This window comes from Loxodonta africana, chromosome 10, assembly GCF_030014295.1.
Source record: "Loxodonta africana isolate mLoxAfr1 chromosome 10, mLoxAfr1.hap2, whole genome shotgun sequence".
In the NCBI taxonomy this organism is placed as follows: Eukaryota; Metazoa; Chordata; class Mammalia; order Proboscidea; family Elephantidae; genus Loxodonta; species Loxodonta africana.
Genome location: NC_087351.1, coordinates 63,431,280 through 63,575,447, shown reverse-complemented (window position 1 = coordinate 63,575,447; position 144,168 = coordinate 63,431,280). Strand labels below are relative to the sequence as shown.

General features: G+C 39.2%; 1 protein-coding gene across 2 annotated transcripts; it reads right to left on the bottom strand.

The window, feature by feature from the left end:
- Positions 1–22,507: 22,507 nt before the first annotated feature.
- Positions 22,508–111,897, bottom strand: FRMD6 (FERM domain containing 6). 2 transcript variants are annotated; one of them, XM_010588633.2, is made up of 14 exons: positions 111,791–111,897; positions 76,407–76,651; positions 62,845–62,935; positions 56,012–56,115; positions 54,937–55,013; positions 52,001–52,187; positions 45,727–45,882; positions 42,452–42,517; positions 41,527–41,595; positions 38,785–38,959; positions 33,203–33,538; positions 31,938–32,069; positions 28,359–28,450; positions 22,508–25,523 (listed from the first exon to the last, which is right to left on the bottom strand). In XM_010588633.2, the coding sequence occupies exons 2-14, from the start codon at positions 76,503–76,505 to the stop codon at positions 25,239–25,241; spliced, it is 1,869 nt and encodes a 622-aa protein (XP_010586935.1). In that variant the 5' UTR covers positions 76,506–76,651; positions 111,791–111,897; the 3' UTR covers positions 22,508–25,238. The 2 variants fall into 2 exon arrangements, with proteins under 2 accessions (XP_010586935.1, XP_003408649.1); XM_003408601.3 differs by having other exon boundaries at positions 56,036–56,115.
- Positions 111,898–144,168: the final 32,271 nt, after the last annotated feature.

Below are 144,168 nucleotides of genomic sequence, written 5' to 3'. Positions count from 1 at the left end.
CCCTCTTTTACATCCAGCTTCTAATGGAAAAAAGCATGGGGCTTGGGGTCAAAAGGCCTTGGTTTGTTGGACAGTCACTTACCATCAAGATGGAGTAACAGACTGAATTTATAATTCCTGCCTGAAACAACCAAATAACTAGAAAAAAATGAAGCAATTGTTTTCAAGATATGGACATTAGACAACAAAGGACAGTGATTTTTGAGAGATGGGGGGAAAAGGGTGAGCCTTACAGTAGTCAAGCTTACTGCCTAGGGAGAGTTCCCAACGCTGGGGAATAGAGAAGAGGATTCTAGGCAAAGTCTGGTGGTCTCTCTAAGTCGAGGTGGTGGGAATGAGTGTCTAAGAAGGCCAACAAGACTAGGTCCAAGAGACAGAGAGAGATTAAGCAAGTGCTTTAGAGATCTGCAGGCTCAAGCCTTCAACTGAGTTGTTGTTAGGAGCTTTCAAGTTCATTGGGGCTTATAGGGGTACTATATGATAGAGTAGAACTGCACCATAGGGTTTCTGTAATTATTCATGGAAGTAGATCACCAGGTCTTTCTTCCATGGAGCCATTGGGTGGGTTCATACTGATCAGCAAATGCATGTGAGAAAACTACATGAGGTATGGAAATAGCTACCTGAAGGAATTAGAGAGGACCATACTTGCTGTAAAACAAAACAAAACTTGTTGCCGTTGAGTTGATTTCGACTCATGGTGACCCTATAAGACAAAGCAGGACTGCCCCCTAGGGTTTCCAAGGCTGTAATCTTTACAGAAGCGGACTGCCACAAATTTCTCCCGCTGTACTTAGGGCTAAATCTGATAAAGAATGAGCAAGACCTATAAACCAAAAACTACAAAACACTGCTGAGAAAAATTAAGAAGACCCACAGAAATAGATATATCAGATTCATGGACCGGAAGTCTCAATATTGTTAGGATGTCAGTTCTCCCCAACTCATCTATAGTTTCAGTGCAATCCTAATCGAAATCCTAGAAGTCTCTCTTTTTTTTTTTTTTGGTAGAAATTGGCAAGCTGATTCTAAAATTTATATGGAAATGCAAAGGACCAAGAATAGTCAAAACAGCTCTTAAGAACAAAATTGAAAGGCTTACAACACCTGATTTCAAGACTTATTATAAAACTATAGTAACCAAGATAGGATTTACATAAAAATAGACAAATAGGACAGTGGGACAGGAGAGAGATTATAGAAACAGAATACACATAATCAATCGATTTTCAACAAAGTTGCAAAGAAATTCAATGGAGAAAGGATAGTCTTTTCACCAAATGATGCTGAAACAACTGGATATCCATTTGCCAGAAAGAAATAAAATGAAACTTCTATTTCTCACATCATGTAAAAAATCAAAATGGATCATAGGTCTAAATATAAAACCCAAAACTATAAAATCTTAAGAGTAAAACATAGGAGAAAAATCTTTGTGACCTTAGGTTAGGCAAAGACTTTCTTAACATGGTACCAAAAACATGATCCGTAAAAGAAAAATTGATAAATTAGACTTCATCAAATTAAAAACTTGTACTAAGAGAATGAAAAGACAAGCTACAGCCTGAGAGAAAATATTAGCAAATCATATGTCTAGTAAAATATTTGTCATGGATTGAATTGTGTCCCCCAAAAATGTCTGTCAACTTGGCTAGGTCGTGATTCCTTTGTATGATTGTCTACCATTTTGCCTTCTGTTGTGATTTCCCTATATGTTGTAAATCCTATCACTATTATGTAATAAGATGGATTAGCAGCAGTTATATTGATGAGGTCTGCAAGATTAGGTAGTGTCTTAAGCCAGTCTCTTTTGAGATATAAAAGAGAGAAGCAAGCAGGGAGACAGGGGGACCTGATACCACCAAGAAACCAGTGCCAGGAGCAGAGTGTGTCCTTTGGACCTAAGGTTCTTGCACTGAGGTGTTCCCAGACAAAGGGAAGAATGATGACAAGAACCTTCCTCCAGAGCCAACACAGAGAGAAAGCCTTCCCCTGGAACTGGCATCCTGAATTCAGACTTCTAGCCTACTGTACTGTGAGAGAATAAACTTCTCTTTGTCAAAGCCATCCACTTGTGGTATTTCTGTTATAGCAGCACTAGATGACTAAGACAATATTTATATTCAGAATATACAAAAGACTCACAAAATTTACTGATAAGCAAACAACCAACCCAGTTAAAAATGCATATATTGAATAAAGGCTAAAAAGATTTGAAGACACTTCGCCAAAGAAAGTACAAATGGCTAATAAGTGCATGAAAAGATACTCGACATTGTTAGTCATTAAAGAAATGCAATTAAAAACACAATGAGATATTATCACATACCTACTATAATATCTGGAAACCCTGCTGGTGTCGTGGTTAAGGGTTATGGCTGCTAATCAAAAGGTCATCAGTTTGAATCCACCAGGTGCTCCTTGGAAATTCTATGGGCCAGTTCTACTCTGTCCTATATGGTCGCTATGAGTTGGAATCAACTTGATGACAACGGGTTTGGTTTGGTTTTATTAGAATATCTAAAGTTAAAAAGACTGGCAATAGCAAGTGTTGACAAGGATATGGAAGAACTGGAACTCTCACACACTGCTAGAAGGTAAAATGGCACAACCACTTTGGAAAAAAGTTTGGCTTTTTCTTAAAAAGTTAAACATATACCTATCTTACGGCCTACCCATTATATTACTAGGTATTTACACAAAGTAAATGAAAGCTGATATCCATACAAAGATGTGTATATGAATATTCATAGCAGTTTTATTTGTAATAGCCTCGAACTAAAAAGAATCCTCATGTCCAGCCTCAGGGGAACGGATAAACAAATGGTGGTAGATTCCTATAAGGGAATATTCCTCAACCATGAAAAGGAAAACAATGGATAGATGCAACACCAGGCATGAATCTAAAAGTAATTACGTGGAGTGAAAAAAGATAGACTAAAGAGCGTGCATACTGCATGTTTACACTTAGATGAAATTGTAAAATTATATATACATATTATATATATAAAAATTACAGTGACAGAAATCCAATCAGTGGTTACCTGGGGATGGTATAGTGGGTGTTAAAGAGAAAGGTAGGGGCAAAAGGGGGGAAATGTTACAAAGGAAAAGGAAGAAATGGATGTGCTCATTATCTTGATTGTGGTGTTGGTTTCACAGGTTTATATATATCAAACTTTATACTTCATATGTGTGCAGTTTATTGCATATCAACCGTGCCTTGATAACTTGTTTTTTTTTTTTTAAAGGCTGCATTCAAGTCCTAGTTGTGTGATCCCAAAAAAGTCTCTCTGCACCTGAGTTCCCTCAAGTGTCAAATAATACTACTCACCTCACAAGGTCACTGTATCAGGTGAGACCTCATAGTGACAGCCATTAGAATAGCACTGCATCAATGACAGTATAGAGTCACTTTAAAGGACTTAATCTTTCTATTAACCCTCAGCCAAATGACAGTGTTCTCTCTATAAGCCGTATCTTTTATCTTCAGAAATCAGAGAGCATTATTTTCGAAGCTAAGAAAGTTAGATCTTTAAAATGTCTTTAAACCAAGTCAGGTGGGGAAAAATTATAAAACACAGGAAATTAAAATGCAACAGTATACTCATCTACAGCTTTGTTGAGCGCTTGTGTGGCAATTGGGCTTGTCCTATCATCAAGGGACACAGTAAATCCAAGCTATCCGGCTTATGCATGCACATTCACATGAGGAAAAATTATGAAAAGAAAAATCATTAAAACAAGAAAAAAAAATATGTTGACTCCCTCACTCACTGGCTGTGTGACCCTGGACAAGTCAAGCTTGCTGAGCCTGTTTTCTCACCTGTAGAACCGCTATTCCGTAGGATGCTTATGAGGAAGAAGCTGAAGAAACCCACAGAAAGTACCTTACACAGCACTGTCCCAGACGAGGTGCTCAGTGAAACAGTTCCCCGGAGGGAACAAGCTAGATTGTGGGAGCACTTGAATCCCAACCTCGTAGCCCCCAGGTCACTGCCCTTTCTACTGTCCTTTGTTGCCAGTTCACCTGGCTATTTGTGGCAGATGACAATTAGATACCAGGTGTCTTAGTTCTCAGTCTGGTGTCCTTCCCACTGCGACAGGATTTTTTAAAAATAAATCATGACTAATCAGAATTCTCTTCTCAGAATTCCGTCCGCCTGTCTCTCAGTTTGTCATCCTGTGGTGGTGTGAGTGTTGCTGTGATGCTGGAAGCTATGCCCCTGGTGTTTCAAACACCAGCAGGATCACCCATGGTACACAGATTTCCGTGGAGCTTCCAGGCTAAGAGAGAATAGGAAGACCCTATGGATGACAGCAGAATATTATCCGACACAGTGCTGGAGGAAACCCTGGTGGCGTAGTGGTCAAGTGCTACAGCTGCTAACCAGGAGAAGGTCAGCAGTTCAAATCCACCAGGCATTCCTTGGAAACTCTATGGGGCGATTCTACTCTGTCCTATAGGGTCACTATGAGTTGGAATTGACTTAATGGCAACGGTTTATAGTGCTGGAAGGTGAGCCCCCTAGATCGGAAATCAAAACCAAACTCGTTGCCGTCAAGTCAATTTTGACTCATGCTAACTCCGTAGGACAGAGTAGAACTGCCCAAGGAGTGGCTGGTGGATTTGAGTTGCTGGCCTTTTGGTTAACAGCCAAGCTCTTAACCACTGCTCTCCCAGGGCCCCCTAGCTGGAAAACCAAAAACCGAACCTGTTGCCATCCAGTCAATTCCAACTCATAGAAACGCTATAGGACAGAGTCGAACTGCCCCATATGGTTTCCAAGGAGCACCTGGTAGATTTGAACTGCTGCCCTTTTGGTGAGCTGCTATAGCTCTTAGCCACTGTACCACCAGAGTTTCCTAGTTGGAAGGCACTCAAAATACACAGTGACCACAATAATGGATTTGAGCACACCAATAATTGTAAGGGTGGGGCAGGACCAGGAAACTTTATTCTGTTGTACATAAGACCTGCACGAGTTGGAGCGAGCTCAACAGCATCTAACAACAACAATCAATTCATTTATTAATCGAGGAAGAAATGGCACCTAGAGGTGAAATCGTACTAGTCGAGAGACAGGAAAAAAATTTCTTTGGACTTTAACACTAGTAATTACAATTTCTGTCCCCAGTGTGACATTTGTCTCTCCACTAATGTATTGTTTTATTGCTATTGCCCCTGAACAGGAATCCTTTCCGAAACTTTAGACCAGGTAACCCTGGTACTAGACTGGCCAAGATGCTGTGGGAGCCTAATTATTGTTATGGCGTCACTCAACCACAAGATGGCACACGACTCTCTTTTTCCTGACAAGAAAAGCTAGCAAAGCAGTGGCAGTTTGAAACTTAAGTGTTTCAAATCAGATCGAAATGCATTTATTTTAAAAAGACACTTCTCTCGTTTTTGAAAAAGTTAGGACAAATCAAAAAGCACACAAGGAGAGTCTACTAAGACATGAGAAATGATGGGTGATGGGGAGAATGGAGTGGGGAGGACCTACAGAGTTGCGTGGAAGCTATAGAACTTGCCTGGTTCATTTTTGCACTTGGTCTTGTTGCCTCCTTCTTTGCTTATATTCTTCTCAGAGCTCTTAAGCCACCAGTGGACTAGACAAAGAATCTGTTCCGTTGATTGAGGATCTATTTGAGCCTTGACAAGCCTCTAAAATTCCTGGACTTCTCTACTCCCATTTTATTCCTTGTCTCTTTTTTCATATCAGTAAGGGTATGATTTGCACATTTCCTCCATGTTCTCTACTGATGTGTGCCCACTTCGGAAATGATTTATGGCTGTTTTATTCCAGTATTAAGGATGGGAGTCTTCCTCCCGCCTTGCATATACCAAGGTCATGGCTCCACACGGCCTTCGCTTAACAGTGCATTAGTGTTCAAGCCTTCCCTTCTCACTTAGAACGTGAACAGCTTATGAGGGCAGATCATGGAACCCAAAACATTTTTGATACCGCCTCAGTAGCTCATCAATCTCATTTTGTAAGCAAGAAAATATTTTGATTGCCTAAAGTAATTAGATGTCTTGCTCTTAAATTTGTTACCATCTTTCCCATGAAATCTTGAGCAACTGTGGTACAGACAAATAATTGGGATATAAACCCAAGGGAGTGGGGAAGGTTGGTTAGAGATGATTCCCAAAGAATGAGCAGGAGTTAGCGAGGCCTGTGTGGGTAGAGGATTGGGGTGAGGAGAGCATTGCATGAGAGGCAGAAGTTAGGGACAGCATAATGCAAGCAAGGAACCATGGGCAGTTCTGTTAGAGAGTGAAATGCAGAAAGTCATTGAAGAGGAAGGTCTTGGGATGAGCAGTTGCTAGATCATGGGGGTCTGTTAAATCAAGGGCTTGCTGTATGTGGTAGTCACTGAAATATTTGCTGAAGACAGCTTCATATTTTAAATAGAGTGCTGGAGGGCAGATTTAAGAACCAAAGGTTGCCGTGAGTTAGACTCGGGAAACCAATTAGGGCACTACTCCAGTAATTGAGGCAAAAGGTGATGATGGCCTGAACAGAGCAGTGGTAAAAGCTGTAGAGGAGCATTTAGAAGGCCCACTCAAGAGCACCCCATCAACTGATTGTGACTCAAGAGTGACTCCTAAGTTTCTAGCTCAAAGGACTAAGGAAATGGTGGTATCACCACCTGAAATAGAGACTCTTAGAGAAAGAGTTGGTTTGGAAGAGAAGGTGATGAAACTGGATTTTTTTCCTGTTGTGTCTGAAGTGCTCAGAAGACATCCAGGTGGAGATGACGAGCTGGCAGGTAGATATACACATCCGAACTTGAGGGAGAGCCTAGGCTGGAGATACAGATTTGGGAGATAGCAACTGATAGGTGTCATTTTAAAAACAAGAGAGTGGGTAAGGCTTGTCCTGGATCAAGGGGGAACTCTGGGAACACCAACATTTGAGGGATGAGTAGCAGAAGAGAAGTTTCCAGATGGTACAGATGGTTAACATGTTTGTCTGCTAACCGAAAGATTGGAAGTTCAAGTACACACAGAGGTGCCTTGGAAGAAAGCCCTGTTGTTCTATTTCCAAAAAATCAGTTATTTAAAACCCTGTGGGGCACAGTTCTACTCTGACGCACATGGGGTCACCATGAATCAGAGTCGACTCAACGGCAACTGGTTCTTTAGCAGAAGAGAAGCTGTTGGAAAGAGAAGTTGATGAAGGCGACAGAGAAGAATTGGTCAGAAAGGAATAAGAAGGAAAATGCATTGCCATAGACACCTAATGATTGGAGACCCTCAAGGAGGAAGAATTCAATGGTCTCAAAGGCAGGAGAGCGGAACAGCAAAATGAAGACTGAAAACTATCCACAGTATTTGGTAAGTAAAAGATGGCAGAAATCAGTTGGCAGTGAAGGGAAGAGCAAATGGAAGTTAAGAAAGTAGAGACAGTAAGGCAATATTATTATTTTTTGGATGATGCTGGATAAGGAGAGGGAAGAGGTAGAAGATGCAGTGATGGCTGGTGGGGTGGAGACTGGGCAAGGCTAAGGTGGATACAGGGTAAGGGAAGCTTTTGTTATGTTTATTTATTTGTGGTTTTGCTTAGAAGAGACTTGGAAATGTTTATGGACTGAGGGGAAGGAATCAGTAGAGTGTGATGAATTGAAAGTCCAGAAGAAAGGAGATGAGTGGACATGGTCCTAAGAGGGTTGAAGAAGAAGGGATGGTGTGATAGATTGGCTTTGACAAGTGGATGTGTGCCTTGTCCTCTGAGACAGGAGGACAGAATATCAGGATGGGTGAGTGGGTAGAGATAACTTTGTAAGTGAAAAGGATGAGAAGCTGACTGTAAGCAAAAGAGCAGCAGAAACAATAATAGAGATGGAAGACCTTGAGGACATTTCCCCTGGTGGTTATCAGCCTAAGATCTGGAGTTGGGCTGATTGGGTTTCCAGGACCAGCTCCACCACTTACCAGCTATTTGATCTTGGGCAAACGATCTGATCTAAGTAAGGTCTTAATTGCTTTGGCTCTAAAATGGGAGTTAATAACAGTAGCCGCCTCATAGAATTATTGCAAAAATTAAGAGACTGTACTACTCTGTGTTCTATGACTGTGAGCAACAATGACGATGAACATGAAGCCAATCAAAGAGCTAAGTATGCCAGAGAAATACTCAAGGTGGAAGGAGGTAAACTTCACCTCTCTCTCATTTCATGATTCAAGTAGTTTGATAAGTTTTGATTTATATGTATGGAGTTCCTGGTGGTGCAAATTGTTAAGTGATCAATGATTAACCAAAAGATTGGCAGTTCGAACCCACCCAGAGGTGCCTCAGAAGAAAAACCTGGTGATCTGCTTCCAAAAGGTCACAGCCTTGAAAACCTTTTGAAGCACAGCTCTATTCTCCAACACATGGGGTCACCATGAATTGGAATTGATTCTACTGTTTTGGTTGGTTTATATGCCTTTTCTCTTGCCTCCTACAAGCTCCTGAAAACAACTTGAGGATAGGAGCCATATGTTCTACTTTTCTTTGTATTTTTAGCACCCAGCTTAATGCTTACCTCATGGAGGACCCTCAGTAAAGTCCATTAAATGACTGAGTGAATTGCACGCAGTCAACCCAACAACAGCTCTAGGCCCCTGACCCAGACGGTGCACTTCCCATCCCATGGTACTCTCATGAAATTTTCTGTTTCTGATACCTTCGTTAGGCTAAATCTCTTTGTGATTGCTAGACAAAAGAAGAATAACTCCTTGAATCTGGCTCTATATTTCACTTACGGAAATGCAAAAGCATATTGTTATTTATCAAGTCAGGTGAGCTCTTTCTGCTGATTGCTAAATTCCCAAGTATTAAAAAGGAAAAGGAGAGGGAGATATATTGCTGGAGAAACTCATTTGAATGAAGTGTTTTTTTTTATGACATTTGCATCCTGTGAGTGGTTCAGCCTTAGCAAGTTGAACAGGTTAAGTATCCAGATGCTAGGTAAGCCACACCTAGACCCAGTCGGACAGATAAAGGCCAGTGGTTTCAGGAACTCCCGCCAGGTGAGAGGCAGAATGTGATCTAGGCTAATGGGAAGAATGGCAGTGGCATGAATAATGGAAGCTACAGGCACACCATCCAGTGCTGTGTAGTGTTGCAAAGCTGGCCCCTCGGCCAATGTTGGCCCCTGGGCCCCCACCCCAAACCTTTAAAAAAGAATTAATGCACTCTGAAAAGTCCTGAGTTTCCATTGTCCTTTCTCTCCTCCTTTGCTCCACTGAATGAAATATAGGACTTCAGCTAAAATGTCACCTACAGATGCTACATTCCTTATCCCTGGCTCAGGTAGAAGGGAGCTAACTTCACCTCTTCTGTAATACAGGCAGTCCCCAGGTTACGATTGAGTTCCGTTCCTAAGTCTGTCTTTAAATCGAATTCATACATGTCAGAATGGTTCGGTACAGTTCTTACCTAATGTTGGTTACTCAAATGTTTGTCTTTGTATATATTGTACCTTTCTATGTATAAAGAGCCTTAAGGAAACACTTCCAGACACACTAAAACATCTTTAACATCATAATGCAGTAATAATAATAATAATGTTCTGATACGTGTCACAAAGTAGCGCCCATTCGTTATTATGAACCGTTGTGTGTACCTCCAATTTTTAATCTAACAGGCTTTACAGGGGTTGGTTTGTAACTGCAGGTTGTACGTAAGTCAGATGTTCTTAACCGGGGGACTACCTTACTGCAGGATGAGAAAGCAACGGAGGAGAAACAAGGAATTTGTCATTCCGTAAACTGCATATCATCCCCTCCCCAGATAATCACAGTCTTGACAATAGTGCTTCTGCAAGTAGGGGCAGAGTTTATAAGGGTATAACTTTACACTCCCTTTGACCACTAGGGGTCAGGCTGCAGCTAGGAACGGGCAGCAGATGCCCTGAAGCAGGGCTCCCTGCTGGTTCCTCCCAGGCCCTGCAGGGCAGGCCCAAGAGCTCAGCCCAAATCATCCATGCTCCTCCAGCAGTGTGACCTGTAGAGTTCCTTTCTCATTTGTAATAGACCTGGGACAGAAAACCCAGAAAATACCTGGAGTTGGGTTAGGTTCCCAAATGAATCATTCCCCATTCCCATTTGTTATGCTTGAGAACTTCTCAACTAAGGATCATGTGGGGAAGCTTATTTAAAAGCAGATTCCTGGACTCTGCTCCTGGAGGCAGATGCTAGGTGGGTTGGGCTACGAAATCTGCATTTAATGCAAACTCTTAGAGTGATTCTGACGCAAGTGGTGCAAAACCACACATTGACAAGCAATGCTTTAAATGGTTGCTCAAACCTGTGGCATTCCCCAAGCCTTAGCTTTGTGCCGTGCCCATGGCTCAAGCAGGCAGCCACGGACTAGGCCCAGGTGCCCTGGCAGCTCAGAGCCTCAGGCCATCAAATGTGTGCTCCTGGCCACGTGAATAAACACGCAAGCTGGGATGAAGGAGGGTTGGGGGTGAAGGAAAGCTCTCACTGACCTGGGCAGGAAGGAGACCGTTGCAGACCGGCCCAGCTGTCTCCAGATGACCTTCACGCTCCACGTTCCTTCTAATCATTTCTGGGCACTGGTTTCCCTATTTTCTTCCCTTTGGTGTGCCTCCACCCTCCTCGTTGTTCAGAAGAAGCATCCTAGATTTGAAGGTAGATAATCTCTCTGCTCAACTAATGTGCTCAGCTCCTAACTGAAAGGTTGGAGCTTTGAGTCCACCCAGAGGTTCCTTGGAAGAAAGGTCAGGTGATCAACTACCAAAAAATCAGCCATTGAAAACCCAGTGGAACACAGTTCTATTCTGACACACATGGGGTTGCCATGAGTTGGAGCTGATTCCATGGCAACTGTTTTGATAATCTTTCTGCTCAGGATAATCCTCTGTATTGTCCTTCCTGGGTGCTGAGACAGCACCGTGAGCAGCCTTGATGCCCTAACAGCTTTCCAGGGAGCAGCAAGGGTGAAATACTATATCAAATAAGCACATCAACTGTAAGAGGCAACCCAGTTCCAGAATCAATACAAAGTGCATCTTAGAATTGAGGGAAGTTTCCCTCTTCTTGTCATTTAATGTTACTTCCTTGAGTGGCTGCTGTGCCAAGAACCTCCTCTAGGTGCTGTGGGTGCATGGTTAGCAAGATCGATAAGGTCCTCGTCTTCACAGAGCTGACATGCTGGTGGAGGAGGCAGACAATAAAAGAATCATAAATAAATGAATCAGTGAATCAGAGAGCTGGAGATTGTGACTGGTGCTATTAAGGAAATAAATAGGGTATGTGGTAGAGGCTCCTCGGAGAGACCAATTTTGGATGAGTGGTCAGGGAAGACCTTTCTGCGGCAGGGTGATTGTGCTGAGATCAGAATGAAGAGAATGCATTCACCCTGAGAAGGACCAGGGGAAGAGGAGTAAGCAAGTGCAGAGGACCTGCTTGTGGTTTCGACCAGCACTAGCCAACACCTTGGCACACAGCTCCAAAATCTTCACTCGTTGATTAACTGACCACTTACCTAGCACCCTTTCTATGGTAAGGATTACACTGGTTCCTCAGCACACAGTTGTCAACAAGAGAGGCCGTGGTTCTTGCCCTCTTAACGTTTATAACCTGGTGAAATTTTTATTTTTTAAAAGCTTCTGCCAACCTTCAATTTCTAAGGTCATCATTTTTCTTCCTCATCATTGAAAATCTATTCTGGATTTTAGACTTAGGGTGGGCATAGTCGGGGGGGGTGGTGCTTTATGACTACAGATACCAAAACCCTATAGGAAAATAACTATGGCTGTCCCAGAAAGCTGAAAACACGGGTGTCGTGGCCTGCGCATCTTTTGAAGCAAAAGCTTCCTTTAGCGCAGTACTATTCCCCTCATGTTATCCCAGTACTCTGTGATCTGGATGAGAAGAAGAAACTGGATTCCAAAAACCGTAACTGACAAAACTGAGCCCACTCAGGCATTTTCTTCTTTGGCGCCATCTCCTGGTACTGAGTAAAACACAGTAGCTTGGTGGGCCCCTGGTGACCCTCCGCCTCCACTCCACATTTCTCAGATCTTAGAGGCTGTTGGAGTCCCTGGGTAATGCAAACCGTTAACCCACTCAGCTGCTAACCAAAAGGTTGGTGGTTTGAGTCCACCCACAGGCACCTCAAAAGGAAGGTCTGGTGATCTACTTTCGAAAAATCAGTCATTGAAAACTGTATGGAACACAGTTCTACTGTGACACACATGCGTTGACAACATTAACTAGTTTACTGGTTGGAGGCTGTCGGAGGGGAAAAAATATTTGTACTTTGAACCTCTTGGTTGCCTTTCAGAGACTCTCACTGAAGATGAATGGAGGGAATAAAAAATGGTAACAATTTATAAGAGAGTTTTGCCTCTTGCCCTCTGCCCCCCAGGAGGAGCCTACTTTTTCTGTAGCAAGAATTCATAACTGGCAGATGCTGTTAAACTCCTAGCAAAGAATGACCGAATAGATTTTTAACAGTATTCTGTCAGACTTGTGGGTTTCAGAAATTCCCATCGCATCTGAAATTCTACTGAAGAAAGAAGAAAATCAGCTCACATACAGGAAGAAGGCCCTGGGGCCATGGCAGTGGCTGCTGGGAACAGGCACTGCCAGCTTCTAAGGGTGGTCACAGGAAGGGCTCCGTCAAAACCCAGGGCCTTACCCCTGGAGGTTCTGCTCAGTCGTGGACTTCGGGGCGTGTCCAGAAATAAATGTGTACTTTTCAAAAGCTCCTTTGGAGCTTTTAAGAATCATTCAGGTGTGTGAACCCTTGTCTTAGGGGATAGACTGATCAACAATCTCCTAGTTTCCCTCCTCCCAAGCTGCCTCCAGGGTATTCCACCTCTGTTCCCCACCCCCTTTCTGCTGGCTTTTTGTCTTTAGCCCCTAGAGGCCTATGGCTGAAACCTGAGTCAGTCCCAGCCTCAGTACCAGGTGGAGCAATTGCTTGGGCAGTCTCAGCAAACGCTTTAGGTTACCAGACGCCCATCTGCTGGCTGTTCTCACTAGGGAAACGGGAGCCAGATCGTTTTCACCGGGCATCACCCCACGCTTTCCAGTGTGGGAGGAGGAAGGCTTTCACTATAAACAACTCCATGTAGCTCCCTAAGCCCTTCTCTTTAATATCCCAACACCTCCCAGAACAGCCTACCTGTGTTGTCAGGAAGAGCCCACATCCAGGGAACAATAGCCTCTTCCATTTCACCTCCTGGGCTCAGTGCCCAGCTACTCTGTTCATTCAAGACAAATCTAAAAATCTTCTCCAAACAGAGATTGGCTATTAACTGGATACTAGACTGTCGTTGTGCACCCTTGAGGAGATTCCAACTCATAGTGGCCCAATAGGACAAAGTAGAGCTGCCCCCAAGGGAGCAGATCGCCAGGTCTTTCTTCTGTGGGGCAGCTAGTGGGTTCAAGCAGCTGACCTTTCGGTTAGCAGCTGAGCACTTAATCATTGCACCAGCAGAGTCCTTTGGGTTCTATGCCAGCCACTGAAATAATTTTTGCCTCCTTTAAAATAAATAAATTTCTTATTTTTATCTACGTAGTTTAAAAATCATGTATACTACAAAGCCTGTAACAAAAAATGGCAGTTGCCCATTCCTTCCCTCCCTAGATGTCACAATTTCAACTCTTGAAGCAGGTTTAGTAAAAAAAATACTTATCCCCATATTTCTAAGTAGTTTTCTTGTAATATTTATATGCTGATTTGTCGTACTTTTTCAATTATTGGACGTTAGTCTATTAACTTTCTATTATGGAAGATGAGAATACAATACTTTTACACACATTCTTTCACTGCCCTCCCTCCCCCAGAATTTATCTCCCCTCCCAATTGTTATGTCATATTTTTTGCTTAATCAATATTATCATAGTGTTTACATTATCATAATCATTCAAGCATTGTTCATTGTTGAAGCATATAAGTAGTAGAGTGTAATTGTTTTTCCTCAGCATTTTGTTCTGACCTAATTTTCTATTTTTTGGTTTTTCAGTTATTTTGTGTATGTACCATCAAATCTCACCTTCTTCACTGAATTTCAATACTATTTTCTACATGGTCAAATGAATTGAGAGATCCGTCAGTTTCGTTTTGCCCTGGAGACGTCCCTCCTGAAACTCTCTATTTCCCTGCACCTCTGTGGACTGGCTGCTCCCTAGGCCTACTGCCAAGTCATCAACCTGTTTTTCCTGCAGCTCCTCCATTGTGTTGGGTCCCCTGTTTCCTGGACTTCAAAGCTGTCTTCCTCTTGTGAGTTATGAAGGTATGGGAGATACACTTTAAAACACTTCAATGTCTAATCATCTATTTTACTTTTATACTTGATTCGTTTGATATATAACTCTAGGCTGAAAAACATCTTCCTTAGAATTTTTAAAAAGATTGTCTGTGTCTTCCAGCTCCCTGTGTTACTGTTGAAAACACTGATTCCATTCCATGTCCCAGTTCTTCCAATATGACTTCTTTCTTTCTCATTTACTGACATAAAAAACAATTACAGAAGATTTTAGGATTTTGTCTTTGTCTCTAGTATTCTAAAATTTCATGGAAATATGCCCTGGGTGGTCTTTAGTACTCATTTTCTGGGAGTTCTTTGCATTTTTATTTTTAGTTTGGAAATGCATGTCTTTCTGTTCTAAGAAATGTTTTTGCAAAATTTTCCCACTATTTTATGTTTGAATGTAAGCTGGCTGTATGCATATATGTTAACTTCTACCATTGTTATTGTTGTTGCTAGGTGCTGTTGAATTGGTGCTCACTCATAGTGACCCTATGTACAACAGAACGAAATGTTGCCTGGTCCCGTACCATTCTCACAATCATTGTTATGCTTGAGCCTAACACAATCATTGTTATGTTATTGTTGCAGCCACTGTGTCAATCCATCTTGTTGGGGGTCTTCCTCTTTTTCGTTGACCCTCTAACTTACCAAGCATAATGTCCGTCTTCAGGGACTGGTCCCTCCTCATAACATGTCCAAAGTACCTGAGATGAAGTCTTACCATCATTGCTTCTACTAAGCATTCTGGCTGTACTTCTTCCAAGACAGACTTGTTCGTCCTTCTGGCAGTTCATAAAAAAAACCCAAAAAAACCAAACCCAGTGCCATGGAGTCGATTCCGACTCATAGCGACCCTATAGGACAGAGTAGAACTGCCCCACAGAGTTTCGAAGGAGTGCCTGGCGGATTCGAACTGCCAACCCTTTGGTTAGCCGCTGTAGCACTTAACCATTACGCCACCAGGGTTTCCAAGTATATTAAATATCCTTCTCCAACACCGTAATTCAAAGGCATCAATTCTTCAGTCTTCCTTATTCATTGTCCAGCTTTCACGTGCAAGTGAGGTGATTAAAAACACTGTAGCTTGGGTCAGGCACACCTCAGTCCTTAAAGCGACATCTTTGCTTTTTAACACTTTAAAGAGGTCTTCTGCAGCAAATTTGCCCAATGCACTGCATCCTTTGATTTCTTAACTACTGCTTCCGTGGGTGTTGAAGTAAAATGAAATTCTAAATAACCTTAATCATTTCTCCCTTTATCATGATGTTGCTTATTGGTCTAGTTGTGAGGATTTTTGTTTTATGTTGAGGTGTAATCCATACCGAAGGCTGTGGACTTTGATCTTCATCAGTAAGTGCTTTAAGTCCTCTTCACTTTTAGCAAGCAAGGTTCTGTCATCTGTATATTGCAGGCTGTTAATGAGTCTTCCTCAATTCTGATGCCCTGTTCTTCTTCATATAGTCCAGCTTCTTGGATTATTTGCTCAGCATACAGATTGAATAAGTATGGTGAAAGGATACAACCCTGACACACAACTTTCTTGACTTTAAACCATGCAGTATCCCTTTGTTCTGTTCAAACAACTGCCTCTTGATCTATGTACAGATTCCTCATGAGCACAATTAAGTGTTTTGGAACTCCCATCTTTTTTCATAGTTATCCATAATTTGTTGTGATTCAGACAGTCCAAATGCCTTCACATAGTCAATGAAACACAGGTAAACATCTTTCTGGTATTCTCTGCTTTCAGCCAGGATCCATCTGACATTAGCAATGATATACCTCATTCCAAGTCCTCTTCTGAATCTGGTTTGAATTTCTGGCAGTCCCCTGTCAATGTACTGCTGCAGCCACTTTTTAATGATCTTCAGCAAAATTTTACTTGGGTGTGATATTAATGATAATAATTTCCACATTCTGTTGGATCACCTTTCTTTGGAATGAATACAAATACAGATCTCTTCCAGTTGGTTGGCCAGGTAGCTGTCTCCCAAATTTCTTGGCATAGACAAGTGAGTGCTTCCAGTGCTGCATCTGTTTCTTCAAACATCTCAATTGGTATTCCATCAATTCCTAGAGCCTTGTTTTTCACCAATGCCTTCAGTGCAGTTTGGACCTTTTCCTTCAGTACGGTTGGTTCTTGATCAGATGCTGCCTCCTGAAATGGTTGACATAGACCAATTCTTTTTGGTACAGTGACTCTGTGTATTCCTTCCATCTTCTTTTGATGCTTCCTGCGTCATTTAATATTGTCCCAGCAGAATCCTTCAATATTGCAACTCAAAGCTTGCATTTTTTCCTTCAGTTCTTTCAGCTTGAGAAATGCCAAGTGTATTCTTCCATTTGTTTTTCTATTCCCAGTCTTTACACATTTCGTTATAATGCTTTACTTTGCCTTCTCGAGCTGCCCTTTGAAATTTTCTGTTCAGCTCTTTTACTTCATCATTTCTTCCTTTTGCTTTAGCAGCTCTACATTCAAGAACAACTTTCAGAGTCTCTTTTAACATTCATTTTGGTGGTTTCTTTCTTTTCTGTCTTTGTAATGACCTTTTGCTTTCTTCATGTATGATGTCCTTGATGTTGTTCCACAATTCGTCTGGTGTTCGGTCATTTGTGTTCAATGCGTCAAATCTATTCTTGAGATGGTCTCTAAATTCAGGTGGAGTTGTACTTTGGCACTTGTGGACTTGTTCTAATTTTCTTCAGCTTCAACCTGAGCTTGCATATGAGTGATTGATGGTATGTTCCATAGTTAAACCCTGGCCTCGTTCTGACTGATGATATTGAACTTTTCCATTGTATCTTTCCACAGATGTAGCCAATTTGATTCCTGTGTATTCCATCTGGCAAGGTCCATGTGTATAGTCACTGTTTATGTTGTTGCAAAAAGATATTTGCAATGAATAAGTCATTGGTCTTGCAAAATTCTATCATTCGATCTCTGGCATCATTTCTATTACCAAATCCATATTTTCCAACTACTGATCCTTGTTCTTTTTTCCCAACTTTCGCATGTAAATTTGAATAATGGTCATATTAACTGACCTTCCTTGTAGATGTATGAATATTATCCTATCACTGACAACATTGTACTTAAGGATAGATCTTGAAATGTTCTTTTTTTTTACTACACATATTGTTTTATGACGTTGGTTAACAACCTCACAACATGCCAGTGTTCTTTTTGATATTGGATATTGGGCATTTCTAATTTTCTTATCCTTTTTGTTGTCTGCCTCTTTGTCTTTTTGCTCTACACTCTATGAGATTTCCTTCATTTTATGCTCTGATTTTTCCATTGGAATGTTTATTTTGGTTATCATAGTTTGGAAAAAAAAAAAAAGAGCTCTTATAATTCTCTTTTTCTCTCTGTCCCCAATTAAATGCATAGTAGGTTGCTCAAATTTGTCCCGCAGCTCACTAATGTTCTGTTCTTATTTTTTCTCACTCAGCTTTTCTTTCTTTGTGTGTTTCATTTGGATAATTTCTACTGTTGTCTTCTATGTTTCCCTTTTTTTTTTCCTTCTGTTGTGTCTGATCTGCTGTTAACCCTATCCAATATATTTTTCATTTAAGACATTGTAGTTTCCATCTTAGAAGTTCGATTTGGGTCTTTGTCATATCTTTTATGTCTCTGCTTAAAGTGTCTAATCTTTCCTCTAGCTTCTTTAATATATGGAATACAGTTATAATAACTCTTTTAATGCCTCATGTACTAGTTCTATCATCTGTGTCAATTCTGGGTCTGTTTCTATTTATTGATTTTTCTTCTAATTATAGGTCACATTTTTCTACTTCTTTGAATGGTTTGTAGTTTTTTATTGAATGTTAGACATTGTGAATTTTGCCTTGTTGGGCATTAGATATTTTTGTATTCTTTTAAATATTCTTGAGCTATGTTCTAGAATACAAATAAGTAATTTGGAAGTAATTTGATCATTTCAAGGTTTGCTTTTAAAGCTTTGTTAGGCAGCACCAGCCTTTAGCTTTAGGCAATACACTGCTGAGTACTTTGCTTGATGCCCCATATAATACAAGTTTTTTTTTTTTTTTCATTTTAGAGAATGCGAAAGCTAACTATTCCTGGCCCTGTGAGAGCTTCAAGGATTGTTTTGCTCCTTTCTTGCGGTTATTTCTCCAGCCTCAGGTATTTTCCACACATGTATATATTGATCAGTACTCAGCTAAAGACTTGAGGGGAACCCTGTACAGATTTCCAGAGCTTTCTCTCGCTATGCAGCTCTCTCTTCTTTGGTACTCTGCCTTGTGAATTCCAGCTACCTCGGCCTCCCCAAATGCTCAACTCTGTGTACTCAATTCAGGGAGGCCACTGGAATCTGTTTGGGTTTCTCTTCCCTGCATCGTGGTCTGGAAACTGTCTCCAGTGAGTAAACTGGGACAATGATAAGGCTTATCTTATTTGTTTCCCTTCTTTGGGCTTTACTGCACCACCTAAAGTTGAATGTCTAAAACCTATTTTTAAAATATATACATTTTCTCTTTTTAGTTATTCAAGGTGGGAGGGTAAAACTAGTTGCTATTACTCCATCATATTTTAATTGGAATTTTGATTGGAATTGCTGAGGAAAATTGACACATTATTGAGTTTTTTGTTGTTTTTAGGAACATGGTATATCTATTTCAGCCTTCTTGTAATTCATCTAGTGGATTTTATTGTCTTACACATTCATATTGATATTGCATTTAATGGCCCCAGTACAGGCTTCTTAACTTCTCCCTTACAGCATCTTATCCTATAGCGATTCAGGACTGGAATCAAAAGAAGATCCTGGGGCTTCTGCTTCTTAGAGTAGCTCTTAGACTTATCTTCTTCCTCCCACCTCTGTAGATCAGAAGGAGAAGGAGAGAGCCTGTGACCTAGTATTAGGTGTTGGGTTCATTCCAACTGCCTCTTTCGTGATGGCCAAGCAGGCTTGAGCAGCTCTGAACTGGGGCTAGGATGTGGATGAGGAAACAGCAGATGTTCCCCTCATGGAACCCAAAGGTAGAAAATGACTTGAAGCTGCTTCATCTTGGCATGGCTTTCCTAAAGCTTTTTTTCTGTTTTTATCTACAGTTAGGAATAGACGTACTCTGAGAAGCGAAACCTAAATATTGAACTATCGGTCTATTAGGGGTACTATTCTATCTGGTTGTGGGATCACTCTACCTACCTTATTTGTACTGCAGGCCTCTTCTTTGACAGATGGTTTCTAATGCACAGAAAGAAAGTCACCTCTAATAATATCTCTGGGTTAAACAGGCATTTGTGGGCTCATTAGGGAAGTTTGGGTATGTATTCTAAATGTCAACCAACCAACTTAGAAGCAAATTTGGAACATAATTCCTTCCTAAGTTGGAAACCATCTGTCCTTATGATAGCCACCTCTTGCAGTAACAACAATAATAAATTGAGGAGACCTCAACTGACTACTATTGACACAAGATGAGTAAACATTCACCGTATGCAATGAGTTGTTTAAATATAGCTGTGCCACGTGTACATTCCATTAATCTCTTGATAGTATATAACTTTATCACCTACAATGGCTCATAGAACCTGAGAGGATTTTTCAGAGGCAAGACTCCTCCATTGACTCAAGAACTGTCTTAAGAATCAAAGGTCTGTGTGGCATTTAGCTTACTTATTTTCACCATACCTCTGTGTGGAGATCAACTTGTTATATAAAGCATTGGAGAAATGATGATGCAAATAAAGTGGTAACTGGGAGGAGGAGGCTTTTAAACATTTTACTGTATTCACATAATCCCCACTCTCATAGGTAGCCAAACATTTATATTTACATAACAGTAAAATCTCTTGAATGTGGGTGTATTCAGACTTCTAAAACAGTGAGTTCAGTGCTTCACTTGCATATTGGCCCACTCTCTGACAGCTTCATTGGCAAAAAGAAAATAATGTCATTCTGACAAAATGCAATATACCTGAACACCCAGGAGACCCAACCCATCCTAAGTATGGATCAAGAGCAAAGAGCCTGGTTGGCCTATAGTGTGCATGCGCTGAGCTGTTGGTTTCAGCTCTGTTACACATCAGCATCACATGCAGAGCATTTAGTAATACCCAAGCACAGGCTCCACTCCAGATCAAACAAATCAGAAGATCTGGGGCTGGGACACAGGCATTGGTATTTTTTGAAAAACTCTCCAGCAGGTTATTCTAATGTGCAGCCAAGGTTAAGAACTGATGCTGTAAGACTACAGTAATTGTAGCCATTGTACCAAATTTTAACATTTAAAGTATTCGTGTAGAAACCAAAAAACCAAACCCATTGGCAACCCATAGCGACCCTATAGGACAGAGTAGAACTGCCCACAGGGTTTCCAAGGAGCACCTGTTAGATCCTTTTGGTTAGCAGCCAAACTCTTAACCACTATACCACCAGGCTTTCCAGAGTAGATTTTAATTCATAATATAAAGCAGGAGTTAAGTCTTTAGACTTGCAAGGATTTTGCTGAGTAGGGAAAAAAGGCCTATTCCTCCAGTATTTAAAAAGTGAAAGCCGTGTGTGTGTGTGTGTGTGTGTGTGTGTGTGTGTGTAACACAGCCCTGCAATTCTTCTTCCTTTGTAGTTTTTGAATGTTTTCCTTTTTCTCCCTGCTGCCACACCCTCAGTTCAGGCCCTCATCATCTCTCTAGTCTTGCCGCTCTGCCACCTCTTCACCTTCTATAAGCACTGCTCCCATTATTTCTCTCAAACCCTAAACTGTCTCTTTTCTTTTAAGACCCCCTTCAATGGCTCCTTCCTGTCTAGAAAAAAATTCAGTCTCCTCACCTGAGCAGCTAAGGTCTTTCATGACTGGGCTGGAGTGACTACTTCAGCCAAAAGAAGTCGCTTGCAGGTCTCTGAATGAGCATTGTTGCCTCTGGCTCCCGAGCCTTTGCCTGGACAGCCTGTACTTCACCCCACCCTGCCCCAAGTCCCCATTCATGGTTCATGTTCCTAGTAAAATCTTTCCTGATTTCACCTCCTATCCCCTTCCTCTCCAGATCTTTACTGCCTCTTTGCCAAAACAATACTTTGTATAATTTCTGGCACATCGTGGGTGCTCAAAAATTACCAACAAATTCCATTTTATCACGCTATCAAAATTTTGAGTCTGTCTTCCCTGTTAGACTCTGAGCTTTCTCTAAGGGCAGTGTGTAGCTTGATGTGTGTAGCTTAGCTTTGGGGGACAGATTTGGGTTTAAGACTTAGCTCTACCATTTACTAGCTGTGGGATACTGGACACGTTTAACTTTTTCCTCAGCTGTAAAATGAAGGTGACAACTTCTCCTTGCAGGGTTGTGAGGATTAGACAAAATGGGTGTAATATCAGACACATAGTTGGTGATCGATACTTTCTTCCTCTGATGCTAATGAATATTTGACTCTTAATCTTTACCACTCTGCAAAATCCAAGTTAACACTCCACTAGAAAGCTTCAGATTGTATGTTTCCAAATGGCCAAATGGCTGTTTTTTAAAAGTTAAATATTGGTTGTGAGATTTGAAAAATCCTCTTCTGTCACACCCTGAGCACCAGGAGTACAGCACACTCATTACCCTATTTAACCCACCAACAGTCATCTGAATTATTATCTCCATTTTTCAGCCAAGACAACTAGAGCAAAGAGAAGGTAATGGTTTTCCTTTAGAAGGAGAGTTGGGGCTTTTCAGAGTCCTGTTGACTCTAAACTCTGGGCTCTTTCCTTGACACCACGTTGCCATCACATCCAGCCTTGTGAATGCATGTTAAGTGCAACCACTTATTTTTTAAAATTAAAACCCACACTCCAATGATGACTATTTTAAGAGTATAAGTTACAATAGTTGTTATATTTTAAAAAGTAGACCCCTTTCAGCCCCATTACTTGGAAATGAATATTGGGCTGACAACTACCACCTCTCTTGACCTTATTGCTTGGAACTTTGGTTCTGTCATTTCTCACATGAAACGATAATAGGAACTACCTCTTGGGTCTATGAGGATTAAATGAGTTAACACAGGTAGTTCTAAGACATGAAACAGTGTTTGATACATGGCAGTGCTCAGAGTCAGCTATTACCATCATCGCAAGGACTGTTTTGTTCAGAATTCTATCAATTTGGACCTTTAGGTTTGCCCTTTAATGTGCTCCCTTGTTAGGAAGGAAGAACACTAAAAAAATACTCTTTAACACCTCTTGCTTAATTGAGAACTTTAATAATAAAAAAAGACACTTTAAAGACAAAAAGTAACTTTATTGACTACTAGTCTTACCACGAAATACCTATCAGAAATATTACAAAATAATGCAGGTTTTTTTTTTTTTTTTTTAACATGTTTGGTATCCTGACATGACGATCCTTTCACAGAAAGGATTATTTACAGTTTATGTAGATATAAAGCTCACTGTTGCAAATACAAATGTAGAAGTGTAGAAGCAATATATACCAAACTGGTATACTGGCTAGCAATGGGTATGTAACAAAGGCAGAATAAATAACAGCTTCATATTTTTCTTTTTCTTTTTTATTTTTTAAAACAACTTCCAAATACAAAAATGTAATTATTCAAAATGGATTTTCATATACATATATATATAATTCTGCTGCAAACAGTGGATCAAAAAGCAAAACTGTCCCTTACAGCATGGTTCATTTTGAAAACCCACAAAACTATTCATACAACCAATTAGAAACCAGGTGAGCAAAACCACCAATGCTGGTGAAACCCTGAAGGCCTGATTCTGGCTGAAGCAGAGAGAAAATAAAGTATAAAGCCCTACTTGCTTAATTAAACATGGTTTTCCCCTATGTCTGCAAGAAAAGCTAAGAGCTAAAGAAATGCACCATTATCACGACCTGGGCCCTTTAGAATTCAAACTTTACCAGGAATTGTCATTTAAGCATCTATAAGAAGTGGATTGTCTAATGACTTATAAGTAAAATAGTCATTAGATAATCCTTTTATATTTTTACCCTTTTATACAGAGACTGACATACTTTTATACATTCTGACATCTGAAACTTTGGTTCTTTTAAAGCATTTGATAGAAGGAAAACAGTTTCATGACTACAGAACTCTACAGAACCTTTTTCTCTCCTTTTTAAAGCATCAGGCTAAGCTAATCTGAAGAGGATACACTGCGTACACACTGACCTGTCACATCGCGTGCAGGCAAAGAGGTGTGGCACAGGTGGAGTACCTTCCGCGCTCACCCTTTGTGCTATAATACTGACTCCCATCCACAGGTAACACTGCTTATGTTCTGCTGTACCCTAAATCTATGTCTTTGCTACCTGAAAACATAAATTTGTATAAAAATATGACTGTTTCTTTAGAAAATAATATTTTTTAATAAAACCTGGCAGATAGAAAAAATGGTGTATCAAAATATGGTAAACAAATGTAAAATACTAAATCATTAAAAACATTTCATAGAAAGACATTGTGCTATGAAGTTCTCTCCTGAAGTGTGAATGAAGTACATTTTTACTTACATCCAAAGGTTAGTAAGCCCACTTTCCCGTCTTAATTTCATTATATATCATTAACAGCAGCACAGCAGTAACTGACTTAAAAATGGCCCTTTCTGATATATTAACATTTCCTGTATATGTCTACTTCAAAATTAAAAACAAAACAAAAAAACCACCTTCTGGATCACTGATTTTCAATCCTGTTACATAGTAGATCCATTTGAAGAACTTTAAAAGGAAAGTCAATTCCATCTGGGTCTCACCACCAGAGGCTGATTTAAATGGTCTGGGGTGGGACCTGGGCATTGGTATTTTTTTAAAAGCTCCTCAAGTAATTCTATTATGCAGTCAGCATTGTGACTCACAGCAAAGGACAAATGAGAAAACCGTTGTTCTTAACCCCACACATATCAGCTGATTGTCTATAGGTATCGTAGGTATTGCATCATTCATTCCATGATGTATCCTAAGTATTAAACAAGGGAGACCATGTATACAAGGCAGTCACATAAGCGAAAATGAAGAGAGTAAGCTCCTAACACATATAAACACAAGTGATCTATGTATTTATATATGTATAACATATGCATATAGTTAGGGTACTTTGGTTGAGCAGAAACTAGCATCACCATCATTTGTTACTGATAAAAAACAAAACAAAAAATCACCAGTAAGCAGAAACATCTTCTAATACATCGCCATAGCTTTAACATAAGCCAGTTTTGTAAACTCCACAAAATGAATTATGACGTGACCACAGCTGATCTGTTACTTGGATGAGGAACTCAACTCAGTCCTAGAGCTTTCTGGAAGAGCAAAGTGGATACATGGCACTGATCAGGTGTGAAGGAGTCACAAGGCATCACAGCACGCATAGTCTTCTGGTTATTGCTTAATTCGCATCTTCTTGACTCTGGACTGGAGCTTGTTGTATGTACCTATCTTTGGCTTTCTAGAACCACATGATTTTGACCACTTCATCAGTGTTCACTTTGGGGCAGCCTCAGTGAGGCAGCAATGGCTATATAACTAGGCAGTGTTCTCTCTGTTCAAAGAAGAGAAACCCTTACCTCTCCTCCCTCAAACCATAAGCATTTCATGAGGGAGTGGTTAAAAAAAAAAACAAACTTAAAAGCAAACAAATAAATCTAAAACATCTTTCACATGATAAACAATGTGATGTTAGGCATAAGTGATCTGGAAAAAAAAAAAAAACAAATGAACAAACACACACCACCATCCAAAATTCTGAAGGCCTGGTAAACTCTGTAGAGTGCATGTGTAGCTGTACATTCTCTGTAGTTGTTTTACCTGCGCATAATACTTAAAGTGCAATGTCCCAAGGCTTTTATTTCCATCACAAATATAAAGACAGAGCTATGTTTGGGATGAAGAAAATATGGCATGAGTAATAGTTAAAGAAAGAACCCATGGCTTATACAGCCTCTAGGAAACAGCAGGGTGCCTGTACAGCTGCACACGAAGGACTTTATACAACAAACTCTGGAACTTCATCATGAGTGAGATCCAGAGAGAAGTATTTGCTGGTTCTTTTGACTGGAAAATTGTCTTGGATGTTGATGCACTGTTGAGCCAAGCAGCTGTTGCAGTAGAGGCCTTCCTCGTCCAGTTCATGGCCACATCCAAAAGTGAAACTCTGAGCACCGTCCTGACACAGACCTGCAATGCGCAAGAAGTCTTTTTGGTAAAGTCTGATGTCATCAAGGCTCAAGCTGTGTCGATCAGTGGAGGTCTTTGGTTTTCGACATATAGTCTGTAAAATAAGAGCAGGTTAAAATAACTTTAAGAACATAGGCTAATGCAAAGGGTTATTAATAACATTTGCTGCAAATGAGGCAGTCTATAAAGTTGTAAAAGGTTAATAGGCCCCTAAAGAAAATATCAATACCATTACCACTGGTTACAACAGCAGTTAACATTTATTGGACACTATTTTTTTTTTTTTTTATGTGCCAGGTCCTGATCGAAATGCCCCATATGTATTGACTCACTTAGTCTAACAGCTCTGTAACCTGCTGCTGTTGAGTCCATTCCGACTCATAGCGACCTTATAGGACCTTATGGGACAGAGTAGAATTACCCTGGTGGGTTTCCAAGGCTGTAAATCTTTAAGGAAGCAGACTGCCACATCTTTAGCCCACAGACTGGCTCGTGGGTTTGAACTGCTGACCTTTTGGTTAGCAGTTACGCACTTACCCCACTGTGCCACCAGAGGTCCAAGAGCTCTAGAAAAAAACCAAAACCAAACCTGTTGCCATACAGTCGACTCCAAATCATAGTGACCCTATAGGACAGAGTAGAACTGCCCCATAGAGTTTCCAAGGAACGCCTGGTGGATTCAAACTGCCGACCTTTTGGTTAGCAGCCAAATGCTTAACCATTATGCCACCAGGGTTTTCAACAGCTCTAAGGCAGGTGCTATTATTCTCCCCATTTTCAGATAAATAATCCACGGCACAGAAAAGTAAATGTAGCAGGAATCCCCCTATACAGAAATCAAGCAACTACCATAAAATAAGGTCGTGTAGGTTAAAACACTGTTTTCTTTGTTTTTCTCTATGATATGACAATTCAGTGTGGTAACACTCTCAGGCTGAAGCCTATTATTCTTTCAGTAAGAAATGGGAAAACAATTCTTCAAGAAACAGTATGTAGAAGAGCTATTTTTTAAAAAGCCAGAATTCTTGAACAGAAAACTAATATAAAGCGTTCCTGGGGTTCAAAAGGGTGGGAGGCAAGCACCAGGACTAGGGCAGCCCCTGCACACCAAAATAGGTCGAGCTCTGCCAGACGCTTTAACAGCATGTAGCAGGTTTTTGGAACCCATTATCCCAGAGGTGGTACTGGCTGGAAACATAGTTAACAAATGGTTCAGATAATTACATGCACAGTAGATATTTAATAGGTTATTTAAGGAAAGTAAGCATTATATTCCTTTAATGGACACCACAAAGGACATTCTTGTTACGAATACGATTATCACTTTTGCTACAGGCAGAAGTACCAGGAGAAGAGAACAGGGTCTGGGCCAAATGTCAATCCTGACAACAAACATCTTATAAAGTCTTTCTGGTAAAGTCTACAAATCTGAGCACTCACTGCACGTGATGAACCCTTGCACTTGGGGAGCCTTCCCAGACTCCCACAGGCTTTCGCACAGAAAATTCATTCGTCATTACCACAAATCCATGAAGCAGGCACACAAATGTTCTCCCCGTTTCGTGGTGTGGAGGCTGGTGCCTCGCTGTGCCCCATAAACACTCAAGTACAATGAGGGTGAACAGCGAGTGGCAGACCTGGGATGCAAACCCAGGCAGTTTGACTCTGGGAGCTCGGACTCTTCACCATCATGCTACACATATGGTACTCATTGGAGTTTTTAGAGAAATATTTAATAAATAAAACTTTCTGTTCACATTACAGCTGGTTATTAAATGGAAGTAAGAGAAATAAAGAAAAAATGGGAGAAAAAAAAGGAAGGAGGGAAGCGGGGAAAAGCATGGAGGGGGGCAAAGAAAAAGGCAGAATGCAAGAGAGATAAAGCAATAAAAGAAAAACACAAATGGGAGGGGGGAGAGACACAGAGAGCTGACAAAACTGTTTTGATTCTCCTAGAATCCAGATTTCTGGGTTCATGGGATTGGGGTGACCCACCCAGGCCATCTGCCTGTAGGTGTTGAACCTTGAGCCTTTAAGGAACTGTTTTCCTAAAGGCACCTTCAAGTCAAACAATAGCCTAGTAGGCGGTTTAGCAGAGATCGGTTTGCCTTAGGCATTGAGCCCTGAGAGAATTATCTACATCCAGCCAGTTTCAAGGAGCAGGAAGCCCAGGGTCTGAGTGGAAAGCTTGTGGCACGTACTTAGTGGCTCTATTTCTCCAAAGCCTGGAACCCTGCATGTGTCCTCATACTACCTCCAGAGAAATTAACATGAAAATGACCTATATAACCTGGGTTTGAATCCTATCTACTCACAATAAATATACCCTGTTACACTCATTTTCCATGTTTCGCTAAGTATTTAGGTTTTTGACAGAGCCAAAGGAAAAAAGGCACATAAGGATGGAAAATGACTGCTCAGAAAATAGAGGTGAATATCAGTTGTGATTATATTTAAATGCTGAAGCGACGAGTTTCAGAATATTTTACCTACTATCTTTTGACATTTTGATAGTGTAACCAGTAAGCACAGGTTATCAAATGCTCTAGCATACTTTGAAAATTCAATCTAAGTGGAATAACCAGGGTGTACAAACATTTCTGTTACAACACCTCTGACAAGAGAATTATTCTCCCAGGTTGTTGAAGTCAGTCAACAAAAAAACAGCAAACCTGAAGCCTAAATACCAAAGGTCTCCCACCTTTACAAAGGGCAAAACAAAGTACATAATTTATGTAAATAAAAATCAACTCGAAAATAGTAGGAACTAGTAAATTAAAAAGGAAATAAATCCAAAATAAAACTAGAATGTTTGTATCTGGTAAGAATCATTTCCTTAGGGTTTCTGATTTTCATTTTCTGAGACACACAGACACAGACACAAACACACACACCAGTTCCTACTGAAAACTTTCAATTCTTTCAATACCTGTGGAAGAGAATCGGTACTCTGGCCACGAAGTTTGACCACTGTTTCTGAGGAGCTGGAGGTGGAAGAACCGATTTCTTTTACAATTAATCCTGATGTAAAACAGAGAAAGGAAAAACAAAAAAACAATGAAGACTTCCAATTATTCACACCTCTTGCCACAAACTCTATTATATTCTAGCATACACTACTACCAAGAATGAAAGACCAAATATTAAACATTACTGAAAAATCTCACTGTGAGCTTTGGTGGTAGACAACCAGGACAAAACATGTTCTCTCTCTCGTCTTACAGGAAATAGAGGGGGGTAGGATAAATGTGAGGTTAGAGCATAGGAAGGAACTTATAGTCTGAATTTTCCAAAATAAACTTCTAATTAAGCTATTTATGATGACATTAGTAACAAAAACAAAGACTGTAGATGTTTAGCAGTCTTTTTACTATACCTCATAAAGCTTTCTTCCCAACCATTTTCCATATAACACTAATTGTGAATTCAATTCCTCCTGAACAGTAACTCAGCCTCCTAGGTCTGGTTCCACTGGGGCATGTGCTGGTTAACTGTAGGGGCTCTGGTGTCAGGCTGTTCTGGGTTGGAACCTGGCCCAGACAAGTAATTAGCTGCGTGTCCTGACCAGCTACTTAACCTCCCTGGTTTCAGTCTCCTCCTCTATAAAATGGGGCTGATGACAACACCTATACCACAGAGTTTTAATGACAATTAAAGAGTACATGAAAAAGGCTGAGTGCAGGGTCCATATGTGAAACACACTCAGTTCATGGGAGCTTTTCTTGGCTGATGAGGTCATTCTCCTGTAGCAGATCCCACTGGTAAGAGGCCGAACCGAGAGGCTGCAGTGAACATTCAGTTCTGGACCTTTGCGATCCAAAAGAGCCCTTAATCAACCCTAGTGTTCAGGGGGAACCTACTAATTTTTTGGAAACAGAAATCTAGGGCTGAAACTTCCCTATGTGAACGTGGTATGAGAGTGATGTACCCAGAAAAAAATGTTTGAAAAGGTAAAATCACTAACAAGAATGGAGATGTAAACTGAAATTTTTCTTGCAAACAGATGAAGAAAGTGAGTATGTCAAGCCCCAGATCCATAAAGCCAAATGGCTTCTGAAAAAAAAAAAAAAGGTATATTCCTATCATAAAAAAGGAACCTTGACTAAGGTGAGTCTCATTTAGCCCACTACTAGCAACCTATAGCAATGACTGTTTATGTTTTATCCCTTACCTCTAGAAATGTCTCATAATGATTCAGTGTCTAGCACATGTCTTGCATATAATAAGTGTTCAATAATTACATCGATTAAAACATGAAATAGGAAGGCATTCCTGGCTTTCACGTAGGTAAATGCTCTCCGTGAAAACTCTCAGTGACGCTCGTGCTTTGGGCGTTGGTATAAACTGGTTTAGCAGAAGGTCCTTCTCTAGAAAGATCCTTGTCTTCTAGAAAATGTTAAAATTTTAGAACAAATCCTCATAGAAACATGTGAATTGTGCATGGGTTGGCAACCAGTATGGTTCCTTTGGATTTCCTGGTAAATGTGCCCTTGGTTTACCATGCCTGTTAATAATTTGCTCCAAAACTGAGACCCACCACTAGAAAAGTCAGTATCAGTTCTTGTGCTCAGAACAAACTTCAACATGAGTGAAGGACACAGGGGCATACTTGGCCACTACTCAATTGCAGCTCAAAGTTTTCTCTTAAAAACAATGTTTAACTGCACAGAATGTGGAGAATTTGGAAAACCAGGCAGGTGGAGGAAGAAAAGAAAATTGTCTATAAGCCTATCATCCAGAGAAAAGGCTATAAATATTTTTATGTCTTTTCTTTTTTCATATATGTAAAATCAGTTTTATTTTACAATTTGAGATCACACTGTTTATACAATTTGTACTGCTTTTCTCACCTATCTTTTCTTATGTTTTCAAATATTCTTTGAAAATGTCAAATTTAATGGCTGCATAATATTCCATTGTATGAATATGGTGTACTTTACCCATTGTTAAATATTTTGGTTATTTTCTTTTTTTGCTATTATAAATATTTCAGTAAACATTTTTTGTATATAAAATCTTTTAAAATGGCCATCCTGTTTTATTTGTATTTAAAATTACAACGTTAACAACGCTTATCATAAAACAGTAATATAGAAACATATAAGTAAAAAGTAAAAGTCAGCTTTCCTCATGAAGCCCTTCCCACAGACACTTTGTTGTATATTGTTTTAAACTGTTTTCTTTCGAATCAGAAACATATATACAAAGAGACATCCATGCACATATAATATCCATATAATTGTGAATTTTATTTAATATATATCGAAGCATAATTTTAAGGAGAAAACCCAACATAATAAAGCAAACTGGCAAAAAAAGGGACAAAGCTTGGTATAAAAATGCTAAGCATTTCTACTGCAAACAGCCTGATGGTTTGTGTTGGTTACACAGAGTAATTCCCTGTAACCATCAGCAGGCCTATTCCCAGTAGAGTGTCTGGAGGCCACGGTTCTACTAAGTTAGCAAATTAATTCTGTAATAAAAGGTGCCTCACAATTCTGCAGAGAAAGTACCAGAGTAACGGAGACTGTGTTGGTCTTGTCCATCTCTGATTTCCAGTGCCTGGCAGCAGGGAGAGGCTCCCTCAGCACCCAGGGACTGTGTGTCTGGCAGGGCAACACGACAGATAACTTCAGTTGCAATGGGGTCTTTCACTCGAAGGTTTAAGTGATGGGACAATAATCACCTAGGGTACCTCTAAGGCGTATTTCTCTAAAGAACAGAAACTCTTTCATGGCATGTGTGTTAGAGGTAACTGTGGTTTAAAAACAAAACCCATTAAGCTGCCTTTTTAAAAAGATAACATGTTTCATATTAAGAAACTTGAGCACTGGTGGCACGGTGATTAAGCGCTCAGCTTGCTAAATGAAAGGTTGATGATTGGAACCCACCAGTGGCTCTGCAGGACAAAGATGTGGCAGCCTGCTTCTGTAAAGATTAGTCTTGAAAACCCTTTGGGGCAGTAGAATTAGTCAAATATGGAATTTAAGAATGTCTTTTTATGTCTGTATTGTTTGACACTTTTTCCCTCAGAGTCCTGTACCCACTATATAATACAGCAAGGGGAAGAAACAAAACAAACCTGGACACCTGACTATTTCTAGCCATGTAGTACTTGTCCTTTCTAATCTACAGGCTTCCTCACGTGTAAAAAGGAGGAGGCTGTACTAAAGGGTCTCTGAGGCCCTCCCAGATGCATTATATGATTATTTGATGATTGAAGTTAAAACAGCAAAAAAAGAACACCCTATTATACAACTACCTTTTGTCCAAAGCATGGAGGGGAAGATGCTAATTCCCAATTCTGAGTGCTTTCCCCCCTTCCCTTTCCTTTTCTGCCATAGAAGGCACTGGATCCTGGGGTTTACTACACTCACGTGGAAAGGATTTTATTCCAGTTTCATCTCTGATCTAGACCCCCACCCTCACTCCTCCTATCTTCTGGACACCTGCCTCTCAGTCCAGAATAATCCAATACTAGGGAGAAGAACTTTCTATCAGAGCTCACCAGAGTGTCCATTCAGCTTCCGTGACACAAGCATGTCCTCCGTGATGTAGATGCACATGTCTGGGCTGACTTCCAGGGACTCTTCATTCATCTGCTCCAGGTCTCTGGGGTCATCAACCAACATCTCTATTTCTGACACAAATGAAGGAAAAGACATTCAATGACGTTAAGTATACGACACCATAGTTCATACCTATACTTTGAGGGAATCCACATAGTTATTGGCATTTGAAAATAAATTTGCTAATGACACTCTTCGATAGGAAACTCTAAGGACAGTTCTCAACTGGGTGATACTTTTCTTTTTTCCCACAAGATTGTGTGTTACCCACTAGTCTTCTAAAGCCCATGATTTGCTTATCACTTAGTTATTCTTTAAGACAGAAGAAAGGCTGTTCCAGAATGCTACTACGACAAACAGCAAATTGAGACTGATGGGTCACTTCCTAATGCCAAAGCACAAACTGCTGGCATAGGCAGAGTTTAGAGTTCAGTAAGCTACTCATTTCCCATAGTTGCCTACTCTTAATGCATTTAGTGACTGGATTTGAGATCTAAATGAATTCTGTAGAAACTGAACATATGTTCTGCAATTCTCCTTAATGGAGTCAATATCTTTCCCCTAAACCTGAATGCTATAGCGCTTGTTTGAGATTGAATAATAATACAAAAAAGACACACAGCTACTAAGTTTGGCTGATTTAGGCCATAGGTCTCATCTTATCTCTTCAACAACAGAGTAAGTTCCTAGCAGCCTAGTGCCATATATTTTCGTGTACTCCCCGTAGTTCTGGTCACATGGTAGATACTTAATACTTATTAACCAAATGGCCTTGTCTCAAGTCTTTATAATTTTTCCCCCAGAAGCTGAATATGTTTCTGTCATTATCACTGCATTCTACTCCACTGCTGTCTTAACCACTGCCTTATTTAATTCGAGAATCAGAAATACAAACAAGAGGGCTGCAAGACTAACCTCTACTCCACTTCTTAAAACCATCAGTACTCAAAATTCACAACAACCCAGCCCTGTGGCTACAAAGGATCATGACTAGAGGGGTGCTCTGTTCACAACACAAGCAACTCAATCAAGTCTTTGCGAAGATGGCAAGACACCTCTCCTTCTGTACTGCTACTGCTTCTTAGTTGCTGCTCCCCAGACATCAATTCTACAGAACCAATAGTTGAAAAAACTGGACGAGAAAAAGAAGATAGCCAGTGATGGGACAGTGCTGTTAGCTGGGAGGGCCTCAGGGGTAGGTTACCATCATCTTGCGAGTCCTCCTCCAGTCGGTCCTTGCCGCCACTTTCCACCCCTGAGGTGTGGGAGCTGCCATGGCTGGTCATGGAGCTGCAGGTTTTCAGCTTGCGGTGGATGGCGCTGCCTGAGTAGCTATCCTCAGGCCCAGTGTCCCGGGGCTTGGTGTCTGCCTCAATGCCAGAGGTGTGGGAACTGCTGTGGCTGGTGGTGGAATGACGAGATAGGCGCTTGTGCTTCATGCTGCCTGCGCTGCTCCCGCTGGCCCGCGATCGCTTTTCCAGTTGGTCCATATCAAGGTCCAGGTTGTCGCTGATGTAAGATTCTCGGTACTGCTTCTTCTCTGTGTGTTAAGGAACACAGATCATCATGATATTCAACCAAGACAGAGGAATTTTTGGTGAGCTCAAACGAGTCATTAGGCCACGAACAACAACAATTTCATATTCTGAATCTAGTGTTTGGAAAGTCGCGATAATTTAGATAGGCGCTACACTTAAGAAGATTGCAAAGTGAATAAAGACCAGTACAACAGGTGTGAGTGGAATACTTAAACTACTTAAAGACTTTTGAAGCTTCAAACACTATAAGACAGTGCTACTCAAAGTGTAGTCAGCAGACCACTTCTTATCTGCAAATTATTATTGGTTCACAGTGAAGTAAGTTCAGTAATTGAGAATAAAGGACCCCTGGTGGCACAGTGGTTAAGCACTGGACTACTAACTGAAAGGTCGGTGGTTTGAACCCACCAGCCGCTCCATAGGAGAAAGATGTGGCAGTCTATCTCTGTGAAGATTATAGCCTCAGAAACTCTATGGGGCACTTCTACCCCATCCTATAGGGTCACTATGAGTGGGAATTGACTCGAAGGCAATGGGTTTAATTAAGAGTAAATGTTTAGGCACTTTTAGAGCAATCTGACATTGCCATGACAACCACACATGTGATTTTGTATTTTGCAAAAGTATCAGTCCATGACAGATTAGAAATAAAACAAAATAAAAACTGGTTCTTCTTCACAGATAATTTCAAAAGCACTGTTATAGACTATTTAATAAATATAATAATGCTAATTACCATTTATTCGTTAACCAGAAAAAAAAAAAAAAAAAAACAGACCCATTGCCGTCAAGTCGATTCCAACTTATAGCGACCCTAAAGGACAGGGCAGTACTGCCCCATAGGGTTTCCAAGGAACACCTGACGGATTCAAACAGTGGACCTTTTCGGTTAGCAGCCGTAGCTCTTAACCACTATGCCACCAGGGTGGTCCATTATTAGCTAGCTTAACTCTAGCTGTTGAATGCAATTTTAAATAAAACTATTCTGAGAATTTCTTACAAAGAATTCTAATATTTTGTAGTACATTAATGAAGACTGCTTTTCCTCCACAGGCTGAATCAGTGAGGCTTTATCATCTATTTAGAAAATATAATAATCACTCCTGGTCTAGGGATTTATACCCACATGGCTTCTGACTGGTTAAACTGTTCTTTGATTAAACATGTCAGTGCTGTTCTTTAATGCAAGGACACAATACTGGAAAAGCCCCTTTTATCAAGTGTTAAACTTAGCAGTACCTTAAGGCACAAAGTTATAATTGAGTTGCAGTAGTACAACCGACACAAAAATATTGTTTTTGCATTTCAGACCAGAAACTTAAAAACAAAGAAACAGTTTTGCTTTCTTGTATTTTTAATACTGATGAGAAATAACATATTAGAACAATGTTAAACATGGAGAGTGCCCTTGGGGAATGTTAAGTTCATATTATTTCAGAAACTGCTAACTAGTGGACTAATTAGGTTCTCAGGGGTCTGTTAATGGGTTTAATTGTCTTGTGTCTTAGTTTAGTGAAAACATTTTTACTCCTGATGTCTGAGTCCAGATCTGAAGTGTAATCATCACAAGCTCCCCACAGAGGGAATGGGCATCAGCAGAAAGAGAAGACGTGCTGTCCAGGCTGCAAATGCAAAAATGCTCGGAGAAGTCTATGTTACGTTTTGGGGCTCCAGCCCATTGGTGACAATTCTAAGGGGTCAGGCTGAAACACAAAGGCGAGTGTGTGCAGCCACACAGAAAGCAGACTGGCACCAGACATCAGAGCCCAACACACACATCACTGCAACGGAAGTACATCCATCCACAACCCATCTTTTAGGGAGCAAACTGGTTCTAATCATTCTTATTTTCTGAAGGCAAAAGGGGTAGAGATGAAGGTGAAGAGCTGAAGGGTTTGAAAAATTCACATACAATTTCTATTCATTGTAGTTTAAAAATAATATCCATTTGGCCCTTGGAAGGGTGGAAAGAAAGTGAAGAGAAAAAAGTAAGATAAAGTTCTACAGGGTGTTAGAGATCTAAGGCAACTGGGAATTGTGGATCTAATAATTTAAAAGCTTTTCTATTACTTTCCAAACAGCTCTTTCACTACCAACTCCCTGGTAGGTTCAGAACCGATTACACTTACTCTATACTCACTAGAAGACAAGTACCATATTATTATGCAAATAACACGCACCTTCTACGTTTGTTTGCCAACTGCCCCCTCCCAGATATTTTTGTAAGTACGATATGCTAATTTTTTATAGCAACATGTAAAAAAAATTGATTTAACAGCACTTATGAAAATACCTCATGGCAGGGAGGGTGAGGTTGGCAAACAAACAAAAAAGGCAAGCATTATTTGTATAAAAATACAGTACTCACCACCTGTTCTCTACCTAATAGGAAAAAAAAGGAGCCTATCGTAAATCATTTCCTGCCAGCATGTCAGCACAGCCTCGGTGTTCCACTTAGCTGGCTCTGAGTCCCTTCATAAAAAAAAAAAAAATAGTGCTATATTATTTAGATCCTTTGCAAACATTTAAAGGAGCCCTGGTGGCACAGTGGCTAAGCGCTCGGCTGCTAACCACAAGTTCTGCTGTTCGCTCCTGCCAGCGGCTCTGTGGAGAATGATGTGGCAGTTTTAAGATTTTTAAGATTTGCAGCCTTGGAAATCGCCTGGGGCAGTTCTACTTTGTCCTATAGGATCTCTATGAGTCCAAATTGATGGCAACAGGTATGATTCTTGATCGGTAAACGTTTAAGAAGCTTCATACCACATAGTTACAAACTAAGGGAAACATGTAAATAATTCTGAAATTTATTCTAAGAAATGCAAAATGAAACTTCGCATCTGCCTAGTAATCACTGTTGTCCACAGCGCATAACGTCACTAATGTTTGTGTTTTTTTATTCCCTCTATTGTAAAAGCTCAGACACCACAAAAATTCTCATACATTATTTTGGACTATAATGCCATAAATATGGCCTCTTGACTTAAGACTTAAGAATAAACTCCAGCTATTGAATTAAGTTGGGTTTAATTTTTTTTTTTTTAAACGATGTGAGGCATATTTCCCTTTCTCTACTAAGCTATACTTCTGAAGCATTCTTGTGGTCATTTTCTGCTTTAAAATGTTAAAACAGTGTTTCAGACAAGGTGACTCTAAATGAAATTTAATTAAGAAAAATATTGACTCTTCATGTTGTTTTTTGCTAAACTAATGCCAAGAAAGGGCCTCTTCTCATTAAAATGACGGAGCCCTTAAGTAGGGGCGAGATAACAGATGCAGGCCAAGGTTGGCCGGGAGAAACTTGGTTTCAGACTTTGTTCAGTCCTGGAGGCACCTCTAAGTAGCAGAAACTAAGTAAGTTTTCTTTCATGAAACCCCCCACCCCAAACTATCTACGATAATCCAAATAAAAGATCCAACTGGCATTTTATCATGCCTTCATTCCCCTACTCGTTTAAGTCCCCAGATATACTTGGTACTACGCTTGGCAACAGACAAAGCCATGTCCTCCTAAAAATTCAAATTCTTCATAATTTTACCTTAGAACCTATAGGGGAGACTCAATAATTCCTTCAGATTCTAAAGGGCACCCTTAAGGTCGTCTAAACAAAGACTTACTAAAATGCTGCTGGCAGAGAGCTGATGGGATAAATGAACTCAAGATGCTAAACTGACCACTTAGGAATGAGGCAGACTTGGCAAACGATGGGCCCTGCACCTAACTAGCCACCTATTCTCACCATTTTTCTTGGTGCTTCTGTCCCTGTCTCTATTCCTCTTAATATTCATTTCAGCATTGAAGGATGTGTTTGTTATACTGGTGAGTCACTGTGGGGAGGAACTGGCAGTCTGGCAGCAGCGGAAGCCAATACACCTGACAGTTATACCAATTCTCTCAGAAAACAGGCACAGTTTGGTGGCAGACAGTGGAGAATGATTCATGTTCTCATTGCTATTTAAATTACAATGTGATCTCTAAATGGAGTCTCCTTTAGATTGAGAGACAGCTGTGGAGAGAAATCAATCAGACACACACACCTCCATAATAAAAAATAGAGACCGGTATTTGTCTTGTCTCTGTAGGAAAGGTGAGTCCTGAGAGGTCAAACCTTGTTTCAGACATGGATCTAAGATATGAATCTGCATCCGGATATTCACATACGAAAAAAAAAAAAAAAAAAAATCAAACCCATTGCCACGGAGTTGATTCTGACTCATAGTGACCCTACAGGACAGAGTAGAACTGCCCCATAAGGTTTCCAAGGAGTGGCTGGTAGATTCGAAATGCTGACCTTTTGGTTGGCAGCCAAGCTCTTAACCACTGTGCCACCAGGGCTCTGATGTGTATGTGTGGTGTGTGTGTATGTGTGTGACATTCACATAAATACCTCAAATTTAATCTAATCTAATTGCCATAAAAGTCTAATTACCAGAACTACCACAAAAATAAATTTGCAAAACAAACCGAAGGCATTTAAAAATAAACAAATTTGGGGGGACTGGAATTTGAGGTGTGCTAAATCAAGTCACCTCAGGGTGCCACTCTCAAGATGAAGGGCTGACCATTAGATTAATACTGTAAAGTTGGCAAAAGCCTGACCTTAGAGACTCCTATCCCTGCCTTCTGCTTCCCTGCCATGACTTGCCACACTCTTCTGGGCCCAGGATTCTGGGGTCCCAGATGACACAGCATTTTTTTGGCTGCTCTATATTGACTGTGTCTCAGGAGAACCCCCACAGGACTGGATGATTCTATTTTCAAATGAAAATTTCCTGTTTGTCATTCTTGCTGGGCCAGAATTGGTGGCCTCCCAGATGTCAATCAGAGAGGCTGGAGACACTTCTGGGATCCACCTCTATGGTCACTGTAATGTAATGAATAATCATATTGGAAGGAATTCCAGAGTGTCTGTGATATACAGAGCTCTGAGATGCAGGTAAAACTGTACTCTTGGCCTGCACCTTCACGCGGGGGCTTTTTGCAAGGATTTTCAAGCCAAGCATAGGAAACTCTAAAGCGATTGTGCCCCAAGTGTTGTTAAATGATTGGGGTTACCTCAGATGTTTTTAATAGGTGCTACAGTCAAGCCCATCCTTTGCCTTTCCAGGCAGTGCTGAGATGAAAATAGAAATGCTGCTCTGAATCTAGAAAGCCCTCATTTCCAAATCCCATTCTTCAGGAGGCTAAAGTCCCGGCTTATGGGTGGCAAAGGCACCACTTGCTTCCCCCTGCCCTGAAACCCTGTGATACCTTCATTTTCCTCCAGCTTCCGAATATGGCGCAGGACAGGTTGCAGGTTCATGTAGAGGCGGTGGCTGTTGCTCAGGAGTTGCAGGAGGTGTCTGGAGCGCATGGGGCACCCTGTGTAGTAGATGAGCTTCCTGGCTGAGGGCAAGCCATCAGGCAAAATCTCAAATTTCTTACCCTGTGGAGAGATTGCACAAATCAAATTCAGGAAGAAAAATCCCTGATTTTCAAGATCCCTTTTATTGTCTATTTAGTAGGAAAATCATAGATTTAGAACAGATGTACAAAGCTCTATTTAAAATTCCCTGAGGGATAAATCATTGTTTTCCCTTTCAAAAATGTCATAGGACAGAGGATTACCAAAAATTCAGGTAACAACTGACTATAAGAAAGTTGTTGGGAAATTAATTTGGTCCGTAAACTTCTGCCTAATGTACAATAAAAAATCAAAAAAAAAGAAAGTTGAGGAATATCTGTGGTGTCTTTGGTTAGTCAGGCCATTTGTATGATGAAGAAAAGGGCCTATATGAAAGCATTCTCAAATGTAACCCTTACGCCCTAACTCAGCAAACAAGAGACAAAAATTCTAGAAGGGATTAAGGTATCCAAATACCTGTTGAAAACTCACTATGTGTTTCACACTGTGCTAGGTATGAAAAAATAACAGTGAATAAGACAAGGTCCCTACATTCATGGAGCTATATCCTGGTAAGGAAGATAGCATATAAACACATAAAACAATTACAGTTTATGATAAATTCTGAAAAGAAAATAAATAAGGAGTTAGGATAGTGAACAATATAGAACACCTATTTAGGCTTAAGAAAAAATGGGAAACTTCTCTAGCTGGAAAAAGAGGGAGCTGGAAGCTAGAGGGACTATTGGAGGGATGAGGTGGGAAAGAAAAAAAAAAAAAGCTGTCAATAGAGATATAAGGAATCTCATTCTTAAAATGAGTCTGGTATCATTCACATAAAATTCTAAGTTGAGGCTAAGGGTTTGACAAAGCTCCATAAAGTTATGAGATATTCCTTTAATGTTCCAATAGTGAATATGGCAACAGGATTACAAAAGGGAATCTTCCAGATGGAATGATTCTTAGCTGGAGAGAGGTAAGGCAGGGAGGGAGGGAGGCATATTCTAACTGAAAAAAAAAAAATTCTAACTACAAACCTCAAAGTCCATACAAAGCAATATGGGTTCCTATAACCCAGATAGGGACAGAATTTCTTATCTCTGGGTTTTTTATTTTTAAAGGACTTACTAGGAGATCACAAATGTTAGAATAGGAAAAACTGAGCACTAAGTATATACTAACTCATTTACTCCTCACAGTAAGTCTATGGGAGAAAAAGTCTTTATTCATTTTAGAATAAAGAAATGGACACACGGAGAGGTTAAGTAACTTGCCCAGGGTCACGGAGTTAGGCAGAGCTGGGTTGGCGGCAAGAATCGCCTGGGAAACTTGTCAAAATAGATTCCTGGTCTCCACCTCAGACAAACTGAATCAAAACTCTCTTGAGGTAGGAGAACGAGACCCAGAAATCTGTATCTTTAAGAAGCTCCTCAGATGAGGCTGATGTATAACTAGACTCAGAAACCACTGAGTATATGACCTTAAAAAACTCAAATTCAAAAATGCATTTTATTACTTCTTAATTTGGGACACAAAAGGGGTAAGTCGGGTTATAATCTGCTCATTTTCAAGAGCTGAGATCCTTTTACAAAGAGCTGGAACGAGAGAGAGCCAGTGAGGAGGAGGCAGGTCAGGCCCAATTTAATGTATGAGGTAAAGTGAAATCAGATTGAATTGTGCCCAAGTAATTAATGTGAAGTCAGAAACAGGTCTTTTGACTCACAGGGCAGTGTGGAGTCAGTGCCCACATTCTATTTAGCAATATACCCTTTTATTTACATAGGCCATCTTCCTTACAGGAGAGAAACACATGAGTCCAAATCCTTATCTTCCTGCTTTGTCTACGTGTGTATTTTTTCCAATCATTTCTGAACAAAGCAAAATCATTGATTTTAATGACTAGATATACCTATTATTCCATAATCCTTAAAACCTTACCCCCTCAAAAAAAAAAAAAAAAGTGGATATAGCTAGCAAGGTAGAGAAACAGCTGGGGGAAAAATCAAGAATTTGCTCTAACAAAAGAAAGTATCATTCTCAATATTCTAAAAATAAAAGTATTTTCCTGTTAAGAATTCTAGAACTTCTTTATAATGATGAACTTCAAATAGATAATAATAGAAACATCCTTTTATATCACTATTTTTTGTTTAAAAGAAGTAACTTCCAAAAGAATTGGCCAACTCCCACATCAAAAGTAATTCCACCCAGTGGTTACAGCTTTGTTTTCTAATCCCTCGGCTGTACGTTTTTAAAATCATTCTCTCTGATGAACTTGTCTTGGACTTTTCCCACCACATTTCTTCTGCAACCAGAATAATTTAAGATAGTATGATGGGGACCAGATACACAAATTAAAATTAATAATTTCTTTTGCTATAAGGTTCTCTGATTTTAAGTTTATTATTTATATGAGTGAGAAGGATTATAGTACGTGCAGAAGAATACAAGAAGGCTAATTACCTTCAACTTCAACTTTTTAAAAATATCAACTTTTGTGCTTGGGACAATATTGTTTAAAAACAAAAAACAAACCAAAGCAACAACAAAAGTTGACAAAAACGAACAACAAATGAGTCACTCTTTCTAGTCAGTTATTGTAAACTTACCACAAACACCAACTTTCCAACATTTGTCCAAGGGAAATCATAAAGTAATTGTTTTTCTTCATCTAAATTCTGTGGAAAGAATTACAATGCATATCGAATTACTGGGAAAGCTGACAGACTCTAAAATGGCTCTCATTTCTCTCCTAGAAACCTAGAATACAGTAATTAAAATCTGAAAAAGGCCTCTAACTCTCTTTGGAGAAGCACAGATAGTAATTAAAAGATCAGTGATACAGTTCTGCAGCTTCTGGTTCCTGAGTGGCTGCATTAACTGGCCCTTTCTAAGGCAATCTTTCCCTTCTGGTCTATTTCTAAGTTTAAATAAAAAGTCCAAGACACTCAGGCATTAAAGTGATGCGATATAACACCTAGACTTTCATAATTGGATTTTTTTTTTACATCAAAGATACCCTTACACACTGTGTCTGCCAGGTTGAGGTATTCTTTCCCCCGTTGATGGCTGTATGATAACACCAACCCTCTGCAAAAGGGTGGCAATTACTACTTATTCAAGGAACAAATTTTATCAGAAAAATGTAACAGAAATTAGACATCTTGTCAGGTGCCATAATAAATGCAATTTTTCTTTCCACAGTTATGGATGTTCCAGAAGATAAAAGAGAATATTTAAAATCACTGACACTTAGAAAAATCTGGGATATTAATGGTCTTTTAGTGAGCTATTAGTGATGAATTTGGGCTATTCTTTGGCTTAATTTTTCAGTTATAGAGAATTTATTACTGTCTAGTATCAGACTGACTCACTTCATTGATACCACTTCATCTGCTCTGCTACAAACAGGAAATAAGGACCAATCAATGGCCACAAATGAACCCCTGAACCTATCTCAGGACTACCATAAAGGCATACCGTAAAGGCAAAACATCGTTTGTACCATTTGACATTTATTTTCCATTTACCTACCTGAAAAATCTGTATTCCCCTCATTGTCAATCCAAGGGTCAGTGAAGCTTCAATTTCTCTTTTATCCTATAGGAATAAAATGTCATGAAAAAGAAATTTTTCTTCTACAATGGACAATTCACCAAAAAAAAAAAAAAAAAAACAGAATTGGAAAGCTTTTGATCTAAAATAACTTTGTCTTTCCACATCTCTAGTTTTTCACAAGGCTGTGAACACATATTACATCAATAATGGTATATTCTACTTTGCAAATCTCTGATATTTCAAAGTATTAGTGTTTTCACTATACTATAAACATTTTCATACTGACAATATTCTACTTATATTGAGAACTCTAGTAAACAAGACAATTTTTACTGCTTTTGCATCATTTGATTTTTTTTTAAACCTTCCATCTAATGCATAATCTTTTCTCAGAGGTTAGAATCTTAAATATCAGTTGTATTCTGAGATGCACTAGACTTTGTATGTTTAAAACTGGGCAAATCTCCCAACTCTGAAGCCAAAATTAGAGACTAGTGGCTAAACATTTGAAGCTCTCTCATGAAGATAGACAATAAAGCTGTAAAATGCTTTATATTCAATGAGTTTGGAAAGAAAAATACTCATTTTTAAGACACTGAATTATCACTTGCCAATATGATATACATTCTACCAAATAAATCATAGTTCATAAAAAATAAACTACTAGGCATATAAGGAAAAAAATTCCACAATTAAAAATGCACTTTGAAATTTGGTCGTATTGTTTAAGTATGCATCTGTAATAAGTGTATATATGGAGGCATGAATTTCAAAATAAGAGGATAAAATTACTTGGTAACTAATTTTTTTTTCCCATTATGAAAGTTCTTAATAAAAACAACAAATGATTACATACAGGACTTCATTATGTTTAGTACCAGTTTTCCCATGAACGTAGGAAAAAATATTTTTAGAAAATGCATCCATACCTGGCATAGTAAAGAGAAGACAGCCTATTTTCACTATGTGGGCTGGTTTTTCAAATTAATATACTTTTACATCAAGAAAGACACACACGGTATAGGTTTAACAGGAGAAACCAATCCATCACTATATGAGTTTAGGCCAATTTCCCTTTCAGAGCTGTTCTGATTGCTTCTTAAAATAAGACTGTGCTCATAAAATTGCTGGTTGTACGTGTATGGTGGGAGAGGGGCACAGAAACTTTTTTCCGGAACGTTCCCTGTCCTCCGTCTACCTTGTTTCCATTATAAGCAGGCCTGAAATGAAGCAATTTTAGTGACTGACATTTGATTTCTCCAAAGAATGAAAACTCTGCCCATGAGGTAACAATACTTTATTTCCCTACTTTATTCAGCTACATCTTTTTAAAAATATCTTGGTTTAAGCAGACAAGGGTTATTTTCCATGCAATGTAGAAGCATACTTTAAGCAAATTTGAAAAATTAATTTTTATACAAAAGGTAAATTGGGTATATATACTTCACTACAGGATTCTCAATAGGGTTCTTTAAAATAGCAAGCTCTCCTAGCAAATAAGGCAACAAGAAATTAATATTTATTGAGCATTCACTAATGTCCCAGGCACTCCACCTAGTTATTTCAGATTCATTATCTCATTGAACCCTCCCAACATTGTAAATTGTTTGATATCATTTCCACTTAATAGATAGCCCCGGATTATAGTTATATTTATATAGGATCCCAGTGATAGTGAGTGGTAACCTAGGGTTTCTAATTGATATCTGATTTCAAAGCCACATGCTTTCCACTATAGCATTCAAACTTCTAATACATTTTAAAATAGCAGGTGATTGTCAAAATGTCATTTTTGGCATTTTCTCACAATACATACATAGTATAAATTGAGATATATCTACAGAGTCACAAACAAAATCTCTTAAGGCCCCCCTCCCCCAAAAAATCCTTAGTCCTTTAGGAATTTAGCCAAAGAGATGTTATGAAACTTAATTATGCCTTTCAAGAATGATAGGGCATTAACAATGCATTTCTTGGGCATATTACGTTTTCTGAACCAGCCAGGAAGATTATCTACCAATATATCCAAAGTACAGTCAAGTCTCCAACAGTCTAGTTACGCTAATCTTAGTATAGAGGGTGTGGTGGAGACAGGAAGCACAATAATGATGATAGTGGTAATAATAATAATGGTAACAGCAGCAAGTACATGGTGCTTAACATTGCTGGGCACTGTTTTAAGTACTTTTCATCCACTAACTCCTTACTCTTCAATAATCCTAAGAGGTAGGTATGTTACTATCCCCATTTAACTATGGGGAAACTGAAGCATAAGAGGCTAAGTAACTTGCCCAAAGACACAGAGCAAGAGGCAAAGCCGAGATTAAATCCTACACATTTAGGGCCAACAGACCATCATCTCAACAACTTCTTATTTGGTTTAAGGACATACCTTTGAGTGCTTAAAGTCAGAATTCAGGAATTATTGCCAATCAAGTAGCACTTGCGCGATAAGAAGGAGAAGTGAAGAGAAGGAAGGGGAAGGGAAGAGAAGACAGGGTGACAATAAATTGTAGTGTGAGTGATTCCCTGTACAGCCTGACTCAGGTTGTTACTGGGTGTGTGACCTCCAACGAAGGATGGAAAAATGAGGCTAGATGACAGACAGGACAAAAAAGTGAGTAGCAAACTTCAGAGATGAAGGGGAGTGCTGTGCTTTGCCATCAAGACCTGGGTTGAATGCTGGCTCTGAGACACTTACTAGTTTTGTGATCTTTGGTAAATTATTTAACTTCCCTAAGTCTCAGTTTTCTGGCCTATTAAGTAAAGATTGCAGGTCCTAATAGAGTTGAGGATTAAACAGAAAAAAAAAAAAAGATAAAATGTGTTCAATAAACACACTACTCAATAAATATTAGTAGTTGTGGTAACATTCTTATTATTTATGGTTACAATAAATATATAATAATATAGCTCCACTTTGAGGAACATAAAAAATTATGATGAAACACGTTGCAAGTGTTACTCCCCAAAGCAGAAAAGTAGTTTGAGGAGGAGAAAGACAACTATTTGGTAATCACTGAAAAGCCAGACTCATAATTTGTAGCCATTTGTTATCATTATTAAGGCCATTAAAAAATACTACATCCTGCTTTCAGGTCCGAAGAAGAGCATCATTGCTTTCAAGGCTAACCTATAATAACAAACAGCAGCTCAAAGGAAAATCTTTTAAAAACTTGTTTGAAAATGAAGTAACAGTTTTCAATAAAAGCTCCGCCTAATAGAGAAGGTATTTTTTCTCAGTTTTGTACCTTATATAATCTGTAGTAATGAACGGCGACATCATCCAGCCGAACAGCCTCTTTGATATATTTAAGATGGGCCTCAGAAGCTGTCAGTGCAAACTGATCTTTGTGCATGTTTGGAATGTGCTTCAGGATGTAGTCCTTCCCCCTCTTGGAAACAACCTGTTGGAATACAAGGGATGTGCAATGCAACATTTGTTGGAGGGATGTAAGTACTACCCACACCCCCAAAATGATGAAAGGAAGAGAGCCTAAAATAGGCCATGTAAACTGGCTAATTTCCATTAGAAAATTCCCACTATTATCCTGTTTTCACCATCTGTTATGTTACTAGGCTGAATCAGCTAATGTTGGAAAGCTACAAAGTCAATATTGCTGTAGAGCTACGTATCTAAGAGAAAAATCACAAGAAATGGAAAAAAAAAAATGTTCTCTTGGCTTTAAAATCACCAAGAAAAAAAGGATGCAAAGTTGCATAACTTTGTACACATCACTGTTTCTACCTGCAAAATTATTTGTATCATGAAATATATCTACTGTCAGCAGAGCTTCAGGTTCTGGATCCTACTTAACTCTTCTATAATTACAGCCACAAAGTGGGAGGTCCTGAATGTTAATCTAAAAAGGCAGGGGACTGGGAAGAATCCTCTGAAACATTTTTGGTTCCTGCACTGGAGGTTGAAAATGAACATTCTATTCGAGTATGTAAGAGAAAACAACGCCATTCAAACATTCGTTACAATTCACTGTGGCTCAAATTTTCATCAGACAGTGGTCTAAGCCTTCAGATGTCAAAAATATATAGTATGCAGCAGCTGCAGGCTAAGAGAAAGGTGTTGATTAGATTGAGTCTTAGCTGATTTCCTAAGGATTACAAAACATGGAAAGAATTATGAAAAGTGAACCAAAAAAGTAAAGCTTAAAATGATCAGAATTTAAAAACTAAAGAAATTTTAGTTTTAAAATGTATCTTTATAGAAACTGACATTTCATTTCTTCCTATTGAATATTTTACAGATAATTAAACCTGATGAATTACTGGCTGATTACCAAAGTTTTGTTATAAATTTTTCTTTCTAGAATCCTAGAATTTAGATGGAGATGATCTAAATCAGTACTTGTCAATCTTCTTCAGGTCAAGAACACATAGAAAATAGAATTTTTTAAAGCACTGAAGTAGATGACTTTGGCCACCCCAACCGTTGAGAAGACTGGCTAATTTTCGTCCAATAGACATTGACGCATCTGTCAGTTTGTTGTACTCTGGCGGCTTACATGTTCCTGTGATGCTAGAAGCTATGCCACTGGTATTTCAAATACCAGCAGGATCACTCATGATGGACAGGTTTCGGCAGTGCTTCCACCCTAAGACAGACTAGGAAGAAGGAACTGGTGGTATATTTCTGAAAAAAATTGACGAGTGAAAGCCTTATGAAGAGCAACGGGACATTGTCTGGTATAATGCCGGAAGATGAGTCCCTCAGACACTCAAAACATGACTTGGGAAGAGCTGCCTCCTCAAGATAGAGTTGACCTTAATGACATGGATGGAGTAAAGCTTTTGGGATCTTCATTTGCTGATGTGGCATGACTCAAAATGAGAAGAAACAGCTGCAAACATCAATTAATAATTGGAATATGGAATGTATGAAATATGAATCTAGGGAAATTGGAAGTCATCAAAAATGACAGGGATCACATAAAGATCAATATCCTAGACATTACTGAGCTGAAATGGAGTGGTATTGGCCATTTCGAATCAGACGATAACATGCTCTACTATGCCAGGAATGAGAAATTAAAGAGAAATGGCATCACATTCATCATCAAATGGAACATTTCCAGATCTAACCTCAAGTATAACGCTGTCAGTGACAGGATAATATCCATACACCTACAAGGAAGCCCAGTTAATACGACTATTACTCAAATTTATGTACCAACCACTAATGCCAAAGATGAGGACACTGAAGATTTTTACTAACTTCTGCAGTCTGAAATGATCAAACACGCAGTCAGGCTGCATTGATAATTCCTGGTGATTGGAACGCAAAAGCTGGAAACAAAGAAGGATAAGTAGTTGGAAAATATGGCCGTGGTGATAAAAATGATGCCAGAGATCACACGATAGAATTTTACAAGACCAATGACTTCTTCTTTGGAAATACCTTTTTTCAACAGCATAAACGGCAACTATACAGGTGGACATCACTGGATAAAAGACACAGGAATCAAATCGACTACATCTTTGGAATGAGACAATGGAGAAGCTCAATACCATCAGTCAGAACAAGGTCAGGAGCTGACTGTGGAACAGACCATCAGTTGCTCATGTGCAAGTTGAAGCTGAAGCTGAAGAAAATTAAAGCAAGTCCACAAGAGCCAAAATATGACCTTGGGTATATTCCACCTGATTTGGAGACCATCTCGAGAATAGACCTGACACACTGAACGCTAATGATCAAAAAAGACCAGATGAATTGTGGAATGACATCAAGGACATCATATATGAAGAAAGCAAGAGGTTATTAAAAAGACAGGAAAGAAAGAAAAGACCGCAAGAGATGTCAGAAGACACTCTGATATTTGCTCTTGAATGTCTGGGAGCTAAAGCAAATCAAAGAAATGATGAAGTAAAAGAGCTTAACAGAATATTTCGAACGGTGGCTCGAGAAGACAAAGTAAAATATTACAATGAAATGTGCAAAGATCTAGAATTAGAAAACCACAAGGGAAAAACATGCTCAGCATTTGTCAAGCTGAAAGAACTTAAGGAAAAATTCAAGCTTTGAGTTGCAATATTGAAGGATTTTACAAAGAAAATGCTGAATGACACAGGAAGCATCAAAAGAAGATGGAAGGAATACACAGTCACTGTACCAAAAAGAATTGGTTGATGTTAAACCATTTCTGGAGGCAGCGTATGATCGAGAACAGATGGTACTGAAGGAAGAAGCCCAAGCTGCACTGAAGGGAAGGGTGAAAAACAAGGATCCAGGAATTGACGGAATACCAATTGAGATGTTTCAACAAACGGAAGCAGCACTGGAGTGCTCACTTGTCTATGTCAAGAAATTTGGAAGACAGCTTCCTGGCTAACCGACTGGAAAAGATCTGTTTTGTGCCTATCCCAATAAAAGGTGACCAATAGAATGTGGACATTATTGAACAATATCATTAATATCACACAGAAGTAAAATTTTGCTAAAGATAATCCAAAAGCAGTTGCAGGAGGACACTGACAGGTTCACTGAACAGAAATTCAAGCTGGATTCAGAAGAGGACATGGAATGAGGGATATCACTGCTGAGGTCAGATGGATCTGGATGAAAGCAGAGAACACCAGAAAGATGTTTACCTGTGTTTTATTGACTATGTAAAGCTGAGCAAATGATCCAGGAAGGTGAACTATATGAAGATGAACATGGCATCAGGTTTGGAGGAAGATTCCTTAACAACCTGTAATATGCAGATGACACAACCTTGCTTACAGAAAATGAAGAGTACTTGAAGCACTTACTGATGAAGACCAAAGACTACAGCCTTCAGTATGGATTATACCTCAACAGGAAGAAAACAAAAATCCTCACAACTGGACCAATAAGCAACTTCATGACAAATGGAGAAAAGATTGAAGTTCTCAAGGATTTCATTTTTTATTTGCATCTACAATCAATGCCTATGGAAGGAGTAGTCGCAAAATCAAATGATGTATTGCAAATCTGATGCAAAAGACCTCTTTAAAGGGTTAAAAAGCAAAGATGTCCCTTTAAGGACTAAGGTGCACCTAACCCAAGCCCTGGTTTTTCAATCGCCTCATATGCATGAGAAAGCTGGGCAATTAATAAGGAAGACTGAAGAAGAACTGAGGTCTTTGAATTAAAGTGTTAGTGAAGTATATTGAATGTATTATGGACTGTCAGAAGAATGAACAAACCTGTCTTGGAAGATAAGCCAGAATGCTCCTTAGAAGTGAGGATGTGAGACTGTGTCTCGTGTACTTTGGACATGATAAAGAAGGGACCAGTCCCTGGAGAAGGACATCATGCTTGGTAAAGTACAGGGTCAGTACAAAAGAGGGAGAACTTCTATGAGATGGACTGACACAGTGGATTCGACAATGGGCTCAAACATATCAACAATTTTGAGGATGGCGCAAGAATGGGCAGTGTTTCATTCTGCTGTGCTTAGGGTCACTATATAAGCTGGAACTGACTGAAATATAAAAGCTTGAAACTTTTCATAGTTTCTCTTCAACAACTGAAGTGCTCAAGTAAGTCAACAAAAACTTATTAAGCACCTGGATGTGAAGAACTGAAGCAGCAGAAAAGGCTAAATTGACACCTGTTCTGTACTCGGGCAAGAGACAAACAGATCATTTGGAAATAAGATGTAAAACACCATGACAGTCTTATCTCCAGGGATTTATTAAGTCCAGAGGAGGGGCACTGGGCACCTAGACATTCTGCACAGAGGGAACCACATGGAGCTGAGTATTGGAGGATGAGTAGGAGTTAGCTAGGTGAAAAAAGAGGGAGGGCTTCATAGTCTAGAGGAACTGTAAGAAGGAAAGCCAAAAAGTGTGAAATATCACAGTAGATGTGGGAAAATATAAACTTCTGGGCTCAAAGTGCAGGACAACCTGAAAGGAAGATGAAGACACTGGCAGTGACCACATGCTGGAGAGCTTCTAGGTCATGCTTGAGAGCCTGGGCTTCACACTGCAGGTGACAAGCAAAAGCAAAATTGTTTCACCTGCAAGCTGTGGAATAAAGACTGAAGCAGGGACAAACCTCTAAAACAGTGCTGCCAGATGGGAGCCAGAACCTGAGAAATGATAGAAACAATGGTGGGGAGGAGATCCAGTAAACATCTAGGAAGTTAATAACAATACAACAGAAATACAAGAGAATTTGATTTTGTAAGCTGGGTGATGGGTAATCAAGTGTTTGTTAGAGGGTGTTGTAGTTGGCTGGAAGGGGAGGTGGAAAGAAAATGGTAAAGGGGAGTCTTATAGTGGCTCTCAAGTTTCTGGGTGACTGAGCAGATGGCAGTTGCACTTGCTGAGATTGGGAATGTAGAGGTAGAACTATATAAAATTGAAGTAGGAAGAAGTTGAATTTAATTTGGGACATTTTGAGTTTGAGATCCTTATGGATAACCACCTGTACATGGATACAGAGGAGACAAACAGATTTGGGAGTTGCCAGCACAGAAGTGGTTGTGAAAAGTGTTGACTTTGGATGAGATTTGAGTGAATGGTTAAGTGTCACCTGTGGCAGAGAAATTACAGTAAAAGAAGTGAAGCGTCCACTGGATTTGGCAAAATAAAGGACACCTTAGAGAGAGCACCATGAATGGAAGGAAGGGAGAATAAGGCAGGTGGGAAGTGGGTTGAGAATATATATGGAAAGTAAAGAAGCTAAAAAATCATACATGCACTATTCTTTTGAGAAGTTTCATTGAGGAAGTAAGGCAAGAGCAGTACCTCTTTCTTCTCTTCTCCCCTAACATCGCCAGCCCTCGCCCCCATTCCTTTCTTTCCTGATGATGGGTGGGTGAGAACTAAACACATTTTGTATGTTCTGAGTGAAGAAGAGTCAGTTTGAGGGAGAGGTTGAAGATACAGAAGAGAGAGAAGAAAATACAGCACAGGCCTGGAAGAATGCAGAAGATGGAACCAAGAAAGGCAGTGTCTCCTCCTATGAGATGAAACTGCGATGATAAAGATGGGAACACATATAGAAAGAATAGGATGGAAAAAGTAGTTGAGATGGTTCATGTTTGAATAATCTAAGCCTTCTTGCTGAAGTAAAGGGGTCATTCCACCCCCAGGTGTGAAGTGATGATGGTCAGAGCCAAGAGCTTACTTATATTTGTTTTCTCGGCAGAGGAAAAGCTATGAATGATCTCATCTTTTGAAGAGTGATGTTCTTCTTCCCTCAAACAGGGGAAAATGTCACTCCAATAACAACAGAAAAAAAGGCCAAGGCCATATAAGTGCCAAAAGGAGGTCAAAAAAATTCCAAGTTCCACCACCATATTTAGGATAGACAGCGGTCCTCTTCTCTGTTAACTATAAGCAGATATGCAGTAAAAGTACACCACAACATCTTGTGTACCACGCTCTCAAGTGTTAAATTTAGATTTGTGTATCACGAAAGGTTTTACTGGCCACAAAACATCTGGGTTCCCATGTCTTGAAGCAGCTTGAGTAGTTCACAATGCATTAGAAATGCGCTAGAGAAAACACCCTTTAGAATTTGAAAATAGTGCCTACCCAAGATGGGAAGTAAGCCTCTGGCTCAAAGTATTTTCCATAGTGCTTATTCCTTTTGAAGTTCCCAAGATCAGCCTGCAGGGCAAAGGCTGCCAGCAGGAAGTAGGCCTCCTCTCGGAGCACACACTGAGAATGAAGAACTTGTTTTCTCAGGTGCCAGTAATAATAGTATCTTGCTGCTCTGTCACTAGGAAAATAAAAGAAAACAGAACTCACATTTTGATGGAACAGTCCAATGGCATGTAAACAGAACCCAAATCCTGCCATCCATCTGGTGACAGGAGCCCTTCTGTTTCTGCCTCTCCCTTCCTAGCTCTCCTCCTCCCTCCCTCCTCACTGAAAAGGGAGAGGTTGTAGCTAATACCTGATCGCTAGTGTCACTGAGGTCGCAGAGGAGTCAGACTCTAAATCAGACTACCCAGGCTGCAAAAATAAATTTCCTAAGGCTTGTGACATTTAATTCATTCAGAGAAGAGAAAAAAGGTCTGAATTATTCCACTCCAATACAGTATTTCATTTAACAACTATTAGAATAGAAGCCTAGGCATTTGTTGTCTGTATTAAAGTAATTCTGCTCCAGTGACATAATATGGGCAAATCTCTGAGGGGCAATTCTGGCTTAATGTTTTGTTATTCTTTTTTTGTTTGTTTTTTGTTTTTCAGCTATAAACCCTACAAATACTCCAAGTCCCTTTAAGAAGGTTTCTGTTTTCTATGTCCTTCTAGAAAAAATTTGCTTAACTACACTGTTTTCATATCTCTCTATGAATGAATGAACTGAAAGCTTTAAAATTTTTTTCGTTGTTATTATTAAAAGGATATTATTTATGGGCACGTTTCTACAGGCAAATGTCATGACAATCACAATGCTTCCTACAAATGAAAATAGTAACAGCACGCTCATTACAATCCTTTGAGGACAGAAATAAACACCAAACCAAACCAAACCCGCTGCCGTCAAGTTGATTCCGACTCATAGTGACCCTATAGGACAGAGTAGAACTGCCCCATAGAGTTTCCAAGGAGCACCTGGCAGATTCGAACTGCTGACCTCTTGGTTAGCAGCCATACCACTTAACCACTATGACACCAGGGTTTCCAGAAATAAACACAGTCACCATTAAATACACTGAGTAAGAAGTACTGACTGGGTAAAGACATGGTCAAAGCTCCATAATATGTCACAGGCAAATAGGATGCCTTCACGATCAAAGTAAAAATGCAAGAAAAACATGTATTTGTGTGTGTGTGTGTGTACGTATGTATGCACTTAAATGAGCTTATTTATCCTCCTGTTAAAAAAAAAAACAATTTTTTTTTTCTTTTAGGTTGAGTGTTCACCTGAGATTCACAGCTCATTAGTTGATGATAATAAAAACATAAGGCTATGTTTAAGTATGGAGAGCTGAAGACAAGCATTTATGTAAGTTTTTTTCCTTTCGGACGGAGTACTTTTCAGAGCATTTCTTTTTATAATACTGACCACACAGTGTAACCCTGGGGAAAAAGGTAGAAGTAAAGGTATGAATTACGCATTCATTAGCCCCAGGGGGTAATTAGTAGCTAAATAAGACATTTTCCTTCATTCCAAAGCATTCCACACTTATCAGGTAAATTGTGAGAAAAATCTATATAAACAGAATAACTGACAAAGTTTTTCCAGCCTTTAAAAAACAAATTCTTTACTGTCTAATATTTTTTACTTCTTAATTTGCATCTGGAGTGATGTAAATATGAAGAGCAAATCTTTTAAATGCAACCAAGTGCATCTTTCTCTCTTTTACGTGGGTTTCTCGAAGTTCAAAAACCAATGAATGAAACAATTCACATTACTATTATTTTCAATCGACCAACAAAATCACCTCTGAAACTTTTTCCATCTTATTGTTTTTGTTGTTGTGTGCCGTCAAGTCGATTCCAACTCATATTGATCCTCTAGAGCAGAGTAAAACTGCCCCTACAGGGCTTCCTAGGCTATAATCTTTAAGGGAGCAGATTGCTAGGTCTTTTACTAGAACAGCTGGTAGATTCAAACAACTGACCTTTCAGTTAGCAGCCTAGCATTTAACCACTGCACCATGAGGGCTCATACTCTTAACTGAATTCTTCAAATAGTGAATTCTAAATTTATATCATTAGCATATTATTGTTCATGCGTCCACCTCCAGAACAAGAATCAGCAAACTGCCACTGTCAAACTGCATCTAAGACTCTCAGAGGCAGCTCCACTGGTCTTAATTTTAGCTTTCAAGCTACTGTCAAGCATAAAGGACCCCAAATGTGGAAGGGAAATTGGGCTCTACAAATACTGTGTACTTTATACGAGTGGGTTCCTGCCCCCGCCCCTGCCCCACCCTCCACAGGAAAAGGATATAATCCTTTAATCAGTTTTTCTACCCTTCACAAAAGTGCTAGTTCCTTCTTGAAAGAAATATCTTTCTGGTGGCTGATTTGTCACTGAAAATTTGGAATATAGAAAATGTGAGCCAGTGACATTTTCACTGACAGTCTAACATCATCATTCAGTCATTTTATTCATTCATTCAGCAAATATTTACTGAGTGCCTACTGTTTCAGGCACATCAAGTACAAAAAGATTAAAAAAAAAAAAAACCTTCTCTTATGGAATCTAAGACAAAGGAGCCCTGTTGGCGCAGTGGTTAAGTGCTCAGCTGCTAACCGAAAGGTCAGTGGTTCAAACCCACTAGCTGCTCCATGGGAGAAAGATGTGCAGTCTGCTTCCATAAAGATTTCCAGCCTTGGAAACACTATGGGGAAGTTCTACTCTGGCCCACAGAGTCACTATGAGTCGGAATCAACTCAACAGCAGTTGGGGGTGAAGACAAATAATAAACATAAGTAACTTGTTTCATATGTTAGAAAGGACATAAGTGCTATGGGAAAAAAAAAAGGTTTAGACTCTCTTTTCCTCATACCTGATCAATCTGCCATTTTCCACATAGTACTGTACGCGAAAGTGGATGATCATAGGAGGTCCAAACTGGTCAATACCCTAAAATAAACGTACATTTTAAATTGAAGCTATTTTTAGGTACTTCAAAAATGGGTTTCAAAAGCAGCCAAAATACCATACTTGAGAGATACCGTTTAAACACTGAAAGGTTTTACCCACTTCTAATGAGTGGGGCTTCTGATGGGTAGACAGTTATCTCATATGGATACCAGGTCCATGTAAAACCAGGAATGTATAATGCAAAATGGGCATCATCACTCTATCTGATTCTCATTCACGGTTATGCCAATGTCAACATGAGAGAGATAAAAATAAATGCCAGTGGAAATTTCTAGCTGAGATCCAGTTCCTCTCACTGCTCTGTCCCCTGTGGTGACCATTTGCTCCTTATTACAAATGTTCTCTTGTTCCTCTGACATTCCACATACCAAATTCTAATATGCTGTTTCTTTATTCAGATATTCATGTTCCTTACTTTGTAGTTAGCTTTGAAGTAGTCTTTCAGCTTATTCCAAGAATTCTTAAATACAAATTGGAGAATCCTGGATTAGACACTGGTTTTATTCTTGACTACTTGGGTGATTCTGGAAACAGTATGTAAATTCCCCACGAATACTCCTAGGTGTACATGGAGTTTACGTTTACTAAATGAAGGCACCAGGTACAATAAAATAATAAAGTATCAAATGCGAGTACAGTAAAAGTAGATTAAAAATTCCTTAGAACTTCCAGACCATCAGTTTTGACAACTGACATGGCTACAGGAAAATAACAAATACTTATTCTATCTACCTTGAGGTTTCACTTCAAAGCATTATCCCAAAATTACTAAAAAGTTATTATCTGACTATTTTACCAGGTATCTGAAATCTATTGTTATATGCTATAAGCAATTCATACTTGACTAATTTGACATTTTAAAACTTATTTCCATTTCCCATTCTCTACTGCATAACACAGTGTTAATATTTTCTTCTAATGTTTAATAGCTAAAATAAACATTAAAAAAATAATTTTGCTCATAAATGCAATCTCACCCAAGTGACTTCGTATTGGCGTACCTTGCTGGCCTCTTTCTTCCATTCTTTTGGACAATATTTATAAAGCTTTTGTGACAACTCCATATATACATGTTCATTATCTATACATGAAAAAAAGGAGACAAAAAGATAAACAATAGATTTTAAAAAGGTAAAGAATATAAAAAGAAACAATTTTTTTTTTAAGAGCCTCGATATTTGTGAAAAATAGAGTCTTTCAGACTATTCCTTCTCTGTGTTCTCCACATCAAAACACAGAGTGGCAAAATGATAAACCATTATTTGCAATGCCTTTGGGATTGATCTCATGGGACCTATAAACCAAAACTAAACCTGTTGCCGTCAAGTTGATTTCAACACACAGCGACCCTACAGGACAGGGCAGAATAGCCCTATAGGTTTCCCAAGGCTATAATGGAAGTAGGCTGTCACATCTTTCTCCCGAGAAATGGCTGGTGAGTTCGAACTGCTGACATTTCAGTTAGCAGCTGAGCACTTAACCACTGCGCAACCAGGGCTCCTATCTCGTGGGAAGAGAAGAATCTTATAAAAAACAAGCATAAAGAATGCACAAAATATTCCTCAAGGGAATGGTGTTCATAAGATGAGCAAAAACTAAGATTGTTAAAACCCATGTAAAAATGATTTGAACATGTGAAAACAAGTTGGTAAAAAATATAAAAATTTTCAGATTTCCCAAGAAGAATCTTTTAAAAGAGAGATACACTTCTGTCTTAGTCATCTAGTGCTGCCATAACAGAAATACCACAAGTGGATGATGCTAACAGACAGAAATTTATTTTCTCACAGCCTAGTAGGTTATAAGTCCAAATTCAGGGCGTTGGCTCCAGGGGAAGGCTTTCTCTCTCTGTCAGCTCTGGAGGAAGGTCCTTGTCCTCAATCCTCCCCTGGATGAGGAACTTCTCAGGTGCGGGGACCCCGCTCTGTTCCTGGTGCTGCTTTCTTGGTGGTGTGAGGTCCCCAACTCTCTGCTTGCTTCCCTTTCCTTTTAGGCACACCCCAGGGAAACTCCCTTTACCTTGGATCAGGGAGGTGACCTCAGTAAGGATGGTGTTACAATCCCACCCTAATCCCCTCAACATAAAATTACAATCACAAAATGGAAGACAACCACACAATACTGGGAATCATGGCCTAACCAACTTGATACACATATTTTTGGGGGGACATGATTCAATTCATGACATTCCAACCTCTGGCCCCCTAAAAATCACATCCTTGCAACAAGTAAAACATATTCACCACATTGTATCAAAGTAAATAAAAGTCTTAACTCCAAGTCCAAAATCCAAAAATTCTTCTTCATCTGTGAAATCTAAAATATAAGTTATCTGCTTCCAAAGGTACAATGGCAGAACAGGCACAAGCTAGACATTTCCATCACAAATGGGAGATACTGAAGGGAAAAGAAGGCATAACAGGCACCAAGCAAGTAAGCAGAAGACATTACATTAGCCCTCAAAGCCCTGAAAATAATCCCCTGTTCTCTGAGACAATTTAAACAATAACCCTGCCCTCTAGCCTCTAGATATTGGCCACACTCTCCTGATCATAAGTGGAGGCCTCTTGGCCCTGGGCTTCAGCTCCACCTTCTAGGCTCACTGGGACTGCAACCCTACTCCCTAGACTTTAGGCACACCATTCTCCAATTCCATCTGAGTGGCAATTCCACCCTTAGAAACACCAGAGGCCACGGCTCTGCCCTTTGGAACCCCTGAGGTCACGGCCATACCTTTTGAGGCTGAGGCAGCTCGGCCTACTTGTGTTGTCTCTTAAGCTTCTGCTTCCTGGCTTCTTGGCCTCCTGGCTCTTGGGGCCTCACGCCTGTATCTGCCCTGCTGGGGCAAGTGTTTCAAAGCCCTGTAGCTCCATCAGTAAGTGTCTAGAGGCACCACACTCTGCCAGGAAGCCTCCTGCACACAGGCACTCGGCTCTCTTGCTCTGTGGGTTGGCTCCAGCGCTGTCTCAAGGCTCTGCTGCTGTTGCCGCTTCTCTGCAACTGTAGGTTCTCCACTGCACTGGTCCTTTGCTGCTGTCACAACTCAACACATTCACAGTTTTAAAACTGCTTCTACATTTTCGGTATCTGTTAGAGCAGCACCCCACTCTCGTGGTATCAAATTCTGTCTTAGTCATCTAGCATTGCCATAACAGAAATACCACAAGTGGATCGCTTTAACAAAGAGAAATTTATTTTCTCACCGCCTAGTAGGTTGTTGTTAGGTGCCGTCAAATCGGTTCCGACTCATAGCGACCCTACCCACAACAGAATGAAACACTGCCCGGTCCTGAGCCATCCTTACAATCGTTGCTATGCTTAACCCCATTGTTGCAGCCACTGTGTCAATCCACCTTGTTGAGGGTCTTCCTCTTTTCCGCTGACCCTGTACTTTGCCAAGCATGATGTCCTTCTCCAGAGACTGATCCCTCCTGACAACATGTCCAAAGTATGTAAGACACAGCCTTGCCATCCTTGCTTCTAAGGAGCATTCTGGTTGTACTTCTTCCAAGACAGATTTATTTGTTCTTCTGGCAGTCCACGGTATATTCAATATTCTTCGCCAACACCACAATTCAAAGGCGTCAACTCTTCTTCGGTCTTCCTTATTCATTGTCCAGCTTTCACATTCCTATGATGCAATTGAAAATTCCATGGCTTGGGTAAGGCGCACCTTAGTCTTCAAGGTGACATCTTTGCTCTTCAGCACTTTAAAAAGGTCCTTTGCAGCAGATTTACCCAATGCAATGTGGCTTTTGATTTCTTGACTGCTGCTTCCATGGCTGTTGATTGTGGATCCAAGTAAAATGAAATCCTTGACTACTTCAATCTTTTCTCCGTTTATTATGATGTTGCTCATTGGTCCAGTTGTGAGAATTTTTATTTTCTTTATGTTGAGGTGCAATCCATACTGAAGGCTGTGGTCTTTGATCTTCGTTAATAAGTGCTCCAAGTCCTCTTCACTTTCAGCAAGGAAGGATGTGTCATCTGCGTAACGCAGGTTGTTAATGAGTCTTCCTCCAATCCTGATGTCTCGTTCTTCTTCCTATAGTCTAGCTTCTCGTATCATTTGCTCAGCATACAGATTGAATAGGTATGGTGAAAGAACACAACCCTTTCGCACACCTTTCCTGACTTTAAACCAATCAGTATCCCCTTGTTCTGTCCAAACAACTGCCTCTTGATCTATGTAAAGGTTCCTCATGAGCACAATTAAGTGTTCTGGAATTCCCATTCTTTGCAGTGTTATCCATAATTTGTTATGATCCACAGTCGAATGCCTTTGCATAGTCCATAAAACACAGGTAAACATCCTTCTGGTATTCTCTGCTTTCAGCCAGGATCCATCTGACATTAGCAATGATATCCCTGGTTCCACGTCCTCTTCTGAAACTGGCCTGAATTTCTGGCAGTTCCCTGTAGATATACTGCTGCAGCTGTTTTTGAATGATCTTCAGCAAAATTTTACTTGCGTGTGATATTAATGATATTGTTCTATAATTTCCACATTTGGTTGGATCACCTTTCTTGGGAATAGGCATAAATATGAATCTCTTCCAGTCAGATGGCCATGAAGCTGTCTTCCATATTTCTTGGCATAGACGAGTGAGTACCTCCAGCACTGCATTCGTTTGTAGAAACATCTCAATTGATATTCCATCAGTTCCTGAGGCCTTGTTTTTCACCAATGCCTTCAGAGCAGTTTGGACTTCTTCCTTCAGTACCATTGGTTCCTGATCATATGCTACCTCTCGAAATGGTTACAAGCAGTAGGTTACAAGTTCAAATTCAAGGTGTCGGCTCCAGAGGAAGGATTTCTCTCTCTGTAGGCTCTGGAAGAAGGTCGCTGTCATCAGCCTTCCCATGGTCAGGGAGCTTCTCAGGCACAGGGACCCTGAGTCCACAGAATGTTGCTGCTTTCTTGGTGGTATGAGGTCCCCAACTCTCTGCTTGCTTCCCTTTCCTTTTATCTCTTGAGAGATAAAAGGTGGTGCAGGCCTCACCCCAGGGAAACTCCCTTTACCTTAGATCAGCGAGGCGACCTCAGTAAGGGTGGTGTTACAATCCCACGCTAATCCTCTCAACATAAAATTACAATCACAAAATGGAAGACAACCACACGATACTGGGAATCATGGCCTAACCAAGTTGATACACATACTTTTGGGGGGACATAATTCAATCCATGACAACTTTCAAAGAGGTGCTTCAGCATTCTTATCTTGTTGTTGTTGTTAGGTGCTGTCAAATTGGTTCTGACTCATAGCAACATTATGTATCACAGAACAAAAAGCTGCCTGGTCCTGCACCATCCTTACAATCATCATTATGCTTGAGCCCACTGTTGCAGCCACTGTGTCAATCCATCTTGTTGAGGGTCTTCCTCTTTTCCGCTGACTCTGTACTTTACCAAGCATGATGTCTTTCTCCAGGGACTGATTTCTTCTGACAACATGTCCAAAGTATGTAAGACGCAGTCTTGCCATCCTTGCTCCTAAGGAGCATTCTGGTTGCAACTCTTCCGAGACAGATTTGTTCCTTCTTTGGGCAGTCCATGATATATTTAATATTCTCTTATCTTGTACAATGTTTTAAATCTTTTCTAAAAAGCTATTCCTTTTTCTCTAATTTCCTAACCATGACTAAGGCGACATCCTCTGTCCCCATGGAAAACTCAAAAAAACCAAACCCACTGCCATCACGTCAATTCCAACTCATAGCAACCCTAAAGGACAGAGTAGAACTGCCCCATAGAGTTTCCAAGGAGCACCTGGTGGATTTGAACTGCCGACCTTTTGGTTAGCAGCCAGAGCTCTTGACCACTACGCAATCAGGGTTTCCACCCCACGGAAGGCTCTGTAGAAAAAGGTAAAATGTACTTATTTTAGAAGGGAAGTGTGTTCATTTACTATTCCAAGGATAACAACTTCACTACACTGTTAACTTCTGACTAAATCCTGGGATTTGACTGGAAAAATACCATGATATAAATGGTATATTAAGTCAACCAATTTGAATCATAAATAAGAAAGAGGGCCGAAAGACAAAAAAAAAAAAAAAAGGATACTACTTAAATTCATTAATCAGGTCAACTAAAACCATCTCCCATCTCTCACTGACTAAACACAAAATGGTAGGACCAGACAACCTTCCTGATGAATCTGATTTATAGTTCGGTTTGATTTCCCATGTGAAGAGGCAGCATAGTGAGTAGAATTGAGACTGTTCACCACAAGAACACTTACGTATTTTTAAACTACCACTATGTCTCTACCACCTGCCAGTGTGGCCAGAGCTTTAAGAATTCCCATGCACACATCAATCCTGCAAAGCAGGTACAGAAGTAATTTCCATTTGGCATGTGAGAAAACTGAAGACGAGAGAAATCAAATGATATGTCCAAAGCCAGGCAGCTAGTTAGTGGTAGAACCAGAATTAGAGCCAGGTCATTTGATTCTTATTCCAGTATTCTTTCATGACACCACAATCTCTCTTTTAAAAAGGACATCTTAAAAAACTTTTATTTTGAAACCTAAGGAAGCTGTAAACTTGTCTTCTTGGACTGACTTGTTGAACAACAAGGATCAACAGTCTGGCTATAGCTGTAATTAAAAGAATTAACTATGAGTATAGAATAATAAAAGAAAAATTATTTACAATCTGTTGGGTATCTTATAGCTCCTAGCCCCTTCTTTGAAAGAATCATGGAGGTATGTATTAACACAAGGATGGAGCTCAGCATTTGTGTTTTTATTGCTTTAACTACAAGAAGAAACTGAAGAGCAAATGGTTGACTCATAGGGTCCTAATGTGTTCTCTACTCCATGTTGCCCAGTTTCTCTTAAAAAGGAACTGAAAATGGTTCACATCTTGCAGAGGGAAGACCTTATTTATCAACTGATCATGATACACTTCCCAACATGTCAGACCTAAGCAGTTTATAGTATTGACCAGATTCTCAAGATTTCTTAAGATTTTAAATTTAAATCAAACAGAATAATTCAAATCTAAGTATAAAATATGATTAAATACATTTCAAAAAAGGGTCTTCTTGATAAACTGACCAGAGATATGAAAGCTTTTGGGCATCTAAAAGATGAAATTAATTAAGAGAAATTTAAAAACATGATTTGAAAGAAGAAAGCTCAAAGAGAATGGCTACAGATAAGTCCTAGGAACTTTGACTGAGGAGTTATGCATGGGGGAGGTGGGGAGAAAGCTTATCTGGAGCCTTTACTTGAAAATCTTCTCCACATAAAGCATACAGAAGAAACTGACCCCATATTTCCAAGTCATACTGACTAAAAAAATAGGCAAGGGGTACTAATGGAAAAACAGAAAATCAGAGTGAATTAATATATCATTTTGTTATATAGTAAACAGCACAAGATCTTGAATAAGGAAATGTCAGTTTTATTATGTTTAGATTTCTTTAGTGTTAAAAATCATAAAACAAATTAAATTATGAAAATATCCAGGATATTTTCTTACTAGCTCCAGTTGCTGCCTGAACACAATGAAACAAAAATCAAGCTTGATTAGTTGCAAACACATAAAACCCAGGCTACTGAAGAATGATTTTTTAAGTTCAAGCTATATTTAATATCTGATATAAAACCCTAAATGTTGTAAGAAATATACAATAGTTGAGATTAAAAACGAATACCAGACTAAAAATTATGATCACTTATACAGGCTTTTTGACAATCACAATTTTATAGCAGCATGTCCGATTTAAGTTACAGCTATAAAATGTCATTTCCTCAGAGACAGTTTGGTGAAATCACTAGTGACAGGACTGGAGACTTACTTTGTATGACACTGAGTCCAAAAAGGTGACAGTCCTTTAGCCTGAGCAGGTCACACACCTGGACCAGCAACTGATGACATAGAATTTTAACCTGTAGGGGGAAAAAAAAGCATGAATTGAAATAACAATTCAATTAAGTCCTCACAAAAAGCCACAATTAGACAATTTAATGTATTATAAATATACATCTTGAAAGGGCAAGCTGACACTAGCAAAATAACTACTGGTTTATGGAAATCACTTTAATTTATGGCTGTGTTTCAATAATGATTATCACAATACCAATTTTTACAACATAGTAATGAAGTACCAGTACAATCTTACACAAGACTCATAAATCTTATGGCACATGGACAAGGCCTTACTCTAAAACCATGGTGTATAATAAATGAGTTTTTCACAGTATACCCAGAACAGCCTAATACTCAGATTATCAAAAGTATTAACTTGGCAAGTATCTTTTCAAGAAAAGTTTTCCTCTTGATAGTCTAAACAAAATACTCACATACTGCACAATGAGTGAATGCCTAGCTTTTATTTATTGCAATAAATCACTTTTGTCTAATATCTTTTTAATACTTAAAGCAGATTCCTTTTCTGAGTCTGGTATAATTCACACGTAACAAAACTATATTAATTTGGAATACTGGGGATGTTATTCTGAATAAGTCATCGCATTTTAAATACGTAACAGAATAGTTTTTAAAAGATACAGATTAAAAATTTTCTCAAATGTTTAATGAAGTTGGGTTTTTTTTTTTGGTAATTCTGCTTAGTAATTTGGTGATTCAGAATCAACAAAGCTTATTAGAATTAGGATTGAATTTAAGAGATCACTCAGGTCAATTTCTTCATTTTACAGAAGTAGAAAATAAAACCCAGAAAATGTAAAGTCATATAACCAACAGTGACAAGACAGAAACTCACAACTGTACTCACTTGTGTATTACAATATATTTATATATATATATTAAAGTATGTGCAATTTAATAGTTTATCAAATGAATTGTAAAAATAGCATGTGGTGTTTCCCCTCTGATTTATACTATTAATTTGCAAATTTGTTCTTAAATGATAATGATACCAATTACATTTTAATTACTATAAATTCTAAGTCAGTTAACTCTGAATTAATGATGCTTTCTTACACCTTAATATGAAACTCAGATTTAGAAAATAAAAACATGCCAAAGTCCTTCAAAAATTGAAAGCCAAACATTTCGGAACTGGTGATAATTCCAACTGCAGTAAGAAAAATAGGTATACTGTTCTTTTCCACATTCATTATTAAATGGGAACCAACTGAAGCACCTTATTCACTGGAAAGAACGAAAGATATTTAAGGTCAGAGTAGCCATCAACTCAGCTGCTTAGAAGCACCAGGAACTCAGTGAAACTAGGACATTGTTTTACTTTATGTTCAGGATATATAGGAAGTACTCAGTAAATAAATGTCTGATGAATGAGAGCCAGAAGTCTGATTCCCCTGTAGGCTCCTCACCTACCTCTGTTTCATGACTACAGATTACACCCTGACCTACCAAGCAAACACTTTTATAAATGTTGTCAAGAAGGAATTTAGGAAAAATGTATCAATGCAAACCCACCAACGCCACTGGGAGAACACATTTGACAATGGGAAATCATTATCATTTTTTGTGTACGGCTACCTGATTCAGCCCACTTGAAATCCTTGATTTCTGTCCTATAGAACACCTATGTTATTTCCAATACTTTGGATTTTGAGCTCCATATTGCCATAATTCTACTTTAGAAATAAGCTTAGATAAATAGAATGAAAAATAAAAGGAGAAAATATTAAATGTTACATAAAATTCCTACATTTAACTATACATTACAAATTTGAGAATTAAAATTTCGTATCACTTAAGTACAAACCTAGTTTGTACTTAAAAATGTAGGACACAAAACAGCAAGGATAAAGCACAATACAAACAGAAAAATTCCAAGTTCAAAATTAAATATATATAAAATAAACTATGTTGTAAGGTTGTTTAACTGTTGTTGAAATAATGTTGTACACTATTTCCTCTACAGATTCCATATAATTAGTATTTTTCTGCTAATTTAAACCAAGTTATTTGGAGCCTGATAAAGCTCTTTAACGATTGTCAAGTAAGTACTGTACTCTTTTTTAAAAACTATAATCAAAAAAGGCTGTGACTGTCTAAGTCTGGATTCTCTAGAGAACCAAAACCTGTGAACTGTACAGATACATATACAGAGAGATTTATCTCAAGGAAATGGCCCACATGGTTGTAGAGGCTGGCAAGTCCCAAGTCCGTGGGTCAGGCAGCAGGCTGGAGGCTTCTCCTGACTCACAAAACTGCAAGGGCTGATGAACCCACGATTGGCAGGTCTGAAGGCAGGCCACCGACTCACAGGCTGCAGAGGCTGATGAATCCAAGATTGGCGGGTAAAAGGGCAAGATGCTGGCTTACAGGTTACGAAAGCCAATGAATCCCAAAATCAGGAGGTAAGACAGCACAGCACTGGTTCAAAGGATGCAGAGTGTGACAAATCCCAAGAACAGTAGTCAATAGAGCAGGCAACTGGCTCAAGTCCCAAGAACCAGAGCCAAATGATGATGAGTCTGACGTAGGATCCAAAGCAAGCACGTGAGCTTTGCCAGGACATCCATCTATATACTAGCTGTAGGCCACACCCGTAAGGAAACTCCCCTTACATCTGGTTGGCTGATCACATTAGAGCACATCATAAGAGGATGACTACATCATTATATAACTGCCAAATCAAATCATTACATAACTGCCAAACTGTATCATTACATAACTGCCAAACCACTGAGAATCACAGCCCAGTCAAGTTGACACATAACCTTAACCATCAGAGTCCACCCCTTGTCAACCTGGCATCTGTACACATCTCTCCTTAAACCATACACAATCTCTAAATAAAGATAATTACAGAGTCATACTTGCACCTAACGTGATAAAACGTGCATGCAACTGAAAACACACTTGCCCCATTTATAACTTACGTTTCATAAGTGAAGAAAACAAAAATATTTGATGCACATGTACAAGGAAGAAATGCTCATAACAATTACAGTCCTCATTTCTGCAACTGGTTATGTGGTCATAGCTGGTATTTGGAACTACCTTGTCCCACCACCCATTCCATATTTCCTTTAACCTCAGCAAGCACCTCAGCTGGTTGTGGTTCTTTTTCTGGTGGGGTGACACAAACCTTCATTCCTGAAGGGTCTGGGCCATTAGTAGTCATGTCAGAATTAGGTTGCTGTAGTTTTCCATTGACTTCAATCAGAGAGCATAATAGTACTAACAAATGCCCTAAGGGATCTCCCATATTCCAGACATACTCTTTTTTACCTCCATTATGCAACATCAATCTGATTTCCCCTTGGAAGCCAGGATTGATCATAACAGCCAATATGGTAACTTCCTTCTTTGCCTGTTGATCCAGAAGCATGAAGAGCGCAAAGCGGCTGGGTGGCATTCTTATTCTCCAGTTCAATACAATTCGTGTTGTGTCTCCAGGTGGGGGCATTCCTCCCTTTGGAACTAAAACCTCTAGACTCGCAGAGCTTAGGCTCGCGGGGACAGGAAGCAAAAATTTTGCAGTGGGTCACTACGAGTAATAATGAGTGGTACCACTCCCATCTCCACGCCTTGATTCCTGAAACTGTGAACCCTGTCTATTGGAAGAAACAGCACCATATATTAGACACTGCTTTGAGGCATATACAGCCTCCTGGAGAACGCTGCCCCAACCCTGCAAAGTACTGCCACCTAGCTGGTGCTGTAATTTTGTCTTTAGAAAGCCACTCCGTCGATCTATCAAGCCAGCTGCTTCAGGATGAGGGGGAACATGGTATGACTAGTGAATTTCATGAGCATGGGCCCAATGCTGTATTTTATTTGCTGTGAACTGAGTCCCTTGATCCAAGGTGATACTGTATGGGATACCATGGTGGTGGATAAAGCATTCTGTGAGTCCACAGATGGTAGTTTTGGCAAAGGAATTGTGCGTAGGGAAGACAAATCCATATCCAGGGTGTCTATCCCAGTAAGATCAAAACACTGCCCTTTCCATGCCAGAAGCAGTCCAGTGTAATCAACCTGCCAGCAGGTTGCTGGCTAATCACCTTGAAGAAGGGTGCCATACAGGGGACCAAGTGTGGGTCTCTGCTTCTGGCAATTTGGACCTTCGGCAGTGACTGTAGTGAAGTTGGCCTTGGTGAGTGGAGGTCCATGTTGCTGAGTCCATGCATAACCTCCAACCCTGCCACCATGGCCACTTTGTTCATAAGCCCATTGAGCAATGATGGGAGTGGCTGGGGAAAGGAGATCAGTGGCTTCCATAGAACATGTCATCCTATCCACTTGATTTTTAAAATCCTCCTTTGTGGAGGGCACCCTTTGGTAAATATTCACATGAGACACAAATATCTTCACTTCTTCGGCTCATTCAGAGAAGTCTATCCACATACTTCTTTCCCATACCTCCTTGTCACCAATTTTCCTAACAAGTTCCTTCCAAGTCCCTGACCATCTAGCCAAACCTTTGGCCATAGCCCATGAATCAATTCAACTGCAAATCTGGCCATTTCTCCTTCCAAGTAAAGTGAAAAACCAGGTGCACTGCTCAAAGTTCTGTCCATCAGGAGAATTTCCCTTTACCACTGTCCTTCATAAATGTCTTAGAAAGGGGCTGCAGTGCTGCTGCTGTCAACTTTCGAGTGTTGCCTGCATATCACGTAGAACCGTCTGTAAACCAGGCATGAGTTTTCCTCAGTCAACTGATCATAAGGAAGTTCCCATGAGGCCATAGGTGCAGACTGGGAGAGGGCAGGTATTATGATATGAGTGGAGACCATGGGCATTTGGATCACTTCCTTATGTAGCTTACTTGTGCCTTCAGATCCTGGTTGGGTTTGATCTTGTACATGCCACTTCTATTTAATGATGGAGTACCACAGTGCACGTCCAACTTTATGGCTCTGTGGGTCTGACAACACCCAGTTCATGATGGGCAGCTCTGGCCACATGGTGATTTGGTGGCCCATGGTTAAGCGTTCAGTTTCTACTAAGGCCCAGTAACAACACAAAAACTGTTTCTCAAAAGGAGAGCAGCTATCATCAGAGAATGGCAGGGCTTTACTCCAAAATCCTACAGTTCTGTGCTGTGATTCATCAATAGGGGCCTGACAAAGACTCCAAACTGCATCCTTGTCTGCCACTGACACTAAAAGCACCACATGGTCATCCAGGTCATTTGGCCAAAGGGGCAGGGTGGCTTGCGTGGCAGACTGAACCTGTTGCAGAGCCTTCTCTTTTTCTGGGTCCCACTCAAAACTAGCAGCTTTTTGAGTTACCTGATAAACAGGCTGGAGTAGCACAACCAAATGAGGGATATGTTGCCTCCAAAATCCAAAGAGGTCTATCAGGCTTTATGTCTCCTTTTTAGATGTAGGAGATGTAATGATTTATCCTTCACTTTAGAAGGCCGTTGTTGTTATTTCACTGAGGTGGAAGGCACCTGAAATCTTGTGGGATTATTTTCCCACCCTCTAGCACACAAATGTTTTACCAAGAAGTCCAGAATCATTAACACTTCTTTTTTACCAGGTTCAATCAGCATAATGTCATCAATGTAATGGACCAGTGTGATGTCTTGTGAAAGGGAAAGGTGATCAGGGTACCTGCAAGCTGAATTATGACACATGGCTGGAGAGCTGATATATCTCTAAGGGAGGACAGTAAAGGTGTATTACTGGCCTTGCTAGCTGAAGGCAAGCTGCTTGTGGTGTTCTTTCAAAACCAGAATTGAGCAAACGGCATCAGCCAGATCAATAGCAACATACCAGGTTTGGGAGATGTATTAATTTGTTCAAGTAATGAAACGACCTCTACAACAGCAGCTGCAATTGGAGTTACCACCTGGTTAAGTTTACAATAATCCAGTGTCATTCTCCAAGATCTGTTTTTTGCACAGGCCAACTAGGCAAGTTGAATAGGGATGTGGTAGGAATCACCACCCCTGTATCCTTCAAGTCCGTGATGGTGGTAGTAATCTCTACTGTGCAATACTGTGGTATTGCTTTTGGTTTACTATTTTTCTAGGTGGGGACAGTTCTAATGGCTTCCACTTGGCTTTTGCTACCATAACAGCCCTTACTCCATTTGTAAGGGATCCAATGTGGGAGTTCTGCTAGTTGCTGAGTATATCTATTCTAGTTATGCATTCTGGAACTGGGGAGATCGCTACAGATCAGTTCTGGAACCCCTGGAGCCACTGTGAGATGAATCTGAGCTAAGACTCCATTGATAACCTGATCTTCATATGCCCCCACTCTGACTGGGGGCCACAGGGATGTTTTGACTCGCCTTGAATTAGTGTCAGTTCAAATCCAGTATCCAGTAATCGCCAAAAAGTCTGATTATTTCTTTTTCCCCAATGAACAGTCACTCTCATAAAAAAAAATTTAGGGGCTCAGTGTCCCCAACTTCCTGAGTATCTGCTCATATGTTCCCATTCCAAGTTTCAGGATCCTGTTTCTTCCCTATCAGTGCCCTCACTTTGACTTCAGACACCATTCATGGTCGGGAATTCAATTGGCATTGTAATTCAGCCACTCTTATGAGAAGACTCTGGGTTTGGTCTTCAGCAATATCAGCTCTGTTACTACAAGAAATAAGGTTTTCTTTTGGGGCAAAAGTGGCAACTTTGAGGTCTTTTATGCGGCGCTTGAGCTGTGATTCTGAAGCCTGAGCTCATGTCTTTATTTCACCACTTTGTCTAGCGAAAGTAGGACCAACCAATCAGCTTCTCATTCTGACAAAATTGTAGAAAAGTATCAAACATGCGATCACCTACAGCCTCACCTCTTATCGATACTTGATTTACTGGTGTTGACATTCTGTGTATTAATATTGCCACCTCATGCCATGGATTAACAGTGTACTCTTTACTACTGGAGCAGAGTCATCGGTGCCTTTAAGACTAGTCAGGCTTGCGAACCAATTTAGGAAACTTGCCCTTACAATTTTGCTTCACTAGAACCACTCCTGGTATCAAATGTCTTAGGTCAGGTTCTGCAGAGAAGCAAAACCAGTGAAGCGTATAGACACATATACAGAGAGATTTATATCAAGGAAATGGGTCATGTGGTTGCAGAGGCTGGAAAGTGCCAAGTCTGTAGGTCAGGTGTCAGGCTGGAGGCTTCTCTTGATTCATGCAACTGCAGGGGCTGACGAACCCAAGATCAGCAGGTCAGATGGTAGGCTGATGACTTACGGGCTGCAGAGGCTGAAGAATCTAAGATTGGCAGGTACGATGGTAGGTTGCTGGCTCACAGGTTGCAGAGGCAAATAAATCCCAAGACTGGCAGGTAAGACAAAGTGTGCTGGCTCACAGGATATGGAAGCTGATGAATTCCAAGACTGGGAGACAATAAGGCAGGCAGCTGGCCTAAGTCCCAAGAACTGGAGGTCAAATGATGACGAGCCAGAAGCAGGATCCAGAGCAAGTGAGCTTTGCAAGAACGTATGTGTGTGTATCTGTGTGTATATATATATATATATATAGGATGCAGGCCATGCCTCCAAGGAAACTCCCCTTACAACTGATTGGCTGATCATATCAGATCACATCATGGAGGATAACTACATCTTTATACAACTGTCAGATTATATCATTACATAACTGCCAAACCACTGAGACTCACGGCCCAGCCAAGCTGACACATAATCAAAGTGACTTTGAAGTCTTACCTGCTGTGAAAACAGTCTTGAGTTTCCAGAATTTGCATGTTATGACTCTTTAAGACTACATTTTAGCTGATCGTGAAATTTTTAAAATTCTTTAAACTTCAGGAGAAATGGGAACTTAAAGTATTGTACAGTAAGTGGTATTAAGGATAAGACTTAAGGCAATATCTAAAAATGCTCTATATTGAAATTTTTAATAAAAACATTTGATCCTATATGTCAGTGGTTTGGTATTAAGCAAGAATATTTAAAATATGCTCCAGAGAAAAGAAAACAATTGCTCACACTAGCCTTGTTTTGTTAGTTATCATGGAGTTGATTCTGACTCACAGAGACCCATACTAGCCTTAGTGAAGAGGTATTAGATCTTGGCCCCAATTTATGTCATCCAAAACATTTCATTAGCAAAATTTTTCAAGTTCCCATATTTAGTATTTATCTGATGATTAAAATCATTCAAAATAGTCCCTATTAACGCAACTCACGGAGAGTTCGGAATGACCAAAGTGCTGGGGTACGCCCCAAAGCACTAAGTTAACTCCATTTGGAGAAAGGCAACGATTTATTAACTGACTTCCAATCACTTCATAGGTTGACACAATGGCCACAACCTAATACCCGAAACAACTGTTATTATCTTTTACGTTAAGAAAAGCAGAATACTCCTGAGTGGACTTCATGGTCATCTTCCTAATAAGGAAATGCCAATATGAGATTATCATTTGCTTTTACTAGTCCCTGAGTGGTGCAAACGTTTAACATACTGAGCTATTAACTAAAAGGTTGGCAGTTCAAGTCCACCCAGAGGTGCCTCGGAAGAAGGGCCTGGAGATCTACTTCTGAAAAATCAGCCGTTGAAACCCCTATGGAGCATAGTTCTGCCCTGACACACATGGGGTCACCATGAGTTGGAATCAACTCTACAGCAACTGTTTTTTTGTTTTTTGGTGCAACTCATGGAGAATTCAATATAACCAAGCACTGAATCAACTCCCTATACAGAAAGGCGGCATTCTATCAACTATAATTGTCAGAGAACAAACTTTTTTGGTTTAAAAAAGTGTTTAGAAATTATAAAAAAACTAAAATATTAACGACATGATTTTGCTACAGTTAACTTGTTACTCTAAAATCATACAAACATCAACTGCTGTTTTCTGAATACAAAGATAATACTTTGTAAGAAAAGATGGACCCTTGCAGTGGAGAACCCTCCATACTATTTAACCCAGTCCTTCCTTTGGTCTAACCACTTACCTGGGGATGGCAGAGGAGACTATGTGGGCTGGAATAAGAAAATCTTAGAGTCCTACAAGGGGTTTAGACTCTCAAGTTCAGTTTCATTAACAAAGTACCCTAAGTATATTACCGAACAGTTCAAAGAAATGAAAACAAGGACTACTTTACTAAGTGTTTGTCATAGGCCAGTAAGTGCTTTATGTATATCTTAAAATCCTCACAATGTCTCTGTGAGGAGGGTAGGATTATTCCCACTTTATAAAGGAGGAAACTGAAGTAAAAATATTGTCTTAGGTTTCCAGGGCTGCCCTAAGAAAATACCACAAAGGGAGGGGCTTTAAAAAACAAAAATTTATTTTCTCACAGTTTTGGAGGCTAGAAGTACAAATCAGGGCACTGGCTCTAGGGGAGGGTCCCTCCTTGTTTATAGCCACAGGCATTCCTTGGCATTCCTTGGCTTGTAGATGATTTCTCACATGGTCTCTTCTTCCTATGTATGTCTGTATCTGTATCTATTCTGCTGTTTTCACAACACACCACTAAGACATGATTAGGTTCAGGACCCACCCTACTCTGATATGATCTCACTGACATTCAAAAAAAAATCTCAACTTCCAAAAAGGGTCGTATTTACAGGTACAGGGATTGCGACTTTAACCTAATTTGAGGGGCAAGGGGAACACAATTCAACTCATAACAAATATCAAATAACTTACTATGGTCACGCAGTAACTTGCGGAGTAGGGGTTTCAACCTAAGTCCCTGTGACTCTAAAACTTGCTTTAACAATGATGATATATGGCTTCAGATTTCATGATCATAGTTCTGATCATCCTGTAGAGATAATTACCCTAATTCGGCAAAAGAGAGAAATTGAAGAAGTATAAAATTTATCTCTGCTTAGGAACTAACAATAGTTGCCACTATCTATGCGTCAGGAATTAGGCTATGCACTAAATATATATAACCCTCAGATCTTACACTCACCCTGCAGCATAGGTATTATTCTCGTGCTGAAAATAGATGAAGATGTCAAGGCTGAGGGAGGTTTAATTAACTGGTCGAAAGCCATTCAAGACATGGAATTTGAATTCAGGTCTGTCTATTTTAAGTACATCAATGTCCTTTCACTACCATAAAGCGCCTTAATCATTCTTCATAAAGGGAAGGCAGACAGGCCTGCCTAATATGTGTTTAAGTGCTACAACTGCTAACCAAAAGGTCAGCAGTTTGAATCCACCAGACACTCCTTGGAAATTCTATGGGGCAGTTCTACTCTGCCCTGTAGGGTCACTATGAGTCAAAATTGACTCAAAGACAACAAAGTTTTCGGAAACTCTGGTGGCATAGTGGTTAAGTGCTACAGCTACTAACCAAAGGGTCGGCAGTTCGAATCTGCCAGGCGCTCCTTGGAAACTCTATAGGGCAGTTCTACTCTGTCCTGTAGGGTCACTATGAGTCGGAATCAACTCAATGGCACTGGGTTTGGTTTTGTGGTTTAATATGTGTTAGATACTGGGCATGTTGCTTTTATACGTGAGTGAGCAACTTGTCCACAGGTCACAAAATAGTTAAGTTGTAGAATCAAAACATGAATAATCTTAAAACATTTCTCAACAATGATGATGATGATTACATTATTATTATTACTAACAACAACCAACATTTACTTTCTGCTTAGTATGTATCATGTATTGTTTGAAGGGCTAATCCACTGACATAACGCCGAAACATCATCCAATAAATATAGTTCTGGATAGAGGAAGACATGAGCTGGTGCTGGCATGCAAGCCTTCACCTGTCTGGCTTAAGATTTTAAAGTACCTACAGCATCTGTTTAGGGGATCTTTTTACAATGCAGATTCCTTTGCCCACCCTAAACTTACTACACCAGCATCTCCAAAGAATAGAGTCAAACAATCTGAATATTTAACAAGCTCCCCAAGTAATTCTGATGTACATTCACTTTTTAAAACCATTCATCTGTAGGAATGAACGGATTGGATATCTTCCAATCCATTCTTCCCAATTATCACCTTCGGTTAGAATTTTAGTACAAATTAATTTCTTTGAAAATTGAAGCCAGCTCCCAGTACTTCTCTCGCTAAGTCAGATTAGTCTTCCCTCCACTCATCCGAGGTTAGCAAGGTTTTGTTCCATATCCTATACATATTCACACACACATGCACACACATATACGTATTCCACAGGGTGAAAAAACAGAAGTGGAAATGAGAGAAGTTTCTTGTTTGTGCTATATGGCCTGGATTACGTGTATTTTTAAAATTTAGTAGTTTTTCTTTATATAACTGTATAAAAACTCAAATAGCAATTTCTTGCATAGAAGTAGAATTACATTTTAATTTATTTTGCCAAAACCCATGCTGGGGTGGGGGTGGGGGGAGATATGTTGCCAATTTTCACTAGGCTTTAAAAAAAAAATGCTGCAAAAATAACAGCCTACCACTTCACTTATGTAAAAATAACTTCAGGTGGTCTGGGCAGGAATATAGTTAATCACTAGAAATCCTGCTCAACAGGTGATAAAGTTCATCCAGTAGGCAGGTCTGACGCTCAGACAATCCCTATGAGCAAACATGAGGCTACATTAGTAAATAAAAAAACTCTGGGGACTGTCAGAATAAAGCCAAAATAATTACGATATTAAGTAGTCCCTTTTCCTACCTAAATTTTTCATGAAGCTATTTAAATGTTACATATATTCAGAATAACATTTTCCATATTCTTTTACGGAGCAATTGGTTTTAAAACAGTATGTAGCAAACAAAACTAATTCAAGGCATTCACTAAGGCAGTATTTTCTATAATTCCATCAGAATATAATCAGTGAAAGACAGAATACAAGTCAACAACAGGACAAGGGATTAAAAAATGTTAGGCATGACACTGATTTTCACAAAAGTGTCAGTCTCTACCAAAGCTAAACCCAGTAATGCACATTTCCTCTCCTGAGTTTATACCCAGAAATGTATACATGTATGTATCCACAAAAATGTTTGTAGCAGCTTTATTTGTAATAGCCCAAAATTTGAAACAACTCAATATCTATCAACAGTAGATAGATAAATAAACTGGGCATATTCACACACTGGACTATCACACAACAATGAAAAAGAAAGAATCACTGTTAGACTCAACAGCATGGATGAATCTCATAGGCCAAATGTTGAGTGAAAGAAGCCAGACTCAAAAGAGAACATACCACATAATTTTACCTGTATGAAATTCAAAACAAGCAAAACTACTCTATAGTGATAGATGTCAGAATCACTGTTACCCTTTGAGTGAAGATTACTGATTAGGAGGGTCACAAAAGATCTTTCTGGGATGCTAAAAAGTGTGCTCTATTTTGAGCTAGATGGTGGCTACATGGGTATACACATATGTCAAAATTCACAGTGCAGCAAACCTAAGATTCCTATATTTTGCTACAAGCAAATTTTAGAAGTTAAAATAAATAGTATGATATTCCTCAATGCCCAGGTTAACTGAGAGAGTTGACTCTGGTTCATGAAACATACATAACATCTTAGTAGTCAAATGCACAACCTAGGCATCTAATTCTTTAAATTGGCTAGGCTTAGGCTATTGTTCAAACTTACAATCAAGACACATATAAAACTAGCAATTATTACCATTTCATGTGTGTGGGTGGTAACTCAAAAACATTTAAAAAGCAAATTTAAATTATACTTCAATAAAAATTATATTTCAATAAAAAGTTTTTCTATAAGATAGTAACCAGAATTCTCTAATTTTACACCAGGCAAGGAAATATTAAGGGCAGCTGCTATAAGCCATAATTTTAAGGTTATACCTCTACAGGCCTTTTTTTTTTTTTTTTTTTTGCTGCCTGGTCCTGTACCATCTTCACAGTCATTGGTATGTTCAGGTCTACTGTTGCAGCCACTGTTTTTTTTAATATATAATTTATTTCACTTGTTGCTGTTGAAAATATACAAAGCAGAACATACACCAATTCAACAATTCCTACGTGTACAATCCAGTGACAGTGATTACATTCTTTAAGTTGTATAACCATTCTCGCCCACCTTTTCCAAGTTCTTCCTCTTCCATTAACATAAATTCACTGCCCCCTAAACGTTCTATCTAACTTTTTGAATTGCTGTTGTCAATTTGATTCCATATAGTTCTGTAAAATATGTGCAGGCTACTTTAACACACCAATTCTACAACCATGTTACTGGTCTCATTCTGCAAGGATTTTGCACTTAACCAAAAGTCATAACTTGAATGTAGTCACTGGTGGGAACAAAATATTTAAACATTTCTAAAGTTCGGTCTAGGAGTCCCTGGGCGGCACAAACGGTTAAGTGCTCAACTACTAACCAAAAGGTTGGCAGGTCAAACCCACCCAGAGGTGCTTTGGAAGAAAGACCTTGCACAATCTGCTTCTGAAAGGTCACAGTCTTGAAAATTCTATGGAGAAGTTCTAGTCTGCACGCATGGGGTCACCATGAATTGGAATCAACTAAGAACAGTAACAACAAAGTTGGATCTACTCACATTTATGATGATATTCAGAGATTCATCATTGGGAAGGAAAATACACACACTCCGGCGGTCCTGCATGACTCGGTTGTTATGGAAGTTCAATTTGTTCATTGTGTTATGGGCTCTCTAGTGGTCAGGGTGGAGCTCCGAGTCCTCGGTAATTGCTCAGCTTCTGAGCACTCCGAAGCCAAACTCTCCTCTTCATCACATGCTGTACTGGAGAAGCATCATGGTGTTCGACTGTGTAGGTTTCATAGCTGTAAAGAAGCCCAAAAGAAGGCCCATGAATAAAGGCAGTAAGACTGGTGTGGGGTAGACACTGAGAAGAGCAGCAGCACAACTGCCCTTGTTGACACAGTGACAGATGACCTACTACAGCACATGTATCAAAAGTTAGAGCTGCCTAGTTTAATAAATAAGAACTCAATGGAACGTATTTTGTGCACCCTCAACTGTTTTACAACCTTTCACTCACAGCCACGAATTAAACTTAAAGCCAAATGAGTGCCTCACACACTCATGGCAGTACTATGCTTGGCGGAGCTCACGGAAACATAGACCCTGCCTTTCAGGAGTTTCCAGTCTCAAGCGGGAGATAACGAAGGTTCTGAAGATCAGCAAATAAAACAACAACAACGAAATACTCATTCCCTCTCTTTCTCACTTCCATTATCATCAAACTCAAATAAATGTCTTGGCTCTTACATTACATTCATTCTTCAATCCACACAGTCTGGCTTTCACTTCGTTTGCTTTAATAACTTGGCTCTGCCAAAGGAAGCCAATGATCCCTAAACCATCAGTCATTTCCATGGGATTCACTTTCATTGACCTTTCTGCAACATTTAGCATGGCTGTTAAGCCCTCTTTACAATTTTATTCTTCCTAAATTTTTATAGCACTACTCCTTCCTGATTCTCTAACCTGACAATGCAATCTTTTTATTTATTATCTAACCAATCAGTTAATACATAGAAAAAACAAGACCATATATACATCAAGGCATGTTTGTATATAAAAGAATTGTGCATTTTGGATACATTTCATATATAATCAGTTTATTAAACATATTAATTTTACTTTTCAACTTCTCTCAAGTTTTTGATGTATATAATTTTATTGGCAAATAATGAAAATTTTACTTTTCAGTAATCACACTTTTTTATTTTTATGTCTTATTGCACTGGCAAGAACTTCCAGAATAATTCCAAAATTGTAGCAGATATTTCCTACTTTTAATCAGTGTGTCTACTGTTTCATGTTATTGTTAACACAACACTATTCAACCAAGATCTTAAGACTAGTCATCTCTTAAACCATTAGCAATTATTTACATTGTTAATGTGTTCTTGTATTGTCAGCTGTATTTGTAAGACAGCAAAAGAGGATTTCCAGGAATATGAAATTTTCTATTAAAACTATAGTTTTAATAGATTAAATCAAAATATAAATGAGACAGAATCTTGGCCTATTTCCTTCTTAATGTTAAATGTCTATAAGTTAATGTAAAGAAGAAGAGAGAAAACTTAGATGGCACAATGAGTAAACATAATCTAGTATTTCTTTTTAAAGTACAAATACCATCCACAAAGGAAATATCCAAAACTAGGACGAAATAAATGGTAATCTTTCATACAGTATTTCCTTATTAGAAAGGTGACCAAAAAGCCCATTTAGGGGTACTCTGCTTTTCTTAAAGGATAATAACAATTGTTTCACATTAGGTTGTAGCAAGTGTGTCACCTCCATGAGGTTACTGGAGGCCAGTGCCAAAATTTTCTCCAAGGGCTGGATATAACACCTTGATTCGGAAAAATATTCTGAAGGTATAGAACTGGATATGTAATTCACGATAAACGCCCATGGAAATGCAGTCAAGAAATCAAGTCTGCTGCAAAAGACCTCTTTAAAGTATTAAAAAGCAATGATGTCGCTTTGAGGACTAAGGTGTACCTGACCCAAGCCATGATATTTTCAGTCACCTCATATGCATGAGAAAGTTGAACAATGAATAAGGAAGACTGAAGAAGAATTGACGCCTTTGAATTATGGTGTTGGTGAAGAATACTGAATATACATACCATGGACTGCCAGAAGAACAAACAAATCTGTCTTAGAAGAAGTACAGCCAGAATGCTTCTTAGCAGTGAGGATGGGGAGACTTCATCTCACATACTTTGGACATGTTACCAAGAGGGACAAGTCCTTAGAGAAGGACAATGTGCTTGGTAAAGTACAAGGTCAGTGAAAGAGAGGAAGACCCTCTACGAGATGGGTTAACACGGTGGCTGCAATGATGGGTTCAAACATAGCAATGACTGTGAGGATGTCGTGGGACCAAGCAGTGTTTCGTTCTGCTGTATAAGGGTCACTAGGAGTTGGAACTGACTTGGTAGCACCTAACAACAACAAGGAAACCCTGGTGGCATAGTGGTTAGGTGCTATGGCTGTTAACCAAGAGTCTGGCAGTTCGAATCCACCAGGCGCTCCTTGGAAACTCTGTGGGGCAGTTCTACTCCGTCCTACAGGGCTGCTATGGGTTGCAATCGACTCGAATGGAGTGGGTTTGGCTTTTTTTGGTTTAACAATAACAACATATGTGAATGATATCACATCATTACCATAACTGAAAAATAAATATCTTCAACATTTTCAAAGGTATAAATTCTTAAAACAGATCAAATCTATATATTCAGAATATTCTCTTGAGAAATGTTACTAGGCGGTCCAGGGTAAGTTTGGAAAGCATTGTACCCTATACAAAACATCTCTTGGAAATTCAGAAAGCATTAAAGATTCTGAGAAGTCCTGCAGGAAATTTCTTAAATTTGTTTAGCTCTGTATTTCCCAAAGTTACTTGAGCACAGAATACTCTTCTCAAGGCATACCTATTAAAGTCTTGTAAAATAATATTCATAGGTTTACCATTTGAGAAACACAATTCTAAAAGTATTTCCTTGTCAGATATTATATTATTAGTTGTCATCAAGTCAGCTCCAACTTCTGGTGACCTTATGTACAACAGACCAAAACGCTGCCTGGTTCTGTGCCATCTTCACAATCATTGGTATGCTCAAATCCACTGTTGCAGCCAGTGTATTCTGAGTGCTTTTCCAACCTATATCGGGAACATTCTATTGTGAGCCACAGGGTTTTCATTCGTTAACTTTTGGAAGTAGATTGCCAGACCTTCCTTTCTTGTCTTAGTCTGGAAGCTCTGCTGAAACCTGTCCACTATGGGTGACCCTGCTGATACCTGAAATACTGGTGGCATAGCTTCCAGCATCATAGCAACATGCAAACCACCACAACATGACCAAACTGATAGATGGGTGGTAGGTCAGATATTACATCTCAGGGTAGATATTTTCTCTATGTATTGATACGCTCCAACACTCAGGTCTTCCATTTGATACATAAAATCTTTTCAAGAAGAAATTATAAACTATGATTAAATGCATCTTATTTAAATTCAAACCCTTAAATATTAATCCCAGTATATTTGTTATTTAAATCTATACTTCAAATTCAGCTAGTCCTATCATTTTTCACTTCTTATTAAACCAATTAAAGGGGATATTTCTACTGACCTACTTTCTAGAATTAAAAAAATAAACTAGGAAAAAAAATATTTTCTGAGATATGGGATGTTTCCAGAGCTTCATTAAAATAATTTCAATATTGATTTGGGTGTAATTTAATTTATTTTAGGGTTCAAATAATATAGTACCAAAAAAAGATTAGAGGAAGATTATTGAAGTAAATTCAATAAAAGCAGAGTCTACAAGAAGGAGTGCTGCTTCACTGCTGCTTTCTCTGCTTTGCGGATGCCAAACTATAAAACCCCTGCAAGAGGGACAGGATTAAGCTTTTACTTTACTCAAGACAGCATCAAATCTGAGTAAAAGGTTCCACTGAAACAACAAATAACCATATCTCTAATACACTCCAGTATAAATTCTAATCTTAGACTGGATAAAAGATAGTCATAGGGAAAAGAAACAGGCTGTATTTACACCAATATAAACCGTAAAAATAAGCCTCTGAGCCACTTAGCTAAAGCTAAGCCCCGACTCAGTCCCCGGAGGGCACATTTCTTACTCCAGGATGGACGGCCCTCTTCTGTCCAATGACAGAAAAGATTATCTACGAACAACAAACCATGTTGTAGTATCATATTTTCCAGGCCACACAAAACAGCAGTAATAGTGATCAAACCCCACCCTGCCATCTTTATCAATACCCAATTCACTCTAGTATAAATAACGAATGTACAAATAAAATATTCCGAGCTATAAAATTCCCCCATTCTAGTTTTAAACCCACACTATGAGTCTTTTACTTCCTGATAGGCCCCATTGGTTACAAAATTGTTGTTGCTTGCTGCTATATAGTCAGCTCCTGACTCACAGTGACCCCATGTACTGCAGAATAGGACCACTGTGATCAACTGGGTTTTCTTGGCTGATTTTTGGAAGCAGGTTGCCAGGTCTTTCTTCCCAGTCTTAGTCTGGAAGCTCCACTGAAACCTGTTCAGCATCATAGCAACACACAAACCTCCCCTGACGTATTGGTGGTGGCTTTGCATGAGGTACATTGGCCAGGGATCAAACCTGGGTCTCCCACGTGGAAAGTGAGAATTCTACCACTGCACCTCCTTCACCTTCCCAACCCCCCACCCATGTTTGCAAAGGTACTTAATTTCTTTTAAGATTCAAGAAGCTGTTCCATAGACACATCTAAACTCCCTGAGGGACCAAACTGCTGGGCTGAGGGCTGTGGGGACCATGGTCTCAGGGAACATCTGCCTCAATTGGCATAACATAGTTTATAAAGAAAATATTCTACATTCTACTTTGGTAAGTAGCATCTGGGGGGTCTTAAAAGCCTGTAAGTGGCCATCTAGGATACTCCACTGGTCTCATCCCCTTGGGAGCAAGAAGAATGAAGAAAACAAAAGACACAAGGGAAAGATTAGTCCAAAGGACTGATGGACCACAACTACCACAGCCTCCACCAGACTGAGTCCAGTACAAGTAAATGGTGCCCAGCTACCACCACTGACTGCTCTGATAGGGATCACGAGAGAGGGTCCCAGACAGAGTTGAAGAAAAACATAGAACAGAATTCTAACTCAAAAATAAAGACCAGACTCACTGGCCTGACAGAGACTGGAGAAACCCTGAGAGTACGGCCCCCCGGACACCCTTTTAGCTCAGTAATGAATTTACTCCTGAGGTTCAATAAAACAAAACAAGACTAAAGGGGCACACCAGCCCAGGGGCAAAGACTAGAAGGCAGGAGGGTACAGGAAAGCTGGTAAAAGGGAACCCAAGATTGAAAAGGGAGAGTATTAACATGTCGTGGGGTTGTTAACCAATGTCATAAAACAGTATGTGTACTGTTTAATGAGAAACTAGTTTATTCTCTAAACCTTCAACTAAAGTACAATAATAAAAAAAAAAATCAAGAAGCTGTTACCCATGTACATCCAACACTGATTTCCATTTTTTAGAAATGTGTGAAACAAGCTTTAAAACTGGGTCACCAGCAAATAAAGTATGGACTTTAGTTACAGTGTATCAATACTGGTTCATTAGTTGTAATAAATATACTAAAATCATGTAAGATGTTAACAATTGGGGAAGCTGGATGTGAGGTATACAGGAACTATCTGTACCGTCTTTACAACTCTTTGGTAAATCCAAAACTATTCTAAAAATGAAAAAGTATGTTTAAAAACAAAAAAAAAACTAGGTCACCAGAAATTTCCTACCCACAATATATAGAATCATTTTGGATGCAGGCAAAGAAGAATTCTCAATTCTGGGACTATCACGCTAAAAAAAAGTGAAAAGATGATAATTTGACAAGAAGATTACTATCAGGAAAGCGTAATTGTCACATTACAATAGTCAATATGGTATCATTATTACCTTAACAAAAACAAGGCAAATAATTACCTTGGAAAACTTGATTTCAGAGACCTCTCTCTCCTGATTTAATCATTACACTTTTATTAAGTACAAGTTACACACAGCACTGTAATATTAACTTGCTGAAAAGCAGAACGCTAAAGCACTAGAAGAGGTGCTCACCATCTAGTTACTTCACTGTCAAGAAGCTTAAGATGATGGTATTGTCACTGCTTCCCAAGTACCTGATGGGCAACTCTCATGTCTATCTCATGGGACGATGTACTGAACAACAGAATTAAGTATATGAATACTATGGGTAAGATAATTTTGGAATTATATCTTAAAAGTGATATCAGAATACCTTTGATGAAATGAGGTCCACTGTTTTGTTTTGCTCACTTGTTCATTCATTCAACATATATGCACTGAAACACCTACTATGTGCCAAGTGTTGTTGTAGGTGCTGAAGATACCACACTGAACAGAATACTCTGCTCTAATGGAAACTGACAGTAAACAAATATGTAACATAGATGGCAATATGTACTACGAAGAAAAATAAACTCAGGGTAGATGAGAGAGCTGATGGTGATAAGGTATTGGTGTGGATGCTATTTCATACAGGGTAATCAAAGGAAGCACCTCTGATGAGTTGATATTTGAGCAGAGACCTGAATGATGAGAGGGAACGAATCACGTACGTATGAATCTTTGTATCTGTGTTTCTTTTCTTTTCCTTCGACTGACTGACGACCAACCTACCTCAAGGAAGAGTTTGCCAGGCACAGGGAACAGTAAATATTAAGGCTCATCCATGTTAAACATCAGGACTTCATTTCTCTTTATAGCCGAGTAGTATTCCATTATGTGTATTACTACATTTTGCTTATCCACTCATCTGCTCATTTTGGTTGTTTCCACCTTTTTGTTATTGTGAATAGTGCTACGCTGAACACTGGTGTACAGGTTTCTGTTTGTGTTCCTGCTTTCAAATCTTTTGGGTATATACCTACGATTCGGATTGCTAGGTCGTAGGTAGTTCTTTGTTCAACGTTTTGAGGAATCGCCAAACTGTTTTCCACAGCAGCTGTACCATTTTGCATTCCCAGTAGCAATGGACAAGGGCTCCAATTTCCTGGAGCGTTCCATATTTTGATTCTAGTACCTGGAAATAAGTATAAAAGCTGATGTGAAAATAACTAATAACTGATTTTCAATTTGTTGATATGCTCTGTAGTTTTTTTTTAAGTAAAGGTCATTTGCTTGTAAGAGCCATTTTAAAACCACAGAATTATTTTTCTCATTTAATTCAAGAACATCTCCTACTTCATGGCCTGTTTTGTAGTTACTCTTATAAAACTAAAAAGAAAGTAGTTGGCCTCTATCAACTAAAGTCAAGCCCTTTAAAAATAACGCCAGACTCTTTGTTACTGTCTCTTTCCCACCTTCCAATCATTACCCTGGTGGATAAATGAAGGACTGTGGAAAGGCCATCCACTCTGTGGAAGAAAGATGTGGCAATCTGCTTCCGTGAAGATTGCCAAAAAAACAAACCTGTTGAGTCGGTTCTAAGGTTTTAACCACTGCGCCACCAGGGCTCCAAAAGATTAGAGCCTTGGAAACTCTATGTGGCAGTTCTACTCTGTCCTATAGGGTTTCTATGAGTTGGAATCGACTCGACAGCAATGGGTTGTTTTTTGGTTTTGGCAAGGCTAAAATCACCTTCTATATAGTTGAGTCTCCGGTGTTCAGAGACAATATAGAGCATATTGATTAAAAAGATGGACTTAACCTCTTCAATCAGTCAAACCGGGATCCTAATCTGAATTCCACAATACAAGCTGTATGACCTTGGGCAAGATATCTAATCTTTGAGCCTGATTCTTCATCTGTAAAATGGGAATGCTAATAATATTGGCCTCCCAGGATTAGGAGATAATGGATATAAAGTATTAGATATCAGATTGTTGGAGAGGGTACATTAAAATAATAATCATGAGTTGACAGGTCATGAGAAGGAACCTAGCAACAGGAATACATATTACCTAGAGATCTAGATCTTAGAGCCAGATGCAGCAACTGGGCTGAAATTTGGGAGGTCTACCTTTCGGGTGGGGAGTAAAGCGTCCTGTTGGTTGTAAGTGGGACAGTTGTAACACATTAGGTGGTTGACACCTTTGAAAACGTATGGAAAAAAAAGAAACAGTGTATGAGTGCATGGATACAAATGTGCACTGGTTGACCAAAGGATGGAATGTAGAGGATATTTGTTTTAAACTGCTTGGCACAATCTTTGCATTGGAGAGTGCCCTTCTCCTATATATCCCCTGAGGCTATCAATTACAGTGTGTTCTCTGTACTTCCATAGGGTAAAGATGTGACCCAGAGCTGGCAAAACATGGTATCAGAGTCTTCAACCACAGCGTTTGGTCTAAAGTGTGAGCATGTAGCCCAAAGCCAGAAATCTTCCATAAAATTTATTATACGAATGCTATTTGTGAGAAGGATACGAGCCCAGAGCTGCTGGCAATCATCTTTGATATCACATGATATGGCCTGAGAAGGAAGCCATCACAGAGGAAAGTGAAGCTCAGAAAAAATCCTGATTACATCATTTGAACTGCTATATCTAGCTGTGTCTGAAGCCAGAAACCATCCCTAGGAATTCGTAAATAGCGAGCCAACAAATGGTCTTTTCTCTTAACCTAATTCTGCCACTTGCAACTGAGTAAGTCCTCTCTAACAAAAAAAAAAAAATTTTTTTTTTTTTTAATACAGCCATTCGAATAAGAAACTGATATATTTGATCACTCACTGAATGTCTACTAATCAGTGGCTATATCAACACTGATACTTATTTGGAAAAAACTGCTTTAAGCTTTTAAGTTTCCTTCCATTCTAAGACAAAGGAGAGTATCACTATGGTGAATATTCATCAAAAGCAGATGAGACCTAGAAGGTGGGGAAAAAAATCTGAGTATAACTGAAATGTTTTAAGGGGTTGAATTGCTATTCAGACTCTACCATTCTCTAAGAGTACCACAGAAAGTGATTTCTGGAAGTAATGGATAAATTCATTTACGGCAAAGGGAGTGTACTGAGCAATTTATTCATTACAGTAATTTTCAGCAACAAAGGACTATCTCATCTCAAATACTAATTAGTGGGTGAATAGTTCTGTCTTATTAAAGACCACAATGTATTTTTACAGAAACTTGCTGAATGTGCTTTTATTGTGTTGTCTGTTTATAATAAATTACAGTAACTGAGGAAATACACCTTCTCTGCAAACAAAATAACCGGAAAACACAGGTAATATGTAATTTGAGAATTGGTCAGTTGATGGGATAGCAGTAGCAATTGTAGTAAAAGCAGCTTTAATTTTTGGGTCTATTTTTACAAATTTTTTAAGGGGAAAATCATTAAGCTAATTACTAAATGCAATCTAATATAGATTATAACCAGAAAATAATATTACTACTAATACAACTATAAATGGGTATGCATGTCACTTGAAATTCAGGATAGTTACTAAGACAATGAAAAGGTTAAGTATGGAAAGAGGGAATGTAGTAACATGCAATGTAATGTACTGCTTAAGACCTGAGACTCTGAGCTAGAATGCCAGAGTTTGAACCTCAGCTCTGACACTTACAAACTGGGTGCCCTTGTGTCTGTGTTTATTTTTCTCACCTCTGAAATGGGGTTGTTGTGAAGATTATTAAATGGCTTAATGTGAAGAAGTTAGAACACAGCCAAGCACACGGCATGCATTATGTATTACCATGTAACATTACTGGCTTCATATCACATAAAGCAAGTTTAAGAATTGCTTTATTTTTGGTAATATGGGAGAGTCATAATGTATTTATTCTGTCATCAAGAATATCTTGAGTTCTAAAAAAAAAAAAGTGTTTTCCTCCTGTTAGTAGCTAATAGATTATTTCATTTCTGTATTTAACCAATGAGATCTGCCACATCTTGGGGTCAGGCATGGAAAAGAACCAAGTAATGTTCATAATATTCTAGTGAATAAAATTATGTGCTAGTCCTTGACTACAGAAAAGGGAGAATATGAGGAAGATAGGCAAAGGAGCTTTATATTTAAATAAGGTGAAAAATTTCTAAATCCTGGCTCTTATCTAGCTTATAATCTTTTTGAAGAGTCAAAATTAACACAGTAGAAACAATAGGCAGTAGTATATGTAAAGTAAAACGTTAAACTGTGTGATAAAATAAAGGCTGTGGGATTGAGAAAAGACTGAGAATTAAGAGGAGTGTGGCATTCAGGAAAGAAAGACTTCATAGAGGAAATGGAAATGCTTGTATGTTGCAGGCAAACAAAAAAATAATTAAGACAAAGAGCCCTAGGTGGGGCACAGCACAGGGCATGAGGCAGGGGAGAGACCCGAGCCCAGCAAACCGTCTGCATTGCTGCCCATGCAAAGTGAAAGATGGGATAGAATAGATGAGAAATTAGATTATAGGTGTTCCCCTGCATCTTAAGTCATTTCCTTTAGTCCCTTTGAGAGGCTTCTGACAAGACTCACTGGGGCACCCCACAGTATCCATGCCCCTGGTCCATGATGGGGGTGGACGGGGGCTTGTGACCTAAGACATCCAGGCTGAGTATCAGTACTCTTGTTTAGTAGTCTTGTTTGGCTCCATATTCTGGTTACATGGCCACTCTGAGGGAGGCCAGCATTAAGGTAGAGCTGATTCCAAGGTGTCAGGAAGAAACTAAGTCCTGGATGACATCATGAGCTACCACGTGAAACCACCCTCAGGCCAACCATCCTACTTTCAGGCTTCAAGTTATTTTACTTTTTAAAATCCCCCTTGTATAAATTTAACTAGTTGTATTGTGAGTGGTTGAGTTAGCATAATCAGACTAGCTTAAGCCACTCTGAGCCCACTTCTAGAACTGGAAGTAGAACATTTCCCTTGAAAGTTCATGGATACCAAAACAAAAATCTAGGTACCATTGGGTAGTTGGGGGTGGGGAGGGACACTAGATAGGCAACCAACATGGAGAACAAAGACAATGGTAAAATTCATGAATGTTAACCTAAAGGAACTTTATTTTTTCACAGACATCTGTATTCAAAAGTCGTATCAGGTTTAGCAACCAAGCACAAAAATTCCTTTCAACCAAGATGAATTTCTTGCATGACATCGCCAACAAAAAGTGCTGTTCTCAGAGAAAACTCTTCAACTTAGAAGCATCTGCTTCTAATTTCCACAATGAAATCTTTGATTCCTTCATTCAAGGGACTTGCACTCAATTCCTTCCGACACAGGAACTGCAGTTTTCCAGATAATGATTTTCCTATGAAGTTCTCATTATCTGATAGTAATATATGTAATTAACTTTACTTATTTTTCCCCTGAAATACCTTTTCCAAAGAGTATAATGCTTTTAACAAAGATTCAATTAAACATTTGGAAGTTGCTAGCTTTCTTGTAACACGGCAAAAGAATTCTCTGTGTCATTAAATCACTCAAACATCATCATCATAAGGACACATACAAACTGGAAACACAAATGTTCACTGATGGTACAATAAATAAAATATGGTATATTAAAATAACTCAGCAGTGAAAATGAACGAACCACAGCTACACATTAACAAGGATGAATCTCAAAAACTATGTTGCGCAAAAAAGCAAGTTACAGAAGAAAATCTACAATATGATTCTATTTCTCTAAACAGAAAGTTCAAAAGCAGGTAAAACTAAACAATGAGCCATCTAGAGATATATACATATATATACGTGTGTGTGTATAAACTAATAAAGAAAGGCAAAGAAATTATTAGCCTCAAAATTACAGTAGTGGTGTCAGTGAGCTGCAATGAGGGATGTTGTCAGGAAGGGGCAAGGGGCTTCAAAGGTACTAAAGAAATGTTCTTTTTCTTAAGTTTAGTAGTGGATACAATGGTGGTCTTTTACTACTGTGATCATTTAAAACTTGCACAAACATACATCTATGTGCTAAGTGCTTATTTTACAAATTGAGAAAGTAAAAAGTCAGAGGTAGTGATGTTGAAAATGCTGTGAATCACCATATAAAAATGGTGATTAGATGTTTAAAAGATACACAGGTAAGCCAATTATGAAATCCTACTATAATTTTTTTTTTACTATAATTACCTGCTACATTTAACATACGATGAATCCACTGAGGGCCCTATGCAAAGAGTTAACTACTGACATACTAAAATAATCCTTATAAAATATTATTTCAACTACTTCAGGACTGGAGTCTTTGGGTGGTCCCAATGGTTAAGCACTTGAATGCTAGCTGAAAGGCTGGCAGTTCAAATTCAACCAGAGGTGCCTTGAAAGACAGGCCTGGCGATCTGTTTCTGAAAGGTCACAGCCTTGAAAATCCTATGGAGCAGTTCTACTCTGCATTCACGAGGTTGTCATGAGTTGGAATTGACTCGACATCAACCAGCAATGGCTATATGATTAGTTCCATGGCCCTAGCAGGGAAAAAAGCCTAAGACAGAGTTTCCAGTGCTGTCATTCTCATAGAAGTTTTCACAATTTAGTGACATGCGTATGTATTAAGTTCCAAGTTTCTACCTACTACTAAATGGAAGAAATGGAATAGTATACAAGTAAATGAAAACTGTTCCCCTGAATTAGATCTTAAAGATGATCTAGTCCAAGTTAGGTTTATAGGTGAAGAAACTGACACCTTGAAAGAACCTGGCCAAGATGATGAGAGTTAGTTTAGGCTCCAGGTGTACTTTTTCTTCCAGGAATTTTGTTCTCTAAATTCCATTCAAAGCTCCCATGGGTGAAACAATTTAGTCTCTTTTCAGAAAGTTCATATTTTATATACTTAAATAGAAAGTTAAGAAACATGCTAAAATTATTTACTAAATTAAATATATCCAAATGCTAATATAAAGGCTTTCTTTCACCCTGATACTAGTAGATTTATATGTGAAGAATTTCATGAAGCCAGAAAAAGGCTTTCGGATGTTAGGAATCCAGTTTTTATACTTATACACATTAAATTACAGCGTTGAGATTATTTTGTTCACCAGACACACCTACTATGAGCAGCATTTGCAGCTGGACACTCTCTCTCTCTCACTCCCACATAGACATCTACATTGTACATATGACAAACACACAGTGTGGGGGCATAGTAAGACTCATGGGTCAAAGAACTCTTTACAGTAAAAGACCAAAAGCACAGTCCACAGACTTCAAAGTAAAAGATTCCACCGGCTATTCTACAAGGTTTTATATCATTTTAAGAGTCCTTATTAACATCCCTTTGGGGGCTCTAAAGGAGCCCTGGTGGCACAGGGGGTAAAGCAATCAGCTGCTAACCAAAACGTCAGCAGGCAAACCTATGAGCTGCTCTGTGGGAGAAAGATGTGGTAGTCTGCTTCTGTAAAGATTTACCATCTTGGAAACCCTATGGGGCAGTTCTACTTTGTATAGGGGAGCTATGAGTAGAAACTGACTCAGTGGCAGTTGGTTTGTTTTTTTGGGGGGAGGGGCCTTTGAAGTAGCCCCGGTGGTGCAGTGGTTAAAGCACTCAGTATGCTAAACGAAAGGTTGGCAGTTCAAACCAACCAGCCACTCCACAGGAGAAAGATGTAGCAGTCTGCTCCTTTAAAGATTACAGCCTTGGAAGCCCTGTGGGAGCAGTTCTACTCTGCCCTATAATAGGGTAGCTATGAGTCAGAACCATAGCAATTGGTTTTGGGGAGCTTTGTTATGAATACATTAGTTGGGGACACAATTGTCACATAAGCTTTTAAAAACATCTGAAAATAGCAATTTAAAAATTCAGAGAAAATACTGATTATTTTAGCCATTAAAAATTAAAAACTTCAGGACTCTCATCTGTAGTTTTAAAAGCCCTAAATGTTAAAAAGTAATTTTGTGTATGTCTTCTTCATGATAGCTTCACAAACTATTTCCCATTGTTATTATCATGCAGGTATTCAACCTTGGACAAATTAGAGGCACTTACATTCTAAGGAAGCTGTCATTAACAAGAGACCAAGAGTCCAAGCTTTTCATCATCATATCATTAGCCAGTGTGCTCTGAGGAGGCTGAAGTGGCTTGCATTATTCTGGAGAAGCAGGAATCTATGACTGTTAAGGTAGCTGTAGGGAACATCATTGGGAACACGGCCGCATCCCCTATTTTTTCCCCAGGGGACTATACATTCAGAAGCTGGCTTCTTGTATCTGCCATCTGTTGTTTAATTCCGTTAGTTTACTTCTTGAAGATAAATATCATGAATTTTCCATTTCCGCCAAGTGTGAAATCTCATTTTCAAACGGTACATACATATGTAAATATTCTATTTGCTATATACCAACCCACAGGCATTATTTTTCTCTTCTCAACTGGGGCTTTGAAATAAAGACACAAACCAAGGTCGCCTCAATTATTACCCACATATTTTAAAGATAACACAAGTAAAAACCACTTAAGAGTTAACCTCTGGGCTCTCTGGTATGTGAAGTCAACAAAATCAAATAGCAAGTCACCAGACAGCACAGTCAAGTCACTTGCATTTGATCTACCTGTCCACTGAATTTCCTGGTTGGGTTATGCAAGTCTCTCCCCTCCCCCTCATAATGCCAAAGAGAGCATTCCTTCTTAAAGTAATCATCCTATGATGCTTAGAGAGAGACTTAAAGTCTGGCTCTTAGAGGGTGTGGAGGAAGGAAATCAGAATTACACCTCACCCTACACTAACGAGGTTAATCCTCCATGAAGAATGGAACCATAGCTCAACCCCATGAAGAATGGAACCATAGCTCAACCTAGAATGTTAGAGTTAAAAAAAAAAAAAAAAAAACCAAGCCAAACAAATGAAAAACAGAAACCACCCTATCTCTGTCCAGCACTGCCCTTTTAAATGGCTCTAATCATACTGGAAAAGCAACTAGCCCTGACACTGACCTATAGAATTTTATTCTGGAGTAACCAGATGAGCAACCTATTCCAAGGTCAGCCACCACTTGTGGCAGGACCACTGCATGACACCCATGGTGCACTGTTACCACCTTACTTCTTTAATCTCACCCAAGAAAGCTACATATTGCCAATAATTGCTTTAGAATCCTCTCATCTGTGATCAGGAGGCAAAACCATTCAAGTGTTTTAAAAATACTCAAAAGGAGTGTCTATTTTACTTCACGACATTCACATTTAGAAGAATGAATTAACATAATGTTCTGTTGGTCCTAATGATACTTTCTAGAAAGAACCAGATAAGAATACTTCTTTCTTAGATATAAGATTTGTACAAATTGTAAATTATCTACGGCTTCTCACCTTCAATATAAGTCTTACTAATCATGAGATCCTGAAATTTCTTCTAAAGAGTCTTTCAGAAGCATCTTCTAAAAGGATGTAATCTGTCTAGAATTTGGAAATTATTCGATTCAAGAGTATAAGAAGTTGTAACAATTTTCTAAGCTGCCATGCATATAAACTAGAATTGACAGCTGAGCTCTGTTACCCAGCTTAGTGCATAAAATAGGTAAGAGCAAAGATTCTGATAATATAAAAACACTTCACTTCAGAGCCTTGCACCTGTGCCACAAACCTAGAGACCCTATTCCTAAGAATCAGAATAAGCCTGTATTCTACTCTAAATTATGCAAAAAAAAGAAACCTTTGTACTTTTTCTCTCCACATTTTCCAAGTTTTTTTTTTTCCCCCAGTTTTACGTAGGAGTTTTAAATAAATAACTTATGTCCCGGAACTTCCAATTCTGTCCATGAAATATTAATTGCTATAGGAATTATCCTCTGCCATAAACAACGACAAAACTGGACAAAACATATCCAGATACTGAATAACTCTGATCCCTGAGAGAAGGAAAATAAACTAGGTGAGCCTTATGACTCCCCCAGCATATTGCCTAGAGGTAGTTTCAGTCAGGGCAGGAAAGAAACCCAAACGGACCTGAGCATTCTCACTGAGTTGAGGAGATAGAGCAAAGTTCCAGGAGTATGAGGCAGCTAGAATTTGCAGGGCAGGATACCAAAGAGGAAGTATTGGCACAGAGAGAGTAGTCCAAAGATATGTAAAGAGGTCCTCTTGGATCACTGGATAAGTATTGATCTATGCATGAGTGTAAAAAACTCTATGAGGCAGGAAGAGGAATCTTCCAAAAGCAACAGGCCAAACAATTCCTGGAGTTCACAAAGCTGGGAATAGATCTCATTGTACTAGCCAGAGAGGGCGAACCTCCTAACACAAAATGCATAAGATAGCGCACTCTGAAGGTTAGCTCTGGTCTGAAGGCTGCTCTGGACCTGCCCTGACAATGCTTTAAAGCCAAGCCTTGAAAGGATCATACTGAGTTCGAGCTACTTAACACATGCTAGAATAAAGTTCAAGCCCTTTAAAGAAAGACACCAAAATCCAGCACCCAACGATGGAATTATTATGAACAATTCTAAGTCAATTACACAGAAGAGACAAGATGGGAAAATTTTCTGAAAGATGCAAACTACCAAAGCTCATTCAAGAAGAAACAGATAACCTGAATAGCTCTTTAGCTATTAAATTAATTGAATTTGTAGTTTAAAACCTCCCCACAAAGGAAACTCCAGGCTCAGGTGGCTTCACTGGTGAATTCTACCAAACGTTGAAAGAAGAAACAATACCAATTCTGTATAAACTCTTCCAGAAAACTGAAGAGGGGAGAACATTTCCCAACTCTTTCTATGAGGCCAGCATTTTCTAAAACCAGATGACATTACGAGAAAAGGGGAAGAAAAACAAAAAAGACCAATATCCCTCATGAACACAGACACGTATATCCGTAACAAAACTTTTATATATTGAATCAAGTAATACATAAAAGCATAATATATGATGACCAAGTCACGTTTATCCCATGAATGAAAGATTGGTTCAGTATTTTAAAATCAATGTAATTTACAATAACATGAAAAAAGAAAAGCAATGTGATTATCTCAATAGATGCAGAAAAAACATTTGACAAAATTCAACATACATTCATGATATAAACCCTCAGCAAATATGAATAGAGGGAACTTCCTCAACCTGATAAAGGGTATCTAAGAAAAACCTACAGCTAATATTACACTTGATGGTGAGAAACTGAATGTTTTTCCCCTAAGACTGGGAACAAGGCAAGAATGTAAGTTATTATTCAACAGGATACTGAGGTCCTAGCCAGTAGAATAAGGCAAAAAAAAAAAAGGCATCTAGATTGGAAACAAAGAAGTAGAACTGCCTTTATCCACAGACTACACAATTTTCAATGTATAAAGTCCTAAGTATCTATAGTAAAGCTATTAGAACTGGTGAGTTTAGCTAGGTCCAAAACACAAAGTCAACATACCCCCCCACAAAGAAACCATTTCTATATACAAGCAAACAGTTTGAAATTGAAATATAGAAAATGCCCCTTACAATAACATTAAAAATATGTAATATTTAGAGATAAATTTAGCAAAATTTGTGTAAGAACAAAAGACTCCTTAGAGAAAGTAAAATAAAACCTAATTAAATGGAGAAATATAATATACATGAAAAGGAAAACTTAATACTATTAAAACATCAATTCTCCCCAAATTGACCTATAGATTCAATACATCCCTAACTGAAATCCTTGTAGGAGGGGGACAAATATAAGTGCATGTAAATACAGGAGAAATCCAAATAAGGTCTGTAGTACAGTTAATAGTATTATATCAAAGTCAATTTCCGGATTTTGAAATGTATTGATATAAGATATTATCATGTGGGAAGCTGCTGCAGGGTTCATGGGAAATCTCTGTACTATCTTTACAATTTCTTATAAGTCTAAAATTATTTCAAAATAAAGTTAAAAAAAATAATAATTCCAGTGGGCTGTTTTGGTAAAAATTGACAAGCTGATTCTAAATTAGCCAAAGCAATTTTGAAGAACAACGAAGTTGTAAGATTTACTACCTGATTTTTAGACTTACTATAGAGGTATGGAGCAGCTCTAATCTGTCCTACAGGGTCGCTATGAGTCAGAATCGACTCAACGGCACTGGGTTATAGAGGGCACAGTAATGAAGACAGTATGCTATTAGCCAAAGAAGAGACGTACAGGTCAACAGAACAGAAGAGAGTACAGAAATACATACACACACACACACGGAGTCATATGATTTTTGACAAAAATGCCACAATAACTCATTGGGGGAATAAACAGTCTTTTCAACAAGTGGTACTGGAACAATTAGATACCCATACGGAAGCAAATTATCTCAACCCTTAGCTCACCTGTTACCTAAAAATTAACTTTAAAAGGATTACCAATTTAAATGTAAAAGCTTGCACCTTGGTCAACCCCAGGAAAGCAGAGAAACTTAGCACATGTTCATTATGCTCACAGAAATACACAGAGGATGAGGAAATAAGAAACCTTTCTCTTAGAAAGTCTGAGAAGAAACCTCAAACTAAGGCATTTCAAAGGAGACCCTGCATCTTGCACTGAAAAATCACAGGTAATTTCTATTGCTACATTCTAGTGGTAATTATAAAAAAACTCAATTTTTATTTATAGACTTTTAAAAATTTAAGCAGCAGAACATACACATGTCAATGCTAACACCAAATCTGAATACGTATCACTGTTAAGGGAACAGTTATATTTTACTCATGTCAGACTTGGGAGAGATACACATGGGCTTTCACAAGCATATTTCTTTTACATTTTTAGGGATCAAACTCCTCCCTAACTTGTTGAAGGCTTAAACCCAACATCCTTTTTTACTGATTTAAAATGAATGTGAGCTCATTCCATAAAGGAATATCTGAGATTAAAAAATGTTATATGTGTATATTTTAAATTCTAGACAACACTTGACAATTCTTAAAAACTATTCTCTGATTTTATTTCCTTAATATTTCATTTGCACATCTTGGGTCTATCTGAACTAAAGCTTCCTTAAATATGTTCATTGTTCTGAATCTCCTAAAATTTTAAGTAACATGAGTTCCTCAGTAGAGATTTCAGAAATATCACCACTTTAGTTGCCCTTTGTTTCAGTGTGACACTGAACTATGCAAAAAATTAACTTTACCACTATATTTAGATGGCTTTAGTTAAGTATAGAATTCTATTTTCTTTGGAAGAAAAGTAGTTAAAACACTTGATTGTCGTGATAAAATATACCCAGCCACACAAAATCCCACTCTATTTTTTGTCTCACACATGTCACTAATTTTACTGCTGATGTTTTACATGATACCACACTACTTCACTCCAAGATCAGACTAACAAACTATTAATATTTTTTAGCTGTGTATCTGGAAGTATTACATGAAGATACTATCCACTACTGACTCTTGGGAGGAATAGATTTATTTTTATATCCTACTTTAGAAGCCCGTAAGAAAAGTCCTTAATTCATTTTTTAATCTCTGATATTCATTTACTGAATGAGCCCAAATTCATTTTAAATCAGTGAAAAAGGATGTTGAGCTGATAGTTTGTAATGTACTAACTTGTTTGTTTTTACCGGTGCCTAGAGAAACATAAAGAAAAAATCTCGTAGAACAAAATTGTTCTGTAAGTTAGCTACAACTGAAATTTCTAGCCCAATTTCCCTTTTGTCTTTTGTTTACTTATTTACACAGAGTTCAACTCAGGTACCAAATAAAAGATAATAAATTCTAGAGCTTTACATTATAATTCTTCCTTTGTCATTAATTCAATGACTATAGTCAATGGTGATTTTTTTTTTTGAAAAATTAAAAAGAAAAAACTCTTACTGTGTTACAGAAATTATCTTTTAGTTTGTTTTTAATGTTAAATTTTTACATTCAGAATATTTTACAGATTGTTATGGAATACATGAGAAAGTCAAGGAACTTACATTCTCCATGCCAGCCCCTACTCCATACACCTCAATCAGAGAGCCCTAGTATAAGGTTTTATAGCACTCTCTACAACTTAGTAACAATTATCACAGTTGAATAATTATGTACTAAGTTATTTAATAAAGCACCCTGGTGGCCGATGGTTAAGCACTCAGCTGCTAACTAAAAAGCTGGCAGTTTGAACCCACCCAGTGGCTCCACAAGAGAAAAGACCTGGTGATCTGCTCCTGTAAAGATTACAGCCAAGAAAACCCTATGGTGCAGAGTTCTACTCTGTCAAGTGGGGTCACTATGAATCGGAATCAACTCAATGGCACGCACCAACAATAAGAAGTTGTTTAATATTTGCCTTTTCCTCTAAAAGGTAAAAGCTTCAGAAGGGCAGGCAACACCAAGCCTGTCAAGTTCACGCAGTATCTCCAGTGCCTTCTGTATAGTGCACACTTGATTTGTCAAATGAACGGAAAAAAAAAAAAAAACAGGCATTTAAAATGGTATTAGTCATTAGAAAATAGCAAATCTAAAATAAAATGGCATGTAGAATTGACCCATTCATCTGGAAACTTTATCCATCTACATAACAGAACGAGGGAATTGGCAACAAATTGGGTGTTTAGTGACTTAATATCAAATTGCTGCCGTTGTTGTGTGCCATTGAGTCAATTTCAACTCATAGAGACCCCATGTGACAGAGCAGAACTTCCCCATACGGTTTCCTAGGCTGTAATCTTTAGAGGAACTACAAAGCTACAAAGAAATAGACATAGTAAATAAAGTCCTATATGAAGAAGTAGATTTTCACACAAGATTTTGAAATTTTCTAATTCCTCTGTACTGCCATTATAATTATCAATTACCATTCCCTGGAAGTTAAATCAAATAATAGTAAACCTAAATTTGCCAGGCCATAGTAAATTATAAGAAATGGTTCTGCCCTCAAATTGAGGGGTTGGGAAATATACATGAAAGGATAACTTTGTATAGGCGTATACGCTAGGTCTCAAGTAAGTGATACAGGCACTATGCAGCCTGGGTTCAGGAGAAACCAAAAGAAGAAACAGGAGGTAGATGAAGTGTGTATGTGTACTCTGAGCAAACAACCAGAGCTGGCAATAAGTATGGCCAGTTTAGAAGGGGCAATGCAATGGGAAGAGCCATCTGGCCAGATTTAAGGAACATCAAGATGAAATAGAAAAATAAGCTCATTGTGTCTACAACACAAGGAGAACACATTCACACACCTACAGAGGCAGGCAACAAATGTGCAGGATAAAAAATGCCAAAGCCACTTGGTCTAAATGTTGGGGACAAGAAGAACACTGTGGGGACTGTGGTGGACTGCAGAGCACACACTCCATATAAAGGCGAAAACTGTTATATTACTCTAATGGATCACTGCAGGATATTCGAATTTTTTCAAGTGGTGTGAAATTCAATTTTTAAAAAATATAAAATCCCCCTTTTTAAATGTTGGCAAATAAATGTCTTCAACACTGTTAAAAACCAAAACATGCCTGCAGGCCAGTGTTGCTGGTGGGCCACAGGCTGGCAACTCTGGTTTGGCACGTTTAATTCTATCCTAAGAGATCTGGAGTCACTGACTTAAGAAATTTAACATTTATTTCAAAATTTGCTTGGTTTTATACCTCTGCATGCTTCAGTGTTTACCACGTAAAACACTCAGCACTGCCGAATTATTTCACATGGGCCTTGTGTGAGTCTTTCTCTGTTTTGGGCCAGTTACATTCATTTAGCTAGCTGTATGCAGAGTGACTGATAAGTTTCACCTGAAAAAACATTCAAACTGATACCAATAAAACAATGTTGACAAAGCAGTACCTAAGAGAATGCTGACATCACATGTATATACTACAACCCACTAGAAACACACATATAGTCACTGGAGCTCTACTTCTCCAGAAACACGTGCCACAGTCCACTGCAAATGAAATGCCCTTTCCAGCATTTTTCTATAATTAGCAACTTTCTAAACACTAATGCTATACTTTATTATCAAACAATGCTCAAATACATGTAGCAAAGTTTTAATTCTACCAATCACTTTAAGCTTTTAACCATCCAAAAACAACACTTAAGCATTAAAGGCCTATGTGTTAACATTTTAATAAGCTTAGGGAAAGAACAGATAATTAGGATCAGATGACAGTATTACAGAAAGTTAGCATTATAATTTAAATGTAATTCCTAGAAGAAAAAATTCTTGGTACATAATTATGATATAAAATATAGAACTATGAAAATTGCTTAATCAATGCTTCGAAATAATATTCACAATGAAAGTCTTCAATGACATTTAAAAGAAATACTAAACAAGTAATGTTTCTATTACTTAATTTTAATTTGCTTTGGCTCTTGGGAACCCCCTAACCTGAGCCGTCCACTCTGTGAATGAAGGCTCCCAGGCCAGTGGGGCATCATGATGTATGGACTGGTCAGTTTACCATTATTACCATTGCTGAAAAGGAACCCAATTCAAAGTACATGTCTCTGTGCATGGGCCTCTGCTGTATCCTTTTCACATAAAAGGATTAAGGGGTTGAGTGAAAGAACACCTTTTTACTAGAAACAAAATTTTAAAAATCTTTATACCAAGTGCAAGTGCTGTACATTACTTTTTGGGACATAGTTCTTATTCAAAGAAAGCCAGTAAAGTATGAAAAATCTGCAAAACTGCATTAGAATTTTTTTTGTCCATTTTAAAATAGAGGTGACAATTTGATATACACTAGAGCCTTACCAATAATAACTAGAGAATGCTCAAAGGCTCCCCATCACTGTCAAGTTGTTGAAGACCCTCGTAGCCCTGACTTCTGAAGCCCTACCCTATTTCCTATCAGACATAATAAAATGTACTCATATCCCATATTAAATACTTATAAGAAACCAATTGCAAGTAAGAGTTATATTTCATAAATCTTTTCAATCTCTCTTGAGCTCACTCCAATCAGTTTTCCATCACCATTCCGCCACTGACACAGCTCTTGTCAAGGTCACAAATGGCTTCTCCAGGTTGCTAAATTCAATGGGCAATTCTACCTGACCTCTCAGCAACACGTGACACCTTTGATTTACTCTCCTTGAGACATTTTCTTTACTTGACTTCAAGGACACTCTTCTAATTTCCCTCCTATCCTGACTGATCCTTCTCAGTCTTCTTTACTGCTTTCTCTTATTGACCAAACCTCTAAAAGCTGATGTACCCCAGGCTCAGCCCAAGTCCATCATTACAATCAGAAAAACAACTCATAGTACATTTTTCCCATGGTACAGGTCAACAGCATTAACATTATCTTTTAATAATAACACTGATACTTAGGGTCGTTGTTTTTAGCTACTGTGAAGTCACCCCCCCCCCCACCAGCTCATGGTGACCCCATGCAGATCAGACCTTTGAGATCCACAGGATTTTCATTGGCTAATTTTTCAGAAGTTGACCACCAGGTCTTTTTTCCTAGTCTGTCTGTCTGGAAGCTTCCCTGAAACCTCTTTAACATCATAGCAACACACAGCCTCCATTAATAGACCTGTGGCTGTGCTTGCAGTTCACTGGCAGGAAATTGAACCCAAATTTCCCTCATGGAGGGCAAGAATTCTACCCCTGAACCACCACTTCTCCCTACTTAAGATTGGAGACAGTTGAGTGCACTATGTAGGGAATATCTGCACAATTCTTTTGGCTTAAAGTATTTTCTTATATTGTTTGTGAGATTTCTTCTCATCTCTACAAACTGTAAACACTGATATGCCCCAAGACTTGGTTCTTGGACCACTTTCTCTGTCTACACACACCCCCTCAGGACTTCATCCACATCCTGTTGGTGATTTCCAAATTTGTATCTCCAGCTTGGACTTCCTTCCTAAACTCCAGACTTTTATATCCAACAACCTACTCAACTTCTCCACTTGTGTGTTACCACAAATACAACATGTTCAAACCAGCTCCTGGTTGTTCTTTCCAAACCAATTCTTCCAACAGATCCCCATCTCAGTTAATGGCAACTCCATAATTACACAAAAAGCCTCAATGTTATCTTTATTCTGATCTCTTTTTCTCATACTCCTTAAACAGTTGGTCAGGAAACTGTACTGGTTCTACCCATGAAATAAATCTTGATTGTTTCTCACCATCTCCTCCAGTGCTATTGGCATCTCTTAACTGGATTATTGCAAACAGCTGTAAACTGTTGCATACCGCCTCCCCCCCCCCCCCCCCCCCGTCTCCCATTTTCTATTCTCAATAGCGGCAACCAGTCATTTTACCAAAATGCAAGTCAAATCATCTCACTCTTCTACCCCAAAACCCTCCAACCCTATGTCACTAAGAGTAAAACCCAAAGCCCTTAAAATGGTCCACGAGGTTCTATACAACCTGCTTCTCAAACCTCTCTGACCTCATCCACTACTACTTCTCTCCTTGCCCACTATGCTCCACTAAGTGTGGTCTTCTCATCATTCCTGGAACACACCAGCCACACTTCCACCTCAGGCCATTGATAACCCCTTTGCTGGAATGCTCTTCACCCAGATATCTTTGTATGTCTCACTTCTCCTCTCCTTCAGGATGTTTTCTCAGTGAGGTCTACCTTGGCCACATTACTTCAAATTGCAATGCTCCTACATCCCTCCCCCAGTACGCCTTATGTCCCTTACCCTGCTGTACTTTTTCGCATAGCACTTTTTACCTTTTTACCAAAATCCACTGCCACTGAGTTGATTTTGACTTATAGCAACCCTATAGGACAGAGCAGATCTGCCCCACAGGCTTTCCAAGGAGCCCCTGGTAGATTCCAACTGCCAACCTTTTGGTTAGAAGCTGTAGCTCTTAACCACTATGCCACTAGGGTTTCCTATTACCTTCTAAAACACTATACGATTTGCTTTATTATGCTCATTATTTCTTAATAGAACATAAGCCATGAAGACAGAGCTTGTTCTTTGTTCACTGATATATCCCTGGGACTTAAGACAGTACCTGACACATAACTGGCACTCAATACATTATGTTGAATGAATGAATGAGTTGAATTAACATTTAATAATTTCAATTTTATAGTTTTCTTTTAATATTTGAGATTTTTGCCAGATCCTGAACATTTGTGTTGCTCCTAGAAAAGTCCCTTTGGACTTGAAGGTTTGGAGAGTCCCATCTTGACTTCATGGCACAACAAAAATCCAGCAGCCCCAGGGAAGCTAGCTAGGGACATTCTACCTCTGGCTATTGTTGACTTTGTTCCCTAAAACCAGGGCCACTCAATTTAGCACTTATCTTGAAACATCTAAGACCTTTCCATACACATGTATTTTGTTCCCCCAACTAGACAAGGAACATTTTGGTAGGACTTTCACAAAACATTCAGGACAGTCCTGAATACTTCATCAAACCAAACCCAAACCCACTGCCCTCAAGTCGATTCCGACTCATAGCAACCCCATAAGGCAGAGTAGAACTCTCCCACAGAGTTTCGGAGTAGTGCCTGGAGAATTTGAACTGCCGACCTTTTGGTTAGCAGTCGTAGCACTTAACCATTATGCCACCAGGGTTTCTGAATACTTCATCAAGGTGTTTTTAAAATGTTTTTTTATGAACTTTGTAAACTTTTTTAAAGTATTAAAGTTTACTAAGTTCAAAACCTCATACAAAGCATAAAGGCACACAGGGTTATCCAGTGTGGGTCCCCCTTTAATGAACAGACAGAATGACACATCATGATTATTCTAGAGGATCCTATGCCTGTTTTGGCTAAGCTTATAATTATGCTGTTTATATGTAAATGCGTCTTTCTAACGTGCTTAAATTGAGTTTGTTTTCCTTAAAAACTCCCTTTGAAACTTTCAAACTATTAATTTCCTTTGAATGAATGGTTTGAAATCTTAAACTTTGGGCCGCATAACAAATATCATAAAGGGATCTGATGTGCATCATATATACGGTGCCAACGTCAGGGGGTGGGTGGGGGGAGATAATCAACAACTGCCTCATACCAATGATAGTGGCTTTCTTTAAAAGAACTCACACGAAACTACAGGGTACATGAGCAAAAGACCCGGGCCGCTGGTACTCCTTCATTTTAAAAATACTTTGCCCAACATTAATCACCATAAAGAGAATTTTTTTAATCTTCAGATTTGCTTTTTGGCATCTAAAAAGAAATCATTATCTAGCAGGCAAAAGTGGAGAGACTGAGACTGCTGAAAATGAGAAGAGAATGAGAAAAAATAATTCAATCAATTAGTGGTCAGTGGGGTAGGCCAGCTGTTCCTGGTGTAGCAACATATACTGTCTGGTATTCGTATCGAGAAATGCTAGGTTTTGTGGCCTGCTTAATGGCCTCAAAAACAAAATATAATAAAATCTCTTGAACTGGTGGTGCAGCAGTCAAAAGCTATGGCTGCTAACCAAAAGGTTGGAAGTTCGAATCTACCAGCCACCCCTTGGAAGCCCTATGGGATAGTGCTACTCTGTCCTATAGGCTCTCTCTGAGTCAGAATTGACTTGACGGCAATGGGTTTTTTGGTTTGGTTAATAGTACTTGACTGTCTACTATGTGCCAGAGACCAAGCCGGTTCTTTTACACGTACTATTTCACATAATACTTGGAGAGACAGTTACTATCATTATCCCTATTTTACACACGAGGTTTAGAGAGCTACGTAACTTCTCCAAGGTTACAACCTAGAGAGTAGTGGAGCATCAACCTGGACCCTCAGAAGTCTGATCTTAAAGATCTTGCTCTTACCATTATACTTTACTGCCTCTCTTCCATATTGTTTTCAAAACATATTACTCTTTTCTGTAATAATTTCACTGAGCAACGTGTCAGAATTGTGGCCCTATGGTCAGCATATTTCTTTTTTGTTTTCTAACATTACAAATGTTAAATTTTTGCTGTTATAAGCAATATCTCATTTGAGCAGGATTTACTACACATTTGTAAAACTTCTGTAATTTTACCTTTTTCTTCACCTTTCTAAGAAACCTAAGTTGAAACTCTGAGCCTACTCTTGAACTATACAATAATGTCTTTTTTCTTCAGGGAAACCGGAAAGAAAATAGCTACATCCATAGTTTTCCTTTGCAAGCACTCTGTTTTAGTAGATCTCTGACTGCAATCGTAATCCTATGTTTTACCGTAAGTGCTTCCTGGGACTGCCACAGACATCAGCATCAGAATTTCACTGCTCTTTTAGGCAGATAGAGACCCAGCATTTCCAAGGATGTTTAAGAAAAGATAACTTGGTGAGAGGTAGAGAGAGAGGGAGAAGTGTGTGGAGACGGCGGAGGCATGATGGCAGGAAAAGGTACAAAAAATATTTTTATAAGAATGAACAAGTCTGGAAATATTTAGAAAGTAGCCCTTTGAAATTAGGGTCTATCCAGGATCATTTATGGATCAATGAAACAATGAGTCAAGGGACCTCAAGGTGTCACCTACTTGGCAACTTATAAACCCAAACCTGGTTTAAGGGTCCTAGAAGTAGAAGAGACAGAAAAAGGGAAAGAGATGTCCCAACAGCACTTGGGGTGGGGGGAGCAGAGGACAGAAGTAGGGCAGGCTCCAGGATGTAAAATTCTGCTTCACTGGGCTACAGACCTCAAACTTTCTCTGGGCAGGTCCGAGTCTATTCATAAAGACTTACAAGACACCTCTGTGAGAATGAGAAAAAGGTACTCCATCCTCCAACAAGCCTCCCAGCAGACTCACTGATTGGCCTGCAGAAAAGGGGGTGGGCCTCAGCCCTCACACTCCCCACCTTGCAGGGCAAAACCTGCAGGCATAGATGATATTCCTGATCTCACCTCCCCTCTCCCCAATTAGAGAGTCAGAAGCAGGGTTTCAAACCGGTTCTTTCAGGTTGCATTTCCACCCCAGATATACTGAGTCACAAGTATAACAAGTGTAACAGTTTAACAAGATCCTCAGGTGATTCTTATATATAATAAAATTTGAGAACCACTGCTCTACTAGTGGGTCTCAGAACTAGTCCCTAACCAACAGCATTAGTATAGCCTGGGGACTTGTTAGAAATGCAAATTCTCAGCAGGAGCTCCAACCTGAAAGAACCCGTGCTAAGCCCTGCTTTCAACACACACACACAAAAAACATAGTGCTTCAACAGAGTTGTTAAATTGAATTACTTCAATAAAAACTGTTCGAAGTCCTGGCAGAAGAAGCTTCTACTCTTGGCCTTGTCCCTAGTGGTAAGGCTTTGTATGAGCCACTCAGCTTCTCAGGGCCTCAGTCCCTCCTTCTCTAGAAAATGATAGGGCTCGCTGTCACCTAAGGCTTCCTCCCTCCTCAATTCTTAATTGAGATCTGGAAATATCTAGTTGGCATAATTCAAACTAAAACTGATGCCTTTGAATTATGGTGTTGGCAAAGAATACTGAATATACCATGGACTGCCAGAAGAACAAACAGAAGTACAGCCAGAGCACTTCTTGGAAGCAAGGATGCTGAGACTTTGTTTCACATACTTTGGACAAGTTACCAGAAGGGACCAGTCCCTAAAGAAGGACATCATGCTTGGTAAAGTAGAAGGCCAGCGAAAGAAAAGAAAACCCTCAACGAAATGGACTGACACAGGGGCTGCAAGGATGGGCCCGAACATAGCAACAACTGGGAGGATGGTGCAGTTGTACATAAGGTCGCTATGAGTCAGGCCGACTGGATGGCAGCTAACAACAATATTCCAAACTGTGTCTCTGAAACAATAGGATCCTGTGGGCTAAGCTGAGTCTTTACCGATCACGTGATATTGTTTTTTTTGTCTCACACTTTATTTCCAAAGTTTTTTTTTTCTCATTTAATCTTAAGACTAAAGTTTTATGTCAAAGTGCTCAATATTTTTGGAGCTATCAAAAGGTCATTCCCTATGTAACTGCCCCCAAAATACCCAAATGCCCATCAACAGAATGGATAAATAAACTGGGTATATTCATTTACAGAAGAGAGAAAGTGCTACTACCTGCATTAATTTGGACATATCATATCACTTGTTCAGCTAAAGAAGACATAAAAAAAAGAATGGATAGATAAACTATGGTATATTCACACAATGGAATACTACGCATTGATAAAGAACAATGTTGAATCCATGAAATATTTCATAACATGGAGAAGTCTGGAAGACATTATGCTGAGTGAAATCAGTCAACTGCAAAAGGAAAAATATTGTATAAGACCACTATTATAAGAACTGAAGAAACAGTTTAAGCAGAGAAGAAAATAGTCTTTGATAGCTATGAGGGGGGGAAGGCAGGAGGGAGGGAGAGGGGTATTCACTAATTAGATAGTAGATAAGTTTCATTTTAGGTGAAGGGAAACATGGTATACAATAAAGGAGAGGTCAACACAAATGGACTAAACCAAAAACAAAGAAGTTTCCTTAAAAAACCGGGCACTTCAAAGGCCAGCATAGCAGGGGCGGGGGTTTGAGGACCATGGTTTCAGGGGACATCTAAGTCATAGGCATAATAAAATCTATTAAGAAAACATTCTGCATCCCACTTTGGAGAGTGGCGTCTGCAGTCTTAAACGCTAACAAGCAGCCATCTAAGATGCAGCAATGGGTCTCAACCCACCTGGAACAAGGAAGAATGAAGACCACCAAAGGCACAAAATAATTATGAGCCTCAGAGACAAAAAGGACCACATAAACCAGAGACTACATCAGCCTGAGACCAGAAAAACTAGGTGGTACCTGGCCACAACCGATGGCTGCCCTGACAGGAAACTCAACAGAGAAACCCTGAGGGGGCAGGAGAGCAGTGGGATGCGCACCCCAAATTCTCATAAAAAGACCAAACTTAATGGTCAGACTGGGACTGGGGGAACCCCAGAGGCCTTGGACCCCAGACCTTCTGTTACCCCAGGGGAGCCAAAGCCAGCTCTTTAGACAGGGATTGGACTGGAATGGGGATGGAAAATGACACTGGTGAAGAACAAGCTTCTTGGATCAAGGCGACACATGAGACTATGTTGGTGTTTCCTGCTGGGAGGGGAGATGAGAGGGCAGAGGTGTCCAAAAGCTACCCAAATGTACACGAGGAGAGAGAGGGGAGGGAAGTACTGTTGTATCTCATCAGAGGGAGAGCAATTAGGAGTGTATAGCAAAGTGTACGTAAATTTTTGTATGAGAGACTGACCTGATTTGTAAAACTTTCACTTAAAGCACAATAAAAAATAAGATTCCAGAGTAAAAAAAACGAGAGAGAGGGAGAGCATGCATTTGACTGTATTTATATGGAGTTCAAGGTAAGGTAAAAACTTACCTATGATAATGGAAGTTCAGAATAGTAGTTACTCTTAGGACAGGGACTGTGAATTTAAAGCAGGGTTTCAGGGGGCTGGTAATGTTCTACTTCTTGATTTGAATGCTGGTTACATGAATGGGATCATTTTGTGCTATACACTTCTAATCTGTACACTTTCCTAGATGTATGCAATAATTCAACAGCAAGTTCAAAGAAATAAAGCCACAGGGACAAAAAAAAGTGTTGCTAGCTGTGGGGAGAAAATTAATTGCATTTCTTTTTAGTGTGACCTAAGAACTGCCTAAAAAGCTGAATGAGAAACCTCATTACATTTCCTACAACTTTCATCCTGAATTTGCCTGATTTTTATGACTTCTCTCACATGAAACTGCAGCTATAAGCTAGTATAAAATGTTACTCTTCTTCTGTCTTCGTATAACTCTAAAACATCACTGCTCAAAGTTCTAAAATATATATATATAGTACGAAGGGCAGGCAAATGTAAAATCTTTGGAGAATATCTGAAAATACCCTAGAACAATCAATTTGGAATACTAAATAGATACTTTTCTTTGGAATCATCCCAATTATTACATTAATGCAATAACCTGGACAATTACCGAATCTCTACCTAGTTTCTTGCTGTGTAAATTCTAAGTAAGGCCACACAGGTGGGGAAAGGCATTCAGGAAAACGCTATGCTACAACCAACTACAAGCCAGGAAAAACACTGCCTTCTCCTTTGGCCTGTATTTGGCTTACCTATGAATTTGTTTCAGCACCGCATTTTTCTCCTGAAGTGATTTTCTTCCCCCTTCCCGGTGTGCTGTAATCCTTCTTTGATCAATAGGGTATACTGCATGATTGCTCCATTTGATACATATAAAAAGCGATAGTACACAAACTTGCATTAGAAGTAATTACACCACTAAATCACGTAAGATAATTAGAACAGACTGCTTGTTTTTACCCAAAACTTTTAAATAACTTTAGCCATTATTGCTATAGAGCCCCTCTGGTCCTGCAGCATGGAAAATGGGCATTATTATTTCCCTCAAATGCTGGGAGGCTAATTAATGTTTACGGAATCATTAGAGCTTAGACTGCAATGTTTCTAGCCTTGGAAATGGGAGGAGGATCAATAAGCATCCAGCCTTGCACGTTATTTAACACCAAACCAGTGATTCAACACTAATACAGGCAGGGATTCCAGAATAAATATCAATTAGCAGCACTAGTTCATGTAGTACACAGATCTTACAAGACACCTTAATTCTAATCCTTTCCCTCAGCTAAAAATGTCTTATTATTGAACTTCCACTTTTAAATAACAAGTTCTCCCTAATTCAGCCTTGTTTTAAATATTTATCCTTCTAAATTTAATTTTTCTTTCAATTCAGTATGAATGGATGCATAGTATTCTACTTCTTCCTTCCCCTAAATTAGTCCTTTAACTTTTTTCTCCTCATTTTTATAGGCTGCCAAAACCTCTTCGTCAGGGTACTGTGCAAATCAAAAAGCCCTCTCAAACACACCTATATCACAGTTTAACCACAGAGCCCAACAATACCATTTTTCCCGTCCTAGTTTTTTTTTTTTTTTTTTAGTTTTAGGGAAGATACGTTTTAACTAAACTTTCACCACTCAAAATTCTTTCACTAAATCTTTCCTAACCACCCCCCCTCCACAAACATATACATACACACAAATTGTTATACACACAATTACAATGTAATCAAACTCCCAAAATGTGTAATTATACAATTATGCACACAAAGACTTCCTAAAAACATGTAATTTTAAATGTGCAATAGACACCCTTTGTAACTTTAGTGTTGGAGGCACGGGTTAAAAAATAGACTTAAGTTTTCTCATAAACTGTGTTTACTGTTTCTTGTTTGGAGGACAAGAGTAGATGGAGGCATAAGAATCATCACAAGGATCAATGCTATACCTGAAACTCAAAAAAAAAAAAAAAAAAAAACCCAAACCCGTGGCCGTCCAGTTGATTCCGACTCATAGCGACCCTACAGGACAGAGTAGAACTGCCCCATAGAGTTTCCAAGGAGCACCTGGTGGATTTGAACTGCCGACCTTTTGGTTAGCAGCCATAGCTCTTAACCACTATGCCACCACGGTTTCCTACCTGAAACCAGGCAACCACAAATGTGTCACAGCAGGATTCTATTAAAGATTGTAAACACACTTAGCACATTATTTTTGTTTTGTTTTCTTTAAAAGAAAAAAGCTGGAATTGCATGAATGAAACCCAAAGCTCCTATGCTTTGCCCGTAAGGGTACACAATACTGAACACCTCCTGTTTTCCTACTTATAGAAGAACTAGGTACAATTTATCAAACTGGAGCATTAGTAAAGATTGTATTAATGAGTAGTAGGAAAAACCCATCTCTGCATAAATGGAGAAAACTTTCTATCCTTTAGGAGGCTTAAAACAATATTAAAATGACTTCAGAGAATGCCCATGAAATTTAGTTCTCAACTCAGAAAACCACCTCAGGGATCATTTGTGAATGCCATCTGGGATCCAGGCAGCCTCATCAAGAAAAAGGAAAACTTGTTGAGATCATCCAAATCTAAAATTCACATACATTTTTACATCTGGACTGAATTAATCTTTTCTCGGTACTGGCTTTCACGTAATAAAATAATTGTTTGCAGGTTTTATTTTATTTTTTAACCCACAGCCTTGGAAATCAAAATGTGCAACATCCAAGTTGAAAACTACAAAGAATTCTTTTATCAAAAAAGTTAGTTGTGAGACAGGACTCATTTACACTAAACTCTGAACCTGGCAGCTCAGTCAAAAACAATTTCATTTAAAACTTTCATTTCAAGCATCTGCCACAAGAGCTACACAGTTTATTATGTCATAAGTTCTGAAAGCCAAAAGCTTTATAAGTGTAGTTACGTAAATGAGGAAACAAAGTCCAGAACTACAAAAAGCACTACAACCCGACACCCCTCTCCACACACACAATTCAGCTAGCCCAGTGGAATATTTTTTAAGAATTTGTAGCTAAAAACTGTTACCTGGCACACAATGACATTTTGCTTTCAAAAGCAGTGTCTTCATCATGGCCCATGTTGTTTTCAGATGTTTACCTTTACTTAGACCTAGGGATGTTTTAAATTTGCAAATTTAAATTATTTGCTGGAAGGTGGTAGCTTCCCTCTACTGCCCCCCCTTCAAACGATATGGGTAGAAAAAGAGAAAATTTCCAGTCCCTTAAAATGTTTTGATCACTCCAAGAACTGCTGATTACTGTGGTCCATCAGTGTCAGGATCTCAGGGATTCTTACAAACAATTCAAAAGGGAGGAGGGGGGGATTAGTTCATACTACAATTAGTCAGCTTTCTGGAAAAGATACCCTGCAGATAACTTGATACTAGATATCCCGTGGGGAACTCTTTTCATCTAATAATCCTGCCAACGGTCCAGTTTAGTATGAAATATGAATCCAATATGTTTACAAACACACCGAAAAAAAAAGCATTAAAATGTCAGCTGTCTCATATTGTGGGGTACTTTCATTTTTAACGCAAAACTTCTATTTCTGAAACCCACACCCAAGGAAAATGTTTAGGTGCTAGAAAGTTTTATACCACAAAGGACAACGGCAAAGGCATCTGTTTTCCTGCCTCTCTTCGGGGTCTCCTCCCCTCCCCCACTCTATCCTGCAGGCAGTTTCTAAGTTTTGGTGGCTGTTAAAACTACTTTCTACAATAGTCTCCTAACGCTCCAGAGTCTGAAAAACTTCTTATCCATTAACATCGCTGAGCCTAAATTTATGCACTGCTCTGAGAAGAAAAACACAAAAGTCAAAAGTCTTTTTAATGACAGATGTATTACGGAAAATTTCCCCCACAAAGTTTTGATGCTGTGAAATATCAACTCCCTGAAATCACAGAAAGGAAATGACTTACATTCTTGGAAAATGAAGCCACTAGCAGCTTTCTCCAACAGCATTTTCTAATCCCTAAACTACACCCTGTGGCAAGGGGGAGTATTCCGTGCAAAAACTAAGTTTAAATAGATGCTTATAAAACCAATAAACAAACATCGCCGGGTCCCAGAGGAGAAGGGAAAGAAATCATACATGGAAAATCCAGTAAGAGATACTTTTTGTCCACATTCAGAAACGCTGGAGAGCACAGGCTTGAAGTAAAAAGCAATCCAAGAACGCTTGCTGAAGTTTTCTTTCCCCGCTGTGAGCAATACACAGCTCCTCAGGGAAATACGGGCAAAACAAATTTTTGCTAAAAAATAAACACGATAGGGTGAAGGCGTAAATGAGCTAATATTTCTTTGGACACTAGCTACACAACTGCACGGCCTTAAAATCTGCCGATTTTCATTTCTACTTTAAAATATGCTTATTTTTGACAGCTTTCCATTTATTCATGCCTTTACGAAACGCTCTCACCATTAGACTACACTGTCCCGGGACTCGAGGCGCTGTATTAACTCCTATGGTCCTCATGTGGGTGGCCCCCAGCCGTCCCGACCTGACAGCACCCCGCCCGCCTGGAGGTCAGGTTGGTGATTTCCAGTGCTCGGGCCCGGCCTGAGCGTCGCAAGCTCCTCTAGGGACCCAAATTCTGCAGGCCGTGCCCCCCACTCGCATCCCCCAGAGGCCCCCTTCTGGCGCCGCCGAGCCCAAACTCAACCTCAGGTTCCACCAACTGGGTACTTGAAGAGACGTGGGGCAGCCGGGCTGCCGGAGCCGGGCGCACACAAGAGACGCGGCACAGCCTCCAGGAACGCGGGGCTCAGGTGCTGGCCCCGGCGCCCGGTCACAGCGAGCGGACCGCGAGGGCGCGACGGGTAGGCGCCCCCAGAGCAGGGCGCCGGGACCATCGGGAATCCCGCAATCCGGGGGACCAGACGCAGCACTCCGAGCTCGGACGCATCCCGCAGCCCGGGCCGGCCTCCCGCCTTCGTCGCAGAGGCGGCCCCCGGAGCCCCGCGTCTCCCTCGCTGCCCGGCTCGGCTGCCCCGGTGCCCCGTCCTCCCGGCCCGGCGTGGGCGAGCTCCAGCTCGCGGGGAGGCGACCTCCCCCGCCCCGTGTCGCACGTCCAGTGCCGACGGGGCGAGGAGAAGGCGAAGAAAGACACGAAGAGGGAGGTCCGTGTCTTCTCTGGGGCTAGCGACTTCCAGACACCCTCACGGAAGCCCCATCCCGCCGCCGCCGCCGCCCTGCCGGCAGGGGGCACAGCAGACGGCCGGGGCGCGGTGGTCGGGCCAGGGGGCGGGCCATGAAGCCCCTAAGGCGCCAGGTTCCTACCCGTACCTCGGAGAAAGTCTGGGGCACCAAGCGCCGGACTCCCGTCAGCTCTCGGTCCCTTCCTGCCGGCGCCGCGCCTGCCCTGCTCCTCTCAGCCCCTCCGCCGAGGCAGCCAAACCAGCGCTCCACGTCCGCCCCACCCCCCGCCCACGCCTCCCCGGCCCGCCCCCCCGAGGCTCCGCCCCCGGCCCGCCCGGAGGTGGTGGCGGAGGCCGTGGAGCCGAGTGAGCTGAAGGCTGAGCTCGCGGCCGCACGTGGAGCGCCTGCCCGCCCCGCCCCGGACCCAACCAAGCACCCTCGTGGGGAGATCCCAGGAATCAGGGGAGGAGAAAGCGAAAGGACTCTCCCTTCCATCGTCCCAGGGAAGGAAGAAAGCTGAAATAAAACTCTGTAGTGTGAATCCTGGCGATTGAGGCCTTTTTCCGAGTGTCAGAGACCGAAGCTCGAGGGGTTACTGTCAGCTTCCCCCCTTATGACCTAATGGCTCCCTCCGCCGTCCGGCCCCCGCTCCCTCGGGACGCTACTTGGCAAACCTAGTACAGCTGGCCGGGGGCGGCTGTTTGGCCTGAGGACTGACTTACTAATTCCGAGCGACTGTGAGGAGAGAACTCAGAGGCGGTTGCTAGCGGAGGTGGCTTCATGTCTCCTTGCTTCCCTACGGTCCTCTGTTCTACGCCGACCTGCCCACCCACCAATTGGGATGATGAGCCCTCGTGGGTTTTATGGTGGATGGAGGGGCACCGACAAGGAAGCCAAGCCTTGCCCCCAGACTCTTTCTCTCCAGTTTTTCAGGTAGACACAGCCTCTTTCTGCTGTGGCTTTAGTGCCTGTGACCCCCTCCAGGAATTTTATTTGCTTTTTCGGGGTAGTGAGTGGCTGGGGCGGCGGGTGATGCAAAGGGCCAGTGGAAGATGTTTTGATGGCACTGAACGAGCCAGAAGATGGACGGTTCTATGCACCTTCAGTAATGTCTGGCGGGAAAGGGGCGAGCTACTCCTCTCCGGTCAGCCTGCGCCACGGGGACCTGCAGCAGGCAGGAACAGTGCTGGGGACAGGAGATGAAGGGAGAGGCTCAACCTCCACCTGGACCCCTATAGAGCTCCACTCCCCTGGGCTTCTGCCGTCCTAGGTCTTCTTTTGACTTTGCTGACCCAGTTACCCCTGGCCAGGGGTGGCAAAACGCACCACAGGGCCCTTAACTAAAGGGGTGGAGGGTGTGTGTATCTGGCTTTGCAAATTGGATTGAGGAGACAAAAAAGCAGAGGAGGACCTGATCCAAAATCAGATTTATGCCGACAGAGCCAACTTGAAAATTGCCCTGCTCTTTTGATCCAAACATAATTACATAAAGCTACCTGTTATTGGTTGAAAGTGTGCCTGTTCGTACGCCTTGTTTGCATGGTAAAAGAAATTCAGTTTTCTGTTTATTACAGCTGAAAGCTCACTTGGAATAGTTTCCCCATTCACAGCTTTTACATTTTGGGAACCATGACATTAGGCTGGATATTAGGAATTGTGATCTTTTATATTTTCATAATTTCATACTCAGCTTATTTCTGATGAAGTGGGGCAGTTTCTAAGGCTATTGCATATGATTTGAAGTCATCAGTCCATTATGAAAAGGAGACCAAGAAGTATGATTCAATAACTACTTTTAAATTTGTTGCACATAATTAATATACTAAAATGAAAATTGGTCAACAGTTAATCATAATGTAGGTATTTAAGAATACAGGATTGCATTTATTTTCTCTCATTGTTATCTTTTATATGCATTCAGAATGAGCACACATTCAGTGCTGGTTGCTAAGGTCTTAAATTAGTTCGATGTCTAATGAAATAATCCAGCATTTTATGTGTAAAGATAAATGAGTAATATCTTACTATCATGGGAAACAGTTTCTAAATCTGATTTGTTTTCAGGCTTCATGCATGAAAATGTAACATATAAAGAACAACATATTGTTAGACTGAAACTTTGCTGCAAGTATAAAATAATTAGGTAAGCAAAGGAGGAAAATATTTTAAACAGCCTTTTTTTGTCATGTGTTTAAGATTGGGTTTACTGTCTAGAATTAGATTGTCACAAAATTAGCTATGTGAATATTTTCTGAATCGTGATGATCATATTAACAGATGTGAAATCCACACTAAACATAGGTTCTTACATAACACATTTTGTAAATTCCAAACCCAAAATCAAACCCATTGTCCTTGAGTCGATCTCATAGTGACCCTATAGGACAGAGTAGAGTTGCCCCATAGGGTTTCCAAGGAGCAGCTGGTAGATTTGAACTGCTGACCTTTTGGTTAACAGCCTGAGTTCTTAACCACTGTGATTAAGTACTTTAAAATTCTTAAAATCAGTGTTATAACCCCCCTGTAACATCATAAATTTCTGAAAGGATTGCTTTGGGAAAAAATACACAATCCACTGAAGATGGAAGTAGAGCTGAGAAAGGGTGGGTTGTTCTACATATTTCTTATTTCAGGAATTTTTTTTTTTTTTTACTTTTTACAATAAGGAATACAGTTTTTTGTCGTTATTTGAAGTTATGTTTTATGATTTCTTTGTGGCTGGGAAATAGTTTCATTTTCACTGATACAATGAGATGTTTTCTCAGGTATAGGATATTGCCCATCAGTGAAGCATCATCGTAAACACATCTCATGATAATACTTTTTCTGTGGCATTTAAATATTAATACAACTCTATATATTTGCTTTTGTTTTTCTCAGGAAAAGTTATAAATTCCATGAATTTATTGAGTACTCAAATGCTTCAGGCACAGGATTAGATTCTGAGATTCAAAGATAAAAAACACTCCCGAATCTTATAGGGGAACAGGCATGTAAATAAGCAATAACAACGTATTTTAATGCTTGCTGCAGTGGAAATATGCAGGAGGACTCGTGGAAGGCATCAGATATTCCTTATGAACTGATAGGGGAAGGATGAATGAACAGACGTTTAGGAAAAATGGGTTGAGACGCTGATTAGTGATTATCAGACTTATTGGACACTGGAATCACTTGGCCAGCTTCAAAAACTATTGTTGGTCGTGTCCCAGGCATGTGATTTAATTGGTCTGAGATGTGACCTGGGCTTTGGGAGTTTTTAAAGATTCCCAGGCTATTCTAAGTGCAGACCCATTTGGGAACCGTGGGTTAAGGATTCTGGGTAGAGAGCACAGAATAAGCAAGTGCATCAAAATGTGCTTTTAAGGCATGATGCCATAGTCTCATTCTGTAACTGAAGGGCATAAATCTTGGTGGGTGATATACATGTTTTGGTGTAAGGAATACAATTATATAGAAAATGAAGAAATGTGAACTGTTATAATTCAGACTCCTTTACAATACTTTCTAAACATCGGGATTGTATGTCAACAAGTAAGACGAATATATAAAATAAAAGGTTATTTGGAACTCAGAGTATGTTTTCATGCTGAAATATAAGTTCCAATCAAAAAGAGAAGCCAGTAATTTGACATATTCACTTTTAAAAAATACTTTTCCAAAATTAAATACTGTTCATCATTCTGCTAAAGGTCTAACAAAGAAATTAGGTTCATTTTCTTTTTGGTAATTACTGAGGTTCATTTTAAAAGCAAAACAGTGCATTTTAAAGCAAACAGAGTGAACTTAAATAAATCCTACTCTGTCAATTTGCTGTACTTTGGTGGCTTGGGTGTTGCTGTGATGCTGGAAGCTATGCTGCTGGTATTTCAAACACCAGCAGGGACACCGTGGTAGACAGGTTTCAGTGGAACTTCCAGACTAAGACAGACTAGGAGGAAGGACCTGGCAATGTACTTCTAAAAAAAATTGGCCAGTAAAAACCTTATGAATAGCAGCAAAACATTGCCTGATATAATGTCAGAAGATGAGCCCCTCAGGTTGGAAGGCACTCAAAATACGACTGGGGAAGGGCTGCCTCCTCAAAGTAGAGTCGACCTTAATGACATGGATGGAGTAAAGCTTTTGGGACCTTCATTTGCTGATGCGGCACAACTCCAATGAGAAGAAACAGCTGAAAACACCTGCTGCTGCAAAAGATCTCTTTAAAGTGTTAAAAAGCAAAGATGTCACTTTGAGGACTAAGGTGCACCTGACCCAAGCCATGCTAATTTCAACCCCTCATATGCATGCAAAAGCTGGACAATGAATAAGGAAGACAGAAGAATTGATGCTTTGAATTACGGTGTTGGCGAAAAATACTGAATATAGAGCATGGTCTACCAGAAGAATGAACAAGTCTGTCTTGGAAGTATATGCAAAATGCTACTTAGAAGTGAGGATGGTAAGACTTTGTCTCATATACTTTGGACATGTTATCAGGAGTGACCAGTCCCTGGAGAAGGACATCATTCTTGGTAAAAGTAGAGGGTCAGCGAAAAAGAGTCCCTCAATGAGGTGGATTGACACGGTGGCTGAAACATTGGGCTCAATCAAACATAGCAATGATTTTGAGGATGGCACAGGACAGGGCAGTGTTTCATTCTGTTGTACAAAGGGCTGCTATGAGCGGGAAGTGACTCGATGGCACCTAACAACGACAACCAAGTTTTAAATGTCTATTAGCTGTTGTATGTTACTTTGAAAAAACAAAATAATCATATATGTGGAAACTTAAATAGTGCGGTAATATAGTCCTAGTTTTCACCTTGAGTCAGAATCGACTCGATGGCCGTGGGTTTGGTTTTTGGGTTTTAACGTTGTAAATGCCTTTTTTATTATGCTCAACTGGTATATTACTGTGTCCTGTAAAATAAAAACACTAAAAGAGAATTTAATGCTCAGGAAAATCAGGAGAACTGTTATCAGTCATTTAATCCAGCTGTCTAATTATCATGCATCCTCTGGGTGTCACAAATGGTTACGCTCTTAACTGCAAACTAACAGGTTGGTGGTTGGAACCCACCCACAGGCACCTGGGAAGACAGGCCTGGTGACCGGCTGCTGAAAGTTCACAGCCTTGAAAATTCTGGGGAGCAGTTCTACTGTGCACACAGGGGGTCTCCATGAGTCAGAATGGACTCGAAGGCAACTAGCAGCAACTAATTATTATACACCAGGAATATAAATAATTGTTTTGCAGAGCATAGGGATGATATTATGTAGCAATCTAACTCAGGAAGACAGGAAAATGTACCACATTTAGAGATACAAAGTTGAGAAATTCTGTGCTCTTAGCTATCACATTTTGAGAAAATATTTAAGGTAGGATTATTTGATTATCTTGGGATAAAGTTTACTGGAGACATTCATATCCGACGAGCTACTTTGTTTCCATTCTACTACAGTTTTAGTTTCCCCACAAACATCACATTTCAGCTCCTTAAGGGGTTGAATACTTGAATACTCTAGATGTATGAAGAAAGGTTTAATAAATAACGCTGGGAGGATCTAGACCACCAGGCCAGGTTCACCCTTCTGAATAGGAGAGGCAATTCAAAATGGTACTAACAAAGATGTTAGCTGCGCAAGATAGGATAACCCAGCACAGAGAACTGGGCTGAGGTCTTGAAGTTAAAAGTTATAGTTGCAGAGGCAGTGCGCAAGGTTAAGGGATAATCCTGCTAATTAAATACAGTTGAGGAATTAAGTATGAAAATAGGACTGTAGCCATATACCTGGGGCTTTATCTTATAGAAAAGATAATTCAGGACAGGGAGAAGTATAGTACCAAAAAATGTATACTAGAAGAGGTGACATAAGGGTTAGACTCCCTATAGCATAAAACTAACTTATGTATGCTATTTGTATGTCTATACAACAGGTTTCAGAGGTCCCAGAGCAGTTTTTCAGCTCTGATTCCTTGATTACTCTCTGAAAAGCTGAAAAAAACCTTTTCTACCCCCAGAGATGGGAGACAGCTCCTTCACTCACCATTGGAGGAGATGGATAAGAGAGGAAAGGAAGTAGGAATCTGGTGATAGACTGGTTACTCTGCTGTATGCCTCAGGCGCAGCCTGCTTTTAATTTTCTGAGATAATATTCTATGAGGAGTCACTTCTGAATACAAAAGATAACATTATGGATGCCATTGGCCACTGAAATTCTCTTCAGTATTTTATGAAATCTTATCAATTTGTGCTTGAAACATACTGAACTAGAACAGAGGGAGATATGAACGTTCATCTTCCAGACCATTTGCTTACACTTGGCCAATACTCCTTGTCTTGATAATACCAGCAAAAGTTCCATTTGTGAAGAGGGTTTATGAAATCCATCCATTTTGTTTTAATTTAGTTACCTTGTGTAGATTGTAAGCATAATAAAAGTTCCCCCAAACTTGTTTTTGGTAGCTTGAAAAAGAATGATGAATAAGAGTGCAAAAGGATGTCCAAAGTTTGGCTTCACTTCTTTTCAGTTTAATCTCCAGGGTCACCATTTTAAGTATATTCTCCCTAGTAGTCTCATGTCCCCTATCCACTTGACCTTCTAACCCAGCTTTGTTAACAATCCTAAAATTCAGATCAACTTAATCATCCATCTTCTCCCATTTTGCTTTAAAGTCACTAAGGAAGCCTAAAGAAAATTGAATAAATAAGTTCATTAGTTATACCTCCAAGACAACAGTTCATCAGTGGAGCACTCACACATGCTTGGTCAACTTTTTATTCAGCATTAGTTGGATCCTTTTCCCACAATGACTGTTCAGTTTTTTATAGCTCACTTTAAGTCCATCCACCCACTGTGAAACTCTACCAACTCTTAAGGGTCAACCTAGCCCTACTGTTTGCTTGTCACTGATCTAAGAGGTTTGTAAGTATTACATCAGCCCTTTGAGGGAGGTACTAGTATTATTTCTGGTTTACAGATGCCCAAGGTCTTAAAGAAAATTAAGTGGCAGTGTCTGGATTTGAGCCCATGATGTGAATCCAAGCTTATGTTCTTTGCTTCTAAGCTGTCTTTCATATTCTCACTGGAGCTTTAGTCTTCTCTACCTCCAAACTTCTCTATATCTTTCTCTTAAGCTGCTCTCTCCTGACTCTTTCCCCAGCAATCTCCTCTGATTAAAATTCTGTATCCCAAGCCCTCCCTTGGCTCTTCCAGTGGCTTCTCCATTTATTTATTGAGCAAATATTTATGGAGTGCCTATTATGAACCAGGTCTTAGGGATACAGAGGTAAACAAAACTAAATCTCCTCTCCTGGAGCTTAAATTCTACTTATCCCCTTTCTATTAAATATTCAACATCACTCCACTTCCTAGGCCTTCTTTCAACCTACAGGCAGAGACAGAAGTCACTGTTTATTATTTTATACTTGTGTCTCCTACAACTAGCACCGTGTTTGACAAGGCACTAGGTGCGTATTTGACAGATGGAAGAATGATGTCAGGCGGAGTAATCACGGCTTGGAAGTTTGTCCTTTGTCTCTTACCTTCTCTTTCTGAAAAGTGGACTGCTTCAGGTGTCCAAGACCCTCTAGCTCTTACTGCCTTCTTTTTCTGAGCAGACCTGGAAAGGTTCTGAAAACCATCCCTTTGCCATTATTGACTAGCTAGTTGCACTTTAACTGAAATGTCTTCCCACCAAAGTTACCTCAAACTGGTACCTATAGTTTAAGCCTTTTAATCTATGATTACAGAAAAAAAGAATTAAAATGCAGTATTTAAAGGAATGTCAGCATCTGTAAGGGGAGAGATATTTGTGAGACAAGAGAATTTTCAAACCCATATTTTTCTAGTTCTAATCCAGTGGTTCTCAAGACTTTTTTCCCCAGGAGAAAATCTGAAAATGTCTGGAGACATTTTTGGTTGTCACAGCTGGGAGGAGGGAGAAGCAGTGCTAGTTGGCATCTAGTGGGTAGAGGCCAGGGATGCTGCTAAATATCCTATAATGCATACAACAGCTCCTCACAACAAATAATTACTGTCCTTGGGTAAGTCAGACGAGCATTTAGGTGCTCTGTGAGTTGACTGGGGAGGGGCGGGGGGAGGGCCCATCTGGTGATGCTGGCTAAGCCAACCAAGGGCCTGTTGAAAAGAGTTGCTGGATTTTAGGGATCATTTGTTTAAATATGTTCAAATTCTCACAAAAGCAAAACTCAAGGAGAGAGAGCTATAAAAAGTAGGTCATTAAACATCTTTTTCAAATGTTGACTGATTTTCACTTAAACTTACTAACTGATTTCGACAGTGGTGTCCAAACCTAGCAATGTATCAGAACCATTTAAGAACAGGGGACAGGGCTAGGAATCTCAAATAAAAACAACAACAAATGCTACAAATGACTCTGACACCCATTCTTGACCATATGGGTAGGTTGCTCTGTGGATTCTTAGGCTAAAGTAAGTTTTAAATGAGGAGGCCAGACTTAAGATACTTTTGAAATATTTACGTAGTTTGAAGCCCAGCAATGCTTTAGGTACTATAACTCTACCATCCCTTGCAATGTATAAGATAGTGCATTGGGGGATGTTAAGATGTGATTAGTAATCTTTTCACAATAATAAAGACATTGATGTCAGCATCCAATTCAAATTGGGAAAAGTTTGCCTATTTTTAATTTCCTGTGATGTGAATGGACTAACGGAAACTGATTAATAATTTGGTCAATAAGAAAGCGTTCAACTAAAGATAAAGCAATGGAACGTACAAGTCATAGTGGATAACATAATTGCATCTAGTCCCCAGAAACCTCCACATCAATCTAATAGTATATAAATGAATCACAATCTGCATTAACATTTCCATAAAGATGCTGAAGGGCTGTTCTGAGAAAATGGAATATAGATTGAACAGGGCATATAAGCATACCAATTTCTACTTCTTCCCATTTCATAGATTTGCTCCTTTAACGCTGCCTGATAAACATCAATGGAGCCCTGGTGGCACAGTGGTTAAGTGTTCGGCTGCTAACAAAAAAGTCGGCAGTTCGAATCCACCAGTCACTCCTTGGAAACCCTATGGGGCAGTTTTACTTTGTCCTATGGGGTTGCTATGAGTTGGAATTGACTCAACAGCAACAGGTTTGGTTTTTTGGTTTATAAACATTATATATGTCATCCCACCTGCACTAACCTATTCAGAACTTCTGTAGGTGACATTTCATGGATAAATACAAGATCACATGGATAGATAATATGTTCCATGAATGACAAGTGACTTCAAAAGGCTGGTCCAGGAATGCAACATATTTAAAATAATAATGACAGTTTATTATTTATTGATCATTTACTGTACTTTAGGTATTGTGCCAAGTAGTTTAAGTTAAATAGTCTCTTATTTAATCATAACAATCTATGAGTTAAGTACCATCATAATTCCCATTTTACAAATAAGGAAGCCAGGACACAGAAAACTTACCCAAATTTAAATAGCTTATTAGTAATGGAGTTTCTGAATAATTTTTAAGAATACAAAATTAAGTCATATATAAAATGGAAACATCTATATTTAATAAAAAGATAAAAATTTGACACTGGAGTGTTCACTTTCTTAGCAGAGAAACTGAGAAAAGTACCCAAGATATGTATTCACACAAACTGATTCAAACCCAGATATGTATATGGAACAGGAAGGGCTGGAAAGAAAATCCTCTGCCTCTTTCCAGCGGGTAGATCTATGTAGAAATAATTGTAAAGAATTACATGAGGTCATTTGACAAGAGGGTATTAGCAGGGCAGTGACTGATGACACTCCTTCCACCCCAACAGCTTAAGTTTGCTCTAAGTTAATCAAACTAAGGGAAGAATGACTAGAGTCCTTGAAGAAATTGCTACACCCTTCTGCATTCTACCTGCAACTCAGCATTTCCCCTTCAAGTTTTCAATTCACTTGAGCCATAAACATAAAGGAGAAAGTTAGTTAAGGTTACATGTGGGGAACTGACAGTTCCTGGATCATCTTTGCCTTTAGTCTGTGTGGTTTTGTTTATCATTGCTGGAGTTGAGTTGCCAAATCTAGCATGTGAAGAGACCCTCCTATGTCAGCTATGGTCCCCAGCCGTGAGTCTCCAGAGGGAATGCGAACAATGCAGAACTATCCACTGCTGGAGGTTCTCAGTCTGTTCCCGGTGGTTAGGAATAGGGTTACTGTCCCCACTGATATTGGGGTTTGGGTACCATAATATCCTGTCTCATTCTGCTGAATACCCATGGGAAGACCTTGGGAAACTATATGTCTTAAATTGAATATTGCCGTATTACTGTTCACATCTTGGAGAACTCTCTAATAAATGACCTTAAGTTTTAAGAAAAGCCAGTACTAAAACTTTTTGGAGTATTTAGGGAGAAATAAGTTAAACTGAGATGGATTTTAAAAATGGTTTTAGTTGGATTTATGGATTAGATTCATGAAGATATAAAGATATAAATTTGTCTTGTGAATTTAATCTTTATCCTCATTTTGAGAGATCGCTCCCACCAAATGAAATCCCTTTAGCCCTGGAATTTGTTATGCCAATTAACAGAAAAAAAAAATGTTTTCCTCATTTTCCATTCCCTTAAAAGTTTGTTTTTAGATACTCTACATTGCAAGTGTATGTGGTAAGATAAAACATTGTTGCTAATTGTACTGTTCTGTGCTGATAACATGCCATTTGCTTTATGTCAGATGCTGCCCCCTACCCCCAGCGATTATTTCTAGCCAGGGGCATCATTCTTATGTTACTGTTAAAAAAAAAAAAAAAAAAAAAAAAATTTTTGTGCAAAAGTGTGTTCCTAAAATAAAGGAATGACACATACATTTGGCATCATTCATTTATGTACTAAATGGGAACACATCAATTAATTACAGAGTAAAATTCATTTTTAAAGAATTTTGATTCAATGTTGTTTATTTAAACTGTTTACATTTTCCCTAAATTAAGAGGCATATTCATACAAATAAATTTCCTTCCAATTATTTTATAGAAAACCTAAAATTCTTATTTTAAATGTGAAAGTTTTTATTTATGTAAAATATTTGTTAATGTGGAGGATAGTTCAGAATGAATCTGGCATTTTCTTCCCTACAATTGCCTCAGTCTTTTCTTTCTGGCCTCCTTGAGGAAGGGCCTGTCCCTCTCCTCACATCATTCCTCTCATAGCACACAGATAGGACACAAACCACCACTCACTCCACTACCCTAGGGAAGTGAACACTTTCCCTTGTAATAGTGAGAGACCTCTCAGAGGTCATAGCCTACCTTTTGGCCTTTTCCCTTTAGATTTTATCTTCAAATTGAATCTTAACCTATAATGAATAGAATTTGAACAGCAGCTTACCACATTATCTCATTTGTCTTACAAAAGCAGGGGGGTACTGGTCAGTGCAGGGACTTGCTGACCGTCCTTAACCTAAGTGAGCATTTCATATGGCTACTTCCCTGTAGCTGCTCAGAATAGGCCAATAGTCACATACCAGACAGAAAGACAGGCAACTTTAGGCAGAGTTGACCAGTTGACCAAAATGATTTAGTGAGTGGTTTAAAGAGGAATAGAAAGAATTCTGGGTAAAGGTGGGGAGGAACAGTCAGGCAATGGTCCTCACCTGCCTCCCTTACTTATTCTGCAAATGGGAACATAAATAGGTTAGAAGTGAAGAGCTAGGGACACACCAAATGAACTATTTTGATTGAGCTCTTCAGCAGGAAAAAAAATATTTTTCTAGATAAAGGACTTTTGGAAAATGCAAATTAATAGCTGCTTTATTGAGTGATTACTATGTGTCAAGTACTCTCCTAAGTGCTTAGCAAGTATTTTTCTTTTTAATTCAATTCTTATGCCGCCAAACAAACCTGTGAAGTAGGTAGCATTATTATTTTTTTCTCTTTGTAATCACTTAAAATAATAAAGATGAGATAATAGGAACAGAGTTAATTAAGTTCTAAAGCCTAAAACCCAGATTCAAACTCAGATAGTTTGACCCCAGAGAATATCTTCCCAACAGCTAAATATGGTGCCTTTCATGATCAAATTTACTTAAGACATTAAAGGAAATGAGAGCTTTTAATTTTTTTTCCAAATAACTATACTTCTTTAAAAATTGAAACAACCAAGAGCTTTTACTCATATGCCAAAGAGTTTGTTTGGCAGTTCCTGGGCTCATGTAATTCAGAATGACATTGAGCCTACCAACAGGGTTGTGGGAGACCCTGCCTGCTTAATAGTGGCAAAGAAGCTGAACTGTAACGTCAAGCATTGGTCAGTAGCCTCTTGTAGAAGAAAAATCAGAAAATAAATACACTCAGCATTTTTGAGCTGAAAGGAGCCTTATAAATAATCTAACATTTTCATTTTATAAATGAGAAAACTGAAGCTCAGAGAGATTAAGTGACTTTACTAGGTTCCATATAGCTTTTTTTTTTTTTTTTTATAGCTAACCAGTGGTAGAGCCAGCATTCAAGCCCAGGCTTTCTATAAGCATTTTATCAGTTTCAAAAAGCTGCTTCAAATTTTGAGAGAGAACTTTCCATTTCCTTTTCCAGGGTTTAAAAAATGTCAAAAGCTAATAACCATGTATTTAATATTTAACTAAATGTATCTAGTTTTTGTTTTTGCCTTTGTTACAGACATTAGTAAAGAAATGTGTGTTTTGATTTCCCAAGAGTACTTGAATTTCATGAGCTTCACATTTCCTACAAAGGGGCCAGGCTCAGCAATTTAATTTTCATGGACTAAGAGCTCTGATTAAGAGCTCTGATCAAAGCCTTTACCTTGACAATAACTGGTTTTGGGAACAGAGGATAGAGATAATTCAGAGATATAAGCATTCATTCATTCATTCAAACCGACATGTATTGCTTGCTTATTATGTTTTAGTCACTGTGCTAGGTGCAGGTCATACACATATAATTAAGACATAGTTCTTTCTTTTGAGGAATAATTTCTATTTTTTTTTATTGTGCTTTAAGTGAAGGTTTACAAATCAAGTCAGTCTCTCACATATAAACTTATATACACCTTACTACATACTCTCATTTACTCTCCCACTAATGAGTCAGCCTGCTCCCTCCTCCCAGTCTCTCCTTTCGTGACCATTTTGTCAGTTTCTAACCCCCTCTACGCTCCCATCTCCCCTCCAGACAGGAGATGCCAACATAGTCTCAAGTGTCCACATGGTGCAAGTAGCTCACACCTCACCAGCGTCTCTCTCCAACCCATTGTCCAATCCGTTCCATGTCTGACAAGTTGGCTTGGGGAATGGTTCCTGTCCTGGGCCAACAGAAGGTTTGGGGACCCTGATCGCTGGGGTCTTTCTAATCTCAGTCAAACCATTAAGCCTGGGGGTCTGCATTCCACTGTTCTCCTGCTCCCTCAGGGGTTCTCTGTGGTGTTCCCTGTCAGGGCAGTCATTGGTTGTAGCCAGGCACCATCTATTTCTGGTCTCAGGATGACGTAGTCTCTAGTTCATGTAGCCCTTTCTGCCTCTTAGGCTCATAATTACCTTGTGAGCTTGGTGTTCTTCATTTGCCTTTGATCCAGGTGGGTTGAGACCAATTGATGCATCTTAGATGGCCGCTTGCTAGCGTTTAAGACCCCAGACACCACACTTCAAAGTGGGATGCAGAATGTCTTCTAAATAGATTTTATTATGCCAATTGACTTAGATGTCCCCTGAAGCCATAGTCCCCAAGCCCCTGCCCCTGCTTTGCTGACTCTTGAAGCACTCAGTTTAATCAGGAAACTTCTTTGCTTTTGTTTTAATCCAGTTGTGTTGACCTCCCCTGTATTGAGTGTTCCCTTCACCTAAAGTAGGTCTTATCTACTATCTAATCAGTAAATAACCCTCTCCCACCCTTCCTCCCTCCCCCCTCTCATAACCACAAAAGAATCTGTTCTTCTGAGTTTAAACTATTTCTCAAGATCTTATAATGGTGGTCTTATACAATATTTGCCCTTTTGCAACTGACTGATTTCACTCAGCATAATGCCTTCCAGGTTCCTCCATGTTATGAAATGTTTCACAGATTCCTCACTGTTCTTTATCGATGCATAGTATTCCATTGCGTGAATATACCATAATTTATTTATCCATTCATCCGTTGGTGGACACATTGGTTGCTTCCATCTTTTTGCTATTGTAAACAGTGCTGCAGTAAACATGGGTGTGCATATATTTGTTCGTGTAAAGGCTCTTATTTCTCTAGGATATATTCCGAGGAGTGGGATTGCTGGGTCATATGGTAGTTCTATTTCTAGCTTTTTAAGGAAACGCCAAATTGATTTCCAAAGTGGTTGTACCATTTTACATTCCCATGAGCAGTGTATCAGTGTTCCAATCTCTCCACATCTTCTCCAACATTTATTATTTTGTGTTTTTTGGATTAATGCCAGCCTTGTTGAAGTGAGATGGAATCTCATTGTAGTTTTAATTTGCATTTCTCCAATGACTAACGATCGAGAGTATTTCCTCATGTATCTGTTAGCCACCTGAATGTCTTCTTTAGTGAAGTGCCTGTTCATATCCTTTGCCCAATTTTTAATGGGGTTGTTTGTCTTTTTGTGGTTGAGTTTTAGCAGAATCATGTAGATTTTAGAGATCAGGCGCTGGTTGGAGATGTCATAGCTGAATATTTTTCACAGTCTGTAGGTGGTCTTTTTACTCTTTTGGTGAAGTCTTTCGATGACCACAGACGTTTGATTTTTAGGAGCTCCAGTTATCTGGTTTCTCTTCGTCATTTTTAGTAATGTTTTATATTCTGTTTATGCCTTGTATTAGCGCTCCTAACATTGTCCTATTTTTTTCTTCCATGATCTTTATCATTTTAGACTTTATGTTTAGATCTTTGATCCATTTGGAGTTAGATTTTGTGCATGCTGTGAGGTATGGGCCCTGTTTCATTTTTTTGCAGATGGATATCCAGTTATGCCAGCACCAATTGTTAAAAAGACTATCTTTTCCCCAGTTAACTGACACTGGGCCTTTGTCAAATATCAGCTGCTCATATGTGGATGGATTTATATCTGAGTTCTCAATTCTGTTCCATTGTTCTATGTGTCTGTTGCTGTACCAGTACCAGGCTGTTTTAACTGTATAATATGTTCCTAAAATCAGGTAGAGGGAGGCCTCCCACTTTCTTCTTCTTTTTCAGTAATGCTTTACTTATCCGGGGCTTCTTTTCCTTCCATATGAAGTTGGTGATTTGTTTCTCCATCACATTAAAAAATGTAGTTGGAATTTGGGATTGGAAGTGCATTGTATGTATAGATGGCTTTTGGTAGAATAGACATTTCTGTAATGTTAAGTCTTCCTATCCATGAGCAAAGTATGTTTTTCCACTTATGTAGGTCCCTTTTAGTTTTTTGCAGTAGTACCTTGCAGTTTTCTTTGTATAGGTCTTTTACATCTTTGGTAAGATTTATTCCTAAGTATTTTATCTTTTGGGGGACTACTATGAATGGTATTGATTTGGTGATTTCCTCTTCAATGTTCTTTTTGTTGATGTAGAGGAATCCAACTGATTTTTGTAAGTTTATCTTGTAACCTGAAACTCTGCTGAACTCTTTTATTAGTTTCAGTAGTTTTCTTGAGGATTCCTTAGGGTTTTCTGTGTTTAAGATCATGTTGTCTGCAAATAGAGATGATTTTACTTTTTCCTTGCCAATCTGGATGCCCTTTATTTCTTTGTCTAGCCTAATTGCTCTGGCTAGGACCTCCGGCACAATGGTGAATAAGAGCGGTGATAAAGGGCATCCTTGTCTGGTTCCCGTTCTCAAGGGAAATGCTTTCAGGCTCTCTCTATTTAGGATGATTGAGGAATAATTTTTTAAAAATTATGTTTCATTGTGTTTTACGTGAAATTTTATACAGCGGGTTCCCCTTTAAAAATTTTTATACAAATTGTTCCATTCCATTGGTTACAATTTTTACAATGTGTCAGCATTCCTTTATTTCCATTATGTTTGTTCTGTTTCCATTGATCTAGCTTCCCTTCATCTTCTTGCCTTCTCATCTTTGCTTTTGGGTAACTGTTGGCCACTTGGGCTCATATACAGTTAATTGTTCAAGGGTGTACATTGTTCACAGGTGATACTATTTATTTTATAAGCCAATCTATTATTTGGCTGAAAGGTGACTTGAGGAATAATTTTTCCCTATCTTCCTTTATTAGCAAAGGATCTGGTCTATTCTTGATACTCTTAAATTAGGCCAATGTCTCCCAAGAAGTATTAAGAATACTATTTGTGGTACGCCAAATGACTTTCCGTAGTAATAGACAAGAATTTTTTTTAAATAGCTGTGTATTCATTTCAATGTATTTTAGAAAATCCAAAACAGCTCACAAACCCATGTTTAGTGTTTGTTACGGCTAAGGACATGATCAATCATGTTGGTGATCCAATTTAGATAGACCATATGAACTACAGGCATGATGCTCAGGCATGCCCTATAACTAAACCTTCTGCCACAACTTTTCAGAAGAATGATGTGGATTTTAGAAAGTACAGATGAAATGGACTAACAGCATGGATTCCTCATGTACTGAATTTATGTGCTTATCACTGTGTTCTTTTTAAAGATACATCAAAATATCACTTTTGGAGGTTGACCATTATTTAGTATGTGAAGTTAATACATAACTGTATTATAAAACCAATTGCGGTTGAGTCAATTTCAACTCATAGCAACCCTATAAGACAGAGTAGAACCGTCCCATAGGGTTTCCAAGGCTGTAAATCTTTATGGAAGCAGACTGTTACATCTGTCCCCTGCAGAGCTGCTGGTGGTTTGTAAATGCCCACCTTTCAGTTATCAGCTGAGTACTTAATGACTGCATCATCAGGACTCCTTTAACTCTATTACATTAATCAGAAATAGTTCCATTCTCTCTAAGGAACTTATTTTTGGGTCCACATGCTAGAAATCGATTAGAGCTATTTTATTGTTTCCTTAAATTTTTTAATTTATAAAATATAACACTGCTTTTTATCATAATTTCATTGGTTATCTTCTAATTGTGGGAAATAATGATTTGTGTCCTCCTTTTTAATTCAGAGATATGTAACTGTGCTTGTATTTAAAACAGTAAACATCAAAAGTAATCAGTAATAACAAGCCATGTTAAGCTTACATGTTTAATGAGAGAGTTTATCTTTTATTTAGCATCTGTAGCATCAACCTGCAGATCTGAGCAACAGGCATGTTGCTGTGTTAAAACTAGCTCACCCACCTGCATTACTGCGTTGTGGGCTCTTAAAAAGTTAAGTACTAAACTGCAAAAGCCTGTGTATGGTGTGAAGGCCATAGAAGGCCAGAGGGAGCCAGCATCTCAGATTTTCCAACTAAAAAGTCCTGAAAGTATGATTTAAAAAGAGAGAAAAGGAGAAAAACCATAGCAGACTTGCAGGTTCAATCTCCAGAAAGTTTGATTTAGTGGATTTTAAGTTGGTAAATCTGAATTAAAAAAAAATTTCACCATGAAGAAATTTAAATTCACAGAAAAGTTAAAACAATTGTAAAAAATTCCCATATATCCTGTCACTTAAACAGTTATTAACATTTTGCCGTGTTTATTTCATCTATTTTTTGAGGTATTTTAAAGGAAATCCTAGACTTCATAGCATTTCACCACTAAATGCTTGAGCATGCATCTCTTTAAAAAATGACATTTAAAAATATAATCAGATAGCCCAAGATTGGAACCATTCCCAAAACCAACTCTACAGACAGGGATTGGCCTGGACTATATAATAGACAGTGATGCTGGTGAGGAGTGAACTTCGTGGCTCAAGTAGACACATGAAACTATGTGGGTGACTCCTGTCTGGTGGTGAGATGAGAAGGAAGAGGGGTTCAGGAGCTCATTGAATGGAAACGGGGAATACAAGGTGGAGAGGAGGAACGTGCTGTCTCATTAAGGGGAGAGCAGCTGGGAGTACACAGCGGGCTGGGTATGGCTTTTTTTACGAGAGACTGACTTGATTTGTAAACTTTCACCTAAAGCACAATAAATAAATTAAAAAATACTTATATAATCAGATGCCATTATCATACCTAATGAAATTACTACTAATTCCTTAGTATTCAAACTTTCCACTTATTCTCAAAATGTCTTCTTACAGTTACTTTGTTGGAATCCAGATCCACACAAGTTCCACATATTCCTTGTAGTTATTATACAAGGTCATTTTGTTTTTAATTATGAATTCACCTTTCATCTGAAACCACCATTACCCAGTGTTTCAATCATGCTGGCCCTTTAAGCTTTTAGATGACAATTCAGTTGTAGAAAGGATCATACATATCATTTCCTTTTCAATATATTTCAGTGTTTTCTGGGTTTACTGACTATTCCTTGATAGAGACACAGTATTAGAAAGACAGGATGTGGGTAAGAGAGAAAGGGCTGGTCTGGATATGTGAATTTTTGATATATAAGACACTCCTAAACCAACTGTAAAATTTTCTGTGCCATCTTTCCCCAAAATGGTTTACAAGATACTCCTAAAACTAAGAAACCCTGTTGGTGTAGTGGTTAAGTGCTACAGCTGTTAACCAAAAGGTCAGCAGTTCACACCTACTAGGTGTTCCTTGGAAACTCTGTGGGGCAGTTCTACTCTGTCCTGTAGAGTCGCTATAAGTCAGAATTGACTTGACGGCAGTGGGTTTGGTTTTTGGTCCTGAGACTAAAAGTCTTCCTTTTAACCAGCTAGAGAAATACGGTGTACAGTATTTCCCTTTTGAGGGTTCCTAATGTACATTTAATATATTGAAGACTTCATGGTGTTCCACAGTCGAGGAAATTTTACTCAGCATTTCCCAAATTTATTTGATTATGAAGTTGTTTTTTCCATTGGTCATCTATTAACAGCTCATGGAACATAGTTTGGGAAGTACTTTGATCTAGGCTACTATTACTACTGCGCTTATTAGATATACCAATAAAGACTTTGTTCTGACAATGTACCTTGTCAGCATTTTTGCTAGTTTTTCCTTGCACTCTTAGACCTTGTGGTGTAAACTGGCACTTTTATTCCCATTTGAAGATAAGTGCTATTCAGTACATGATATTAGCCAAGTAACAAACAACTGCCAGAGTTACGATTTAATTTAGAGGCCTACAATTTGAAGACTTAATTGGCAGAAATCCCAATAATCCCCAATTACCAGAGTTTGTGTAGGCTGTTGTTAAGAGAAAAGGTAATTTCACAGTATATTACTCATATTTTCTCATCTCCCAGCCCATGTACCTCTTATCCCATTCTCAACCCAAGCATGAATACCCCTAACTTGGTGCTATGAGAATAGGAGTTCTACAGGAAAATAGTGCTATTTCCCTTGAAGCTAGACATCCTAAAAATATCACTTTTTCTCTCATGATGACCATACAAATATTTATGAAAAAAAAATGGAGTGAAACATACATCAAATATTCCAAAAGGCAGGTGTCCCTGTGAAATGTGTACATGTGTTTCTTTGAGAGAGTCTCTCCAAGTACCCCGTAACCTCTTATAAGCGCTCTATTCCATCTGCGTACTGCTGTGCCCACCACTCTGCAGGATGCCAGGTGGTGGTGGGTGGCAATGACACCAGTAAAGATTTCTCTTACCCAAGGGAAGCAGAACTATTACTCAAAAAATGTACCAGTTTAATTCTGGAACTTCTCAGTTTCTCACCCTGGGTGGTAAAAATGTCTCTGTGGATTTTCTCTGCACTCTGAGCAAGTACTCAGAATGAACAATCTTTTCCTCAGCTGTGAGAAAATCAAAATGCCTTTTCAATAAGCAGGGACACCACTCCTCCCCATTCCCCCTAAAGCTGCCAGTTTGGCTTTTAGTCCCCAGGGTTTCATCTTTGTGTATGCCACTGAAGTGTAGCAATAAGTAGAAGCCCTGCACCACAAGGTTATTGTTGGCAGCATAATTTAAATATAATTGGCCATTGTTATATTTTCTCATTAGTTAACATTTACTTTCACCCCCCCTGCCCCCGCTCATTATCGTTTTCTTCCTTTGTTTATTTCTTCTCAGTTGACGTAGTGAAATAAAACCATGCTTGAAACCAGATGACCTGGGCTTGAACCCCAGCTCCACTTACTACCTACCTGGGCGACCTCATGTACTATACCGAGCTTCTCTGAGCATTTTGTTCTTCACCTGTGAGATGTTGGTTATAAAACTATCTCAACAATAGTTTTGAGAATTTCATAATACAGTAAATATGAAAATGCTTGTCTAATATCCAATCTATGAGCAGTTAATAAATGCTGGGCTCTTTGATTTCTTCTGTTTCTGCCTGCATCACTTATCATCAGAGTCCATCATTTTGAGAAGACTATCAAGACTAAATGACTTCCCTGATTGTGTTTTCTTTGAAGTAATACCATGAATCTCTAGAGGCTTATCGTAAAGGTATCTACTTCAGTTTGCTGGCACAGAGGAGTTGCATTGGAGAAGAGGCTGGCCAGCCTGCTGAATGAAGAAGACTGCTGATAAGCACTAAACCTGTAATCCCACCCCAGAAAGGGTTAGGTTTCTTTTTTACTTCTTCCAATTATTTGTTTGAAACAAGAAATAGCAACTAAACATCTCTTTTTTGCTTGTGCAGACACCAAACGGTCTTTTTCAAGTTGATAAGTAGACCCTGGTCACTGCAAAATACTTATTGACCCCACTGGATAGGTGTAATTAAAAAGATAGATAGTAACAAGTGTTGGCAAGGATGTGGAGAAACTGGAACCCTCATACATTGCTGATGGGAATGCAAAATGTTTTTTACTTTGGGAAACAATTTTGGCAGTTTCTTTAAAAGTTAAACTTAACATATCACCCAGCAATTTTCCTCTTAAGAATCCATTCATTCCTTAGAGCAAAATTTCTAAAGAAATGAAAACATATATCCACATAAAAACATGTATGAGAATGTTCATAGCATCATTATTCATAACAGCCAAAAATTGGAAACAATGTAAATGTCCATCAACTGGTGAATGTATGATGGAATACCATTCAGCAATAAAAAGGAACAAAACTTGTTGCCATCGAGTTGATCCTGACTAATAGCAATCCTATAGGACAGAGTAGAGCTTTTTTTTATATAGGGTTTCCAAGGAGAGACTGGTGGATTCAAATGGCCAACCTTTTGGTTAGCAGCCAAGCTCTTAACCACTACACCATCAGGGCTCCAAAAAAGGAACAAACTACTACTAATACATGCTACAACATGCTGAACATCAAAAAAAATTATGCTCAGTAAAAGAAGTCAGATACAAAAGACATATTGTATCATTTCATTTATATGAAATGTCCAGAAAAGGCAAGGCTATAGAAAAAGAAATTATATTTGTGGTTTCTTGGGGCTAGGGTAGGGCTGAGGATTAACTGAAAATCTTTTGGGGATGTTGGGAATGTTCTTAAATCGGATTATGGTGATGATTTTTATGAAAAAGTCATTAAGTTGTATACGTAAAGTGGATGAATTTTATGGAATGTCAATTATATCTTAATAAAGTTGTTTCCAGCACATGTCTCTCAGTTTGTCATACTGTGGTGGCTTGCATGTTGCTATGATACTGAAAGCTTTGCCAACAGTATTTCAAATACCAACAGGGTCATCTTTGGTGGACAGGTTTCAGCTGAACTTCTAGACTAAGACAGACTAGGAAGAAGGACCTGGCAGATAATCACATCAGATCACAAAATGGTGGACAACCACACAATACTGGGAATCATGGCCTAGCCACGTTCACACATTTTAGGGGAACACAATTCAGTAAATAAAATCCCTGCATGTAACATTTCAAACCAAGGAAAACTCTATCTTTCAATCATTATTTTTTGGTCACTTCACTTATAAACTTTCTTTCTGGGTCTCATTCACAAATGTATACCTAAGAAGTTAAGATTATTAATTTGTAATTTACGTTATTGAAGAAAATAAATGTGGGTAAGAATCTCAAAGAATGGTGAGTTCAGGCATGATTATTTAATAAACACCTCCTTTCACTGTAGCCAGTCCCAGTATTTTAGAGTAAAAATATCGAGAGAGAGGAGAGTGCTGCTGTATCATTCTGGTAAACATGATACACTCATAATACTGATGGTTACAATTCTATTGGCATGTAAAAAAACAATCAAAGTGTGTGAATCAACTAAATATCAGATCATTTGGCACAGAATGCTTTTGAAAGCCTACTCAGAGCCTATATAAAAATGAAAATGTCCTCACCGGCCTATCTGCTGAATAATTTAGATTTTGAAGTTTATGGGTTTGTTTCTTTCCTAAAAGAAGTTAAAAGTACTTTACAAATCATTGTGATCATAATATTAAAAATAATAGCAAATAATTACTGAGTACTTATGATATTCCCAGCAGCGTATTTATCCCCTATTTACAGATAGGAAAAGTAGGGCATAAAAAGATTATTTGCTAAAAGTGACACAGTCCATGAGTAGGCACAGCCAGACCTCAAGCCCAGGTCCTTCTGACTCTAAAACCACTCTACATCTAAAAGGACCTCTTGACAGAAAATAGCTTGCAAAAATTGCCACTCTCATTTTTACAAATGCAGAAACAAGGAGAAGACAAGGGCACATAACTTATTCAAGGATAGGAAACAAGTCAGTGCTTTGTAGATTCCGTCCCTGAGCCATACTGGCCTCCTCTTGAGTTCTTTTTTAAAACTGTTTGCCAGGATAGATGACTCTCATGCACATTGTGTTTCAGGTGAATATCTGTTGTTTTTTAGGGTACTCACCTGAATTATAGCTATGGGTTCTCCAGACAGCCAGAACATTTCAGACTCTGCATTTGCTGGAAGTCACCGGAGCAGCTGAAAACAAAAGGATTGTTTAGGTCACCCAGTCAGGAGAACTGATTAAGTAGCAACTTCGTTTGGCTTAATTAATTTTTTTACTTTAACAATCAATCCAAAGATTTTAACATCAGTTCCACTGAGGAAAAGACAGAGGCAATTATGGATCCAAAACATACGGTTGATTAAAAAAAAAAAAAAAGGTTGATAGATGCATGTATTTTAAGTAACTAAAACTAGTCATTTGACTCAATTTAAATCATTATATACATAATTCCTTTAAGACCTCTCTTTGGTATGTTTCCAGAATTGTTTATTTAGGCTTCGTATATCTGACATCAGTCAAGGGTAGAAGAGAATGACAAATCCTCGGAATGGAATAAGTGATTCGCAGAGGAATATATTTTAAAGCCGTTCATTATGAAGATGTGGTTACTGTGATATTCACTGTGCAGAAAGCTCCAGTCCTGATCTAATGGTGACAAATAAAGAAAAAGTCCCACGGGCAAGCCTGTAACATACTGCAACCTTTCTCCATTTCTACTCTGGAGTTCTCTTATCCCAAGTTCAACTAATGTTACTCAGTAATTTTTATGTTCCCTAAATAAATCGCAAGACCTTTTAATCTGTTTGGCAAGCTAATGCAAAATAGGGTATTTTCCAGGTTTCAGCACGTTTTTTTTAAAAAAAAAAAAAAACCCAAATCTGCCATTTGTTGAGAGGCAACTATATAGAAGGCATTGATCTTGGCATTTCATATTTATTGTTTCTAGTCCTGATAACTCAGCAAGGTAGATATTCTTATTCCTATTTACAGGGAAAAAAAAAAAAAAGAGAGAGACCAAAGGAGATTAGAAAATCCTGACTCCAAATCCACGTGCTTTCCATGATGCTATCTTGCTCTTCATCAGATCTTGGAGTATCATCAAGGATTCTTGAACAAGTATTCTCCTGTTGCCTATTTGATACCTTACATGAACCGAGGCGATGACACCCCCTCCCCCAAAATAAATAAAAAAGACATGGACCTTGTTCTTCCAACAAACCAAACCCATTGCCATGGAGTTGATTCCGACTCAGAGGAACCTTACAGGACAGAGTAGAACTGCCCCATAGGGTTTCCAAGGCTGTACAGTAATCTTATGGAAGCAGACGGCCACATCTTTCTCTTGAGGAGCGGCTGGAGGGTTTGAACAACTGACCTTTTGGTTAGCAGCTGAGTGCTTAACCACTGCACCACCAGGGCTCCTCCTTGTTCTTCAGGAGCTCATAGTTCAGTAAAGAGAAAGGAGAATAGAATTAAGTTCTAGAAAAATGATTCAGACAGGGAGTACTAGGGGAATTAAAAGAAAGGTGAGCAAATGGGAGAAGCCTCCCCAAATGATCTGAGACCCAGGCGAGGCCTGATAGAAGGCAAGATTTGAATAAGCAGAGAGGGAACAAGAAGAGAGGAAAGATCATTCTTCAAGCACCTGGAACTAGCAATGAGCATGTTTTATGGAAGAACAGTGAGGATGCCCACCTGGTTGGAGAGTTGGGATTTGTCTTGAGGAAGAAAAAGATTTGAATGTTATAGCAATTTATCCCAGATCAGCTCATCGTGATATTTTAAAGAATTTCCTTTTGATTGAGGGGTGCAGGGAAGAGTTATTCAGATACTGATTTCCTTTCATGAGTGGGCACAGGTTTATTTTTTTCTCTATCAAAAAAAAAAAAAAAGGGAGAGGGAATCTCAGAAGGGCTATGGGACTAGTACAGGCTTACAAATTAGTAGTTTTGGATTCTATTTTCAGTCATTTGTTCTCTGAAAATGTACCACTAGAAGCTGTTGAACCTATTCTGAATTCATTTCTGCTAAATGAGAGAAATATAATCCTCCCACCCCAACTACCATCACCTCCACCACCAACATACATGCATATTACTAATTCATCCCATTCTAAATATGCAAATTGCTAAAGTAAGGTACCAAGAATTCTGGTTTTGGTAAAGCAGGTATCCCCAAGCTGCCCTGTTTCGCTCCCTTCTGGCTCGTACTACGCTAGAGACTGAGCAGGCAGTCAATGATAATTATTTTATAATTACGACAATGGTTGGGAACTTTCAGTATAAGAGGAGACAGTGACAATGGTCATAATAGTTTTCATGGTTTTTAGAAACAATGGGATATTTTACTAGCATTACAATTTTCCTGCTACCTGCACAACTTGAAAAATTTCCAATGTGTTAATTATACAGTTTTTAATCTGTACAAGTATGGGAGGGACGAATTATTTTAGTGAGTTTTAAGAAGGCAAGTTAGCCTTTCAGCAAGTTCTTCCAAGCTCTCTCAGCTCTAATTTGGACTTAAAAAATTCATTTTACTAATTTGCTAAGCATAAAAGATTTGGTGCTGATGTTTAGCTATCTCAGCACTGCAGTTTAGAAGGGCAAGTGAAAAACATCTCTTTGGCTCCTGGGACTGGACTGAAGCAGCAAAAGATGATGTTTAAGTTCACTGGCTCAGCAGAGCTGTGCAGAGACCATTTTATAAAAGTCAGGGCAAGGGGATAGACATACATACTCCACAATGGAATAACACAACCATACATTCTCACACTCTAAATTCATCGCACTTTTAGAAAGGCAGCAATCCAGGAGAATAAGGAGGAGGGGGAAGATTCAAAGAGTCCAATTTGGTATTTTATATATCACTCAGGGTGGAGTGATTTAACTCTGGTCTCCCAGCTCCTTGAGACTTTCCTTTATTCCAATTTGTGAATAATATTGCCCATTTGGTGTTATCAATAAGGACTATGATTTTCTAAGTTAGGAAACACCAACAAAAAACTCGTAGGAAATTCTTTGAATGTATTTTCAGAGCCACTAAACTACAGTTCTTGACCTATAAATGCTATAAAATGTTTTCTTGCTTTCATTCATTTGTTCATTTAACTTTTATTAAATATCCACTATACATGTGGTGAACACAATTCTTATGCTCAGGTCCTATTATAGTCTAATGGCAGAGACAGGTAAGTAAGTAAAACTTCATAAGACAGTGTAGAGTACTGTGATGGGGGCATGAACAAGGTGATAGGAAGAGGCAGCAATAGTCATAAAGTCTTCCTGGAAATGGTGATACCGGGGAAAATCTTGAAGGATAATGAGTAGTCCAGGTCCAGAAGCTGTAAAGGAGCATTCTAATTGGAGAAACAGCATGTTCAGAGGCAGAGAAGCATGAGAAAATGTATGTGACCTTTGCAAAAATATGAGAGGTGACAGAGCTTTTGAAGAAGGCTAAGCGATTTGCCAAATTACAGCTTTTAGAGTCACCAACCAGGAGTCTAGTTTTCACAATCTAATGTGTTTGTGTGTTTGGACCTATGGCATTGAGCAGCCCTTTTAAAAAGCCATTTACTTAATTAGCAGGCAGAGAACATGATGGCAGGCTGGTCACAACGCATAACTTGTTGAGGTGGAGATTCTGCAGTGTAGCCAGCTGGTGATAAAACAAGAGAATCTCATTTTATTTCTCGAAGTATTTAGTTCCACCAAGATCATTTTTGTTTTATTTGTTTCATTTTAACAATCAACTATTCCTTTTGCATATTCCATAAACCTAAGGTATTCCTTTGTAGCCACCATAATAGGCCGTTATCAATAACATGAGTGTAGATGTCAGTTGATTTTAAAAGACAGTTTAAATCTCCTGTTTTCTTGGGAAGCAAGTTTTATTTTTCATTGTATGTCCAAGAAAACTGAAGATCTTATAACAAACGACAAAGCCACGAAATGAGTCAGTGTGGAGAAAGAATTAGATTGAATAACTTCCCAAGCCTGGTTTTGGATGAATTCTTTAGGCTACTGTGAATAAGCGCAAATATCCTGGAACCTAGCTGAGTATGCGTTGTATGTGCGAGTTGTGGGTTGGGTAGCAGCAGCGGGTTCAGGCATTAACTGACAGGTGAGTTCTAGGGTAAGAAATAACTCCTCCAGTACTCAACCAGTTCCTGTTGAGTCATGTGTGTCAAAGAAGAATTGTGTTCCACAGGGTTTTCAATGGGTGATTTTTTGGAAGTAGATCACCAAGACTTTCTTTCAAAACTCTACCAGTAGATACTATAAAAGAACTTGAAACTCACAACCATACAATGAACCAGTTTCTCCTACTATATTTCTTCCTGTAACAAGGACTAGTGGTCAGTGGTCAGGATTACTTTTGCTCCTTCTCTTTCACTGATGACCCTCAGCTACAGCTTGGATGTTTATTTTCTTCTCTTCAGCTGCCCTTTGTGATCTTTCTATAGTAACTTCATCATCCTATTGGGATGATGCTGATTCTTACCTCTCTCCAGGCAGCCCCAACTAAGCTGGGGACCTAATCACAGCCTGAAGCTTATACAATTTGAATGAGGAGATGGGGAAGGAATGCTATTTAACAAAAAGAATTTAAAAAGTATGCAAAATTAAGTATAAAAATGAACGTTTATTTAGAATGAGGACAGAAATCACAACAGCTTTCTGAAGCCTTGGAGATTCAGGACTTCTCCTAAAATACCTTTAGATGAATTATCAGAAATGCTTACATGGAAACGCTCCCTGATTGGAATCTAGCTTTAGCTCCACACCTAGAGACCACTCTACGGGTCTTGGCCACCCTTGACATTCACAGGCACTAGTGCAAGTGAAGGGCCTGAAGCTTATGCTTCACTGGTTTCAGGATCCTCTCTGCTCTTGTACCGCTGCTGACGGCTACCAAGAATGGTGTGGCTATAAGTCCTAGTTTGCCCAGAGAAGTTCAGGTTCATGCCCATTGTTCTTGTTTAAATTTTGTTCAAATAGGCTTTTCACTATGAAAACAGCCCTAATTTGCATAATAAATTATATGGTCACCCTGTTTGTGTTGCACACCCCTGTGACCATGTGACCTTGGCCCAGCTGGGAAGATTTCAGTTCTAACTTTAGCACCTTCATTGCCTTCCTGTTCCCGGCTGGACCTGACAGAATCTCTGTTTCCCAATCTTAAAGCAGGGATAATCACACTGACCTAATTATAATGGGTGCGTTGCAAGGAAGGTTCCTGTTGTGTGTTTTTCTATCTTCCTAAAACACATTGCTTTGGTATTATATAAATTGAGACTTTTAAAAAAACCAATAAGTCTTCTTTCACTTAGAGATCCAAGGATTTGTAAGGAATACCCTCTAATCCCATGGATTTAGTGCACTTTTCATGCTTTCATGAAGATCCACCCAGCTTCTTGAACAACCTACAGGGTGGAGCAGCAGGGCATTCAGGCCTAGTTAAAAAGATCATCTGGGTGCCTTTCACCTGGGATTGAAATATTGCATCTGAATATGTCGATGTGGCTAAGGAAGGGTTATCCAGGTAATAGCTTGGTGGGTCATGGTATCAGTTTGTTGCTCTTAAAGACAAATAGGAAAGCAACACAGGAAAGCTCCATCCCCATGTGAAACTGGTTTGCATGTCTGGACCCATGAGGACGTCAAGACAGCTCTGTTGTGGGTAGGCCACTGGATCCAACTCCACCACTTCAGAGCCCTTGAGTCATAATGTCAAGCGCAAATAGCCAGGCATATTTTCCCTGCCAATGTCATGTGTAATGTAGAGGTAACATTAAGAAGTTAAGGGCTTAGAAGGCAGTTTCCTTGGAGTGCTGATTTGGGCACATAAACAGTAGTGTGGTTAAATGACACTCTGTGTTTAAGGTAATTACACTTTAGCCTTGGAATGTGGTGATGTGAAAGTCCCATTGCAGTGAGCAAAGTTGATTTCATCAGCAAACTCTGTGGCAAGTCAGCTGGCCTAGATGCTTCTTTTGCCTGAATTTACTACTTCCTACTTGGGAACTGTCTCTGGGAAAGTAAGAACTCGAGGGCAAGCGTGGGTACATGCTTGAAAACAACTAATATGTCTGGAATGTGCCTTGGGGACTTTGGCCCATAGTAGCTGTACTGACTTATGTTCACTGAGAGCCCTTGGGAAAGAGCTGAGGCCCGTTGGGTGGCAGTGGCTGGGTCTACACATTACCCTATCTTGCCAGATCCTGCTGGGACTGTACTACACTGTTCAGCAAGCCAGATAAGTCCAGGCAGAGAAAGACTAGTGAAGTGGGCAAGACTTCCTGGGAAATGTGGCATTTCTAGGAGTGAGGACTCTAACTCATGGTGACCCTATGTGTGTCAGAGTAGAACCGTACTCCATAGGGCTTTCAATAGTTGATTTTTCAAAAGTAGATCACCAGGTCTTTCTTTCAAGGCACCTCTGGGTGAACTTGAACCTCTAGCCTTTTGATTAGCAGCTAAGTACATTAACTGTTTGCACCATGCAGGGACTCCAGACAGGACACAGAGGCTCTTTTTTCCATTTCCACTTTGGAATCATATCATTATGAAGGAAAAGGACCCAGTAATCACTCCTCTGCCCTTCATTCTGGCACCCAATTCCCAACTGCGTGCCAGATCAGTGGAACTTTTCTTGAGGTCTGGGAGAATCATTTCCCTTTATCCTTACAGAATTTCCTTTATAAGTTACTGCTGGCAGCTATATTCACGCTAATTAGCTGCCCTTGATGGATTTATTTCATCCAGTTGTAAATTTTAGAGGAGAAGTTCCCAGGCCAGTTTAAAAGTGGAATTCACAGAACAAGCTGAGTGGAAAGCAAGTTTGGATGACCTCCACAGAGTAAGTCAAACACATTCCCATGGTGCTTCAACACAGAGTTCCCAGCAAGGCAAGTCAAAGTTGTAGAATGATAGACCTGGAAGGAACCTCAAATAGACCACTTAGTTCAGCCACTTCATTTTTACAAATGAGGGACCCGGGGCTCATAAAGTTCAATTAATTTGTTTTTTCTATCGCACAGCTATTTAGTGGTCACCTCTGAAAGTGAAAAGAGTACTGACAACACTACACACTACAGTGAGAGTAGCTGTGTGTCTTCTGGAACAATTCAAATACAGTTGTCATAAGCAAAGGCTTTGTCTATTATTGTTAAGTTCATCTTTTTCACCTTCTGACTTTTTGTTTCACAGAGTAATATTATATCCCTAAGGAAAACACATGGAATCCATCTGTTGGATATTTCAGATATTCCAAAAAGTATACCAAGTAGCTGATGTGACTTAGGTACTGAAGACCAGCTTCTAGAACACATGAAGCTCCCCAAACATCAGGACTCATCCATGTCCTACGTTCCAGTCATAAACTGTTCATTTGCTATACACATTTATGCTCTGAGTCTGGAATATTCTGATTCTCCACTTGTTTCTGATACTTTAAGAAGAGTTAGGAATGATTCTGTGAGAGATTTGTTTTAGGGGTTATTTAGGAAGGAATATTTCTTGTCGAACTTATGACAGTGTTTCAAAATTATGCATTATGAACTAGCCTCAGATTTATTACAGAAAGCCACTCTTCTTTCTTTCCTTCCTTCCTTCCTTCCTTCCTTCCTTCCTTCCTTCCTTCCTTCCTTCCTTCCTTCCCTCCCTCCCTCCCTCCCTCCCTTCCGTCTCTGTCCCTTCTCCTTCTCCTCCTCCTCTTTCGTCTTCATACTTCAAATCCTAACTTTGCAATTGAATAAATAGCCACCTACAGCAAAATGCTTCTGTAAGGAACACTGTATCAGTTGGCCACTTGAGCCCTTGTTGAAACCTGACCTTACATGCATTTATTAAAAATAATTGCTCCTACATATTGCACAGCCTTTGTATAGGTACTGAATATGTATATTCATTAATTTTACTTGCATGTGATAGTATTAATAATGATAATTAATGATAGTATTATATACAAGTAAAACTTTGCTTAAGATGATTCAAAAGCAGTTGCAGCAGTACGTTGACAGGGAACTACCAGAAATTCAAGCCAGGTACAGAAGGGGACATGGAACGAGAGATGTCATTGCTAATGTCACATGGATCTTGACTAAAAGCAGAGAATACCAGAAGGATGTTTACCTGTGTTTTATTGACTATGCAAAGGCGTTCAACTGTGTGGATCATAACAAATTATGGATAACTTTACAAAGAATAAGAATTCCAGAACACTTAATCGTGTTCACGAGAAACCTGTACACAGATCAAGAGGCAGTATTTGGAACAGAACAACAGGATACTGTGTGATTTAAAGTCAGTAAAGGTGTGCATCAGGGTTGTATCCTTTCACTGTATTTATTCAATCTGTATGCTGAGCAAATAATCTGAGAAGCCGGACTATATGAAGAACAGGGCATCAGGATTGGAGGAAGATTCATTAACAACCTGCAAAACGCAGATGACACAACCTTGCTTGCTGAAAGCAAAGAGGACTTGAAGCACTTACTGATGAAGATCAAAGACCACAGCCTACAATATGGATTACACCTCAACATAAAGGAAACAAAAATCTTCACAACTGGACCAATAAACAACATCATGATAAACAGAGAAAAGACTGAAGTTGTCAAGGGCTTCATTTTACTTGGATCCAAAATAAACACACAGGAAGCAGCGATCAAGAAATCAGAGGATGTATTGCATTGGGCAAATCTGATGCAAAAGACCTCTTTAAAGTGTTAAAAAGCAAAGATGTCACTTTGAGGACTAAAGCGATTCTGACCCAAGCCATGGTGTCTTCAATAGCCTCATATACATTCAAAAACCAGCCAATGAATAAGGAAGACCAAAGAGAAATTGATGCCTTTGAATTATGGTGTTGGCGAAGAATATTGAATATGGACTGCCAGAATAATGAACAAATCTGTCTTGGAAGAATTACAGTCAGAATGCTCCTTAGAAGCAAAGATGGTGAGACTTCTTCTCATGTACTTTGGACATGTTATCAGGAGGGATTGGTCCCTAGAGAAGGACATCATGCTTGGTAAAGTAGAAAAAAAAAAAAAAAGTAGAGGGTCAGTGAAAAAGAGGAAGGCCCTCAACAAAATAGATTGACACACTTGTTAAAACAATGGACTCAAGCGAAACAACGATGGGAGGATGGCCCAGGACCAGGCAGTGTTTCGTTCTGTCGTACGAGTTGGAACCAACTTGACAGCACCTAACAACAACAATGTGTATTCATGTTTTATTATAAATACTAGAAGACTTTTCATTTTTACTGAATCAAGACCAGAAAATTTTGATGCAATAACAATATACATGTCTGCATCATATGAAACTTTGTCAATTCTTCACGAGTGATGCATTTATAATTGTACATATAATAATTATTTACTGGATGCAACAGATTAAAATAACTTCCATTTCAATTAAATAAATCTGAAAACAAATCACAAGCAATTATCTTCCTCAACAAACCTGTTCCTCCTACAGACTTCCTCATCTCAGCCAATGGCCACACCATCTACCAATATCTCAGGCTGGAAAACTGGGAATCACCCTTGAAACTTCTCAGCCCTTGCCCTTCACATTCAATCCATCACCAAGGCCTGCCAATTCCAGTTCCAAACTACATTTCAATTGGCCTATGTTGTTCCCTATCTCCATTTTCTCCGGTCTTTCCACTCCACCATCATTTCCTTGCTGGACCACTCATCAATAACCTATGAACTGGTCTCTCTCCTTCCACACTTGCCTCTCACCAATATATTCTGCCCACCACAACCATAGTGGACTTTTAAAGCGGCAAATATAAGTGAGTTCTACTCTTGTTTCCAAATAACATGGATCTAGATCTCCTGCCACTTTTCCCTTG

Bases quoted from the DNA above. Each gene is read 5' to 3' on its own strand.
- FRMD6 (XM_010588633.2), bottom strand. From the start codon at position 76,505: ATGAACAAATTGAACTTCCATAACAACCGAGTCATGCAGGACCGCCGG. The intron at 52,188-54,936 runs GTATGAGGAAAA...TTATTTTCCTAG, and splicing joins GAAAATGGCAGATTGATCAG to TGACAGAGCAGCAAGATACT. The intron at 45,883-52,000 runs GTAGGCACTATT...GTATTCCAACAG, and splicing joins AGGCTTACTTCCCATCTTGG to GTTGTTTCCAAGAGGGGGAA.